Source organism: Hydractinia symbiolongicarpus, chromosome 8 (genome assembly GCF_029227915.1).
Source record: "Hydractinia symbiolongicarpus strain clone_291-10 chromosome 8, HSymV2.1, whole genome shotgun sequence".
NCBI lineage: Eukaryota > Metazoa > Cnidaria > Hydrozoa > Anthoathecata > Hydractiniidae > Hydractinia > Hydractinia symbiolongicarpus.
The window spans coordinates 3,466,162-3,589,831 of NC_079882.1; the positions used below are offsets into that span (position 1 = coordinate 3,466,162).

At 34.9% G+C, this 123,670-nt stretch overlaps 10 protein-coding genes and 1 long non-coding RNA gene across 20 annotated transcripts; 5 read left to right on the top strand and 6 right to left on the bottom strand.

Moving 5' to 3' along the window:
- The first annotated feature begins 1,423 nt into the window (after positions 1-1,423).
- Positions 1,424-4,700, top strand: LOC130655149 (acid-sensing ion channel 4-A-like). Its single transcript, XM_057457855.1, has one exon. The coding sequence runs from the start codon at positions 1,719-1,721 to the stop codon at positions 3,198-3,200; it is 1,482 nt and encodes a 493-aa protein (XP_057313838.1). The 5' UTR covers positions 1,424-1,718; the 3' UTR covers positions 3,201-4,700.
- Positions 4,701-5,773: 1,073 nt separating this feature from the next.
- LOC130654191 (phospholipid-transporting ATPase IA-like) lies at positions 5,774-30,674 on the bottom strand. Of its 3 annotated transcripts, none has more exons than XM_057456732.1 (41): positions 30,357-30,674; positions 20,828-20,939; positions 20,622-20,721; positions 20,367-20,465; positions 20,208-20,253; positions 19,472-19,512; positions 19,320-19,393; positions 19,099-19,168; positions 18,869-18,922; positions 18,713-18,786; positions 18,561-18,631; positions 17,949-17,989; positions 17,464-17,590; positions 17,005-17,040; positions 16,834-16,925; positions 16,692-16,727; positions 16,397-16,474; positions 16,092-16,180; positions 15,704-15,758; positions 13,824-13,938; positions 13,336-13,418; positions 13,152-13,201; positions 12,652-12,721; positions 12,487-12,571; positions 11,977-12,320; positions 11,666-11,764; positions 11,558-11,584; positions 11,285-11,367; positions 10,944-11,052; positions 10,706-10,783; positions 10,522-10,632; positions 9,757-9,954; positions 9,495-9,573; positions 9,322-9,383; positions 8,943-8,999; positions 8,762-8,869; positions 7,847-7,935; positions 7,698-7,758; positions 7,375-7,477; positions 7,149-7,192; positions 5,774-6,820 (listed from the first exon to the last, which is right to left on the bottom strand). In XM_057456732.1, the coding sequence occupies exons 1-41, from the start codon at positions 30,439-30,441 to the stop codon at positions 6,767-6,769; spliced, it is 3,489 nt and encodes a 1,162-aa protein (XP_057312715.1). In that variant the 5' UTR covers positions 30,442-30,674; the 3' UTR covers positions 5,774-6,766. The 3 variants fall into 3 exon arrangements, with proteins under 3 accessions (XP_057312715.1, XP_057312717.1, XP_057312716.1); XM_057456734.1 differs by lacking the exon at positions 30,357-30,674 and adding an exon at positions 29,888-30,053; XM_057456733.1 differs by lacking the exon at positions 30,357-30,674 and adding an exon at positions 21,623-21,809.
- LOC130654196 (UDP-N-acetylglucosamine transferase subunit ALG13 homolog) lies at positions 27,496-82,138 on the top strand. Of its 6 annotated transcripts, none has more exons than XM_057456739.1 (7): positions 27,496-28,746; positions 63,877-63,975; positions 64,089-64,166; positions 64,256-64,369; positions 64,449-65,501; positions 65,588-65,714; positions 65,791-67,613. In XM_057456739.1, exons 5-7 carry the CDS (start codon positions 65,213-65,215, stop codon positions 66,002-66,004), a joined length of 630 nt encoding a protein of 209 aa, XP_057312722.1. In that variant the 5' UTR covers positions 27,496-28,746; positions 63,877-63,975; positions 64,089-64,166; positions 64,256-64,369; positions 64,449-65,212; the 3' UTR covers positions 66,005-67,613. The 6 variants fall into 6 exon arrangements, 3 of the variants coding, with proteins under 3 accessions (XP_057312722.1, XP_057312721.1, XP_057312723.1); XR_008984363.1 differs by lacking the exons at positions 27,496-28,746; positions 65,588-65,714; positions 65,791-67,613 and adding exons at positions 53,493-54,461; positions 54,676-54,743; positions 59,755-59,851 and having other exon boundaries at positions 59,933-63,975; positions 64,449-65,363; XM_057456738.1 differs by lacking the exon at positions 27,496-28,746 and adding an exon at positions 53,493-54,461.
- On the bottom strand, positions 31,050-33,677 carry LOC130654197 (histone deacetylase complex subunit SAP30 homolog). The gene is made up of 4 exons (XM_057456741.1): positions 33,374-33,677; positions 32,278-32,379; positions 32,088-32,186; positions 31,050-31,468 (listed from the first exon to the last, which is right to left on the bottom strand). Exons 1-4 carry the CDS (start codon positions 33,524-33,526, stop codon positions 31,346-31,348), a joined length of 477 nt encoding a protein of 158 aa, XP_057312724.1. The 5' UTR covers positions 33,527-33,677; the 3' UTR covers positions 31,050-31,345.
- Positions 33,998-46,615, bottom strand: LOC130654193 (nuclear RNA export factor 1-like). The gene is made up of 2 exons (XM_057456736.1): positions 46,412-46,615; positions 33,998-36,531 (listed from the first exon to the last, which is right to left on the bottom strand). The coding sequence occupies exons 1-2, from the start codon at positions 46,542-46,544 to the stop codon at positions 34,658-34,660; spliced, it is 2,007 nt and encodes a 668-aa protein (XP_057312719.1). The 5' UTR covers positions 46,545-46,615; the 3' UTR covers positions 33,998-34,657.
- On the bottom strand, positions 66,938-72,083 carry LOC130654338 (uncharacterized). The gene is made up of 4 exons (XM_057456898.1): positions 71,020-72,083; positions 67,388-70,687; positions 67,171-67,259; positions 66,938-67,019 (listed from the first exon to the last, which is right to left on the bottom strand). Exons 2-3 carry the CDS (start codon positions 70,350-70,352, stop codon positions 67,183-67,185), a joined length of 3,042 nt encoding a protein of 1,013 aa, XP_057312881.1. The 5' UTR covers positions 70,353-70,687; positions 71,020-72,083; the 3' UTR covers positions 66,938-67,019; positions 67,171-67,182.
- On the top strand, positions 72,755-73,557 carry LOC130654198 (uncharacterized). Its single transcript, XR_008984366.1, has 2 exons — positions 72,755-73,109; positions 73,185-73,557. It is a non-coding gene; the product is annotated as an uncharacterized LOC130654198 (long non-coding RNA).
- LOC130654190 (uncharacterized) lies at positions 75,481-91,173 on the bottom strand. Of its 3 annotated transcripts, XM_057456731.1 has the most exons (10): positions 91,072-91,173; positions 88,617-88,723; positions 88,400-88,529; positions 87,278-88,202; positions 83,015-85,576; positions 82,673-82,713; positions 82,132-82,279; positions 79,071-79,667; positions 76,998-78,935; positions 75,481-76,681 (listed from the first exon to the last, which is right to left on the bottom strand). In XM_057456731.1, the coding sequence occupies exons 2-10, from the start codon at positions 88,712-88,714 to the stop codon at positions 75,801-75,803; spliced, it is 7,320 nt and encodes a 2,439-aa protein (XP_057312714.1). In that variant the 5' UTR covers positions 88,715-88,723; positions 91,072-91,173; the 3' UTR covers positions 75,481-75,800. The 3 variants fall into 3 exon arrangements, with proteins under 3 accessions (XP_057312714.1, XP_057312713.1, XP_057312712.1); XM_057456730.1 differs by having other exon boundaries at positions 76,998-79,667; positions 88,617-88,720; XM_057456729.1 differs by having other exon boundaries at positions 76,998-79,667.
- Positions 91,174-93,919: 2,746 nt separating this feature from the next.
- LOC130654192 (uncharacterized) lies at positions 93,920-100,645 on the top strand. The gene is made up of 11 exons (XM_057456735.1): positions 93,920-94,285; positions 95,447-95,615; positions 95,699-95,772; positions 95,924-96,141; positions 96,799-96,959; positions 97,083-97,185; positions 97,428-97,473; positions 97,663-97,757; positions 98,190-98,357; positions 98,588-98,843; positions 99,318-100,645. Exons 1-11 carry the CDS (start codon positions 94,069-94,071, stop codon positions 99,977-99,979), a joined length of 2,169 nt encoding a protein of 722 aa, XP_057312718.1. The 5' UTR covers positions 93,920-94,068; the 3' UTR covers positions 99,980-100,645.
- Positions 100,646-100,974: 329 nt separating this feature from the next.
- LOC130654195 (somatostatin receptor type 2-like) lies at positions 100,975-102,651 on the bottom strand. The gene has a single exon (XM_057456737.1). It carries the CDS (start codon positions 102,464-102,466, stop codon positions 101,294-101,296), a length of 1,173 nt encoding a protein of 390 aa, XP_057312720.1. The 5' UTR covers positions 102,467-102,651; the 3' UTR covers positions 100,975-101,293.
- Positions 102,652-103,807: 1,156 nt separating this feature from the next.
- On the top strand, positions 103,808-107,908 carry LOC130653632 (uncharacterized protein K02A2.6-like). The gene has a single exon (XM_057456158.1). It carries the CDS (start codon positions 103,808-103,810, stop codon positions 107,906-107,908), a length of 4,101 nt encoding a protein of 1,366 aa, XP_057312141.1.
- Positions 107,909-123,670: the final 15,762 nt, after the last annotated feature.

The following is a 123,670-nucleotide window of genomic DNA, read 5'->3' on the forward strand; positions in this document are numbered from 1 at the left end:
GTATTTACGTTCGTCTTTACTGAGCATTTGTTCACTGTTCGAAGAATCTTCAAGTTGATTTTTATTCCGTTTAAAAATGAATATTATTTTGTAACTCTCTAAATAAAAGCAGCAACGCTTAGTAAAAAGTCTAAGATTTACAAAATTTCTAAAAACAATAGTTGAAGTCAGTAAAAGACAACCCAAAATATATATTCATAGGACTGTGCTTTTTCTTCTATTTTTGTTGTTTTATGTAAAACCTTTTGAACCACACTTGTACTAACGTGATCATGGGGTGCAGTTTTTCGTTGAAAGCTTGTCAAAAAATACTTGCATTTGCTGAAATCTATTTTATATTTTCTGATGTTTATAACAATTATAGCTTCTATCTTATTTTGACACATCACAAAAGGCCTTATAAAGCTTTCCAAGTTTCTCGAAAGATCTCTTATCATTCAGCATGGTTTGCGGAGGAGCCATTTTCTGCTAAAAACCGAAACTTTTCACAAGGAGTCCCTGGGGTACTCAAAAAGTTTCTTACTATAGATTTTTTTGTTAAAAACCTGTAATGGTCATTCATAGTTCTTTTCAAACTTTCAGTTTTCCCTTTTTTGCCAAGAACACTTTTTAAGTTTAATCAATGAAGTTCAAACTTTTGTAGAGGGTATCATTATGACGTGAAGTTGTACGACATGGAAGATGTAACAGTGGGGAAGCTACTAGAAGATCTCTATGAAAATGTTATATATATATATATATATATATATATATATATATATATATATATATATATATATATATATATATATATATATATATATATATATATATATATATATATATATATATATATATATATATATATATATATATATATATATATATATATATATATATATATATATATATATATATATATATATATATATATATATATATATATATATATATATATATATATATATATATATATAAGTAGCTGCTATATATATGTAGCTGCTATATATATATATATATATATACAAGTAGCTGCTTGCAAACCTACAAAACAGAACATTACATTATATATATATATATATATATATATATATATAATGTAATGTTCTGTTTTGTAGGTTTGCAAGCAGCTACTTGTTAACCAGAAGCAAATTGGTATAGGCTTACCTCACTTACAACGAGAAGAATTAATCAAACAGTATGTTTATTCTTGTATTATTATTCTTCTTCTTTATTATTATTATTTTATTATTATTTGATAAAAATCAGATGTTACATGATGCCTTGAATTCGTATCGTCCTGGCTGTTAAAAGAAAGCTTGTGCAAAGAACCAAATATGAAAGTAATAATGGGATACAAAACATTGAAGTTGGAATATTTTTGAGATATTATATATTGTAGACGGAGAGTGCTGATTCTACTGGATGTGTTACTACTCAAGTGTCCCCATTCCCACGTTCTTCTTCCGTTACCAGTTCTTTTTGTTTTCAAATCACAGATATAAATAATTAAGTTAAACAATAAAATAAATGTTAGTCATAATTCTTCAGAAAAAATGAAGTATTAAGAAAAAAATTATATTTGATAGTGAGTATATTTTTTACTTGCAATATAAATACGATCCTGTGTTTAAATATTCATGAAAGTAATGCTGAAATGTTGTTGTAAGTCTCGTATAGTATTTATTGTAAGCCATAGAAACCGTCAGAAATTTTATTTTTTAAGTACATTATCTTAGATGTTAAAACGAAAAGTAAAAACAAACTTCAACATGTCAAAATTGACAGTTGTGAAAGTAGCACCTATTGATGGCTCAATGGAGCAGAACAATAAAAACATTGAAAGGATGGATTCTTCACCTACAAAAAGTCAAGATGATGTAACTAGAAAGTCGATTTTTACCGAATTTGCTGAAACCACCACTGCTCATGGCTTCTCTAATATAGTGCTAACAGGTGCGCTTTCAATCAAGATCATTTGGATTTTTGTCATTATTGGATGTCAGACTTGTTTATTGTTTCAAGTCATTCCTCTTGTTACTACGTACTTAAACAAACCAGTCAGTCAAACTTTAACAATGAAACAATTTGAGAATCTCACCTTTCCAGTCGTCACCATTTGCAACTCAAATATGGTCAAGTGGTCAATGTATGATAATTTTGTCTTTGATGCTAACAAATCTACTTTTCCTGAATACAATTATTCTGAGACTGAAATGGAGACGGACTCGGAATTCTTAGAAAAAGCCATTAAGGATGATACATTTCGTAAGGAAATGGCTATTCTTGCTTTATCTGAAGGCGAAGGAATATCTAAATATGGCCACACTTTTGATGATTTGGTAATGGAATGCAAATGGAAAAAAATTTACAATTGCAACAAAAGAAAATTCTGGCGTCACTTTTGGCACTGGCGACATGGGAATTGTTTTTCTTTCAACACTGGTAATATATCACGACAAGTAACTAAAGCCGGTGCCTATGAAGGACTTTCTCTGAAGATAAATTTGCAGGAAGATGAATTTCTTAGCAACACGGAATCTGCTGGATTAATCCTCCACGTGGGAGAAAAAGGTAGATACATTGACTTAGAGTCAGAGGGATATAATATTTCTCCTGGTTCCGTGTACTCTGCTATAATTCACCAAACGCAAACGCGAAGAGTCGATCCATTTAACAACTTAAGCTGTATACCTCATTATAGCATGAATCTAGGTGAATTTCCGAATGGCATACGCGATGTTGATAAATATTCTACTGAGTTGTGCTTTAAAGTTTGTGCGTCAAAAGAAATGATAAGACAGTGTAATTGTACAAGTTATACCGTCCCTTCTCTTTCCAGCTTAAATATTTGTAATAGCTCGCACGAGACTCAATGCGCCATTGAGATTCAAAAAGCCGTGACTAATAAATCCATGACATGCGCTAAAGACTGCAGGTTACCATGTGAACATATGTCTTTTACACTTGACATCACTGGAAGCCGTTACTCGAAACGGGTTATTCATAAAGCGGACACGTTGAGCATAAATATGAACTTTAACAAATTTGAATTGTTCGTTGTAGAAGAAAATGTGCCTTATAAAATTGAGAATTTACTTTCAGATATCGGAGGTCAGCTCGGCTTATGGTCAGGATTTTCTGTTATTACATGTGTTGAGGTTATATTTCTTTTTGTTCATGCATTCGACGCGTTCATGAAAAAGTGCGGGTTGTATTAAAGAAAAGAATAAAAACGAGGAAGCAAATAAATAAATTACTTACAGCTAAAACTAAATAACAACCGCTACTACGAATCACCTGGTACGAACAGATTGAAGGAACTGCTAATTTGTGCATCATTATGTTGAAAAATTGTAAATAAAATATTGATGATAGTGTATAGATAATTTATTTTGATGCAGTGTACAGAACACGCATACAGCAATTAAACACGTATACCTTTTTTTGTTGTGATTGATTAGTGTTCCACGATTTTTAATGTGTACTTTCTTGTTACTGAGAATATTTCTGTTAACTCGTAAAGACGCATGTAGTTGCACCTAATATAATGACGAGAATGAGGAATTGTTTTTTTATTTTATTCCTTCTATTATCCGGTTGATTATCAAGTGGCGTCTCTTTATGCGAAATCTTGGATCAGGCGATCGTTAAAGACCGTACAAAGAATATGAACATAAATGTTCGACTTTTCCTAATTTGTTAAAGAGTTTGTTATCGCAAGAAATTATTTTGATTCTTTAGCTGGTTGTACTTATATCTCGAAAGTAGCCAATACTGTCCATAAAGTTACTTTTTTCTAAATATTTTTGTCAATGCTGGGTATATGCTTTAACGTTACATAAAACAAAACATTTTCGACATTCTGGCAGGTGAATTATCAAATGTTTTCTCTGGTGTGCCAAATCCAACTATGGCAGTACTTTTACGCCCATAACATACGCCCCTCCACTTTTATTTCTTTGTTGATGGTTCTGCTTTTTTAATTTACGATTATTGGTTTCCAAATAGGAGATTTTTTAATTCAGCTCAGGTATTTTTTTTTTCTAAATGCTCCTTTTTTTGGAATATTATTATTTTTTAAATTGACAGAAAGCACCAATTATTCAGCACTACGCATTCAGTAGGTTGCAAAATTTGCCAGACATGCAGACCAGCTAAACTGCGTATAAAATTTACTAGATCGCACTTTATAACCTGTACCCATTACAAAGGAGTGTACATAAGGCCAAAAATCAAGATATTTGCTATGTAGGTGTAGCTGACATCAGGGACAACCAGCACCTAAGTCATTTGAACTTTGAAATTTTTGTTGTGACCTCGGATGAAGTGATGACATACTTTTTGATTGAATAAGTTGTAAAAATATTTTGAGGTGATATGATTTTTTACTATTACGAAGCGTTGTTAGTTTTCTTTGTTTTTATATTTTGCAGACCTCCACCTCCTTCTGAGTTGAAATGTATATCACATCACTTATTTATATCAGGCTGTGGTTACGTGGGACGTCATTCCAAGACATGTAATGTGGAGCTATCAATCAATCAAGCAGAAATAATGGCAAATCGATTAAGTCGGAATATCATTTAATGACACTGGAAGCACTTTTCATTCGGGGAAAAAAGCCTAAAATAAACACAAAGGACGAGTTTAAAAACCGTGAATTAGTAATAAAAGTTTAATTATGACTTATCCCTCATGGGAGTTTTAATCATTTAATACCTTTTTACTTGTGTATAGTGTATGAGATGTTGATATGTGATGTGAATACTTTTTATTTAGCAGTTTTACTGTTTATATAATTTTACTTATGGCCTGATGATGAATACTTCGAAATATATTGCTAAAATAAATATATTACATTGTTTTCTTGCAAAAATTGCACAATGTTTTTACGAAATAAATATTGAACAGCTTACCACTGTGATATATTATCTCAAAACTTTTAATACTAATTACAAGGCAGTAAACATGAACTTTAGTAAAAATTTAAATATCGACTTGAGATTTCGTAAATTAAGCCAAAAAATAGTTCCATTGTCATCATACTTTCTGAGTTCTAGTATTTAGCCCTTCTTTGAGACGCTGATAAGATGTTTTTGACACCATATTAATTTGGACTAAGATACAGGTTAAGAAAATATTAAAAGCAATTCTAATCTTATAGATTCAACCTAAAATTATGCTAGTCAGTTATGTAAGTAAACGAAAAATCTATTTGCAAGAAATATCTTTTTGCTGATATCTTTTTGTGATCGGATGCTCTTATGATGCGAACACTGAATTTATCTGTACAATTGGTTTAGCATCTTAAATATTTTCTAAGCCAAATGATAACAATAAACATATGTATGTATATATTTAGTATGTATAAAAAAAACGCATTTCTTAAACAGCAGCAGAACTTTGATGAGCACTAAAAGGTGCAATTTTGTGGAGCTTAATTTTGACTCAAAATCCCCAAATAATTCCTCATTCCAACAAGGAAGAGATTTTGTTGATACATTCTTCAAACTTGAAGTAGCATCCCGATTTATTTTCATGTTATTCGGTATTTTTCCATGTATATTTCACGCAACGAAAATGGATATGGAAATAGGACTAACCCTAACACTCATGAAAGTGTCAACAAAACATGTGTCAATAAGACAATGCCATTGATAAACAGAAAGAACAAAAAAGACATCGTGATGCCACCAGGTGATAATGAATTACACATACTAGACTGACTTACACCAGTACTGGCTCAAACAGTGAGTGTTTATGATCGACCTGGAGTACCTAATGTTTATAATCACGGAAATATAAATAATCTCTTTCACGGGTACATCAAGATACAAACTATTAAATTTTGTTGTTTTTACATTACATTTTTCATTACAGTTAGTTACCATAGCAGAAACTGAAAAAAATAAATGACATTACATAGTTCAACACTAATGCTTCCAAACAAAATCTTCACAATATTCATCTCATCTTTATAAACGATGTACTTTGCATAAAGGCAATTGCAGTATTAGTTTTCTTTTAACTTCGTTTGAAACATTTAAAAGACTGACGATTTCACAGACGCTTAGCTAATTGAGAACAGAACCGCTGGAAAAATTTTCGCAAGAACAAACTCAAATCAGCGGGAAATAATGCATTGTGGGAAGCGTAAATTTTGACAAATAAACGTATTATAAAATACAAAAAAAAATCGGTCCATGTGCTTTCGTAATTTTTAGTTCAAGTAAATTACGGACTACTTTTGGCAACATTTAACGATAAAAACAAATCACTAATTTCTCCAGATATAATTTCATGCTTACAAAACAAAAATTCTAAATAAATTACATAACATATGTTGTAAAAAAATAAATTTTAAAAATAATAATAAAAAAATAATCGCAAACGTGTAATACTTTAAAAAATGAATCAAATTCATAGCTGAAACATAGCTCTTGAAAATAACAGTTTTTTTCTAGAGAATGATGGTATTTAGGATCGGCAAGATTGCCTATTCTAAATTCAAACTTTTAAAAGGTCCAATAGACACCTTGGTTTATGTGGCAAGGGGTGAAGGGGCTTATTTTAGAAATTCTAACATGGAGAAAAATGACAAGTTTCAAGCTGTTTATTGAATTTAACAAACATAATTTCCAGAAAATGAAATTTCATTACGCCAGTAAAGAAATCGATGTTGTCTCTGCTGGAAGTAAGTAACCCTGACAACTTATGTACAATATTTATAAAAAAAATATAGAAAAATACAAATTGTATATCGTCCTAACTAAATGTTACTACTTTAATTTCCTCTTGGTTTTTCAAGTGTGGTGTCGTACATCCTAATCATCTCAGCCTGTGAAGATAAGTGTATGTTTAAATGATCTCGAAAGAAATGATCGTAGTCTAATTTATCAGTTGAACTTCAAATCAATCCTTTTCTAATATCACACATTGTAATGTACTTGTTAAGAAACAATGTTACAACGGATTTCACTGATTGAAGGGAATGGCAAAACGAGCAAAAGAATGAACAGGAATAGGAAAAAATGTCAGATAAGAAATGAAAGTTTAAGGAGACTAATTTTGTGAAAGCCATTTTTAAATTTTCACGAGAATATGCACAAAAAAAAAATGCTTAAAATGATGCGCCTAATACTGAATGTTGTCTAACAATAAATTACCTGAGAGATTTGTCCATGTTCTTCTTGTGAGAATGCAAACCCGCCTAAAGTAAAAATAAATTTTAAAGATTTTTTTCGTCTGCTCTTCTTCTGTAAAACAACATGTAGAAACTTTAATACCGCCTTTGAATTTCAAATTACAGCCCAAAATAATTGCATCTGATTGGTCAGTATAAACACTGACCAAGAGAGGTATTGTAATATACACTGTAGCATCAACACTTACGATCTCCACGGAAACTAGCATTCATTTTAGGAATTTCTTCAAAGGTGGAGTGTCTTCTTTGTGGTACTCCGTCGTCTCCAATAACCCAATCAGAAGGTTGGATCTAGAAATAAATTTTACAATCAAAGAATACGATTTAAAAAGTGTATACATGTTATTGACTTTTTACTATTTTTTTTATATTAAGCGATTTTAGTCCTAGAACTTCTTGATAAATCTTCAAATTTTAGTAGCGAAAAATAGGTGCTTCTATTCACTTTTAAATTCTTGCATTAAAATAAATCAAATTTGCAATCGCCTTCTCAATATCTAAGAAAACATACTCCTTTCAGTTCTAATTCTTGAATCTTTTGACGAGTGTTCTTTTTAAACGTTCTTTGGAATCTAAAAAAAAAACATTACACTGCAGATTTTTTTCTACAAAATTATTCTAAAAAGTTAAGAGCTATTAAAATTGAGATGATGTACTTACGAATGGAACAAGAAATCGACAAACAACGTAATAACAGGTATAATGAGTGCAGTCAACCAAAACAAAACACACGTGTACAGCATACGGTCCTGAAATGAAAGAATTGAAATTATGATGAGACATACTTTGATTAAACTACCATGAAACAACATTACGTTCTTTGAATATAGTTTCTCAAGAGTTAATAAAGTGAAGAATATTTTATGCTTTGTTTAAAACACAGATGTTAAAAGCAACATACTACTTATATGGCTACTCCATTGGTTATTTTAACTCTCGTTTTACCTTTTTGAAGCAATAATAATAATCAATAGTAATAACGCCTTAAGGTTTTCTTAAAGGGATTCCTGCATTGATAATGTTGTTTATCAGGTTTTGGGGGAATTTTAAAATCTTTTTATTTCGTTCTTAAGATAATCAGATTCAAAGACTTGCATATGACCTTAAGACATTATCATAAATTAGTACTTGAAATATCTTGCAAACTTACATATTATCATATTTTTTAAGTGGTATAGACATGTGCTCTTGATATCATGACATATGTTAACTTTTCTATTTTAAGAATGATCTCATCTTTAGTTTTAGGGAGACATGTAATTTCAGCATCTTTCAAAACTTACTTATGACATCACAAGTTCCCTGAAATAACACGAGAACAGAAAAAGACGTTTTAAAAACCCCAAAGGACTTAATAAACAACTTCTCATTCTCCGCACCATAAAAAATATCATTTTCAATGCAGGAATCTCTTTAATGTTAAGTTCTCTTATACAGAACATATACGAGTAATTTTTAAGAGTGAGATTTTTAAAGAAGCGACGTGGAAAATAAACTTAATAAAGGATCTTTCTCCCAAGGGGGTGGGGGTTGCTCTCCTTCGTGTTTCATCTAATGATTTAATAACAGTTATACCTGTCCAATCATGTTTGGAGCTAATGCCATCGCCAACAATGGAGTGCAATAGATGAGCAAGAATATAAACCAACTGATAATACTTCCCCAGATTGAAATATGCGAATACTAAAGGAATCAAAATACTACAATTTTTTCTGAACAAAATATAAAATACTTATCTCTGAAAAATATTTCTTACTATGCTCCAAGTGTCAATTTCAAGTGCGGCTTTCAAACACACGGTGATGACGACACACTAAAAAAATGATGAGAAGGTGTAAAAATATTTGTCTTTCATAAAAATAACGTATGAAAGTCATGCAAGGTGTCGCAGGAAAGTCACGCAAGGTGTCACAGGAAAGTGACGCAAGGTGTTGCAGGAAAGTCACGCAAGGTGTCGCAGAAAAGTCGCGCAAGGTGTTGCGAAAAGTCACATGTGCTTTGCATGAAAGCTACTAAACAGAGTGTCGCAGAAAACATTGGAGCTCAGACACATTTTACTCAGACCAACGCAACCGTCAAGCTTGAAAATGTGCGCATGCGTAACACATGCTTAACAGTATATTCTATAGACTCACAGTATACACAACATCACCCACAAACCATTGCCCGACAACCAAACCATCTGAAAATGCAACATCTAAAGAAAATATTTAAAACTGTGTTAACCAACATAAACTTTCATCACAATTGTTTCTTCTGAAAATTTTAGAAAAAGATTTTACTGCGCTTCACTAACAATAGAGCGTACCGTGTTCAAATATCAGCCGAGGTAAATAAAACAACAGTATGGAATGATATATCGCTGTAAATATCCAAATCCAAAACACCTAAAAAGAGGTCGTTATCAAGACGAGTTATGGTAGGTTACATGAAAAGAATTCAAACATCTTTGGACAAGTTTGGACCAAAAAAACATTTTCATTAATAGCTTATTATATTTTAAAATTTGAGAATTTTTAATGAAAGTAAAAAAATATTTTTCTTTTAAAAATTAGTATTTCAAAAATCACCTTCACATTAAACAGATGAGATTGCTGCGAATTTTTGTACAGCCTTGGACATGTCATTCTTGCTTCGGATGAACACGTTCGATCAAATAAACCAAATGCTAATGGCGGCAACATTGTGAAGATAACATTGTACAAACCGATACACCATTTATCGAAAAGAATCTGCCCAGAAAATCCGTTGCTGAATGCAAACCAAAGCTAAAAATGAATAAATAAAGATGTTTCTTCAAAGTTTATTTATTACACACACAGGTATACACTATCCAAAAACAGGGTAGCCACAAAAAAATTTTCAAGAAAAAGAGAACTTTCGAGGAGATTTTGCACTGAATTTAGAGGATTTTTGTCGCAAAATTAAAAAAAAATTGAAAAAAAGAGGATTTTCGAGGATCAACTTTTTTTTTTATTTCTTAGTTTTTCTTATCAATTTCCGATGCTAGGAACCAATATGTTTAGAAAGAACTACTTTCAGGATAAATGATTCAAAACAATTAAAATAAAGCATTTGATGAAGGACGTATTGCTCACATGAAGGATAGAACTGTTTTGTCACTATAACAAATATAAAATCTCTGTAACGTAATAGTGAAACTATTAAACTATTATCAGTGTGTACTTGAAATAAAATAGAGGAGTTAAAGAGGAGATTTTCGACTTTTTAGAGGACAGTAGATAAATTTAGAGGTTTTTCAAAAAACAGGACTTTAAAGGATTTTAGAGGGGGCGTGGCTACCCTGTAAAAAGACAAAAAAGTTTTAAGCTCACCTCAATGACGTAGAGACAGATATTTTTGTAAAATGAATATAAGATAAGTTTGGATAATCTTTGATAGCTAAATGCTCCATGCACGAACAACAATTTATTCAAGTAGCGAAACTAAAAGAAATATATACGTAATAAATACTGACAAATCAACTGGTTACCAATATGCGCGTCGACAGAATATTACCTGCGCTATAGCATAATCAGAAGCTGTAGCAGCTTGCAAACCTTCTTGTCCACTAATACCAACACCAACATGTGCAGCCTGGTAAACAAGCAAAAGTACAGGTTGTTAGAAAAAAACTTTAAATGTTGTAAATAAAAAACAATGTACTGCATTCAAGCCAATCATGCATCAGTTTTGACTTTATTAAGCAGCCTCACTTCTTCCCTACCCTTTTTTATACCAAGTATTCTTTACCAACCTGGATCATACTGACGTCATTCGCTCCATCGCCGATTGCTAACGTTATTGCGCCTTGGACGTTTTGTTTGACCAATTGCACCAGTTGTGATTTCTGTAGCGGTGAGACGCTAAAATACATGAAAATAAGATTGGAGTGTACAGTAAAGAAAAACAAAATGCTGGAAAGAAATTAAATGTATTTCTTCATAAAATTAATCTTTGTAAAATAAAAACAAAAAATAGGTTTTTTATTTTTTGTCAAAAAGCACATTTAATCTGAAAATGTCCATAAATTATTTTGCTGAAATTGAAGCTTGTAAACAAAAAAATTATAAATCATACTTCTCGAAACACGCTTACCGACAGGCTATAACCGCACGACAGACTAAAGCTAAATCCAAGAACCAATCTTTACATTCATCGTGCAAAGCGTGGTGAAGAACCTAGAATAAAAATGAAACTAGATGTACACTTCAGTTTTTGCGAACTTTTATGGTGTAGTAACACTTTCATACGTAGCCTAACTGAACTTACTACTAACCCCTTTCGGTAGAGCTTTTTGCAGAACAAAAAATCATGTCAAGTACATGTTAATACAAAAAAACATGTTTCAAAATAAAGCAAAAAACTTACTGAACCAGTTACAATCAATGCTAAATCCTAAAAAATAAACATAAAATCAGAATTTACATGCTACGATCCATCTAAGAGAAAGAAAAATAATATCAGACATCTACATACTTTGGTTTCTTTCACTACTCGTTTCTGCTTCTTTTTAACAGCTTTGAATTTCTGAATATCGTATTTGATAAGCTGGTCATTAATCCAACCACGAACCTCCTAAACATTAATTCCAAAAATACGACGTCAGACTAATAAAACCTTTTCTAAAAGATCGGTAAACTTGGGTTAGCAAGTTGAGAAGCAAGACATAACGAGCATCAATTCAAGTTATTATGGTACCTGCATTCATTCAAAAAAAACAAAATAAATGTTTAGGTGTATCGATAAGGGTACATTTACATTCAAACATATTTATTAGATTAACTTACTGTGGGACTCTTTCCTTCACAAATCAATAAATTCAATTCATCTCTCAACAAACGACAAGAATATCCGATATTTATAGCTGTTTCTTGCTTATCACCAGTTAGTACCCAGATCTTGATGTTTGCAGATGACAGATTAGCAATACTTTCTGGTACACCTTCTTGAAGTTTGTCCTCAATAGCGGTCGCTCCCACTAAGGTGAGATTTCTTTCAATTAGTTCCGATGCCTCGTTCAACTTTTTATCTCGATCATCCAGCGCTATGCTTGCTTCGTAATACGTTTTGTTCCAAGCCTCGTAATCGCTATTACTTATCTCAGCAACAGCAATACATAGCGTTCTTAAACCTAAAGAAAACTCACCCGATTAGGATTTAGAAATTTTATCAGTGAAGTGTACCATTTGTAAAAGTTTGGTGACCTATTGGATGCGTATGATAAAATCGATAAAATGGTAAAAAAATTACGCTGGGTCTTCTGGCTTAATAAAGTCTTAAAAAATACTAAAACTAACCGTCTTTTGCGAAGTCCTCCAGATGTTTTAACGTGATATCAGCGAATTCTTGTTCTTCTGCTAATCGTTCATATATCACAGTATCCTGAAACAAAATATTTACAGTAAAATTCTATGCTCGTAAAAAAAATAGAAGAAATATACAATATAAAAACATCAGCTTACAGCTCCCTTGCACAGTAATTTGATTCGTTGATCAGGTGTTTTAACAATGACAGACATCCGTTTTCTTGTGCTAAAAAATTAATTGAAAACGTTTCTTAATTTTAAAAAACAGATAGTAAGACAAATTATTTCTTCATGCAAATCTAAGACTTGAGGGATAATCCTTTTGACTGTATAGTTTCATAGGCGTTATTAGATACATAGCTTATATTTTGTTGGGCTGGTAAAAATAGGAGGATTTCTGTCTTCATTTAGGTGCAAGAAGAACACTTATTCATTGCGAAAGCTCTTCCCCTTTACGTCAAGTTTTTTTTGTGATCTTCATACCATGCACAGTCGCTTTTTAGGAAAATTTCTTACTCGCAAACCCTAGCAGAATAAGAACACTGAAAATGATAACTCTTCTGAGAATTTTTGCTTTAGCCACTGAAAGGTGTCATGACAACTATTGTACAACTTATTATAAACTTGTGAAACTTCAACAAGCGTTAAACACATACCTGTCAAACTCTAGTACATTTAAAATTTCAAACACTGATTCTGAGCCATCCTATAAAAAAAAAATGTCATAAAATATTTGTGAAGGTATATAAAGAGCTTACCTTTAATATTCTGTTGTTATACACTGTCACAAAACCTTTTCAACGGACAGAATAATCGGCTTGACAATAAAACGGAACTCACCATATCGACGACGACAGACGTTGGGGTTCGTGTGTTGAATACATAGCCAAATGAAGCAGCACCTTTAACTAAAGCTTCTTCGTCTAAACAGAAATCACTGTACTTGAATTTCGTGAAATAGTGTAACATGTGGCGAGTTTTGCTTTCATGTGGCGACTTATTTAAGTGAAATTATTTCACTTAAAATTAGGAAATATACTAGCGTGGACATGACATGTGTATGTGAATACACACAGAGTGAACTTTCAACTTTCATTTTCATGACTAAAATGAAACATCTCTTTTTTGACCTAATGTAAAATTATTTTTTCCCAAAACAACGTTTTGATGTCATTTACATTAAGATAGTTAAGGACTGAGTTTTATACAACATAATTTCCTGGCTTTTCTCCCATGTTTTGAACCAGTTTTGACAGTCCTGTACTGTTCCATATTCCCTATGCTGACAAACAAAATATTTTTCCATGCAAAATACGTTTAGAACAGACCTGGTGAAGCGCCTTGATAAATGATCTTCGCATGATCATCGTTATCACGTTCAGGAACAACCGTGTGACAGACAGACATCAATGTTAAGAATTCACGAATATGGTGTGCATGATCCTAAAAAATAAAGTGTTGTTTTATGTATGGTTGGCAAATCAGTGATCACTTTTGTGCTATTTTTGCTGAAAGCTCAAAACATATTACACTTATTATTAATACCATAACAATCATTTTAAGCCTCAGACCCACTTTAGGTCTATCCCGTTGGGGTCCCAATACCAAATAGGTTCGTTTCCATAGCAACAAATTTTTTCCTGTCAAAATCAAATATGTTTTCTACCATTTGAAAGAACGTATACCTTTTTTTAAATGGCTAGGAAAAATAATAAAAAAACAAATTCAAAAACACTTCACACAGTTTACAAATTTAAGTATTTTCGAACGCATGTATTGTAAAATCGGTTATTTTAATAATTTCGTTTCATTTTTTAATGAATTAAGACAATATACTCTTCATAAAGGTGAATTTTCTTGTGTTATTGTTATCACTAGTATACTGTTGATAGAATACTTATTTAGTTGAAAATTATGAGCAATAATGATAAAAAGAAGAAGAACGAAAATATGTTCTAATTTCAGTGGATCTTATATCGTCATTATCAAACAGAAAGGAGTGGGAGGTGGTATCAAATTTGCTCTTGATGAGGGACTGCAAATTTTAAAAATCAATGAAAGTGGCTATAGTAGGGATGGAGGAATAATGGATTCATGGTAATTTGTAAACAAGCACTTGTTTTATATTTCTAATTAAAAAATGTTATATATGTTGATACGCTCATTCTAGTAAAAAACTATCGTTTCACGGTGCTAAAAAAACAATGTAAAAAACATTACCACTCTTGGGGACAACGTGACCGAAAGAAACTCATATCAAATAATGGTGCTACATAATGAAACAATACCCAAAAACATAATTTTGTGCGATCTGCTTAAAACATGATTTTCCTCGTGTCCTAATGAAATTGCAGACGCATAGCAATTATAACTTTAAGATCAAATAACGTGGAAACAGGTGGCAACGTCAGTTGTTTTGTCACACAGCACTAACCGAGATTAAAATTGGGTCTTACAAATCATTTACTTTAATCCTGCATACCTTTTATCCCCCTGCACAGCTTTTCCATCATTTTATATTAAATTTGTTAATATGGTGCAAATGTAAATTAGCTGTGCAACTGAGGAAGTGTAGTATAGGAAAATTATTTTTCAAAACTGATACCGAACTGTATTATCAATTTTTGCTATCTATGCAGCTTTAAATTCAAATCATTGCAAAAAGATCCTTTCTTATGCGATCCACGAGAATGGGTTGGAAGTTGAAAAGAGAAAATTAAATAAATACAATGCCAGAAACAATGCCAGAAGTTGTTGCTGCAATCCGGATAAAGGTTGTTGTGAGAATTGAAAACGTGTGAAAGTACTAAATGCAGGGCATTGTTGTGCACAATGATTTTTTGCTGTCAATCCATTTTGAAAATATTTCTTAGCTTTTTTGGGTCAAAGTTAAATTTTGTGAATAGTTATTATTAACTTCATTTTTAAAAAAAGCAAAAAAATGCCATAGTCAACACAGATATTTTCAATTTAAAACCTTAATCACACTGGCCACGTGTGATTAAGGTTTTTTTTAAGCAGAGTGATGGAGCCTAATTTAGGTGTACAAAATTTCAATTTGATTTGATAAAGCACTATCTTATTAGCAAGAGAAGTAATTAAAAAAAAAAACCACAACCAAAATCAAAGAAAGGCAAGCTGGGCACCCTCAACTTGAATTTGATGACTTACGGTTGAACCGAAAAATGCAAGCCTAATATATACTTACAGAATTGTGCAGATCTTTAACAAATTTTGGATCATTAAATTTATCTCCCTCGCCGCTGAAATAGAAAATGACACTGTAACCACACTTATACCACATTGAACCCTTTTCATCGTACCTAGAGCTATTTTATCCAGGTATGTTTCTAGGAGTTTAAACTTGTCATAGAATCATATCATTCTAAAGGGGACACTTGCAGAACCAAAAAAATCTTTGTTGCAGAAAGGTGTCCGCTATATAGAGACTGAAAAAGGTAATGTATTTTCAGTTACTACATTTCAGTTTCCATTTTACAATGTCTGCTATTAAAAGTAAAAACTTTAGAACGACTCACAGAAAACAAGACCAGATTTTGAAAAGGATTAAAAAAAAGGATTTGAAGTAAACTTACCCATAGTTTACACCAGCTACAGTCATTCTTCTCAATTCCATTATATTGCGAGTTAATGTTCCAGTTTTGTCAGAAAAGATGAATTTTACCTAAATACAGAGGAACAAATAAATACTTTGACAAAAAAACGCCTGTCTTTTAAAGCAAACGAAACAACCTTGACAATTTAACATGCAATATCAAAATCTGTGTACATTTGTATGTAGCGGTAAATCGTGATAGTAGTACAACTGATATTATGAGAAGCTGCATTATGTTGATTTAGTCATGTATGCAATCGTACCAAGAAGTTATTTTCGTTATACCTGACCTAGCTCCTCATTTAAATTCGATGTTCTTGCCATAGCAGGAGTATCTGAACTTTCATAATACATATCTAAGTCCTAGAATGTAAAAACAAGACACGTAAAATCGAAAACACGTAAAAACGAAACACGTAAAATCGAAACACGTAAAATCGAAAACACGTAAAATCGAAAACACGTAAAATCGAAACACGTAAAATCGAAACACGTAAAATCGAAAACACGTAAAAACGAAAACACGTAAAAACGAAGGCAGTTTAAAGTAAGATCTTGTTAAATGCATGGTCACACTTACCCAGTTGATAAATTGAGCTTGCAAAAATTTAACAACCTAAATAACAATGAGGATGAAAATAAAACAAAAAAAAGTAAGCGAGGTGATTACAGTATAAAGTAAATCCAAAAGTAAGCAAGGCAATATTATAACAAAAACGTACCTCTAATGTGACAGGTAAACTAATAGGTATGAGGTTGTTGTATAATATAAAAAACGTTAGGAAGGTAAAACCAAAATTTTGAGCCTTCATATCTATGGAAAAATAATAATAGTGCTTAAAAAATATAAATGTCTGTTTTCAAATTCAATTAATATTATTCATGATTCATACCTCCAAAACCCAGATACCAGGCTGATTTGTGTTTGTCTAAATATCAAAAATGCTTTATTTATTGCTAAACACCACAAAAACTTACATGGATCGCTGATAGCAGATATCAAACTCATTATTATTTTTGCTTTTATTGGTTTTTTGCATTTTTTCCCTGAGTTTTCCTTGAAATTGCTAGAAAATGAAACAAATCCTGAGTTTCCCTTTTTCTGGGCTTACCAGGATTGTTCCAGGTCTGTCTGAACTCTGGATAGATTTTGATGCAAGAATTATGCAAAAAGTAATCATTCATAAACAAAGTTTGATAAGCAATTTCATGCTTCATGAGGAAACTTAAATATAACTCACCGGAACTTTTTTTTTTTCAAACTTTTTATACACACACAGTTTAAACATTTATTTAGCCTATAGCTTTTCATAATAAAACAATGCTATGAAAGCGAATTAACTAGGACTTACTTGTCCAAACAGTGTTTCCAATAGCACTCAATAAAGCTAGCAGAAGTAATAAGCCAAATAAAAATAAGATTTGAATGTTTGTCATTCGATCAACATTCGAACGTTTAATTGGAGCAGCAGTCGCATTCTAAAACCAAAATATTGAAGTTCATATATTTCGTAGAGAAGTGATACACATTTCAGAATCTTATAAGTGATTTCCCATAATCAACTGCATCCTGAAGAACCAGCACAAGAAAAAACATTTCCTAATAGCACACACATATTTTACAAAAGGACAACAGCAAGAAGGGAAAAAAGCATAAACTTTCTCTAATCTACAAAACAGGTTTGTTATGAAAATTCTGCATGGTGCAATAAACGTAAGACAGTTCATACACTAGAAGAGATAAATCTAAATCACTAAAATCATTAAAATATTCTTATTATGTTTGTCAGCACTTTTATTCAAACATTTTAATTGTATTGATTGATACGTTACTTACTTGTAAAAGTTTGGATTCGTGGCCAGTGTAAACAACAAACCCTGAAAATAAAAGGCTCATATTATAAAAATGTCACTTCTTGACAAAGGTAAAACCTTAATAAAATCAATATTTAGTTTAAAATTCGATTTTTATAAACAACGTGCAAACTGAACTGTTCAAATTTATGAACTAACCAACAATCATGTGTAATCAATCAACTATTTTCATTTATTACTTAACTGTTTTTTTTTTCTTCCTGCATCAAATCAACTAGCTAAACGTTTACTGGCTAACACTAATTCCGAAACTGATTTAACACTCTAAGCTAAAAGAAGCTATCCACTTAGTGCATATGCACTATATGACCAATTTTCAGGTTTGTAACACCCATTCCTTAACCCTCCCTGAGTTCTTGTATGTACTTGAAAGATTTTCCCTAAGAAATTTCGCCTTTGTAAGCTAACCTGTTAAACTAATAGCATTTTTCTTTCTAAATAAGAAATAGTAAACTGCTTGAAGCATTGCACCTCTGTAAATTACAGAACATTACTTTTTTAATGACAAACTCAGCTTTTTTGAAAATTAAAAACCTATGTCAACTAGATTCTTGGCTAGATCGAGGTTACATACCAAATATCCATTTTGTATTTCGTAACTGTGCACCTCGCAATAACACTTGATCACCAGATAAAGGTACAGCACTAACAAATAAAAGAGAATTATATACACAATCAATTAAAAATATGGTCAACAACTAGAAAATATAAAAATACTTCACTTGCCTGTTCCCGTCTAAAATAATATTTCCAATGAAGTCGTACAACCTGTTATTTGGTCCTTCACATTCCAATTTCCCCTAAAAGACTGTCTGCATTAACACCAAACCAAAGCAAAATCTAACTTTAATTATGTTACCTTTAAATTCATAAAGTACTTACAGACATGTCACTAATCTCCTCCACTGTCGTTTTCTCTGCTGTCAAGGGTAAAGCCTGCAAAGACAAAAAAAAAACAAGTCTGTAAAAAGACAGTGGTTGGAGTGGCATGCCATGCAATGATCACTATTCATTGCAGTTAATGTTAAATTTTGTCAAAGTGTAAATTATGCTTTGCAGTATTATCTGAATTAAAAAAGATAAAGGAATTTGTCAACAACCAAACAACATACCTGCCTAATCTTTAAATTAGTTTCACCATCAAGATTTGCAGTTTCAATATAACACATTCCCATTGGTTCACTATGTAAAGAAGGTAAATGCAATACTTAAGCATTACAAAATTTTAGAACCATTTTGCACATCCTCTTGAGATTATTATAAGAAGATGAAGTAATAATTTTTTGGTAGATTTTTTAAGTAAGCAAGCAAATTAATAATGCTCATTATCTACCTGGATGAAAGCAAAATAAGATCAGCTGGAAAGAAATGCCCATTTTCAACTTTGACAATATCTCCAACCACCACCTGTTTATAAAATTTAGTTAAAATAAAAATCCCACCAATAAAGAAAAACACAAACTTAAATTTAAAAGAATGCCTCACCTCTGTCCACTTTACAGTCTGCAATTGATGCTCTCGAATAACTATAAAAAATCCAATTACAAAAGATACTTCTTCTATATCTGTTGTTCTTAGTAATTTAAATTTGAATATTGCCAAAAATATAATCCAATGAGCTAGTTCTGATGTTGTTGCTAACTCACTTATGTATTTTTGTTTGGAAAAACCCAGCATTATTTCTTTTCATCAATCAGCATAAAAACATAACAACCCTACAAAAACTGTTTTTTAGAATTTAAGAGTTAAACAGGTAATCTCCCTATGCCTGATAACGAAATATTAAGAAAAATGTTCATAAATTTCGTGCATACTGTGTCTAGACTAATAATAATGCAAATAGTCAGCAAAAAATGATTTCAGAATTTTTACCAAAAATAAATGCAGCAGTTTTTTAATTTTACACAAACAAGTATAAAAAGAATCATCTAAGGCTCTTAATAAGTCGTTTTATCAAATGATATTTTCTGCATGACCTCTTCTAACTACATAACATTATTTTATTTTCAAATATCTTAAATTTAACTCTTAATCAGCAATTGCTGCCATATGCTAACTAAAATTAGGTTTTATTTTTATTATTATTACACAGACGATAGTTGACATAGGTTAATGTTAGGAGACAAAGTTATACAAACTAACTTAAAATTAACAACAGATTAACTGACATTCAATTATCACAAAAAATTCGAAAAAAATTTACTAGCTTTATTTTTTGTACCTTGAATACGTCGATTATTGGTTTGATCATCGCCTCTGTGTCGTTTCTTAAAAATTAAAAGACATCCATATAAACATCGTCAACAATTACAAGATGTTAAAACACCTACTTTACAGATTTGATTCAAATATTGTAATTTTGTGCTTTTGGTACACTTACCACATCTTCAATGATCTCTTTAATAGCTGAACAAGATAAAACAAACAATAATGGCACAGCAGTTGTGTAGCGTCCAGTTGGGGAAACATTTGGAATTTGCTAAACAAAAGTAAAACAAAAACTTATGAAAAAAATACATAAAAAATAATCACCCAATTTTTTTAAAGCAGTGGAAAAAGCTAAAAAAAATTTTAAAATGCATAATATTATGTAAGCTTTCTCAGACTGGACGTAACAAATTAAACATAGCCTTACCTGCAGTAGAGCTATTAACAAAAAGAAAACATTCGCATAACGACTGAACTGTTCCAATAAAAATTTTGGCAGGAACGTTAGAAAGTTGTACTTTGCTGTGCTAAATAAAAATTAGTTTAAGTAGTAATAAAAACACTGGAATATTATACATAAAAAAATTAACTCCTATACAAAAAATTTGTTATAAACTAAATTTTTACACCAACCTTATTTTGTTAGAAGAATACTTGTGAAGCTGATGGCCATTTATTATAATAATTCGATCAGCAGTTTTAGATCCATCCTCTTCATCCTCATTTTTGAGCGTTCCATATGATTCTAAAAAAAGCATATTGTTAAGAATGTTTTTGAAACATCAGAATTAAACCTGAATATTCTGACATTTTTAAAAAAAAAAATTTTTCCCAAAAAAAAGCCTCTTCTAATCCACATTAGGTCTCTGCGATGCCGACGCAAATTCCAACATGCTTATAATACAGGCAGGGAATTGTATTTTAAATTAGAAAATCTGCTCATATTTTGTCATTATTGTTATGATGTTATTGTGTATTCCCCTGATAGAATGTCATTAGTGATGAGAGAGGAGTAACAAAAACCTTTTTTATTCTTAAGTTAAAGTTTTTCCTGATCAGATTGGATTAATACTTTCATAAGCTGACTGGATGAATTTTTTAGCAGTCCAGAAATCTCAGATCCAACCTTCATTGGATATATCTGTCTATCTAATCTAGCAAAGTTAATTTGCAAAATACTAAGCAAAACAATAAATAAGTACTAGAAAATTGAAAAAAACAACATGTAACATAGAATCAAATAATTACAATTTCCTAACACTTTCATGATCAGGAACCGGTAAAGACTAAAAAAATTAAAAAAAAAACAACAACAAAAATTCAAAACAATGCTAATTTTCAATATTGGAAAAACATGAAAATATTCTCCTAAAGTATTGTGAATAAATAAAATAAAAACAAAAAGCGCAATTAGTGTTGTTTGCTTACTAAATTCCAAATATGTTGGTCTACTATCCTTTCCACTTCCTGATAACACAAATTTCATGTAATCCATAATTCTTTAATATTGCTTGGAGATTAAAACTTGCTTAACCTTGACATTGCACATATACGATATATCAATCTTCAGGTACTTTAAAAATATTTCTTTTATTTACATCGCTAAATATAATTTTTTTTTAATTACTTTGTCAAAATGAAAGTTAATTAAAAGTTGAGCACTTGTACTCCACATTAGATCACACAAGTGTTGACATAAGAGAAGTACAAAATCTTTTCATAGCATCTAAAGAAGTTTCAAATTACTTTCAATGTTTACACAAATGTCTGAGTAAATTTGTAACTTCAAGATAGTAAACATATTGAAATTAGATCTGCAAATCTGAAATCTTAGCTAATAATAACAACATCACCTTACTTTTTTTGACCAGTTTTGCTCCTAAGCAGGTCTTGCTTATTTATACAGAAAACAAACAATAATAAGGAAAGTTGATGTTCTGGTTCGCATAGCATTCAATTGATGAAAATATTAAGCCTTTCAAAGCTTTAAATTATCTAAATGGTACTTACTTTTTCAAAGTTTTTTGATATCATAAAATTTATCCTTCAGTTCTTAGTCAGAAAAATTCACAGAAACAAATGAGAATATTCTCAAAAATTTAAGACCCTCTGCTATGAGGAGTAAAAATTTAGAATTAAGAGATTTGTTCCGAGGTCAAATAACACGAAAAAAAGAGAACAAGAATTGGGCTGCAAAACAATCATGTACTTTATAAAGGTATAGGTGCTAAGAGACATTTTAACCAGAAGATCAACTTTCCTTGGCCTAACATGTGATACGCATGGATAAAGATGTAAAAATGTCATATTGTAATCTCTTTTGCTAACTTAACCAATCACTATGAGAGGAGATTGTAAACACTACTCTATCAATCAAGTTAGTAAGGAGATTGTAAACACTAATCTATCAATCAAGATTTCCAATTCAGACTTAAATTTGTGACTTTACACCTATTCAAATACAACAAAATAAAAAAAAAATCTGCATAGGTTATAGACAAAATAATTTGACCAAATCTCCAACATCGTTTGTTTATCTGACACTAAACAAGTAGATCACATAGTCTTTTTTAATACACATTTCAAAAGCTGGAATTACAATATGCAAACTCCTGAAAAGCATATCATTACTTTGACATAAAAAAACCAGTGTTTATTTTTTCAAAAAAATTCTAATTCTCTTGTATACGTAGACAGGTGAATATAAGTTATGATAGGAAATATTAGATCAGATAGTATAAATTATTAATATTAAAATGAGCAATAGTTTTTAACATTATAGTCTCAAATAATTTTGAAATTTCATCATAAAAAAGCAGCTGTATTGTTTAAATATTTTAACTCACTTAAAAGTTGCAGAGAAGTGTATATTTTAATAATATATTTTTTTGTTTGATATTTCCTGGGCTTTAAATCACAATCAAGTTGGAACAACAATTCTGTGGTGTGTTTATAGTTTTTAAGAGTAGCACATTTTAGAAGGTCATTTTTAGAGTCATTGGAGGAAGATACTTTTATGTACATGTATTGAAATGTATGCACAAGCAAGTATGTAAACAGGCTGAGAAATATATTAGGTCTAGGAAGTTAATTCATCAATGCAACATTTGAAACATTCAAATGCAATAAAAATGTTTTCTTCTTTACCTAAAATTGGATATTTCAGAAATCATACTTTTTAATTGTCCCATAGTTACCAGAAACTTAGCAGTATCAGCTTGAGCATTAGTCTATAGCTCTTCATAACAGGAGTAGGATTTTCAAGATAAATGAAGTCATCATTATCATTGATTTCTTTTTTAACAAAAGTCACCCAATCCAAATGATAGTTTCTAGAATTATCTGCACTGGTAGAGATTATATGACTTTATTTTTGGATTACCCATAGTTACCAGAAACTTAGCAGTATCAGCTTGAGCATTAGCCTATAGCTCTTCATAACAGGAGTAGGATTTTCAAGATAAAGGAAGTCAAAATTATCATTGATTTCTTTTTTTAACAAAAGTCACCCAATCCAAATGATAGTTTCTAGAATTATCTGCACTAGTACAGGTATATTATGACTTTATGTGTAATCATATTTCCAAAAATAAATGGTAGAGAAACAAAAGTGGGTAAAAAAGGTTTCTTGCATGTCTGGCGGTGCTCAAGACTCTTACAATTTTTTATAGACTGTCAAAGGTCTTGATATTATAAAACCTAAAACATTACTGTTATCTTTGACTGTGTTACTTTTTGAAAGCTATCCAAAATATCCATGTTAAAACAATAACTAGTAGTGGGAGTTACTACTCTTTAATTTGTGGAGTGTATAAATCTACAGAAAAAAATGATGTAAACATAATCATTTTCATGAAGGAGATCTGCTCCTGCATCGTTTACACAAATCAGCTGCCTTCAGCCCTTTAAGTAGGACTCAAACACTCCATCTCTTATGCCAAGACACCATCGTTTTTAACAAAATTTTCAAAATTCAGCCCACCAGCTTTGTTAATCAAGCTCATTAAGAATAAAATTAGAGACATTGGCTACTGCAGCTTCTGTGAAAGAGAGCTTTCGAAATCTAGACTGTATTATGTCATTTTGGAAATTGTACTCAGAAATAAAAAAATTAATTTCTCATGCACTAACGTTTTAAAGATAAGCTAATAAATTGTAGAATTTGTATTGTTATTACTTAGCTATAAAACATATTTAGTGCCTGGTTAAAGATGTTTCAAAATGGGTGATTTTGTTGTCTTCTTTGTTACCCAGGGCCTATTTATGTTGTAGATGTGATAAATAGCCATAAAGGGGGACAGACATACCTGTGATTACCAAGACTAGATAATAGTTGTTTACTATAGCTGTTAACGAGTTTTAATTAGAAATGTAAAAACTGACCATATGGGTGACCTCACTCTATACTAACATAATTCATGATCTTTACGCCCTTTTTCTCTTTTTAACGGACAATATCCCCATTAACAAGGGCCCAAGAAAAATTTCCCTAATTAATGACAACGAATTCCAGTTCTTTTTTATCTTTTATGTCAATAAGCCCATAGAAAATCCACTTAGGCAGAATGTGAACAATGTAGGATCGTGTACTTTTGACAAATGGCTAAAAGATATTAGGTTTTTATAGGTTTTTTGATGATGTCATCAATTTGCCTGTTCAAAACGGGTGGTTTGACTAAACTATGAAAGTAGTCTCACTAGTTGCTAGTCTATAGAAAATTCACGAGATTTTTCCCATCATCCCTACTCCCTAGACACCATTTTTCATTGTAGCTAAAGAAAGATATACCTGGTCATGCCCTCATTACTAGTACAGAGTTACATACAGATGCACAAAATTATTTACAAGAATATTAGTCTGAAAACCCCAATTTGTTTTCAGAACATCCAATCTGTCACATATCTGGTTTTACCATTTACATTGGTACATACTTTTGTAAAAAAAACTTTCACAGAAGAAACTTTTGAGGTATAAAGTAAACAGCAAAGCCTTTCAAGGAATTTTTCATGGGGATAAACTTTAACAGTTGAGAAACTCATAGGCGTGTTTTGCAGAAGAAACTTCATGAGAAATAAGGTTAAATTATGCATGGTTTAAAATAGTCTTTTGTCTTTTTTTAGTATCAGTGTATTACACCAGCCAAGCATAAGAGTTGCAGCATTAAGGCTGGTTAACATTGATGTTCTATGCATGCTTTTAAAAGCTCTTGAAGTGCAGTGCAGTTGAGAAGCAAAATGCCTGTGGACAAGGTTGGCATAAGAAAAAGACTTTAAATCTAATCATGACCATCATCACGGGTCAACCCATGCCATGTGAGGGAAATTAGGTAGGTAATGCTGGTGTATACTTAATGTATACATTCCGAACACAGGACATACATTGATAACAGTGTTTCCAACACTGAAGTGGCTATATCCTGATAAATATTCGGAATAATATTAATAACATCATCATCATCATTCTCGGCCTAACGTCCGTTTTCCATGCTAGCATGGGTTGGACGGGGTATATTAATGACCCTCTTCCAATCTGAACAATAAAAATTTTAAACAATAGATGCGTATAATCTTGTCTTTCTTTTCTTTTTTACATTTAAAAATTCTTTCGCATCTTGCAATATATTTTTATTAGAAGTGGGATTATAGAAATAAGGCGACCACAATGTAATTAATTATTCAATGGGCGAAGTCGATAGTTGCTTACGGTCAGTCGGTCGGCAAAATAAAAATAATTTTATCGAGAATGTATGGTCTGAACAACACCAATAAAATAATAAAAAAAACAACAGAGGAGGGTGTTACGACAAGCATATTTTTCTATGTATTTTCACTTAACGCACGCAGTTTATATTTTTTAGTTGTAAGAAAAAAAATAATAACTTGTCTCACTAAAAAAATGTAAATGTAAAAAAAAGTAAAAAAAAAAGATAAAAACGCTTGCATGCTCAAAAACTTGTAAGTTAGCAGCAAGAATTTTCCTTTTTGTTGTTTTGAAAGTTATACAGCAAGAATTTTTCTTCTGCTGTTTTGAAAGCTACAAGAATTATTCTTGTGCTGCTTTGAAAGTTATATAGAATACATTTTGGTTGTTTTGAAAGTTATACAGAATATACCTGTGTTGTTTTAAAATTTATACAGCAAGTTATTCTTCTCCTATTTAAAACAATAAAAAAAGCTATTTTGATTAAAAAGTTTAGTGTTCTTTTAATGTTTTTTTGTGCAACTTTCTTTTTACAGACTATAGTTGACAATATTTCAAGTCTTTCGCGTCATTAAAATTATTTATTTAAAATTCATAACAGAAGAGGGTGTTACAACAAACGTATTCTACCTTGTTTTTTATTATTTTTCTCTAAATGGTTTCGGCTAAAAGTCTTGCATATTATAAACATATATAAAAAATCATAAAGAAGGAGGGTGTTATGACAATAACAATCTCTTTTTCACGAGATATGACAAGGAAAACTTTTTTGCTTGATATTAATTTTTTTTTTGATGAAAATTAGGGTATTGCGAATCGTGCGTGACAAACACGATATGCGGTGCACAATGTTAGGCATCCTGATTCCAGTACTGTATAAAACAACTCCTAGAAACAGAGAAGAGGCTAGAGATTTATTTCCATCATACTCATTTGAGTAATCATACCCAGGCAGGCAGGAGGTTATAAGGACAGAATTGATACAGAGGAAGTTGAGTTTAGATCTAACACAGTCTAGATCAGATTGGAAGAGGGTCATTAATATACCCTGTCCAACCCATGCCAGCATGGAAAACGGACGTTAAGCCAAGAATGATGATGATGATGACCCATTCTTACGCCGGGTTTTAGATCAGTAAATTTTCACCACCTGTTTCTTTAATTAATTCCTTTTCAATTTGATGCAAAAAATCATGCACACGCCTATTTTTCATAAAAGAAAAACCATTTGACAGAGATCAATGTTAAGTTTGTTGCAAAGGCATATTGTTTTTGGATAAAAAAGTCATTAATATTAGTAAAGGAAATCTTTAATTAGAGTGGACCAGTAAATCTTCATGTAATAGAGTCACATGACAAAAAAAAGCCTGGAACTAGTTTGATTTTTTATCAGAGAAGGTCAAGAAAAAGAAATATATATATAAAAAGAATACAATAAATTGCGCATGATACTATTGTTATTAAAACCGTGCATGCTTTTTTAAAATTTTATTCTAGCATTTTTTTTAACAAAACATCGGACGAAAAAATTGCACAAAAAACTATTGTTGTTAAAAAATTTTTACATCCATGTTTTCTGTTACAAAGGGTTGCCACTTTTCTAAGCAAATATTATCCTTATCTGAACATTTAATTTATATATTTTTGTAGCAAAACTTTGAGATTAACTTTTACAGCCAAACTTTAATAACAAGTTTTTGTGGATGAAAGTATTTTTAGCTGGAAGAATTCTCTTTTTATTTCAACAGCCAGTTATGTACAAATTTCCTTGTAAAAATCTGCATTAGCCTTCTATAGTACTGTTTTGGGAATATTTAAGCGAACTACTGCCCCATATTAAACTGCTAAGGTATGTCATTTTAGCCTTCTACAGTCCCATATACAGTACAGTCTGAATGTAATCTACCGTGGACCCGAAACTCGCATGAATAGTTACATAGAACAGTAACATTGCGATAGCTTTTGTTTTTTTAACAAAATAATTGCCTCGCTGATAAACAATGACCCCACGCGATCGATTGTTTAATCACAATAGGTTGCAAGATCAATTTTAGCAATCTATTTTGCGCGAACTCTTTTGAAAATTTTAATTGCAGTAATTAAGTGTTTTTTAGATCGCATTTTAAAAGTTTATAAACGAAAAGTGGCGATAGAAATGTTTTTTTAGATCGCATTATAAAAGTTTAAAATCGAAAAGCGGCGATAGAAACGATTTTTTAGATTGCATTTTAAAAGTTTATAAACGAAAAGAGGCGATAGAAATGTTTTTAGATTGCATTTTAAAAGTTTAAAAACGAAAAGCGGCATTTAATAGTTGTGAACAATGCTTCTCGTATGTTTCTTAGATTAAACGTGTTGGAATCTTTTAAGTAATTAAATCAACAATACATATTCGCGCAATGTATTATAAAACTTTGCAAAAGGTTTTTATTATTTAATTACTTCACGATAATACTTAAGGGAACACAATGCATCTCGCTATTAGAAGAAATATAATTGCTCCGATATTTCTTCGCGAGCGCATTGTTTTTTAACATGCAAATATAATCTTGCAAAACGCTCAAGGGATTTAATTATAACAAAAGACAAACGACTGCCGTCCTCCACGCAATGTGTGATATTAGCGTGTACGCAGCAGATTACATTCAGACTGTACTGTATATCAACAGTTTTCAAGTGAACTCCAGTGCCTATTAAGCTACTACAGTACCGTTTTGATAATTTTCAAGCACTCTTAGAAGCAGTTTTAGCCTTCTACAGTTATGTATTGATTGTTTCCAAGAAGCAGCAATGTTGTGTACAAATCCTACAGACTTCGCACTGAAAGAGTTCTCAAGATCGTCACACGCAGGTGATTGTTATTTAAATAATAAATTCCCATGGTCTTTTCATTTTCTCATGATTATTTACTGTAAAAGATAATTTAGGTGAGTCACGCGTACACAGAAGCTCACATTTGGACTGCACTGTATATTGAAAATCGGTGTGGTGTTTCTACTACTAAAAGAAGTGCTCAAGACAGAACATAGCCTAGTAAACGAGTTTCTCTCATACAAAAGGTTACACGCAAAAAAAGTGTCCCTAAATTTAAATCCACTAATAAATACAAAATATGTAATTCCCCTTATAGTGGCAAACCCCTAAATTAACATCGACAAATGAGCAAAAAACCAGCAGGGCCACCGTCTTACCTTCTTCTTAAATATGAGAAAGACAAATAAGACCAATATGCATTATATTTACATGGAGGGATAAGAAAATGATTGTGATTTAAAAAGTTAATGTTGATGTTTCTGCATGTTGTGCGAGGTTGCTATTAAATTTGTGACTCATCATGCTATGTGTGAGACTTGACATTTAAAAGTAAAGCTGTCTTTTAGGCAGCCCTACTTACAGGGCTCCTCTAAATATTTTGCCAGATGAGCATGTGTAACTAGCTAAAAATTCGTATAGCCTCCAGGCAGGTAGGAAAAACATGTCCTAACTTTCCTATAACATCAGTCTAGTTAGCTATGGATATTATTTATGGCGCCGTAGATTAGTGGTTATAGCTCTCGTACTCTGTGCGGGAGACCGGGGTTCGATTCCTCTTGACGGCGATTCAACATGGGCGAGTGAATGTTACCATAGCCCCGGGTTAACCCAAGCCATGTGAGGGAAATTGGGAAGATGGCACACTGTGTGGGCCGTTGGATGTTGCCGGGAGTTGTCTAGTAGAGCGCGGGCTCTAATTGGGTCTGCGTAGCTCAAAATGAGCATTAAATACTCTAGGACTCTCCATCTACGCCATGGCCCCTCCTGGAAATAATAGACAGGGTATATCCCTCGATATTTGTGAGGCTAGCCATGTAAAATATGCACATCTATCTATCTATCTATCTATTTCTATAGACTATGCTATCAAATAGCTAGCTAGATAATTGTGGATAAGGCGTAAGTAAATGAGCTTGATTAAATTTAGAGCTTAGTCTATTTTTAAACATAGTACTTACGTTTATTTTGAACAAAATGACCTATTTTCCGCAGACTAATGTTCTCCATTGCTAACCTAAACAGGAAATTTGCCGTCTTCTAATCTATTCCGCCATATTGCTTTGTTATCTTTATCTTTTTTGCTGGTTCGGCATCCTTTTTAATTTTACGCCCAAGACCCGAACAGAGGGAAAGACCTGACATCATTGGGTCTTGGTTTTGTTTTATAATGGTTGGTTTAAACTATTCTAATTTATATGTTTGTTCGTTTTTTTGATACGCGTACCACAGAAAAAAAGTTGAATAAAATACAACTTTTTCATGTACCGTCACATATGGACCAGAAGATCAAACTTTTCCAATCACATCAACTAATTACGCGTTCATTTTTTTTTTAAGTTGAAATCCTGAACAGAAGAGCTTATATCTTGAATGAAAAAAAAACAGGGTCACCAGAAAAGGCTGGCTTAGTTAAAATAAGAATCCTACCTTCTAATTTTTTCTCCTTGTTCTGCTTTTCTTCTTCCGTTTTAATATTCGCTTGCAAAAGTTGTATGTTTTCGTGACCACTCATACTCAAGAAAAAGAACCCTAATTATAGCAAGCCAAAGTTTTTGAACCTTTACTACGGATTAACATAAACAAGTGTTTTTCAAAACATTCCGGAACATATGGTGTCACAAAATTTTGTATTGAGGAGAAAATTATAATTAACCTTTCGTACGTGTTTTCTCACTTTTTAAAAAAAAACGCATATTATTTTTTTATAGGGAAATATATCATAAAATTTTTATAAGCACCTTGTATACAGTTATTACATATCACACTTTATATTACAATAACCTCTTTAAAACATCCACAGAAAGGTTATCCAAACGTGAACAAGAGATTTTTAAAGCAATAGTACCGTTATCCATAACATATCAATAATAGAAATTATTCAATTCAAATTATGTTGAGATTATCATTAATCCCCTGGCTATTATTACTGGGTTTAAGCTTTTTGTAATACGCGCGTGAAACGTAGTTATCTCATTTCTTGGCCATGATAAATTAATACAACAAAATCTGCATTTTTAAGCTCCTCGTTCTAGTTTGAGCGTAACTTGCAATTTCTTGAGGAAAAAAGTGTGCAAAGTAATTGGGAAAATAATTTGCTTAACAAAAAAATAACAAAAGAAATTAGTATGACTAATTTGTTTTTTAAATACATTATGTACATTAAACACTTAAATATCTTAGTTGATGAAATCCAGTGATATTTTCTGTAAATAAAAACAAACGTTCAGACACAGTTATAGTATGAAAAAAAATATGAAACTCAATTTCATGTTAAGTTAAAACTTTCTGAGAGAAGAAAACGAAATTTTCAAATTCGCGTTCATTCATTTGATCCCTTGCAAGCAAAACGAGGAAATATCCGTGAAAGTTTCTCGCGTTAAATTAATTTACTAAAACGACATTCAGCAACATTCCACTTAAATCACAGTATCTGCTGGTCGTTGGTCCAACTTGCTTTTATGTGTCTTCACCATATATATAAAATATGTTATCGTTTCCTTCTCGGGTACCGATATCGTCCTAAAATGCTTGTGAATATTCTAAAAATTAAAAAGTTTTGCATCTAACGTTTTTTAGTATAAAATTTACGATAAGCATATTTTGAGACTGGATAATTAAGAAACGAGTGTTTTTATTCTGGGTTGTTTTAGGAGTGAAAAAACAAAACAATATCGAGTCAATGTAATAAAAAATAATAATAAAAAAATTCTATCAAATTAATTTCAACTTTAGTGACCTACACAAAAATCAATGGAGGCAGTTCGTATTTTAAATCTGTTACAGATGAAAAAAAAATCACACACAGAAGAAGTTCTCGCAAAAAGTTCAAACATAAAATCGGGATGTTACTAAAATAGATGCACCCCCTATTGTTCTTTTTGACTTGTTTGTTTGTTCTTTATTTTATATGTACGCAGTTAAAGTTTAGGTGGGTGTGTTCGGTCACAAGGTTGTGTCTTAATAAAACCTTTACACAAAAAGAGATTTAACACGACAGGTGGTAGAAAGAAAAATTGATTTTTATATAATATTTTAGTTCCCAATTTTATAATAGAGATGGAGAAATAATTAAAAATCGTCCGTACTAAGTATGACTCATACTCTGATGTGACTGAGGACTGAACGTTCAGTAATATTCGGTAGATATTGAGTATATACCTCGATTAGTTGTGACTTGCTCATTCCAGGTCGTGTTGGTATCCTATAATGTCGTTTATATCTTCGTAGTGTACCAACTGGTAACTGTGATAAATCAACCTGGTGTGTTCAATAAAAAAACTGCGGTAATAAATGCGATACTAATTACTAATCTAAGTAATTGAATTTCTTAAATATATGCTTGTTTTACCTCGTTAATGTCATTTTCATCTTCAGATTCCTTTCGTTTTCTTTTATTTCGTGCCTTTTGAATTATATTTTTATGGAAATCGCATATATAGGTGTGTTTAGCCTAAAAAAAAAAGACAAATTGAACAAGTTTACATCGTAATGGTCACATGCTAATATTATGATATCATATATATCATTGTTTAACATTATGGCCTGTTACCTACCAGCATAATTTTTCTCAAACACGAAAGAAACACTTAAAAAACTATTTGGGGCCAAATTCAGGCCCAAATTCAGTTGATTTTGCCCCAATTCGGCGCCATTCTCTTCAAAATCCGAAAATGTATTTTTCTAGCATTTATTGTAATTTTGTGAAAAAATCTAATGAACGGGTCCGGAGAAAAGCTGTGACGAACGTAGAAAAGGATACGAAATAATCTTTAGCTAATTTTGGGCCGTTCTAGGTCCTAGTAACCAATCATTGTTCTCCTGCCTAAGTGGATTTTTCTGTAGGCTTTATCGACTAGTTTTAGACTTTTCATAGAAAAAAGTAATGATAATTTTTATAGAAAAACTCTAAAAATCCTATTTATGGGCCAAATTTTGTTGTTTTTTTTGCACAAAATAGTGCCAATTATGATCCGAAAATGTCACAGAATCAAAAAAATAAACTGATGATCGGATCCGGAGGAAAGCTGTGGCGTGTGTACAGATCACCTAGCTATGGCGTGTGATTAAAAAAATAAACACTAATTCAAGAGTCCATCAAATAGATAAATTTTAAAAATAAATTTTTAGGGAGTGTTTCTGTAGTAGAAGACAACTAAAACCTAGGTCAAGAAAGTTTTTAACATGTTGTGACAAATTCGGGACTATATAACAGTATTTGGGTGATGTAAATAAAAAATTAATTATCTTCTGCGTTTTTTTTGTTTACTGTGTGAATTTTTTGTCAAAATCAGAAGTTGCTTTCATATTCAACAAGTTATATTTTAAGAATATTTTGAAGTTCTGTATTTTTTGCAATTGTAAGCCTAAAAAACGTTGTTTTTAATTACCTGAAAATTTTATGGAGAAAAGGAACAAAAAGAGAGAAAACGTAGCAAAAAACTCACATTTGAATCCAGTGAAAATTTCAATTTGCGTTGCTCAACAAGTTTTTGCACACGGAAATTAAAACTTGCATTTCCTGATTGCTTTCTACAACGATCACCATTCTCCACTAAACAACATGTTTGGTCAGATCTCGAATCTTTATCACCAGTCATTGTCTACCGATCAGATATCATTCACACTGCAAATATTATCAAAATAAAAAGCTTTACTTTTTAAAGTTATTTTTGAGGCGCCTTTTCAGACAAATCGATTTGTCTATAATAAACATGGCAAAACCGATGAAGTACACAAAGATGGGTCCTTTAAAGTTATATATTTAAGGTGCCTGTCAAATGTTTTTAGTACTTTTAAGTTTTTACTAACTTCTAAGGGAGATAGTAACAACTAAGTTTATTCACACAACCACAAGAAAAATCCGCAGCACAATTGAAGTAAATAAAAAAATACCTTCACTTATAGAAAGGCCGCAATATACAATAACTAGACAGAAATTCTTTTAAAAATATTTATAATTAAGGTTTTTTAAGGTTTTTCTCCAGACACATATTCAAGAGTTTTATAATCACTATCAATTTTACGAAGGTCTGGCAGAAATTTGTTTGTAAGCAAAAACACAGTTCAAATAGGAGTTGACATTCCACATCAGAGATGCATTACCAAAAAATCCTGACATATTAAAATTCTACAAGATCTTTACATCTAGCACATCAAGATTTTCCACTTACAATAATCATTAAAATTTTTAGCGGAAAACGTTTTATGGATTAATGTACGGAAGAGTAATTTCAAAACATTAACACAAGTCGTAAAAACATATTTTTTGAAGGCACGGTATAAAGGAGCCTCGATGTTAGTTAAGACTAGATAAAATAAATAGCAGTTTTGGCTTGCTTCTTAAAAAGATCTATAATGATCTTTATGCGTCTATATCTTTATACTGTTGCCTTACAATTAAAAAAAAAACGTAAAACACATTCTTTTGTCATTTTATAGGAAAGAGACTATAGATTAGGCATAGACAATAGATATCATTTATTTAATTACACAAATGTTGGTATGTTTCAACTGACTTCTCTTTGTATGGAATGAATTATCGAAATATAGCATAAAAAAATCGAAGAAAAACGAAACGTACTAAATATATCACAGTTGAAAAAAATTGTTTTTTAGTTTTCCATTCCAGAACATTGGAACTTGCATTTTACATAATGTTACGACATTCACCCAATTTTCACTAGACAGGTTTTTTTTAATTTTGTTATCGTCAGTAATAAATGTTGTCATTATTGAAAAGCTTCAGGTGGAATCTTTCCCTGGCTTTTTAATTCTCCAAATTTTACAGCAGCTTGTTTAAAATCCCAGCCATTCGAAATCAGGGCATCCAAAGACCACTTCAAATTCATTTTCGATTCCATTGAAAATTTTTTCACCAGCTCTTCTTGCTCTGTGGTGTAACTAGAATTCTGCACAGTGGAAGTGGTCTGGGCCACAACTGGTACATTTCCGACTGATTGAACTTTCATCTGCTTTTCAGTTGCTGCTCGTACATGCAGCTGGTCGTTTATAAGAAGGAGCTGTGAATTCTTTTCAGGCACAGCCACAAAAGTTCTAGTAAAACCTCTAAGAACTTGACCATTTCCATCCAAGAATGTGCCTTTAACAACAAACATTAAGCATTCAGCAGTCACAAAAGGTATATCAAGAGTAAACGAATTAAAGTTGTGCTTTGTTTGAGGAAGTTCAGTTAGCAATGCTACCACTGTCAGTTTTTTATGCTTAACTAATTGTTCTCTATTGGTCCTGTCATTCATATTTTCAATATCATGGTTATGTTTTAAATAGTCCTTCAAGGAATTGGCATTGTTTTCAGAAGTTGGAACGCCAGTGTTACAACACAATGAAAACACAGCATCATTATGATAGGCTGGCAACAACTGCTGACGATCGTTAACATCGGCTGCATCATAGATTTGAAAGAAATTTTTCAAAAAAACCACAACTAAACTTGAAGCTTCAGAATTTGGTGGATAATTACCTAATGATTTAGGAAGTGATGCTGCCGTCTCGTCTAAGTCAAATGCCAACTTAAGAGATGGAGGCAACACTGTTCCATCAAGCTCTTTTAAATTTGGAAGGTGGTTACGAACTTCTTCTTGGTATTCACCAACGTCGTTTTTGTACTGCTCAGAGGCTGGGTTTTCACTGAACCACAGTTTTATAATATTTTTGTGTGATTTCAGCTTCGCTAGCTCACCAGTAAAACGAATCGCATTTTTGGATAGATTGATTTCTTCCAGTGCTGGACATTTTTCACTTAAGTTTTCTAGAATGCTTAATCTTTGTATTTGATTATTGGACAAATCTAGAATTTTTAATGTAGAACAGAGTTGATGTATAATCTCCAAAATAGTGTTAATCACAACAGGTTTCCATATCTTGGTTTCTACTTCCCCTGCTCTAAGTACTTTGTCAAAAAACAAATTAGACAAATCCAATTTTACTGCTTCAGGGTCAAAGCGTTTTGCAAGGCAATCTTTATACACTTCTAACTTTTCAGGAGATGTCTCAACTTCTGTGTTAATAGGAGCTCCAGAATTGTTATTTCCTGTGGAACCACCTTGATTTCTTGGTGGCCGACTTGGTCGCACTGAGAGAAACAACTTTGAGCCATCTTTTGTTGTTATCTTGTTACTTGCCGCTTTTAATCCATCTGCAGCAGATTTCTCATTGACAAAAAAAACAGCATTGTCCTGGAAAATATGAAAATTCACAGGCGAGAATGGTTCAGTACATATAGATTTTAACCTTGCTAACAGCCAGTCACGGCTATGTTTTTTCCCTTCCGGTATGACAATTTTCCACCACCCACTGTCACCATCCACATCATCTACTCTATTTTCTGGAGATCTGTCCCTGCGCCGACTATTTGCACTACCCCTGCCATATGGATTATATCTATTGCTACCTCCCTGCCTCTCACTATCCATCATAGAGTCCCCCTCATCGTCCTCATCAAACCTTGATCTGGGGTGATAGCTTCCATGGCCTCTACCACGACCACGACCACGTCCTTGACCACGATTTCCTCTACCTCTTCCCCTAAAAGAGGATCCACCTCTGTTGTATCCTCCTCGTTGCCACCGTCCACCATTGTCTCCTATAAAAAAATAAAAAATAAATAAATAAAAATCATTAAAACTGTATATCCTATTTTTTAATGCTATTGATCAAGCAGTAAAAAAGGATACAACAGTAAAATGGCATTTTAACTTAAGTTCTTGAATTTTCTTAAAATAAAAAATTTTAGTGCATGCAACTTATTAAAATACAAAAGGTTGTAACGATATCCAGTAAAAATAAGAGTATTCGATGCTTTCAGAGTGAAATAATATTTTTAGGATAAAACCAGACATGACAACTTTAAGTTTCATGTTTTATAACAATCTTCAGGGTTGTATATCGTGATGATTGTTAAAACATGAAACTGTGTAGTGTTTTATTCCGAAAATACTTTTATGTATATAGTTTTCACGCCATGTCTTATGTTAAAAATAGAATGTTCTTAGTTTATTTAATTTTTAAACTATTAATTATTTGTGATTTGTATTCAGTGCTTATTTGGTCACCAACCACTTATTCAAGAATTATAAACCAGACATTTTAGCATACATTTTGTTTACTTGTGTTATTCGTTGAAGAATAGTTAGGTAATAATATGAACACTAAAAAGAAAAACAGGGAAAAGTTAAACGTATGCCAAGAACACACTGGGTTTACTAAAGTTTCCAATATAAACTTCTATAATGTAAAAACAAGCCTTTTTGTCATAATTGGTCACCTGTTTTAGCAAGAAACTAGGCTAAGCATCTTGTTTCTTCTGCCACCCAGCTATTGAAGTTCCAAAAGTTTCTTAATGTGTTTTTTAAAGGGGAAGAATAATATACACTTTAACGATAATACTCTTTTTGTCTGACAAAAAGAACAAGTATACAAGAACAAAAGTAAAAGCAGGGCACTGTATATCTCATTATTTCATATTTCATATAGATTTAACACATTCCCTAGTGAACACATTCCATGGAGCAAGTTTTTTTATACAATATATTTGACATCTGTATACGTTTTGAGAAACAGAATTTAATTCAAAATTAGTAATTTACTGCAAGAGAAGTAGCCAAATGAAATTAGATTTTGTATCTGTCTCCTAATAGAGAAAAGATTACTAAACACAAAAACTATCAAAATTTTGCTATGTTTGTCTTTTTTGAACTGATGCATTTGGTCTTTGCATTACTATTGATAGTAATCACAATCAATCACATTTTAGTAAAATTCTATGTTTTAACATTTCATTTGCTCATTTTTACATTCTCTTAATTAGTAAGGTTAAACTACTTAATCTGTTTTGTTATTTAAAAACATCTTCTCCGCTATAATCCTAATACAATCTTAAATCTTAGGCCAAGGAAAGATGTATAACTCCTTTGCGTGACTTGCCTTTTGTGGGTTGTTTGTTGATTTTAGACTATAAACAGCACATCTGTTTTCATTTAATCTTTTAAAAAAGTGTTTACTGTTTGTTAATCTCTCCATAATAAATTTACCCATATTTTTATTTAAATCATTTGTTTAAATTTATCTGATTTCTTCATTGTTTCTGATACACATTTAACATTTCGGGTTCCAAAGTATTTTTTAAAAGGGAGAAAACAATTTGAAACTAGTGGCTTAGTGATTTTTTAAATCACACGTACAAAGTGGTACGTTGGTTCACCCTTTTGTTGCTGTGGTGGCGATGTTCAGGATATTTTAACATATTGAATTTAAGCTACTTAATATTGCGTATTTCACCGGATTCAAAATTACTACAGTATTGTTTAATTATATATGAAGTCGGGAAGGCAAGTGGTGTTTAGAAAGATTTTCTAATGCAACTACGAGGAAAAAGATTTTGAATATTTTTAGCTGCGTTTTTTATTATACTAAATATTTTTGTTATGTTAGCAAAGTTCCTTATATCTAGTCAAAATGTGGAACATATTATGCAGGAAGCTTTTCCATTTTTCTGAGCATCAAAACAAACAAGTTTTTTTAAAACACGTAGCTATTAGCTAGATGTATTAATTTCAGTACAAGAATTGAGTCAATATAATATCCTTTCCATATTCACTTATTGTTGATTTTTTTTTTTTTTTTTTGTAACCAGAAAATTTTCACTCAAAATGATTTTATTTTTGATTAAAATATAATTCATATTGCTTGTATCCATTTTTTAACAAAAATGCTTAAAAATAAGTAAAAATAAATTTATTTGCTAGTTAACAAGCAGACATACACGCAGCTAATAATTAAAAAAAGAAAGAAAAAAGATAAGGCGGAAAACCATCATATAGTCGTTGACTAATATAAGAGGATGACCACCTAAGTAAATTAATTGATAAAATAAAAATAGAATTCAATTATTTAGTCAAAATCGCAGGTTCAATATTCCCCTAGGCAGTGATTGATGACAAGAGATTTTAAAGTGACACAAGATAATAATTTAATAAATTTGAAGAAACTTAAGAGATCTGAAGTGAGTTTCGAATTAAGAAATTTGTTGATAAAAAGAATGTTTAAGGTTTTCACAAAGTTAAAGACTTTAAGCACTTTAAGGTTCAGAAAGAGTGGTGATGCCTCAATTTAGATAAAATACCACTAGCAAGAGCTAACTTAGGAGTTAAAAAGGAAACATGAGGTTTCCAGGTTAAGTGAGAATCAAGATACACACCCAAGTAAAAGAAGAGCTTGGAAAGATTTTAGAACTAGCATTTTTTTAGAAAAGGTAAGAATTAAAGGATTTTCTGCTGATGTTGAAAGATTAAGAATTCAGTTTTACTCGCATTTAGAGAAATTTTATTGGCCAGAAGCCAAGTTTGAAGACATCTAAGATCAAAGTTAAGTTTATTACATAAAGATTTCAGAGAAGAATTGAAATGAAGTAGATTATCATCAGCAAATTGAAAAGTTTTCTAAATATAATAATGGAATGAAGATCATTGATGATGGTGTTTGATAGCTTTCACAAGAGACTTAACATAAGAGATGGTAACAAATTGTGTTCTCCCTGATATATCTAAACCAATTTAATACAACTCCTCTGCTTCCACAGTAATGTAATTTGGAAATAAGGATAGTGTGGCAACAGTATCAAAGGCTTTTTGAAGGTCGACAAAAACTCCACAGGCAAGGTTACCATTGTCAAGAGCACTAGAAGTTGAATGAGCCTTACCAAAGCTGAACTGTCGATCAAAGAGAATATCATGAGCATTGAAAAATTTCTAACACGGGTGTACATAAGTTTTTCAAGGATTTTAATAATGCATGACTCGTGTTTTCTTTCATCCTACATAATAATCTCACCGGTAGATGATAAACAAATGTTTTTAATAAAAAAAGTGTTAAAGAATTGTTTTGACACCCTTCACACAAGGATTCCTTCCATGCTTTGTATCACAGTTCTTTTTTTCTTTTTTTTTTTACTTTGGTATCCTCAAAACACCCTTCACAGTTATTTTGATTCTCCAACCCCAATTGAAGAAACAGCATTATAACATGTACATTCAGTTTTTTAATAATAACTAAAAAATAAAGCCTAAATGTGTTATCATTTATTACATACTTAGCTCAATAGAACATTTTTCCTGCAGTGACATTTTGTTTCCTCCATGATGACAAACTCTCATTTAGAAAACTAAAACAGTTTTCATTGGAAATGTTATAGCATTATTAAGGAAAACTATAGTAAAGGAAATCAACTTAAAAACCACTATCAAGATAACAGCCGAAAAAACTTACAAGGTAATAGCTACAAACTCTGAGAATATATGCTTTGTCACAGCAAAAATCCTACCATGTTTAATCATGGTTGTTGTAAACTGTGGAGTGTTGGTCTAATCAACATCTGCATTTTTCACAGAATGCGATAAGGACAGACTTGATACAGAGGAAGTTGAGTTTAGATCTAACACAGTCTAGATCAGATTGGAAGAGGGTCATTAATATACCCCATCCAACCCATGCTAGCATGATAAGGGACGTATCATGTCTGTCCTTATAACCTCCTGCCAAGTCTTTCTCGGTCTGCCTCTGGGCTTTGCCCCAGGAACTATCAAGTCTCTACACTTTCTTACCCAATTATCCCCCTCCATTCTTTCCAAGTGTCCCAGCCAATTCAATCTTCTTATCTGGATAACATCTTTAATTCTACGGATACTTAGCCTGCTTCTTAGCTCATCTGAACTCTTTCTGTCTCTCAAAACGGCGTTACATATCCACCTAACCATTCTCATATCATTCCTTTCTAAACGGTCAAGATCTTCCTACTTCACTGCCCATGTCTCACTACCGTACAACATAACACTTCTTACAGAGGCCTCATACAACCTACCTTTTAACTCAATTGACAAGACTCTGCTAGTCCACAAAGAAAGTAACTCTCTGAACTTTTTCCAAGCAGAACCTATCCTGCAAGTAACACTTCTTTCAACACCCCCTTCACTGCCCAACATATCACCTAAGTAACAGAAGTTCTTAACTATCTCTAACGAGCCACTGCTGTACATCAATGAAGCTGGAAATACTTCATTCTCTATAATCTCACCTTTGCAACGCTTTTGCATACAAACTGAATGTCAGCTCTTAAACTTCCACCAATATTACTGCACTTTTTATGTACCCAATGCTTGCAAGTCTGACAAAAAATTGAGTTACTACCAACCCCTTTCCTGCAAACTCCACAAGGCCACTTTCCAACTACAAGGTCACACTTGGCTGCAATGCTACTAATCATGACTTTAGACTTTGCTGTGTTCACCCTTAGCCCTTTCTCTTCTAGTCCTTTCTTCCACTTCTCAAACTTTTCAACTAATTCTTCCATCGACTCTGCTATGAGAACCAAATCATCTGCATACAATAGCTCCCATGGACAACCTGTTCTGAACTCCATCAACAGCGCTTCTAAGACTAGAACAAACAACAAAGGACTAAGTACAGAACCCTGTTGTACACCAACATTTACTCTAAATTCATCACTAAGGGAATCGTTAATCCTGACACAACTTCTAGCATTGCTTGACATAGACTATACCATCGTAACTAGCCACTCATCCACACCTAATTTTCTCATAGCCCACCAAATAACTTTACGCGGCACTCTATCAAAAGCTTTCTCTAAATCTACAAAGGCAAAACAGAGATTCTTTCTCGTAAATACTTTCCCTGAAGCTGTCTGAGAAAAAATATTGCATCTGTAGTGCCACGTCCTTGAACAAAACCAAATTGCATCTTATCTATATCAATTCTTTCTCTAAGTAACTTATCAATCACTCTTTTAATAACTTTCATTACTTGATCAACCAACTTCGAACCTCAATAGTTACCCCTTTCTAATGCATCACCCTTACCCTTGAAACAATTCACTATTACACTCGACTGCCACTCACTCGGAATAGCACCATCCTTTATAATCTGATTAGCAAGACTTGTAATAAGTTCAACTCCAATATATCCAGATGCTTTTACCATCTCTCCAACAATACCTGATACTCCTGCAGCCTTGCCAACCTTCAATTTCCTAATAGCCTCCACTACAACATCATCATCAGACAAATTATCCTCATCCCAATCAAACTCAGTGTTAAGCAACCTCTGATAATAATTCTTCCAAGCTACCCATTTCTCCTCCTCTGTGCTAGCCAAAACACCTTCATCATTACGTATACACTTCTCACATACAAAATCTTGATTAGTCTTTTTCATTTGCACGACGATAACAATAGAAAGCAATTAAGTTTGAGTGTAAACAAAAGATATGTGAAGGTTCTTTATATAGAAATGAGGTTGTTACACGAGGTCGTAAAACTTGCGTACATGTAAAGTTACATTCAAGCGGTACTGTATATGGGACATTTGTGTGTATATTTTCCTCCGAATTAAAATGTAGTTTTTTTGATTTTCTTATAATAAATTATTGTGTCTCTTTACATCATGGTGTTTGCAAAGTTACCTTCAAATGGAGTTGTGGAAAAAAAATCCTTAAAGAAAACTACACAACATTCCCAGCCCTCTGAATCCACGACGGCATTCAGCTTTTGCCATCAAAAATGCCGTTGTGGTAGACCTTCACGACGGCAAAATATTGCCATAGTGGTTTATAGACTGCACAAAAATAAAAATACTCTTTCCAACTTAATAATCTTGCTAGTTACTTATTTATTTCGTCAAACAAGTCTTTGTTAGACCATACCATGCATCAGTCTTATTCAGAAATATGTGAATCAAGTAACGCGTGCGATGTAGAACGCACATGCAAAGGATGTTATAACGCAATGTTGCGCATTCACTTTGTGGTAGAAAAGTGGGGGCGTTTTGAATCGTGAACCTCAAACACGATGATTGAGCGTATAGTGACTCTCTCAATCTTAACTTCCTTGTCTACATGTTCAAATAGTATGCATGACTATATTGTCATTTTCAAAAATTTATTGTTTATTTTTCAGGTCATCAGAAGCAAATAGGCAAAAAAATGCTTCGCTTGGGTTTCGTTTTTAAAATTGTTTGAATAAAAATAACACCTGTTCCGCCTGTTAGTGCAGTTTTGCAGACTTGCTTTATCCGTGCTTTGTCTGTGTTCACCTCCGCATTAGTTAAGAACCGCATGGTTGGATTTCTTGTGTAAGACAACGGCAGGGGCAGGCAAAAGAGATTTATGTCTATGTAGTTCTTTCAACTAAGTCAGGAGTCAGTGAATTAACTAGGATAATCAGGTTGGCTATGAATAAGCTTGCTCGTGGATTAAAAGGACCAGGACTATTTAATAATTCTGAGATCTAAAAGTGTTCGACCAAGACGGAAATCTATCGGACGTTTTAACCGACGAAAGTTCAAAACGAGCTACGGAAATGTCCAACCAAACTGGAAATGTGGCGGATGTTTTAATCACACCCCCAAAACGATTTGGGTGTGTGCCAAGGCGCACGCCTCTCCTGGAAAAGAGACTAAATGTAAAGTTTTTTTAGTGAAAAATATGGCGAGCAAAATTGCTCGCATAGACACTCTGATGTTAGCAATTAATTGCTCGGGAGGTTATTTGCTGAAAAAGCTTGAGTAAGCATAATAAAACAATCTTGAAACGATTAGGAAACGATTTTAGTTTTTAATGAAACCATTCACAAAATAGTGAAACGATTTCCAAAAGATTTGAAGCGATTTCCATACGATTTGAAACGATTTCCATACGTTTTGAAACGATTTCCATACGATTTGAAACGATTTCAAAAAATTAAACATTACTTTAACATCATTCCAAATTCGTATCACATGCTATGCTAATTAAAAAATGACACGATATCGGACACAATCCCTAAAAACCTATGATGTACCAAATAGGTTCAGATATGGAAGAATTAGTGAAAGTGCCAGCTTAGTCTTAACATCACAAATTTTAATTTTAAATTTTCCAAGTTATGAAAAATTTTAAACATTATATTCCAAAATAAGACTAATTTGATTCTTTAATGACAAATCTAATCCCTTGTGATACCAAAAAAAACAATTTGTTTTGGTTTCATTATTGAGTTATGAAGTTTAATGGGGTAAGTTTTTTTAAGGGTAATCAGCCTGTAATAAAAATACTAATTGACTTTTTTTAGCAAAAGTTTATTATGGAAAGAAATGCTTGGTATATATGACACCCGACAATGCTTGTTATGGCACCTGTGTTTTGAAAAGAACCGCACAATGCCTCGTTTACTTATATACTTTATTTTTTTCCTGCTAAAGTAAAAGCAAAAGATTTTATTTTATACATAACTAGTCGATAAGGCCCGTGGAGAAATCCACTGAGGCTGGATAAAAATGAGAAAGAAGCGTCATTTGTATTGGATGACGTCAGCAACCCATCTACAAAAAAATAATTTAGAACCTTGTTTTCACGTTGTCTCTACTGTGTAAACCTTAAAGCGCTAATCAAGAAAATGTATATGAACATGTGCTTTCGATGAACGGTTAATGAGAGGGAATAAAATATTTGCTGACGTCAGCAAAGTCTTCACAAGGTACAAAAATTTTTTTTAGAAATTTATGTACCTGTTGCCTTCATCATATACATCTTCAAACGCTGATCAAAAAAATGTATAGGATCATGTACTTTTGATAAAACTCATCAACCCGTCCATTCCGGAACCGATTCAGGGACATAGGTTTGGGAAAATTCCCCAAATTGGTCCTAGGTGGTCCCCAGTTACCCATGCGGTGAAAATCATTGACATCGCCATCTCGTTTCCAAGTTATTTGGACTCAAAATTTTAACTGCACTGTAATGGCTTCATTATTTAATAAGGATATTGACGATAAAGTAGTGTTATTGACGTCATTTAACATTTGAGACATACTTTTTTTCGCCAACTTCAAAGAAAATTTCGGCAACATCAACAATATCCACTATGACCGTCACAAACACTCCGTATTATTATATAAGATACACCTAACCCAGTCCTTAATTAAACTTTATTTATACATGTAGGACAAACAAATATTTTACCTGACGTAAATGATATTTAATATTAGCTAGCCTTGTGTTTAAAATGCTAACAGGATTATCAAAATTGTTACACACACAAAAAACCTGTCTAGGAACGAAATTAGGAGATTCTTACAGTACCGCTCGAATGTACCTTTACATGTACACGATAGTTACCACCTTCACATCAGCTAGAGATAGATAGATAGATGTGCATATTTTACATGACTAGCTTTCGGTAGCGTCAGAATTTTCGCTGTTATTGTTAACCTATTGTTAAATACCTGAGCTATTTTTGCATGTTGAAAACAATAGAGATCAACGAAAAAAATATAGTTTAACAAAGATCTAAGTATCTATTGTTTTTACTCATGAAAGGTAATGTTAAACCATTTGTTTATAAATGTTATGTTTTCGCTGATGCTTGCGTTTTATGAAAGTGCGCATGCAATTTTATTTCTTTTCACACAAAACTAAATGTTATACTTTGCACATTAAATATCTGAACTCTTAAAAAGCCAGATCTAAGAACGAAAAGCGGCGAAATGATCGCGTCTTAAAAATTCAGAAATGAAGAACGGTGATAGAAAAGCTTTTTTAGATCGCATTTTAAAAGTTTAAAAACTAAAAGTGCCAATAGAAAAGCTTTTTTAGATTGCATTTTAAAAGTTTAAGAACAGAAAGCCGCGATAGAAATGCTTTTTAAATCAGGTTTTAAAAATTTAAGAAAGAATCAATACACATATATAATGATTTAACTTTAACCTGTTGTATTCGTTCATTTTTTTAATATAATATATGTCAATAGCCTTCGTAACCTTTAACACTTAACACATGTTAAACAATAACATGCATGTTACATGTTACAATGATATGATTCATCAAATCTTATTGTTATGACTTGTCATCCAATGACTTCGTGGTGCCGTAGATTAGTGGTTATAGCTCTCGTACTCTGTGCAGGAGACCGGGGTTCGATTCCTCTTGACGGCGATTCAACATGGGTGAGTGAATGTTACCATAGCCCCGGGTTAACCCAAGCCATGTGAGGGAAATTGGGAAGATGGCACACTGTGTGGGCCGTTGGATGTTGCCGGGTGTCTAGTAGAGCACGGGCTCTAATTGGGTCTGCGTAGCTCAAAATGAGCATTAAATACTCTAGGACTCTCCATCTACGCCATGGCCCCTCCTGGAAATAATAGACAGGGTATATCCCTCGATATTTGTGAGGCTAGCCATGTAAAATATGCACATCTATCTATCTATCTATCTATCTATCTATCTATCTCCTAAACAACAATAACAACAGAAAGCAATTAAGTTCGTGTGTAAACAAAAGATATGTGAAGGTTCTTTATGTAGACATGAAATCCTTACATGAGGTCGTAAAATTCGCGTACATGTAAATTTACATTCAAGCGGTACTAATTAGCTGAGGGTTCTTTATTTATATAAAAACAAAAAGTGGTAAGCACACCTCGATTTGAACTATTTCCGCTGTTTCTGTCTCGATTTATGTTAGCATTGCCTCCAAAACTTCTTTCTCCATCTGTATTCACTCTTACAGAGAAATTAGCTTCTTTTATAGCTCTTGAAAATGCTCCAGACATCGTTTTCAAAACATTTAACGTAACAAATAAAAACTTTTTTGAAAAGGTACGTGCGGGTCTAGTGAATCCAGTTTAGTGCTAAGGTCTAAAGAGCAGAGAAGACTCTGGCAAAGAAGACATGTTGAAATAAAAAAATTATAAAACAATATACTTTTCTTTGCAAGAATATATCTATAACAATTTGATTAAATCGCGAAAATCGTAATAAACAAATTATACACTTTGTAAAATTTTTCTTAGTATTTTTTCATATATTTGCACATTTTGCTGTGGACTTGTTGTCTTCTATAAACAAGGGCGGCTTGCTAAAAACACAGCGGGGGACACGGATAAAATATATTTCAAAAAGAATCATCATATCATTACAATGAAAAAACACATAGAAACGGGAGGCATCAAGCGTGGAAAGATAACACTAAACATTTAAAGGTTGACACACTCGGAGAGTATCTGCTTCTCTTTGCACTAGTTCGATATCGGGCATCTCCATAAATCTCCACTTTTTGTGCGTGCGTGATCCACGGATGGACAGAATCATCGATCTTAGCAGACTGTCATTAACTCTTATATACTCTCGTATATAACTAAAGTTGCACTAAATTTGTTGTTCTTCTTTAGCGATATATGCTCTGCTAAGCGTAAAATCTGCGACACTCTCGTCCCATTCCTCCAGTAGTGCTAAAAACAAGTGGTGTAAACGAACCATTTTTAGTTTGTATGATTCTATCATTATATGCTCTTTTCTTCGACTTTTCGTTCGTGTCATACGCTTTTTCCATAGAAATGTTACTATAGCATCGAGCTTGTGGGTTACATCGAAATACGCTCTCTGTCCATAGCACCATCTGGCTGCAATGTCAACACGCGCCTCGTCTTGTTGATTGTTGGATGCAATACGCTCATCCGTTAATGGTTCGAGACATGGCTCTGTTTCAACGTCTTTGCACACTTCACACAATAGCTGAGCTGTAATATTCCTTAATTCGTTGAGTCGCCTTGCAACAAATCCTCCAGTATGACAACTTAGTGCATGCTGCACAGTAAATGGTGAACAGCATACACATCGTTCCGGTAATCTGGTAAGTGGTAGGCTGTATCGCAAGCGAATAGCATCCCAGAACAATCTCTTATCTAATGTCAACCAGTTTTATGCACCGCTTTCTGTTGAACAATCAAGTGTACGCATTTGTGATACGTTTACGGACATGGCTTTTATGGCTCTTAATTGTTCTTCATTTGTTTTTGTTTTTATCGATTTGAATCTAACTCTTGACTTTTCGCGTATCATCTTCTTTGTTACGCTTGACTTCTTGTTGTTCAAACACATCGTTGGAAGCCGCTTTTGTAACTTTTCTGGAGTTGTTGTATTCTATTTTGCAGAGTGAAATAGGATTGATAACACCAATACCACCATACTTCGCAGGTAGAGACAACAACAATCGTTCGGGATCGTTGCAAATATGTTTTTCCATCAGTACTGGAAGGAAAATTGTCCTAATGCAATGTTTTAGCGGCTGAAGTAAGGCTTCAATTTCAGGAACAGTTCTCATGATGTAGGTGTATCTTCCACGTAGGCCATGTTTGAAAGCACATAACGCTGATTGTGGGTCCACTCTTGGAATCCGTGAAAGAACTTTAATTTCCGCAACCCATTCTTCAACTTTTTGCTTGACAAAATTGTTTTTGAATGTCTGTGTACCAATATATCAACCAAGCTCAAAGGAAGAGCAAAAGATCGAATGGCTCAATAATTTTGAAACATTGATAGCCGAAATATCTATTAAATGGAGCGGTGTCATTATTGTAACCAGTGATATGAACATTGACCTTTAAGGCCAAGAAAAAGAATCCACCAAACGTTATAAAGACATACTAAATTCGTACAATTTGTATCAACATGTCAATAAACCAACCAGAAAGGGAGCTACTCTCATTGATCATATTATTACTAACATTCCTGGTAAAGTGACAAACAGTGACGTGCTTATTACTGACGAAATAAGTGATCATGACACGCCATATATTCTACTTAGCATTAAAAAAGAACGTTTCGAACCGCGATATAAATTCGTTCATGACGAAAAAAATCTGGATATGAATTCCTATATCGACGATTTTTCAAAATTACCATTTAGTTTGATATTTACATTCGATGATCCAGATGAACAAATAGATACACTGAATCATCTCATATTATCCTGTATTGAACGTCATGCCCCACTGAAGCGAGTAAAGCTAACACGCCCGATCGCTCCGTGGATGAAAGACCCTGCCATCCAAGACAGTCGAAACCAACTGGAATTTTATCGTAAAAAAGCCCAAGAAGATCCAAATTACAAAAATGACTATAAAGAAAAACGCACTAATTATCGAAAGACATTGAAGGAAATAAAAAACTCGTTCTTCAAGAAATCGTTATCGTCAAAGGATCAAAAATCTGTCTGGAATACTATTCATCGTATTCTGAGCAATCAAAAAACACGAATCAAACACGATCCTTCAGAAATGAATGAATATTTTAGCAATCTAGCAGCAAACCTAACTGGGAAATCAAACGTCGAGTCTACATTACCAGATGATATCAAAACTACTGAAAACGAACAATCGTTCAAAATTCAACATACTATTTACAATGAAATAAATAAAATACTAAAAAACCTCAAGAATGACTGCTCCAGTGGTCATGACAATATTCCAATACGATTTATCAAGCCAGTATCAGAATTCATAACATCCCCTCTGGTCCATATTATTAACAAATGCATCAACAAAGAAATATTTCCCCAGCAATGGAAGATTGCTCGTGTTTGCCCAATACCAAAGATCGACACACCAATTAGCACAAAGGACTATCGTCCAATCTCAGTACTGCCAGTATTGTCAAAAATCTACGAGAGAGTAATCTTATCTCAGTTATGTGAATTCATCGAAAGTAATCAACTTTACAATGAAACACAATCCGGTTTTCGCAAAGGTCATACGACTACCACATTGATGCTTAAGATTCGTGACGACATAAAAAAAGCAATGGCGAAAAGTGAAGTGACACTCTCTATCCTCATCGATTACTCCAAAGCTTTCGACACGATTGATCACAAAAATCTGCTGCTGAAACTACGTGATATGAATTTTTCATTTCGTGCTTTAAAGATATTATCAAGTTATCTGAAAGATAGGAAACAATACGTTCAAATTGAAGACAAAATTTCATCTTTAAAATCAATGTTTTACGGTGTACCACAGGGTAGCATACTTGGCCCTGTCCTGTTTAACCTCTACGTCATCGAGTTATCAAATCAAATCAACTCCGCCAGTATCCAATATGCTGATGATACAACATTATATAAACACTGCAAAGTCAGAGATCTATTTCAATCAATCAAAGATATGGAAAAGGATGTAGATAACCTTCTAGCTTGGTCAAAAGAAAACAATCTTTTGTTCAACAGTGACAAGCTTAAGTTAATCATATTCCATTCTAAGCGACTGAGAGCATTTGATTCTGACCGAAGCTATCTTTGTCGTTGTGCTGGTATGTCAATCGAGCAGGAAGAAAATGTTAAGTTACTTGGCATTCAATTCGATCAAAATCTATCATGGACCTGCCATATAAACAATGTTATAAAATCCTCGCACTCAACACTACGTGCTCTACGAAAGTTTAGTCCTTTCACACCTTTCCATGTACGCAAAACCTTGGCGGAAACGTTGATCTTATCAAGGATAAGTTACGGTAATGTTGTCTTCTCGCAAATACCTGATTATCTGATATGTCGGCTACAAAAGATCCAAAACATGGCTGTTGGTTACGTTCTCCGCCGTTATGCTAATCTGCAAGAAGTCACGAATCTAAAATGGCTTCCCGTAAAAGAACATATTGAATTCAGTATAAGTAAACTTGTACACAAATCGAGAATTGATAACAACCATCCAAGCTATCTAAACGTAGAGTTTGTTGTACCAACACGAAATTTGAGATCTAGGAGCCTCTTGTTAAAAATGTTGGAAATGGCACTTTTCAAAACCAAGCACGGTGTTACGATGAAATCCCGGATAGTATAAAAATTATTGAAACTCTAGAAAAATTTACTAAAGAAGCAAAACAATTTTATCTAAATAAGGCAGTCGCTAGAGTCTTGTCTGTTTGAATTCTGTTCGCCGAAGTTTGGGTGCCAATATTCTATCGACCTGTTCACAATCTACCCTTACTCATTTTCAGCTTGTGTTTACTTTTGCCTTTTCTCCTTTTGCGACTAGCCAAGTATATATATGAAATATTTTTTTTTTTATTTTTATTTTTTTTTTATTTATTATTTTTTTTTTTTTTCATAATTCAATTATTTTATTTTATATTTTCTTACTTCCAAGGCCATTTATCGTTTTCTCTGGGTTTTTTTTCTAGTTACTCCTATCTAGGTTGATTCCAATATCGTCTCTATTTATCTTGTCGATTCGAGTGTTTCAATTTCTTTCGAGCCTTTCAAGTTTATTTTTAATTTTGCTTTTCATCGCGGTTTTTATAATGTATATATATAAAAAGATAATATTTTTTTTGAACAATTATTTATTCTTTATTTATAGTTTATTTATATTTTCCTTACTTTCAAGGCCATTATCGTTTTCTCTGCTTTTTGTCTAGTTACAATTTAGGTTGATTCCATACATCGTTTCTTAATTTCTCGTCGATTCGAGCGTTTCAATTTCTTTCAAGCCTTTCCAGTTTTTCTCATCGCGGTTTTCTTTCTTATTTAATGTATATAAAAAAATTTATTTTTTGAACACTTATTTATTCTTAATCTATAATTTTTTTTCATTTTTATATTTCATTTTAGGGAGAAGAACAATTTTGTACAAAATTGAACCCAAATAAATGTTAATAATAATAATAATAATAATGATTGCCCAGAGATGTTTACTACCTTCTTTGGGGATTTTTATTCCCATATCTTTGAAGATAATTCTCGCAGCTTCTCATTTACAATAAGCCACGTCTTGTTCTCATTAACGTAATAACCAATCGATGGACCATGTAGAACCAGCAGATCCCACCATTGACGTAATTCTTTCAGCTTCCCAGCCCCAGTTAGATCGCCAGCGTAGGCCACCTGCTTTGTCGTATTTGAAGAATCTGAAGAATGTGATGTGTATAGAAATGAGCTGTTTATCGTTGACATCAATGGTGTGATTCCAAGAGCGTATACAGTTATAGCAATTGGGTCGCCCTGCGTTGTCCCTTCTTCAGATAAGATTTCTGTTGCACCAAGCACAAAAAGTCTAGCAGGTCTTCTGTGGCAGTTTGATACGTAGGTAGCAATCGTTGGACAAATGATTTTAATGTTATGAATCATCACAGATCTATTGAGGAAGTTAAAAGCATTCTTGGCATCAATCTGTAAGACTCATTCACAATCGTCACTGTTGAAGATGTCATTCATAGCATGAACAGCAATTTCACAGCCAGATTTTTGACCTGCACACAACTGCAAATTACCAGCTGCTTCTAAAACATCCTTCTTCAGGACAGCCATAACTTATTTCCCCATTATTCTCCTTAAAACTTCACCAATTCCAATAGGTCTCAGTCCTGGACATTTATCTAATGGTATTAACCTACAGGACATTAGAGCTTCTATCGTCGCACATTGATTTACCTTCTCCATTTCGATCATACATGATTGCTCTACCGTTTGTGCAACTGCTCTTCTCAGGTCACTGCCAGTATCACCATAGATATTTGAACCAAGAATTCGCCTCCATTCATCCGCATCAACTCCGGAGGGTCCGCAAGCCCCTTTCGTTGCTGCTGCACATTTCTTAACCAATTCGGGTGTTATTTCATCCATAACGATTTCGTGCACATAATTTACTGGTCCTTTAAGTAATAAATTCTCATACTTTGGTCTTGGCCTGGGGTGCTTCTCCGCCAGCAGGTTCATTGTGTCAGCGTTCATTGGTAGAACACCACCTTTTCCTGATTTGCTGAGTAGATTCAGCAGGGCTGCATTAACATAACGGAACAGTAGAACACCGGAACTCTGGTACAAGTAATCCGGAACAACCCGGAACAACAGTATTTTTTTTTTTTTTTGAAAATACCGTATCTCTATTTTTTACGCCTTTAGAAAGTCAGCCTTTTGGCACGGATTGAAAAAAAAATCTCGCTTTCTCTCCAACCTCGCCCCCAGGGTTTTTGCCTTTTTGACATCAAGGCAAGCGCTAGCGCCTTTTGCCAGACTGGTGTGTCTGCTATTTGAATAAAAAACTTACAAGTTCCTGTTTATTATACAAATGTACAATATACAAATAAATCCATGTGTTAAAATCACAAAAAAAACAATAATGGCGCTAAAGCTTTAGTGCAAAAAAGACTTGTCTTATTTCTTAACTGCCTAGACGGCACGACACCAACGCAACTAGATATTGACGTCAATTTAAAATAAGAATAGTGAAGTTATTACGTTTCGTTTTTAAATTTTAGGCCTAATATCTTGGAAAGAGCTTTTGATCGACCCTCCTTACTTTAAAAACGCTGTGATGGTTTTTCGCTTCTTAAAGGTCACAACTGCCAGGGTTTTGTGAACTAAGATATTATGCACACGAGGTGTCGTGGGCGCTACAAAACTTAACGTGCGGTACACGTGTTTTTTTTGTAACTCTCGCAGGTTATTCATGTTTACAACGAACGACTTTAACCTTTACTTTTATTCTAAAATTCCACAATTTTAACTTCAAAATTAACTAAAAAACGTCAGCGATATTTGACATTTAACATAGAGTGACATAGATGAGTAATTTCTCTTGTTTTTATATGAGTTCAAAATTGTTATACTTGTTGTCTAAAAATCTATTATAAGAAGAGTGCACGGTATTTCCTGTACATACATACATGTGTTTTTTATAAGAAACACGACAGCAACTACTAAATTATTAATTATGTTGCTAAAAGCATTTATAAGAGAAGGAACGGTAAAGAAACCGTGTATTATATTATTGTTCCGGGTTCTTCTCCGGGGGTTATTCCGGGTTGTTCCGGAGTTTTGTTCTGCCCAGATTTCGAAAACGGCCTGTTTACAACCGGGACAGCCGGATTATGTACACATGATCCGATTATGTTTTTTTTGCACTGGTTATGTAGTGGTGACCGGATTATGAACGCTGATATAATGGCTGGCCAGGCAGGCTGTGATTGGCATTTTCTTCGAACTTTTGTGAATTAAACATTCTCTGGAAGATAGAACACCCCTAAAAACTAGAGATGGCGGAAGAAAAACTTCTCGACGTAATTCTTAGTTTAAAACTAATCTTGTAGTAAATACATTTCAGCATAATATACTTTGAAGTAACTAAATTTCACGGAACCTAAATTATTCTTTTTGCGGGAATTAAGTTTGGTGAAAAGTTATTAAACTTGCGAATCCCAAAATTTAGTATTTGCCGCGAAATTTCGTTTCATTTGAGAGCAACAACAACTTTGCCACCAGGGCTATTCGCTTTCAGAAGTGATGACGAATGATATAAAAGCGGTCGGCCCCGATTATATTTGTTCTATAAGTCCGGAATAATATTTGACTGTGTCATACATAAGTCGGCCTGCCTCGATTATGTTCGTTCTATAATAAATGAGAAATAATATTACACTGTCGTATATAAACTGGCCTGCCCTGATTATATGTCCCTTTTATAAGTGCCAAATAATATTTTTTGAGTAATAAGTTGGCCTGTCCTGATTATGTTGCCCTGATTATGTATTTTCTGCCCTGTTCTTAACCGGTGCAAGCTGCCGTACTTAATCAGGCCAATGTTCATTATCCGGGCAGAACAGTTTTGTGTTAAGCATGTTACAACAAGCCAACCTTTAAGAAACACAAATATGGCAGCGTAAAAACCATGCGGAAATTTGGAATAACTTTCTTTGAGGTAAGAAATCTTGAAGAAACCAAAGTCTTGTAATTTTAAATAAATTTTACACTATTGACTATGATAGCATGCATTATCCTGATTTCATTGGAATTCTAGTAGAGCAAAACAGCACTTTTAACCTGTTGGCATGGCTAAAAAAACCTCACTCGAAAAAGTAAACGTTACAGAGAGAGAGAGAGATCGAGGGATATGTCCTGTCTATTATTTCCAGGAGGGGCCATGGCTTCGATGGGGAGTCCTTGAGTATTTAATACTCTCTTTGAGCAACACTCAATCAGGGTAAGTACTCTACCAGACAATTTTCTGCAATTTGACGTAATGCTTCTAATTAGCAGAATATTGATGTCTAATTTGGGTAACAAACACCTAATTAACTCCACAAAAACAATCATCGAAGTGGATATTCGTCCGCACTTTAATAATGTGCGGACGAATAATTTTTAGCTATATTCGTCCGCACTTTATCAAAAAATGCAGACGTACGCATTTATCTCTCCTGCGCAGAGCCAATTAACTAAGTATTCGCGGAGGAGGACACTGTTTCATAAGATATAAGAAGAGCGTGTACCAGAGTGAGTTTTATTTCTTAATAGGTTTTTTCTGGAATTAGGTGTTGATATATTCGGTCACGGCATTTTAGATGTTGTGATGACTAAGCATTTTTAGTTTGTTCTAGAAGGTTCTACGCAATATGGTAGACCTTGCTTTTGCATAAGACTTACATTCGTACTTATAATTCTTGGTGTCACTTCTTGTGTTCAATCCTCCATCATGTTAACAGGTTATGGGCCCAGTGCCACCAGCCAGTGGAAGAATATTAGTTTCGATGGAGATGAAAGAAAGTTTGAATTGTGGGAAGTTAAATTTCTTGGATACATGAAGATACGCAAACTGAAACATGTTTTTGTTGGCAATAAGGACATATCTGCTGATGAAAATGAAACTGCTTTTTCTGAATTGATCCAATTCCTCGATGAACGTTCGATATCACTTATAATGAGAGACGCACGTGACGACGGTAGAAAAGCATTCAAAATTCTCCAGGATCATTATGCTGGAAGTGGGAAACCAAGAATCATAGCCCTGTATACCCAACTAACTTCATTAAAGAAAAGTGAGACTGAACCGATAACAGATTACATCTTGAGAGCTGAATCTGCTGCAAATGCACTTAGAAAAGCTGACGAAATTGTTAGTGACGGACTACTTGTTTCGATGGTAGTTAAGGGGTTGCCAGATAGATATAAAGCATTTATTGCTGTAACCTCTCAATCAGAGCATTTGATTCAGAACTTTCAGAAGTTCAAGCAATCACTCAAGAATTTTGAGGATACTGAACGTACTCGTACCGAGAAACCGGCTGGCGACAATGTTATGAATACTGTTGACCAGAGGCAGACACCGGGTAAATTGATTTGTTATAACTGTGGTAAAGCAGGACATAAATCATTTGAATGCAGAAATACCAAAAATAGAAAGTGGTGTTCGGTATGTAAGACCTCTTCGCATACTGACAAAGTTTGCAGAAAGCAAAAACATGCGACTAAAACTGTCAATGACAACACTGAAGTAAAAAATGATCATTCTTATGCTTTCAAAATTAGTGATAGCATCCATTTAACCAGTGACATTGGTGAGAAAATTTTAGTAGATTGTGGAGCTACAACTCACATCGTTAACACAGATGCAAACTTCATCCATACCGATGAATCTTTTAAGCCGGAAGAACACTACATTGAGCTAGCAGATGGCTCAAAGTCTAACAACCTTGCCAAGAAGAAGGGGGCAGTTTTAATTTCGTTGCAAGACAACAATGGGAATATTGCTGATGTCAAAATGGAGAATGTGTTATTTGTACCTTCATTTCCCCAAAATATATTTTCAGTCCAGTCGGCAACAAAAAAGGGTGCGAAAGTAGTTTTTGATGGTAACCGTGGGACATTAACTACTCATGATAATGTAAAATTTCCTATCAATCAACATGGTAGGCTATACTATCTGTGTAAAACATCTGTTGGGAGAAATCGATTAGAAAGTCTTGAAATGTGGCATAAATTACTCGGCCACTGCAACATTGCTGATGTTCGAAAACTTGAAAATGTCGTTCAAGGTATGACCATTTCTGATTCAAGTCAATTCAATTGTGAAACATGCATCCTCGCGAAGAAAACTGATACCCGTAACCGAGATGCTGATACCCGTGCCTCCAAACCGTTTGAATTAATTCACACAGACCTTGTAGGTCCTGTTGATCCTGTTGCAAAGGACGGTTTCAGATACGCTATTATTTTTACCGATGACTACTCTGGGTGCTCGTTTACCTATTATTTGAAAGAAAAATCAGATGCACTGAAAGCGACCGAAAAATTTCTTGCTGATGTTAACCCATATGGCAAAGTCAAATCATTCAATTTCCATGCTGATATATTTCCAACCGGTGATGTGAGTCGCATGAGGAGTGATAATGGTGGTGAATATATATCTAACGAGTTTAAGTCGCTGCTCAGGAAAAGCAACATAAAACATGAGCTATCTTCTCCACATTCACCACACCAGAATGGAACTGCTGAGCGTAATTGGAGAACATTATTTGATATGGCCCGTGCATTGCTGATTGAATCGGGGTTGCCGAAATACCTCTGGACCTATGCATTGATGACCGCTATGCACATCAGAAACCGTTGTTATGTTCAACGCATCAAAAGTACACCATACAGTTTGATTACCGGTCGCAAACCTGATGTTTCCAAACTCCATGTCTTCGGAACTGTATGTTATGCTTACACTCCTAACACGAAAAAGCTGGACCCACGATGCAAGAAGGGGTATTTTGTCAGTTATGATCGAGAAAGTCCAGCTTATCTTGTCTATTACCCTGATAACCACACCGTGATGAAGCATAGAGTTGTAACCTTCACTGAAAAGTTTCAAAACGAAGAAACAAACGATGATCAAATCATGCCTCAAACAGCTGAAGTACCAGAACCAGCTGAAGTGTCAGTGGAGCAGTCAGAACCGAAAGAGCAATCTGAATCGCGATACCCGACAAGACAGCGACAGCCACCATCGTACCTAGCAGATTATGACCAGAGCGAAAACTCTGATGACAACGACCATGTGAGCTATATAGATTATTGTTATTTAATGGACACACCGCAAACATATCAGACCGCTATTAACCGAAATGACTCATGCAAGTGGAAAGCGGCAATGGATGAACAAATCGAGTCACTTCAAACCAATGACACCTATACGTTGACAGACCCACCAAAAGATCGCAAAGTTATCGGTGGAAAATGGGTATTTAACCTCAAAGGAGACCCAGAACAACCTATTTACAAGGCTAGATATGTTGCAAAAGGATTTAGCCAGATCGAGGGAGTTGATTATGTCGAAACGTTTTCACCAACCGCACGCATGGAGACAGTTAGGTCACTCATGCAGGTCGCAGTGCAAGAAAACCTTACCCTACACCAGATGGATGTGAAGAGTGCTTTCCTTCATGCTGCCCTTAACGAAGAAGTATATGTTACACAGCCGGCCGGGTATGAAATCGAAGGGAAAGTATGGAAACTAAACAAATCGCTCTATGGACTGAAGCAAAGTGGTCGAAACTGGCACAACTTACTTCATGACTACCTAATAGAACTTGGTTTTAAACAATCAGCAGCAGATCCATGTCTCTTCTTCAAACGCAATGAGAGTGAGATTATTTTTCTGTTGATATGGGTAGATGATATTATTATTGCAGGTAGTTCAACCGATGTCATAAACGAGATTAAAAGTCAATTGTCATCGAAGTTTCATATGAAGGACCTTGGAACTCTATCAACTTTCCTTGGAATCAAATTTAGTCAACAAAATGGAAGTATTACAATGTCTCAAGCACATTATCTTGAAAACATCTTGAAAGCTTTTGATATGCATAACTGCAAACCACGATCAACCCCGTGTGAGCAAAACGGTAATGCCTACATGGAAGCCAACCTTCAAATCGATAACCAGCGAAAATACCGTCAAATGGTTGGAAGTCTGATATACGCAATGTCATGCACACGACCAGACCTTGCCTTTGTTGTAACGAAATTATCAGAAAAATTGTCTTGTCCTGAACCTGCTAACTGGGCAATGTTGAAACATGTATTCCAGTACGTCAAGAAAACAACAGCGTATGAATTAACATTCACCGCATCGTCTGCACAACCGAGAATCTACGCCTTTTGTGATGCTGATTGGGCATCATCAACGAATGACCGCCGCAGTGTAACTGGATACCACATTAGCCTAAACGAGCTTGGACCGCCTATCAGCTGGAAATCCAAGAAGCAGACATCTGTCGCGTTATCAACTTGTGAGGCAGAGTACATGGCACTGTCCGCAGCGTGCCAAGAAATTATTTATCTTAGTCGATTGGTTAGCGAGTTATTACCGTTTACCATGTTAACACCGATGCTTATGAATGACAACCAAGGTGCATTGTCTTTGGTTAAGAATCCTGTTAAGCATTCGAAATCGAAGCATATCGATATACGCTTTCATTTTATTCGCGATTGTTACCGTGATTCCCGCATTTATTTGGATCACGTGCCGTCAGATGAAAACATCGCTGACATCTATACTAAACCTCCGAAGAGACACTATTTACAGAAATTCGAACGATATCTTTTTGGACAGAAACTTGACCTCTAGAGGGGGTGTTGATATATTCGGTCACGGCATTTTAGATGTTGTGATGACTAAGCATTTTTAGTTTGTTCTAGAAGGTTCTACGCAATATGGTAGACCTTGCTTTTGCATAAGACTTACATTCGTACTTATAATTCTTGGTGTCACTTCTTGTGTTCAATCCTCCATCATGTTAACATTAGGTACAAAATTCTTTTCTTTGAAAGAATTAAACGATTCAATTGAGCAATACCAAAAAGAAAAAAATGTTGCTTTGTATACCAGAGACTCGAATGTTTTTAAGGAAAAGAGCAACGAAAAGAAAGAAGTAAGAAAAAGAATGACTTCAAGCTATAATTTGAAATATCAAAAAATTGTGTACAGTTGCATTAAAGGTTGTAAAAAATTTAAATCTCTTTCAACGGGAGTTCACCCGAATCAGAGGTAAAGTTGTTAATTTCAACTTTTTTTAATTAACTCTTGATTTTTTTTTACAATGGTTTTTTACTAACAGCACGATGCTCAAAGTGATGGAATGGAAAAAAGCAACTAAAAAAAAGCTGGAAGATCACAAAACAAACTAAAAAAATTGAATTAAAATGTAAAATATGAATATCTCATTTAGCACATTTCGTCAAGGATGCGGCATGTTTATTAAGAAGGATGGTAAACATTTATACGTAAAAGAAATGAGTGAAGAACATTGTCATGAAATTAACGAAGTAAGTACGACAGTTTAGCAAGCTAGTTCCCAGTATTCTGTTCAACAAATACTGATAGAATAAACTTAATCTAATCTTTAGGAAAGCTACAAATACCTGCGACATACACATAAAGCTAAGTGAGGAAAAAAAGTGAAGTTGGAAATTTGTTGAAGTTAAAATGTAACAAAAAGCTACTTCAACAGAAAATTGAGAAAGAAACTGGGAAGAAATGTACTTTGCGAGATCTATCCAATTATAAGGCAGCGGCAGAGAAACAATCACCACGGAACAACCTAGAAAGCCTTGTAAATAAATTGGAGCAGCAATCAGGTACAGCTACTATATATACGAATATCATATTAAGCGCCTGCTAATTTTTTATCATGACACAACCTAAAGTTCTCTTGATTATTTCAAACATTTCATCTGGTGTTGTGGTTGACATACTCACCAACCAACAAAACAACTTGCTTGGAATATTTTATTAAGATGGTGATATGAAACGTGAGTTATAAAACTTTTATGGTCCATACAAAAATACATTTCGCAGTTCTTAAACTTTTTCAACTGTCTTTTAAATGCATTTTCATCTTATCCCGATTTTTTAATGGTAGATGCAACACACAGACTAAACAACTTGCAAATGCCGTTATACTTGTTCTTGGTGGAAGACGGAAACGATGAAAGTGAATTGGTTGTTTAATTGCTTTGGGTTCCAGAATAATAACACAAATTGATAGAAACAATGTATTTCTGTTGGAATGAGTAGATACAACACATTCAGTATGCGTAGACTATTTATGAAATTTTTGGGGAATGGGTAGGAATGAAGGTGCCTCCTTCGTGCTCCGTCATATGCACAAATATATAATGCATAACCTGAGCGTCAGGTTATGCGTTATAGGCGTTTTCATGTCTGAGCGTCAGGTGCATGAGACAGATGAGATGCACTGAGCGTCAGATGCATCGACATGTCCTGAGCGTCAGGCACATGCTAATTATGGTGTTCTCTTCCATACCCTGAGCGTCAGGTGTATGAGAGATGCCCTGAGCGTCAGGGGCTTCATCATGCCCTGAGCGTCAGGCGCATGTTTCTTATTCACATAATGACTACACTAGAGATGCCCTGAGGGTCAGGTGCATCGACATGTCCTGAGCGTCAGGTACATGCTAATTACTGGTGTTTTTATTCATACCCTGAGCGTCAGGTGTATGAGAGATGCCCTGAGCGTCAGGGACTTCATCATGCCCTGAGCGTCAGGCGCATGTTTCTTATTCACATGATGACTACACTAGAGATGCCCTGAGCGTCAGGTGCATCAACATGTCCTGAGCGTCAGGCACATGCTAATTACTGGTGTTTTTATTCATACCCTGAGCGTCAGGTGTATGAGAGATGCCCTGAGCATCAGGGGCTTCATCATGCCCTGAGCGTCAGGCGCATGTTTCTTATTCACATGATGACTACACTAGAGATGCCCTGAGCGTCAGGCGCATCGACATGTCCTGAGCGTCAAGCACATGCTAATTACTTGTGTTCTTATTCTACAATGACTTTTATCATAACATTACTTGCCTAAACGGCTGACGAAGGAGGCCCAACACACCCACCAATTAAATTAGAGGCTCCCTACAGACTTGTTGTTTCTACCTCTGGACTAAAACCCTGACATAACATGAGCCAAAAGAAATGTCAGGGAAACCTTGAGGCAGAAGCAATTTGTCTGGTTATGTTGTGCTGCGTGCTCACATAACAGTTGTGATGTGGTTGTCTTTAGTTGCATTGGAGAGGTTCATGATATTTCCATTTCGACTCGAGTCTATTGCACCACGATGATTGAATTGGTATCTCATCCACCATTAGTAGGCGTGTTGATGACATAAAATAAAAAAAAAGAAATAGGTGAAAAAATCAAGATTAGTGATATTTTGATTAGTGATATTTTGAATGACACAGCGAAGTTTGCAAAAGTTAAATGTGATAAAGAGAAGGAACTGAATTTTATCATCAATCAAGAGAAAAAAGTTACAGCAGTTCTGAAAACTTTGCTTGACAACGGTTCCTTGGAAAGAAGATTACATGAAAAACTTAAACCAACTGGGTCAAAGCTAGGAATATTATATGGTTTATGTAAAATTCACAAATCTATTGTTAACGGAAGTCCACCTTTTAGGCCCATTTTATCGGCTATCGATACACCCACCTACAATTTGGCTAAGTTTCTTGTACCACTTTTGGCACCCTTAACAGTTAATGAGTATACTGTTTTCAGCTCTTTTTCCTTTGCTGAAGAAATTAGTAAACAGGACAGTAGTTTGTTTATGGCTAGCCTAGATGTTGATTCTTTATTTACAAATATTCCTTTGCAAGAAACTATAGATATTTGTACTGATTCTTTATTTTCAGAGACTGACCCAGTCAGTAATTTTTGCAAAAGTGATTTTCGTAAACTCCTCTCTCTGGCCACAGAAAATTCTTATTTCACGTTTGACGGTCAACTATTCAAGCAAGTCGATGGGGTAGCTATGGGATCACCTCTTGGCCCCAGCCTTGCTAATGCTTTTCTTTCGCACCACGAAAAGACTTGGTTGGATAATTGTCCATCATCCTTTAAGCCAGTGTATTATAGAAGATATGTTGATGATGTTTTTGTGTTGTTCTCATCTCCTAGCCATTTGCCTTTATTTAAGGACTATCTTAATAGGCAACACATCAACATATCTTTCACGTCTGAGTGCGAGGCCGATAAAACTCTTCCGTTTCTTGACGTATCTGTTTCTCGCAATGAATCGAAGTTTGTTACATCTATCTATAGGAAGCCTACATTTAGTGGTGTTTACACGAATTACAACAGCTTTTTGCCGGAAGAATATAAAACGGGTTTGATAATGACATTGATTTTTCGGATATTTAAGATTGTTTCTGATTTTTCTAGGTTTCACTTAGAAATGCAAGATCTTAGAAACATTCTGTTAAGAAATGGCTACCCGTCAAGTTTGATTGATCAATGCATTAAGTCTTTTCTCGACAGAATGTTTCAAGATAAGAAAGTTTTCAGTACCGTGCCTAAGTTAGAAGTTCTTATTATTTTGCCATATTTGGGTAATATATCGTTGAAACTGCGAACTCACTTAGTTAAAACATTTGATAAGCATCTTCCGCTTAGGGTTATTTTCAAATCGGGTTGTAGAATTGGCAATTTTTCCGGTTTAAGGACCGTGTTTCAAAGGCTCTGCGTTCAAAAGTCGTATATAAATATCAGTGTGATGGCTGCAATGCCATCTATTATGGGAAAACTATGCGACATTTGAAAGTTAGAGCCTGCGAACACATGGCCGTTTCTGCCTTGACTGGAAAATCCGTCAAATCTATTAACCCTAGTGCGGTTTTGGAGCATGTTGTTTTCTGTAAAAATAGACCATCTTTAGATAATTTTTCTATTATCTCCTCCGCATCTAATAATTTTGATTTGGAATTGAAGGAAAGCTTGTTAATCCGTAGGGATAAGCCAATTCTTAATAGAAATATTGCATCAATGCCATTATTTCTATTTTCAGATAATTGACTTGCCCCTACGGAATATTTGATCGTACGATGATATATCGTACGATATTTTGTATATAGTGTTGAATTTGTCAATTGTAAATAGCTATACTTGAAAATGGCCGTCGTACGGCCGAAACGTCGTTAAAGAGTTGTGTTCGTTTTTAGTTCCAAAAGTCTGAACATACACACCAATTCAATCAACTTATACCTGTGTTTGCTTTTTTCGCACAAATATGGGTCTACCTTGTAGCCATATATTAGCAATTAAAAAGAAGCATAATCAGTCGCTGTATCACGAAGCACTAGTCAGTAAGAGGTGGCTTTTGTCTGTTTTCAAAAAAAAATAGTCTAATCATGCTGTCGAAAAGCAAACCAACCAAAGGACAAACTCAATGTTCCACTCTTGAAACCAAAAAAGTAAAAATGATGCAGGGAATGAAATTGAAAAAAGCACAAGAAGTAAGCTTGGATATAGCTTCATCAATGTCTCTTGTAGGAACAAGACATTTTGACTACTACATGGAAAGATTAATATCCATTAACGATGTTATTAAAAAACAGGAAAATTTTGGAATAAACTTAGAAGAATACGCAGGTAATTGTTTGACCCTTTTATTACTGTCACCTGGCTATAGCTACCTCAAATTACAGTATATATTTAATATAATAGTATATTTATCTTATTGCATATCCAAATATTTGATATAGGATCAAGTGAAACAACAACTGCAACCTCCGATCGTACTTCAGACCATTCTTCTTCAACAACGACTCTTAACCAGGAAGGTATTGCTTGCTTTAAATGAAACCTATTTTGAAAACATTAATGATTTTTACGGTAATCGTTTATTACTATCATTGTTATATATTTACAGCTACGCCAAAGTCTAACCAGTTTACCATCCGCCTGTGTCTTCTACATCAATAGATGCTGACATTCGTTGTCTACAAGGCTGACATGGATGCTTCACACAATGACATAATCGCAGGTATACAACACTTGTTTGACAATATATTAGTTTTTTCAACGTAACTCTAAAAAATTAAATTTACTTTTTTGTCTTTAAGAAAACCCTACACGTGACGATAGAGACCAAGTTCTTATTGAAATGAACAACAAAGTTACTCAGTTAACTGAAGAACAGAAGACTCACATCTACAAAACTAACAACTTAAGCCGACATTTGGCGCAAATAGTTAGTGGACAATCTGAGAACTGGAGGAACAAGGTTTTCTTCAATCTCCCACGAGAAAAAAGCAATATAAGAAAAAGCGACTTAAGCTATTGTTTTCATTTTGGTGGTTATAATGATCAACAGTTTGAAATCATGACCACTTTGTTATGGCCGATGATGCTGTGAAAACATGCTCAAGCGATTATGCATTCAATGTTTTATTACCAGAAGTGCTGTTAAAGATTACACAGGATTGCTTCTTTTGTGACCAAGCTCTTGCGGAAACATACTTAACGAATGGCTCTGACGTAGATTTGGAGAAATTATTTAGTAGATGAAAGAAGAAGGTACATCATTAAAGGGATTCCTGCATTAAAAATGATATTCTAGTGATACATTCCTATCATGCCAATAATAACGAAAGTCGCATTCTTTTGCTTCGAAAGATATGGAAAACAGTCATACCCTTCAAATTCTTCTACAGCTTCCCTGTTCCTCCTTCTCCACTTCTGCTTTCCTTTCCGTCTCGATGTTCAAACTCGCGCCAGTCTATATTTTTGTTATGATGTCATAAGAAAGTATGAACCAAGCTGGCCGATAATTCTTGTACCAGAAAAATGCGTAAATAAGTTCTTGTGGTAAACGAGCTCATTTCACATGTCAATAATGGCGGAATCTTCAACTGTAAAAACGGCAGAGGATATTTTACCATACCTTTTTGAGCCAGTCGTTATATCAGAGGGTGGGGAAGATGAATGGACTGACTGCAGTAGCGAGGCAAATGAGAGTGATGTAGAAAGAGAGATGGGAAAACAGGGAAGATGCGACGTGGATAGTGAAACGTGGTGCAAATGTGGACATTGCCAAAAAAAGTATTTTCCTATTGAATGCATTTGTTGTGTAGAGGTCGAAGAAACAAAACGGATGATTGAAAAGGAGAATATTGGTGAGTCAATTTCTTTTTCGGCGGATAAAACATCTAACAATTTCACATATTAGAAATAGTAACAATAAAAATATTCTTATTATTAGGCTGTATAATTGATCATCCAGGTTTTAGTCCAGTGTGCCTTAACGTCGAGGTTTTGTGGACATCGCTGGTGAACTTGGCAGATAGAGAAGGAGCTTATTTGCCGCGCAGGAATAACGTTCCAAACAAGTAGGGTAACTTTTTGCACATATGAAACTGTATTTCGTTATGGATTAAAGATAGGTTCATTTATTTTTACTTTTAGATCGTATAGATATGCAGCATATAGACAGTTTACCTGGTGGATACATGATAAGTTAGGTCGCCATGTTAGACGGGTTATACCATCTTGCGCTGTTAGCCGTAAAAGGGCCGAATTCGAAGAAGAAGACGGCAACTACACTTTTTTTAGAGGACACGACGATAAGGCTAGTGAGATTGTAAATGCAATGGAATGGGTGAGAGATGGTGGTAACTGAACAGTAAAAAAAAAAAATATTTACACTTTTATTTTAATATTTAAATCGTTTGTATTTCACACTATCCGCAATCATTTTCTCCCTTGCTTCCCTTTCAATAGGAGCCATCGACTTTCTTTTTGTTGCGCTTACGTTTTTTATACCAAGAGCAGCATTTTCACGGATCTCACGAAGCATTTCTTTCAGATAATCATATGTTTTATTTTCGTATAGTCCAGGAGCTCATAACAGAACTTTAGGTCCCATTTTCTACAAAAGGTTTGACCCTCTAAATAGGTTGGTAGTATCACGGACAATAAAAATCACATGGTCAGCTGACCCAATTTGGGGGCGTTTGGGTCCCAGGCCCCTAAAATTACCCTAATTCGAGACTCCTATTTGGTCCCATAATTCTCAAAGCTTAAAAGTTAGTAACGTGTGTCATTATATGAGAGAATCTGAAAAATGATAAAGCTTACCGAAAAATTGGGTCTTAAGACTGGGTCAGACCCCCCTCAAAGACCATATTTAGGACCTTAATTTGTCCCCATAAGCTACAAACTCCAAATTTTGCACAAACATTCTCTAACATAGTGTAATGTCAGTGGTCATAAAGCTGACCAAAAATTTGGGTCTCTTGGCCTAGTCAGACCAAGTCTCGCCCCAAATCCCTATTTTAACAACTTTTAGAGGGTAAAAAAAACCAATGACTACAAAGCCCAAACTCAATATTTGTGTTCTATACTAACTATGTAATACATAAATGGTCGAGCTTACCAAAAAATGCGGTCCTATCAGCAGGTCAGACAAAGATCTGAACAGGGACTCAAATTAGACCTCATAAGGTACAAACTTAAAATTTTGTAAGACTATTGTGATTTGGCAAAAAGCAAACCAAAAATTACGGTCTCTTGATCAGGTCAGACAATAGTTAGCGATATCAAATTAAAAAAGAAATGCTCTGATAGCATTTAATAAAATATAAATATGTACAATAGGTTATAGCAGCATGATTGATATTGTTCTGCATCAGCATCTAAAGATGAGAAATGTCATTCAGTCATAAGATCTAGTTTAAACTACAATACAACATTAAAAAATATTAAAAAGGTTACTCAGTTCTAGAATATATGACATTGAATCCTATTCTGTAAATTTTTTGTCATATCCCACAAAAAAAATCTAACCTTAAATTATCATTACACGTCTTCGTCACTAGTTTCGTCATCACTGTCTGAATCGTCATCACTTGACAGTTCATCAAACCCTTCAAAATCTTAAGGAGAATGAAATACTTTTAATATTTAAAATAGCGGCGGCAGTAGCGGAAATAAAGAATTGCTTCCGAGTAATAATTAAAAAACTAAGTGACTAGATTGTAAAACTTAATATCCAAAATTTTACCTTCTACTTCTCTGGAGAATCCATAATAATTTTCATTGCTGGTGACATCTACTGCTTTTGGAGACATTTCGCCTTCGTACCACTTAATGATATAGCTGCCATCTTTCAGCAGCCAACCCATGTCTTCAGGAAGGTGATTTGGAGGCTCGGACGTTATTGATGACATCCATAACTGTGCAACATACTTTGTTCGATAAATCTTTTGACGCAACACTCGTAAACAAGGTGGTAGAGAACTTCCATCAAACTTTTTAACACAGGAAATTGCTTCATTTTCTCCTTTTGGTTTATACTTTTCCAAAAACATTACCAACCTAGCTTCATCTACAGATGATAGATTCCTTTTTCCATACATGCTGCATACAAATTTTTCCAACGTTGCAAAAGCGTCATCTGTGACATCAAGATTTGTTCCTAGCTGTTTAAATACATCTTGCACACTTTCATTTTTTTCTAGTAGTTTGAAAGGTCGAATTTTTCCTTTCCTACTAAACGATGCTGTATAGTCACATCCAGTGAAAGCATGGTATGCTGGCAAGGCCATGCAAATATTTTTGCCCAATTTCTGGTATATTTGATTAATACTTATGTACCTTAATGTATTTTTAGTGTAAACACCGGTTTCCATCCAAATATTCAAGCTGTTAGGTAACTTACTAAGGCAGCCAAGAGCAATTATCAGCACGTCAGTATCTATGGTTCTTATCACAACGTTTGCTGGTGTTTGAATCGAAGATAGGTGGTACAAAATTCTGGAATCAGCTTCTTCATGAGTTGAAAACAATTTAACGATCTCGGTTTTGACCACGATCTCTCCTTCAACTCTAAACATGTAGCAGGTATCATTGCGATTCATTATGACTGTTTTGTTTCCAAGTACTGTTGAATGCATGTTGTTTTCCCAAAAGAAGGCTAAGAACTCCACCAATGCTGCTTTGAAGTGATCATTTCTCAATGCATTCAACCAGTTTGAAGGTCTTTTTTGCTCAGGTCCAGTTATCTGATAAGCTCCATGTCTCTCAGTACATCGCAAATCCCTTTCACAATCCTTGATACTCGAGTGTACCATTTTGTCTAGAACAAAATGTATGATGTTTCCCTTGCTAGCACAAACGCGTTTCAAAATGAATGTTGCCAGAGCTCCAAATGTTGCTGGAAGGTCAACAAAAAGATGTAGGAAAAACATTCCATCAATTATGTTAACATCGACGCGATTTGGATCGTCAGTTTTTACTTTTGCTTCTAACTCGTTCAATAATTTGACTTTAGGGGTCTTTTGCATTTTGCCATCAACATGTCCAAGAGATAAAGGGACAGGTGTTAGAGGATACTTCAGTACCTCTGCCATATCAATTTTCCTTTGTAGCGAATGGTACAAGATGCTACCAAACAAATCTCTCATCATCGTTACAGCAACCACTTTGTTGTCAGCAGCTTTAATATTATACTTCGTTCCCCCAGTTGCAAATGTGTGTAATGTTTGTCTTCGTATAGGTTTTTCGAATCTTGCTGGATCTTTAGAACATTCGTCAATAAATTTATCACGTGCTTTGCTTCCAACACTAACGATGTTGAGCAAAAACTTTGTTGTGTCTGGTGAGGCTGCTTTTCCTGATGCTATATTAAAAAGATATTGTTTTTCAATAGCATCGTTAAATGGATTCATGGTTTCCTTGACCATGTTTATAACTTGATGTAAATCTTTAGAATTTTGTCGCATTCTGCTGGCCTTTAAATCTTGAGACACGTCTTCCTGTTTTGTCATCCCCAAATTTTCAAACACGTATGACACAATACTTGTTCGAATAGAATGACTTTGTGCCCATCGTTGACGAGCAGAAATAGAATTTGTTAAAGCTGATATACCTTTTCGCTGACATGCAGCATCTGCATTTATCGTTTGCTCTAATGTCAAGTCGATTGGTAATCTTGAGAATGACTTTTGGGTTCTTCGCAGCGAAAATAATCCCCTTTGAAATTGTTTTTGTGTTGTTAATTCTGTTTCTAGTTCTTCGATAATGCTATAGCTAACAGAGTGTCCAAGTCTATTTAACATTTCGATCACTTTTTTGCTTCCTGTAATGCTTTTCACTGCCAGTCCAAGCTGCAAATGTTTTGCAGGTTTTTTTTTTCCTGATGTTGCAGCAAATATGACATCGTCAGCAATACTTTTTATGCGCCTCTGCTTCTGATTTGACTTTACTATGCGTTGGTCAGGACCACCAATAAGGTAACTGAAAAATTCAATTAATTCATTTGGTGCCTCAACTTCACCTTTTTTTATATCTGCAAATGTCACTTCATCGGGTATAGGGCATTTTTCAATTTCCATTATGGCAAAACTTAATGCAAACGCTACATCTCTAATCTTCGCTTTCAATTTTGTCTTCATCGAGTACTCTTTCCTGAAAGCTTCTTCTTCGGAAATGGTGCTGCAGAATATCAAGTTTCCACGTCTTGTTTTCCCCTTCATGATTTGTATACTTTCTTTGTAATGCTTTAATAATTTTTGCTCAAGTTTTGCTGAAGACGATTCAATATCTTCGAATGCTTCATTCCCGATTTCTGCTAGTAACATGTGATATTGATTTTTTATCTCGCTGAGTAAGATAACATCTTTTTCTTTTAGGATGTGATCATCAATATAAGCACAAACACCTTCAAAAGCCTTGCAGTGAATCCCTCTCGCAGTATGCCAGGATGTTTCAAGTTTTTGTCTTTCCATCCCTTTTTCATTCCTCTCTTGTATTGCCAATGGTGTTTTTTCGGCCTTGCTTTGATAACTGACCCTGCACATTCCATGGTAGTATATTTCTTTGCTTACAAAATCTTCATTTCCGATTCGCACTAACATAGGCTTATCTTCCAACCAACGTGCATACTTTTTTATATTTTCTTGAAAATTCTCTGTAGATGCTGCATTTAATTTTTGCTTTAAATTTTTGTGCTTCTTTTCCTTTCGCATGCAGAAAATACATATCTTTGAAAACACTCCTGTTGAAGATGATTGCACTGTTATGGAAATTTTTGAACGGGTTAAAGGGACAGCTTTAGATACTTTCTTATCGTTGGGGAGATTTTTTCTCTGTGTTTCAGACAATGCTATAAATCTTTTGTAACAATTTAAATGAAATCCTTGAATTTTATTCACAAAGCCAGGAAGTTGCGTATCCTTGTACTTTAGATTTCCATTTTTACGTGTAACTAAGATAGATTTGCACTTTCCCAGGGTTTCCGTATTGAAGAGATTTATTTTGCCAACTTTGTATCCATCACCAACATGCAGCACACAGCATCGTTCTAAAAGTTACAAAATTGACAAAAACGGTTTTAATTGTGGTGAAAAGAAGGTTTTACGGAAATTTAGGTGTTCCGATTAAGCAGTGATTTCAAAAACATTAAATATATTGTATAAATACAATACGCCATGTCACTTAAATATAATATACAAAACAACAAAACGTTAATATGAAGATATATTGTAATTCTTCTGTAAATAGCGTAAAAAATCAGTTAATATAATTAGAACGTAAAAATGTACAAAGGAATTAATATTTACAAGGCTTCAACATAATCTAACAAGTATGTAAATCAAAGAAGGTCTCATTTACATTAAAGCATCTTCAACTTACCATCACTGTCAGTATTTCCATTTGCATTTAAATTGTCATCTACAGTAGCTACAACATCTGCAAAATATCACAATAATAACTTGTTATTGGTTATCTTAAATTAATGTATTCTAATTAATTATGTTTTCCTCTTACCATCGCTTTCATTGATCTTATTGAATATTTCTTTGTTCGAAAATTCTACGAAATGAGAAATTCAATCAATGAAGTAAAAATTGACAAAATATATGTTTAAAAAATTCAGTTCAACAACAGACTATTAAAACTTTTTTTGACTTATCATCCGAAACTGACTACAACATGCAGTAACTAAAAACTTGATATAATTACATATATCTTTACCTGTCATATCTTCTATCTATCACATTTTATCTAAAGTTTCTAATTTTCTATATTTGATAGTCTAATATGCAAATATCCCGGTAATTTGTTCACGTTTTTACTTCACTTGCTTCAAAATAACTGCTTCTCTTAACTTTTTTCTTTCACTGTCTGGTTTGTTATGTCGGTTTCCTGTTGTATTTGGACGAAAACGTTCTATTCTATTTAAAAAAATTCTAAAAATAAGTTAAGGCCCTGAACACATTGGAAATAAGACAAATGTTTTTCTATTGCTTCTCCTCCGCATTAAAAATAGAGATATGGGGCGAGACGCGGTCTGACTAGGCCAAGAGACCCAAATTTTTGGTCAGCTTTATGACCACTGACATTACACTATGTTAGAGAATGTTTGTGCAAAATTTGGAGTTTGTAGCTTATGGGGACAAATTAAGGTCCTAAATATGGTCTTTGAGGGGGGTCTGACCCAGTCTTAAGACCCAATTTTTCGGTAAGCTTTATCATTTTTCAGATTCTCTCATATAATGACACACGTTACTAACTTTTAAGCTTTGAGAATTATGGGACCAAATAGGAGTCTCGAATTAGGGTAATTTTAGGGGCCTGGGACCCAAACGCCCCCAAATTGGGTCAGCTGACCATGTGATTTTTATTGTCCGTGATACTACCAACCTATTTAGAGGGTCAAACCTTTTGTAGAAAATGGGACCTAAAGTTCTGTTATGAGCTCCTGGACTAGTAGAACTTGCGAGCACTAAAACGCTTTGATGGTTTTCTTCGTCTCGCTCAAGGGTCCCGCCACGGAAGATAAGAAGATTTATCATTTCGAGGCTAACTTGGATTAGCTATTTAAGGAACTCTACCGTTGTGTTAATAAAAATGCTAAATATAAGCTGGAAATAATTGTTTATATTGGACATCCGTGGTAGAGCGCTAATGCTATGGCTGATGCAATAATCAAATTGCCTCGATTTTCCGAGAAAAACATTACTACGAAAAAAAAGAGGAAGTTCTTGTTGCAAGGAAGTTGATAATTCTTTTAGAAAGGCTTTTATTTATTAGGCAAGTTGAGATTCTTATATTTTCTCTCTTGTTTTGTATTAAACGGCAAAGTTAGGTACTTTCTTATGACATCACAAGTACTTTGAGGACTGGACCGAATTTACTTAGTGGACGAAGCACACTGTCCTTCCAGATCATAGCGGCGGCCATTTTTTTTGAAATTATTTTTCACATTTCTGACGAATAAAGTGAAACCGTTGAGTAAGGTATGAATATTTGATTTTCTATTCTTGCTTACAGTTTATTGGCATAGTATCATTTTGTATGCAGGAATCCCTTTAATGCTTAATCAACTCGGCTAAACCAGTGGCTAAAGTAGAATCTAAAGGTATATTTTTAATAGAAGATACATTGAAAAGTAGTTATTTAGTATTACTTGATGACAAATTTTAACTTTGGAAATCAAAATCACACTGTCAGATATTAAAAGTAATGAAAACGACAACAAAACTAAAAGTAAATTATTTTTTAACTTTTTTTTAGCTACAGTTTTTGTAGTATAATAATATATTATGCAGTCTCTTTTTTATTGCCAGCGGTTGTTGTAGCAGACATCAAACTACCCATTGTTTTAAGAAAGAGAGGTAAACCTTTCGGGGCAGAAACATCAACTATTGGTTTACTAAAATTTCGTAAAACTCAAGGTCTCACTTCATTTATAAAGATGTTGCCTCATGAAAAAGAGAAAGGTAGATATCCATCCACTAGTGTACATTAACATTGGTTTTCCTTGTTATTACTATTTGTAATGTATTTTATTTTAGCTATACTGTCCTGGAGCAACATTTTATACCTGCTCTTAATCAGGAAACACCACTTGATGACAGTGTAATCAAAAAGGATCCGTCGCAATATCATCCAGCATAAGCAGACGATTTTAATTTCAACATTATTAAAAAGTATTTCACTGCACGAGCCTGGAGATCAGTGGAAAACATTATTCGGACGTTTCGAAAATCGGCGACTTATTGGGTGCTTCGAATGTTTTTCTACGAATGAAGAGAACTCCATCCAATATGATAAATGTTGAAAATTGTATCATTGGTCGTGTGTCTTAGTAAAGGAGCCTCCTAAAACGAAGCATTGGTTTTGCAGCTATTGTAAAATACTTGAGAAAAAAAAGCAAAAAAATGTAAATGTCTTGTCATCTTTTAGATCTACTCCAAAAAGTGCAGACAAATTAAAATTGTTGTTTTTTCTGACGTGCAGTGAGTTAAAGGTTGAAAAAGTGTTGACGAATAACTAAAACAGTATTCGTCCGTAGATTTAAAAAAGTGCGGACGAATAGCTAAAAAAATATTTGTCCGCACATTATTAAAGTCTGGACGAATATCCACTTTGAATAATCATGAAATTTCAGAATTAGGATATTTCTCTATCACCTTGGGGCAAGTTGGACTTTGAACATACCCGTTCTCGTTAGCAAAGCCTACAAAAAGTGCTAGAATGTATAGGCTCTTTAGTTTTGTTTAAACACCAAGATCATTTCGAAACCAGCATTCTCTTTGACAGTCGCGCTCGAAGAGAATTGACGAGAAGACATTTGTTTAAAAATTAAAAAAATCTAAATTAGCCAACGTCATTAAACAACTATTTCGAAATGCATCAAAATTTGACCCATATTGAATCACTGCGAAGGGAAATTGAACCCTTTTGAGAATTAGAATTCCTTTAGCTCAAAACGAACATTAAATACACTAGGACACCCCATCTAAGCCATGGCCCTCCTGGAAATAATAGACAGGTTATATCCCCAAAAATCTTTTATGGATAGCCATGTAAAGTATGCGCATCTCTTTCTCTCTCTCTCTTGTTTTTTTTTGTGAGATATGTGAGATGACCGATAAAATTTCACTAACTCACATTGTCGTTTTCTCAGAGTGATTTAAAATTTTATTGCAATCATTTCAATAATGTGTTGAGTTACTATCTGAAAAGTTCACAGCTTTGAAGAAGGACCAGTACTTCGGAAGGTTTAAGCAATGAAAAAGCCAAGTTTAATCCCAGAAGAACAATAAATTTTCACTTGTGTTCTTCTGACCTTTCACAAGTGTAAATGTTGCAACGAATTGGAAAACTTGCTTAGTTTATTGTACAACCCAACACAATTTTTTTTGATTTTTTTGTTTGTACAAGGTGATATTAGACACCACATAATTTAATGACATGCAAAAATAAGTAAAGATATACTACTACTTCCAAAATACGAAAATCTTTGAGACTACATTTTAGTGTGTATATATAATCATTTTTTCTTTTGTATTTAAGAAGCGTTTTAATTTACCCGGATGCTAGCTAATTCTGCCACCCTGAAAGATGTTTTTATACAAATTAGATTATTAAATATTAAAATTACGATAATTTTTTCCTACATTCAAAGTTAAAATGGCGAAAACTGACATGCTAATGTTTACAAAAGTTTGCAGGTTTTAAACAAACGCACGTATTCTTGTGTTTATACCTAAAAAAGTCAGGCCATAGAGGCCGAATTGGCTATTACTATCATTCCCTCTGATTAGTGCGAATGGCCTTTTTTTAGAAATTGCCTAAATTTATTTCCTCTAATTTTTAGTGCGACACTGACTAATTTTTGTTTTTTCTCTAGTTTGATTTTCCTCTAATTATAGTGCAAACCAAATAATTTATGGGCATTTATTATTTTCTTCTTTCTTTTTAGTTGTATGATAAAGATAAAATAGAATCAAAATGGCGCAAGCAGCTGTAACAGTAAATAAGTACAACGAAAACTTTATTTTAGTGCGACTAAGTTGAAATCGAAACAAGATAATTTATTTCCTCTAATTATTAGTACGACCCTCCGAAAAATATTATTTTTTCGGTCGCACTAAATTAAATGAATGACGGTAATGAAATTCATAGAATTTAGAAACTCAAGATGTAAGGGTACAGGAATTAATTTTTAACTATATTCTTTTCTTATTAAGAAAGGCTTTGGCAATTTTAAAAGAATATTTCTTTTTTTTCCCTGTGCAAGCAATCCTTCTGTAGAATATGACCTTTTTTACATCCTATCTGAAAGTAGCAGAAAATACAAAAAACTTATCTTCGAGTTCAGTAAAAAATATATTCAAATAAAGCAAGCATATTTTTTGCAGACGTCAATTGCAGCAAAAAATAATAAATTTCCATAAATTTACTATTAAAAATTTCGGTATAAAAAATACTTCCATGTTTCGCTTAAAGCTGATATACTTGTTGCCATTTCATTTGCAAACCAGTCTATCTGTAGAAATAATCTCGTCTTTGTTCTAAGCATTTTTCAGAGAATTACATTCCATGCAAAAAAAGGAGAAAGGTATTATACTATATCATAAGAAACATAAGAACTGCATAAATAGCTTTGTTTGCGACTAACAAAATTACAGTTCAGATATAAGTTCTTGTTGTCCTCTTCTGCAAAATTGAAACTTAATGTCGTCTTTTTTTAATAATGATCTAAGAGTTGCAATATCGTCTTTTGGAAAGTTCAGTCGATTTAGGAGAATTTTTAAGAGAACTAATGATGACGTCACATCATCAGCAATAGGGATATCTTTTTCGGCCTTTAACAAACCCATGTATTTTAAAATGTTATTTATTAAATCTGCGTAATAGGGCTGCAACGTGTATGGAATGAGGTATTCTTCCGTTAGTTTACTCGCCAGTTGATTATCCACTTGTATGAAGTATTCGCTAATTTTTATAAAGCTCGTTGTCAGATGATCCAAAGTTCCCAAATGTTTTATTTGCGCGATCTCTTCTTTAAAGCAGGCATGGAGAAAGCAAACTCGTAATCTGTGGTAGGGTGTTAAAGATGTATTCGGTCGTGATAGAAAGTATGCGAAAAATTTTATATGCTCTGCCTTCATTTTGCTTTCCGTGATGAGATCGGTGAGGTATATCAAAAGCTCTTCAATGTTTACATTTTGGACTCCTTTGTCTTCAGATTTGATCACGTCCATAAAAGATAAAAGGTATGTGATGACACTTACAAAATTGCAATATTGTTTATCATGTATTATCCAGTATACCATTTTACCCATGCGGATTCGCTTTAAGTCGTAAGCTCTCCCATTTTTATTTAAATACTTGGACGACAAATATAAGTAGAGGTCTGCTACTAGTTTTGGATCATGAAGATTTGGTTCAATTGTTTCTATCCACCTCATATAGTCAAATTTGTCTTCTGCTGGTTCCTCCGGAACATTTAGACGTTCTGTAGATACGGATAAACTGAAATCGTCACTTGCCAAACCCATACCTAAAATTATTTATGACACGGTTAGCGCATAATCACAGTACCTTGAAAATGAAAAAATGCTGAATAAAAAAGCAAAGGGCGGAAATTAAAATACGCCCAACGTTTTTTATCTGAGGACTTCTTTATTATTAGCTTACTACTAATTTATTTTGCGGTTATGCAAAGAGATCTAAACATCACATTTCTTTTTAGAACTTTCTGCTGAAAATGATTTAACATGAATACATCCTGATGTCTTCGCTATTTTAGCAAATTAATATTCTAGATGTTGCTGCATTAAAAAGTGAAGAATAGAAAAGGAGAGTGTAGTAAATACCTGAATCCGCATCATCGTCATTGATCTCAATTGCATCTTCTCTTTCCAGATTTTTACCAGTTGAAATATGCGCTGGTGAACCGCCTCTGCTAGTATCAAATAGGTTGCTTTTGGTGATAAGTTCCTTGGCATCTTTTAATTCGATCGTTTTCACATTGTCATCCTCGCTTGTTTGTTTTTTAGAGAATATATTTGGTGACGCCCCTCGTTCGCTGAACGAACCAGACCTTGAAACGCCTTTGTTGGATGAAACTGGAGTATTTGATCTTTCGTTGTAAGAGCTTGTTAAGTTAAACTCTTGTCCGTACTTCTCACTCAAGCTTGGCTCGTCTTCATCGTCGGTAGAGATCCTATCGTTTCGCAATTCTTCATTGGATTTCAACATGATTGGCAAGCTGTGTCTTTTGACATCGCTTGGTCGGCTCTTTGACTTAATATCTTTTGCGTCTCTCATTTCAATGTTTTTCAAGGTGCCTTCATCAGCGCTTAAAGCTTTGGAAAATAGTTTCGGCGATGATACACGTCCATGAAGCGAACCAGGCCTCCTAACACCTCTACTGAAAGAAACTGGAGTGGTGGCTCGATCGTTAAGCGAACTCGTCAAATTGAAATCTGCACCAAATGTTTCGCTCAAACTTTCGTCATCTTGGTCGTCTTTTTTTGGAGCTTGATCTTTTTTTTCTCCTCTCTCATCGAACGATATCACCGTGTAATCTTCTGATAGCAAGGGCTTTTTCTTTTCAGCATTATTGCCAACTTCGATATCTTTTACAGGTATGGTTGAAGAACGTGGTGAAGTGTAATCTTCCAGTATCGAACATTCGTCGTCTGATATCACTGTAAAATCCTCTGTTCGCTGCACTTGCAAGCGTTTCTTCTTTCTTGAGTATATTTTCTTTGATATAGATAACTCCTGGTCTGGTACATCACCACTGTATTCAGCATCGAATGAGTCATTTAGCAGTATTGTTAGATCCATTTCGTAAAGATCAAATTCAAGTTTGTCTTCTTCGATTTCTTCTTCTTCAACCCTAATTTTGTCGTCACGAGTTCTTTTATTCTCAGCATCGCTTACAGGTAAAACGTTGCAGTCAACTGCATCGCAATCAATACGTTTATACAAAATTGGTTCGTCTGATTTTATTCGTTTTAACGCTCTCTTTTTCTTTGCACGGCGTTTCAGCTTTTTCACGTTTTCGTTTATCGTATCGGACGATATCAGCTTATAGTGTTCATCTAAAGCTGCAACAAGATATTTTATTTCATCAAGATTATCAACTTTTTCATCATTGTGATCACATTCCTCATTACTTTCTTTCGTCGGCTCTACACCTTGATTGTCAATCTTACATTTCACTTCATCATTTTCTTCGTTGGCCTCTTTTATCTCGTACTCAATGTTAACAAAATCGTCATCGTCTTCTTCGCTATCCCTAACCACATTTTCTTCATCACTGTCAATCTCAAGCGAATATTTTTCCTCATCATTTACATTAACATTTTCATTTTCTGTGTCGGACTCTTTAATTTCTCTTATGACATAATCATTGTCGAATTCTTCTTCCTCGTTACCGTCACTGTCATATTCATCTCTCATTTTTTTGTCATCATTTTTATTTTCTTTGGTTACTTCTATGGTGTATTTAGTCTCGTTTTCATCAGCCTCATATTCATTAACCTTGTTTTCATCACAAGTTTTTTCTTCCTCAGTATTATTGATAACCGTGGCAATGATTTCTTCATTAATATTTTTCTCGTCCTCACTTGTTGCTGGTTTAGCCTTGTTTGTATTCACGTCAAACTCGTTTTCCATTTCTTTTTCCTCGTCACTGCATAATTCATCGATATCCGGTGTTAACTTCAAGTAGCTATCATTTCTTTTCTGTGCATCCAATCTGAAACTGTTCTCGTCTTTCTCTTCATCGATTTGGTCCTCATCTAATTCAAAATCAACAATAACATTCAATTTTTCTTCATCGTCAAATGAATCTAAATCATTGTACTGCTCGACCAACCCATCCCATTGTAATGAAGGGTCTCTGGTTAGTTTCTTTTTACGTAAAACAGATTTACCTTTTCGTGAAATTACTGGACTCACTGTTTCAGCTTCATTAAGAACGGCTGGCGATTTTGAGCGCTCATTTTTGTTTGTAAACTCGCCATCAAGTTCGTAGTCATACCAAAGACACTTCTTTTGTTCTAACACTGGATAAGTACTACTGTTTTCATCGAAATTTTTTAAGCAATCCGATTTTTTTTCGTATGAACGTATTTCGTTGGTTATTGGTTTAAATTCATTAGAAAAATACATAGGTTCTGCTTCGTCTCGCTTTTTGGATGTTGTTTTTTCCTCGCCGTCTTCTATAGGTGGAGTGATGGGTCGAGTGCTACTGACTGTTGTGTCGTCATGAATTAAACGTGCAGTTTCTACAGGTTTGTCTTCGACCTTTGTTGTAGTGGCTAAGGGGGCTGTTGAATCTTCTTGGGGTAAACTAAACTCAAAAACTATTGTGTTATGGGGCTTCGATGTCTCTGATTCCTTTACTATTTTTTTTCCTGGATCATCGAGGCTTGATTTTTCTGCTGGCGTTGGGACGTTGTTTACGATTGCATCGTCACCATGTTTTATGTATATCTCGTGCACTTTTTCTTGTTCATCTTTTACTGAAGCTAAAAAAAAAAAATAAAAAGCAGGTCACGATTTGTTATGCTATTGTGACTTTCTTCTTAAGTACTTTGGTCATTTAACTATAGACTGATAATGTAAAGAAATTTTCGTTTTCGTCTAGATAACCTATTTTGTGTTATTGCAAAGAATCACATGTGTAAAAGTATTAAGGCTAAACGTAGCCACCACTGCAGTCATACATAATTTAGTAGTATATTTGAATGAAATCACATTATTAACAAGTGAAAATGAATCAAAAGTTTGAACTTCTCTGTATTATTTATGATTTCAAAATTTAGTCCGATGACAGGAACTTGATATAAGATATTACTTTTTTGAATGTGTATATCCATTGTCAATACAATTTTTCATGTGTGTTATTTTTATGGAGCGAATTGTATTGAACCTGAAGTTGCAATCAAAAAAGAAGTGCTATTAAAGGAACGGGTAAAAGTCAGGTTCACACTAATGCGAATAACGTAATTCTTATGGTAATTCGCATCTTATTCGCATACAATAAGAATTACGTGTTTTGGTGTGAACAGTCCCCTTATTCATATGTTATTTGTACGAATTTATAAGAATTAGCATGCGGATTGCGAACATCAAAGCAACACTGATCTTTCTCGATCTATGACGTATATGTATTGTTTTTAAAGTTTTCTCTGTTGAAGGAAACGAAGCATAGGGGCCATTCAATAATTGGGTAACCCCCAAATTCGCTCTTTGACTGTCTTTGAAGAAACAATTCTGTAGACAAATTTCGCATTTGTGTGAACCTTGGCTTGTGATAAAAATCAACATTTTCTGTTTTTGCTTTTTAGCTTCAAAATAAATACATGAAAATGGATGCGAGCATGGAACGATGTGTATTCATTACAGTCGGTACCACTGCATTTGATGACCTTGTACAAACGATCGTTTCCGAACAGATCTTAACAACACTGGTAGCTAAAGGATACACAAAGATAATTTTGCAAACAGGTAAAGGACTCTATGAAGTAAACACTAATAGATCTGATATTCAAATCGAAACTTATAAATTTAAAGACTCCATTGAAGGTGATTTAAAAAGTGCTTCATTGGTGATAAGCCATGCAGGAGCGGGTAGTGTTCTAGAAACACTAGCTTTAAATAAACCAATGATTGTAGTGATAAACGACAAATTAATGGACAATCATCAGTACGAACTAGCCGAAAAGATGTTCGACGAAGGATTTTTATATTATTGTACGTGCGATACCTTAAACAAGACGCTTAAAACGAAGGACCTGTCCATGTTAAAAAGGATGCCTCCTCCTAACCCAAATTTATTTAATGACTATATGATCAGACTAATGAATATTGAGCAGTAGATTATATATAAAATATGTCGTTTTTACGTACATTTTTATTTTGTTGCACATTTTTTAAGCTTCTTACAGGATGAGTAGCTACCTCATGTTGACAAGTATTTGTGATTTTCTCGAGTTTCAGTCAATTTGAAAAAGTTTATCAGCATTATTCGTACAAATTTTGGCGCTAATTTAATTTTGTGCCACGTCGCTGAATTTAATACACTCCTAAAAAATATTGCCTTATCGTTATATTAAATTCGCGCCAAAATTTATCCGAATAAAGTTATTAAATTTCTTAACATAAACTGTATTTTCTCAAAATATTACCGGAACTTGCGGAAATTCTACATTTGTGAAACTCAACTATTTAAATATTTTGTATCTTTGCTTCTAATCCAAATGAAGAGAAATTCGTTTTTCAGGTAAGGTTGTTCTTAAAATTATTATATTCCAAACCTACGCGTAAAAGTATTGTAATTTATATAAACATTGTTATTTAAAGACATTCGTGAGTGATTTTGTAACGTTTATAACTTAAAAAACGAGCAGGTAGAAGCGAAATGGTTGCAAGGTATTATAAGAATCTGGCGAAAAGTGTAGTTCCAAGCTCCGCTACTCCTGAACCTAATTGTGGATTAACAACGCTAAAGCTAAAACTCAAAAACATAAGAGATACAAGTAAATTTGTGACACAAGTTAAGTGAAAGTCGAATTTACCCACTTCAATTTATTAACGCCTTCCCAACAATCGATTTGAAGAAAATCACTGCGCCCTCCCTGCACAAGCAATAAACACTTTTCGAAAGTTAATAAAGATGTTCTTACGATAATATTATAATCAAAGGACCACTAAGAACGAGGATGTGACTTACATATTACACAGTAGTTTATAAGAAACATGGTACCCAGACAAAAAACGTTATGGTATAATGATTTTTTTATGTAGGATTTCAAATACAAACTTTATTACTTCAGAGTAGACAAACATGCATACTTTTTCTTATTAAAACTTTATTTACAAGAAAATCACTGAGAAAATAAAATTATGGCGAACATTAAAAAATACTAGACCTCTCGCCTACTGAAAAAATTATGCTATACTATCCAATCTGTTTTAAAGATCTCATACCTTTGTCAAAAGAATGCACACTGTCTTCCCCTTGTAGCTCTTCTTCTTTTTCTTCGATGATAATATTCACAAAATCATCTAATGGGTCTTCCGTGTTCTTTTTGTTTGAATGTTCTTGAGATGAAATAATAACACGTTGAAGATCGGTCTAAACAAAGATTGATAACATAAAGAAAAATTTAAGTAATTGTTGTTGTTTTTATTCTGTTACCAATATAATTTTTATATATACGTAGATAGAATTGACATGTAAATAAATATTACAGATGTACACGACGTCAAACCATTGTCAACAAATATTAAGCTTTTCTTCACTCGCTTTAAGAAAGAATACACGAGTAGTTATTAACTGCTTGTGTCAGCCTTATGCCTCGTTAATCACAAGAAAAGCGAAATGCAAAAAAACGAGTCTTAAGGTAAGCTTTCTCTTTCAAAGGTAAACACACAATAACCTGACTACCATGAACTTTTTAAAAACCACCGAATAATTGTATCGTATTGAAAAAAATGTGATACCAACATTATAATTTCAAAATCTCACCTGGTCTATACCTTCATCTGAAACTGATTGCTCCACTTTTTCTAAAAAATTAAAAGAAAAATTATATTACTTCACAATACAATATTTTTAGAGAATTTAGCTATTTTTAAAAACCGTGTTCTTAAGATACCTTCGTACTCAACAGAGCTTCGTAGAGTTCGTGAAAAAATAAAAGAATGAATAAAATGGTGTAAAAGAAAGCAATAGCCGACGCAATCTCGTTTGCGTTCCTTTTTGAATTTTTGTTACTTTAAATATTATGTGGTAAAAGTGAAAAGATGCACTGGGAAGGAAGTTACAACCAAGAAAAAAGCAAGCTAAAACTAACAACTTTGAACTTACCCTCCTGAATAACTTCGTGCAATTCTACAGAGCGCTCAATAATGGGAGGCATGTAGTTTAACAGTTCCATCGTTAATTTTCGTTCAACATGTTCATCATTATAATCTCGATAAAGATTATCATCTTCCTCATCCGCGCTTAATTCCTCTTTCCATCGAGGCATTTGGTTATTTCGACTATACTCTTCCTCGTGTTTCTCAAATGATGCCATGCTATCTTCAAGGTGAGAACTATCAAACTCAAATGCATCTTCTACGAAGGAGGGTTTATTGTTATCTTCATCGTCACTGCCTGAGGATTTCACGCTTTCCTCGGCAGTACTATCGTCGACCTGATTTGTATGTTCAAATACTGGAAATACACCAGTAGTATTTTCACTATTGAGCTCATCAGAAACTTCACTGTGTATGATATTCTGCTGAACTACAGAAGCACTAGACTCCTTGTCATTAGGAGAATCTGTTACAGCATACAAATCTTCATATTTTGGAAGTTGACCATTTGCAGAACCTTGTTGAAAACCTGGTGTGAAAAAACCATCATCGTCGAGAATTAACTGACGAACAGCAGGAACTTCCTTGCCATCTTGGCTGTCTTCATGTGCAGTGTGTTTATCTGTAGTTGGCGTAGACATTATATTTGAATCATCAGCTTCGATTCTGGTTTTTGTTGAGTCAGTAGAAACCAGGTCTTTATTTGGTGTGGAATGATTTGGGTAATCGTAGTCAGTATCTAACACTTCACAGAATTCCTCGTCATCCCTAAGTTTGACTGGGATGATACCACGTGGCTTTGCTGCTTCTTTGAAATCTTCATCGTTATCAGAAAAGTGTGATGTGTCCTCGATGGTATCTTGCACCTCGATTGTGACTGAAGGGGAATTGTCTTCACTGGTATCCTTACCTTGATCTGAAGAAACGTTGTCCATATTGGATTCTGTCTTAGAGTTAACGTTAGAGTTTTTTTCAACTGAATTATCACTTGATGTTTTTTTTGTATCGACATCAATTATTTGATTCCCTCCTAAGGAAAAAAAGCCATGTTCTTTAACGGTGTGTGGCGAAAGAACATTGTGCAATGCATCATGTGTGGGTTGTTCCTCGCCAAGTCCCACTCCTAGCAAAGGTAATAATGGTACCTGCAGTGGAAAAAATGGAGTTGAAGTATTACTTGTTGAATTATTATTTTTTTGTTCAATGGAGGTCTCTGGAGTAAAGGTGATACTATAAGACATTTTAGAGTTTTTCTTTGGTGTGGATGTCTTCTTCAGTTCATCAGGAGAAAAATATCCACTGTCTGGTCGTGCTGCGTTTAGTTCACCTAATGATAACTTGTGGACGCTGGTGTTTGAGCCACTGGTGCTGTTTAATTTCATGCTGCTTGAAAATCCAAGACCATCTTGGTTTATGCACTCGTTACCGTTTGATGTTATTGATGATGATGACTCAGAACGCTTCAGTGTGGGTACAATTAAGGTATGCTTTTCTTCGCCACTATTTGGGTCAATAGATCTGTTAAAACCACGTGGATCATCAGACGATGTACTGCTATTTCTACTACGGTTTAATTTTGAAATTTCGGATGATGATGTTGATTTTTTCATCCCAAACAAAGAAAGAAAGCTTCTCCTTTTCTTTTCTTTCTGCGGTTCGTATTGGACGCTTTTACTAAACCCTTTAGAGTCGGTTTTGCTTTCTCCGTTTGGAATCGCTGTGGAAGATCGGGATTTTTTCATATCTGGCACTCCCAGAGTGAAACTACTACTAAGGCCCCTCGTATCTTCGCTGGATTTACTTCGGTGTGGTTTTAAATTATTACTTGTAGACTGCGATCTTGCTTTTGGTTGAGTTAAAGGAACAGTTAGGTTACCGTTAAATGTGTTATTATTTGAAGTATTTTTAGGTGAAGGTGCTGTATATGTGTAAGCAACCTCATCTTGATTTGTACTGTTAAGTTCATTTGTTGTGTTAATGGATGTGTTAAAACGTAACGATTTTTCCGTTATATTTTCATTGCTTAAGTTCTCGTCGACTTTCTCATCGCCTTCAACATCCCAAACTTCCCAGTCTTCTTGATTTGTTTGATCAATCTTTTCGTTCATCTCCACAAATGAATTCTCCATGTTAATCAATGGCCACGAATGCGCACGTTTTAAATCAAATAATATACTGAAATTAAAAATTTTGTTATCACTTAGATTCTCACAACTGAAAAGGTCTTTAATGTCTTCGTCGTCTTTAAACTCTTTATCGAATCTCGTGGTCGCAGATACTTCTAAAACACAGCTATGCTTCTCTTTATTTGTGTATCTTCTCAAGTGTTTCTCATTCAAAAATGGTTTAACGAAACCATCACAATAATCTCTGTCTTTGTTTATGTTATGGGATTGACACTTCTCATGAATTGCATGTATTTGTGAATGATCTTTAGAATAAAAACAATCCGCCTCGCTGCAGGCAATGTTTATATAACCAACTTTATTGTTGTCAGCGTTTGTTGTTTTTATGTATTGTTCTGCGCTCTGTGGATTGTCTCTTAGGAGATGGACAATATGTGTAGAATCTAAGAAAGTAAAGACAATTAAGACAGCCATAAATTAATTTAAAAATATAATTAAGGTTGTTGACAAAGCAACATAAAACTTTACAACACAATTAAAATGTTGTCAAAACCGACGAGTGATACTTTCGTTTTATTTTAAAGTTTAAAGTTCTCCAACGGCGTGTTTATTTTATTACAAGGAAAATTTTGAACAACATTTTAATTTTGCTAGTACCAGGACCCAGGGAATTTCCAAATTGCCGCTTAACCCTGTTTGATCCGAGGTTTTTCGAACAAATTATGACGGGAGGAGGGGGCGTGATTAATCAGGTGTTCAAAACATGGAAAATGATTCTTCTTGATGAAACAAAGTTATGTTGTAAGTTTTAAGTTCTAAGGATAATCCTAACAAGAGTTATTATATTTTCCCAGTTATAGAGGTTTCATAGAGATTTTTAGGGGTAGTTTCAATTAATAGCCAATATCAAGGCCTCTGAGAGGCATGGGGCCTAAAAATTTGGTATGCAGGTGTCTAATAGATAAATACTGAAACTCAGTAAGCCATGCAACGTAGCGTCAAGGAGTTATTAAGAAAAAACCGTCAGCCCCCCTCCTCTTTACCGGACCGAATAGGGTTAAACTAAAAGTCACTGGCTCAAATATTAATGAAAGTGTACTCCAACCTTTCCTCAACACACGATAAATGACGCACACGTGATGCTTGAAGACTATATACACGATATATACGATATACACGTGTTTTCTTTATAAGAACGAAATTATTCTGAACTGAACAATCTTTAAAAAGGTTTTAAAAGCTATTCACATGCATACGTAAAAATGCACTGATAATTTGTGAACGCTAAATCTAAACCTGCCTTAGTCTTAAAATTTATTAAGCTTGAAAAACTTGAATCATGTCCATCATGTATTTTAGATATTTGTAAATTTGGTTTCCAAACTAAAAACTGCTATTTTATACATGTGAACACCCACTCTTACTTCCAGGTTTTTATAATTATACCCAATAGAGAAAAAGAAGAAAAAAAATACAGGAACTGTACTCTTAAAGATTAGAAAATGGAGTGGAATTTTTAACCCCTTTTTACGAAGGTAAAATTAAAAAAGTTGCCACAAAGATTGGTCTAGAGTTACAACGTATATTGTTTTCTATTACCAATTTTAAATATTACTCTTGTATAAATCTTGTTTTTTTTACAGGATGGTTCCGCAAAGAACGCAGAATTTCACTTCTGTCAAAATGATTTTAAAGCATGACTGGATCATACAAATTTCAATAATAACACTAATATTTACAAAAAAAACCTCTTACCATGCACTTATCGATATTTTTTTTAGAAAACTAGATATCTGCACACACGTATCTAAACACGTATCTATCACACCACATCTGCGCCACATTCATAAAAAACTTTATCCATACAAAAATGGATATTTATTGTAATTAAGTCATTCTTTTTAAAAGCGTGAACGTTGCCAAGTCCACGTAATTAAGAAAATTAGGAATTTCTATTGATGAGATGTCTAACATTGCGATCCTATTGTTTAAAACAACGCCTGATAATTGCGTTTCTAAGTCCATTGACAACATCTCCTAGTCACCGAATTAGCATAATTTGTACGCGTTCTGCTAAATACTACTTAGCGAGAGTAACCATTTTTTTTTTGCAATCTTAGAGATTTGGGTATTTTTTTACATACCTTTTAACTTTGCTATTTCCTCTGCCATAACTCTCTCTTCAAACTCTTCATTGAAGTTTAGATCAACATAACTTCCTTTGTTCACAATCCATTGCTCAATGCCGTATGAATGAATAAAATAATCATCTGTTTTATCGTCATCAATTTCTTTCCGTGTATTCTCATAAGTTTCCGACATATTAGCATAATCATTTATTGTCATCGTATTGTTGTTGATATCGCCGTCAGAGCTTCTTAACGTCGAAAAACCTGAATCTGAATACATGTCTGGATTGTTGCTATAACTAACATTGGTTGCTAACGGCAGAAGTAACGGTGGCACGATGTCGTTCTTACTGCCATTACTAGCTGTTACTGCTAACGCTTTGTTTTGTTTTGGATTCGTAATGTCAGATGAATGATTTCCACATACAAGATGATTTTCATTGCTACTACAGCTTTGTAGCATACTATCATTTTCGTCTTCTTTAAGATATTCATTATTCTCACCCGAAATGTTTTCGAAGTACGTGTTATAATTTTCTGATTTTGAAAGACACAAGAAGTCTTCCATCTGACTGTAGCTCAATGAGGGATGTTTAACTACTTTGTTTGCATTTAATTCTTCCAGCCCTTCTTTAAGGTCCCTAGTTTCTGGGGAAGAATTTAGCTCCACAACATGATTGGTCGATATATGCTCAGGTGCATAGGAAGTTAGATTAGTTGTGTCATGATTTAAAGAGGGTTTGTTTGAGCTGCTATTTTGATTGGTATTTAAGGATGGAATGTCGCGTTTATTAGAAAATGATATCTTTTTTACTTGACATTGTTTGTTAGCAATATTGAAGTTCCAACTCTTTTTCCGTTGTTTAGGTACTGATGACCGCCTCTTCTTTAACTTTTCCTTGATTGCTGCGCGTCTATTTGAAAAATTTCTGCACACGATCTAAAAATAAGAGTCACTTTTATCATACCACCAGAGTGACAAAGTCTTAACTATATGCTAGATTACAACTTTGTTGCAGAACGAATTCAGATTGGACTACATATAAGCGAATGAGGTCAAAAGGAGGAAAAAAATCTGGGTAAATTATTAAAACAACAAAAAATAGTCACGTGAAGCAAGATGTTTTAGATACAAACCTCCTCGTCATGGTATATAGAACCATCCAAGTACGGTAAGAGCCATTCTTTTTCCAGTATGATAGCCAATTCAGTGGCTGTGAAGCCTGACGAATCAATAATCGTTTCATCATAGCCATCAGCTATTAGCCTAAAATTTGGATTAAATAGCATTTCATGTACAAAATATAATAATGCGATGTATGACAAACTCTAATTTAAAATCTTTCCATGCTACCTTGTTATTTCTTCTGTATTGTTGAGAATAACAGCTTTGTGAAGAGCACCATGTCCAAATTCATTTCTCTCCACTTTTTTGCACGCTGGATCTTTCATTGTATTCTACTAAAACAAAATGTTTACTTTAATTTCATTCATACGATAAACACATTCACTCACAAAACATATCACAGGATGATCGTTGGTTATCGGTCACGGCGTTTTTTCTGTGTTGCTATACCTTTGCATAGCAACAAGGATAAAGAGACCTGGTATTGATTGTATTTGCTGCGCATGCCGATAGATGGTCTTATATAAACATATCTTTTTTTTACTTCTACACACTCTTCTGTTATGGCTTATGGTCTGTAGTAACTTATCACCAGTATATACATTGACTCGATGTCAATTCTCAATAGTTTTTATTTGTACCAGCATTGATTAAAAAATTTATTTTGGTTCCAGTCTTTTCATTATATTTTAAGCTGAGACAATTAAATTTTAAACTGGATAAATTTACATACATCTTTCAGTTTATCATACAAACAACCATCGTTTAATATCGGAAGAGCTTCATTCATATAAAGAAAGTTTGTGTTGAAAAAAAAACATTCTCCTTGAAACACTTTTGATAGCTCTCAACTTACAATGAATAAGCAAGCTGAAGAATAACAGAGAGATCTCAAATCTAGATATTGCTTCTCTGACCAGTACTAACCACGCAAAAAGACTTGGGGATGAAGTTGATCACACGTATGACGCAACAGACACCACTATCATTGTTCATACTTTGATAACTCATCCTTTTAATTGCCAAAATAAAAAATCTCCCACCCTCCATACTATTGCTTCCTTTTAGGTGCTAGGTGGACGGTAGTTGCTATGCAACCTACTTGATCCCTTTTTGCCTTTTTCTGACATAGACGATATGACATTCCACAGTCGAAATAAGTGACATAAGATATTTTGTGGTTCTATTTCGCAAGGCTAACATCACTAAGTTACTTCTTGTAGAAGCATCAAACTGCTAAGGGGTTTTTTGTAAAGTCAATAAGTTTAACCTAAAGACACTGAGAAGTATACAGATACCTAAATTTCCACGTGAAATTTTCTTTTTAGTCTTTTCCTTAAAATCTTGAAGTACAGCAAGCTCATTAGCTATTCATTCGTTTAGAGCACCAATGTTAAATTAACATACCAAAATGCTTAAGACTAGATTGCCCAAATTTTATCCTTGTCAAAGAAGAATTTTTTTTCTGTAAAATAATTAATTTATCGTCACTGATTTAAGTTTATTAAAAACTTGTTTAATAATTAATTTTTTTTTTTCAAATAATATGCTGATAAAAATAAATTGTTGGGTTCAATCTGTTGAAAACTAAATAAAAACCTGCATGAAACAGAGCAAACAAAAGTAAACAAAATGGCGCGATTTCATTTCATTCTATTTTATTATTTGATTCTATTATTCTTATTTAGCGTGATTTACTCCCTAGATTTACTTTGATGGTGTTCTATTTTCAACTTTTGACTAATATTTAAAAAAAAAATTAAAAAAGGCAAATATTCTTAAAAATGCGTTTTTATTTAGTTATTTCCGATATAATCACTTGGAGAAACGTTTTTGCAGAATAAAGTTTGCTTCAGTAATTAATTTTGTAGAAAAAAACTCAACCCAGCAGAACATTGTTATCGATGCTGGAAACATCAATTATTTACTGATTTTCCCGCTTTTTTCTTTGATGTACCGCAAATGAAGACGTTCTTACACAACCTCGTCCCCAGGGTCTGGTGACCCTTGGCCGTTATTACGGAGTGGTCGCCGCTATCAACTTTTTTACTGATATACTCTTTTTATGGTTTTTATCTTTAATTTAGATGAACGCCAGTTATGCTACGGAACCTTGATATTAGAAAAAATATATTGAGGTCACTGTGATTGCCACATAAATTTTAATTTTTAATGCACAAATACTTTGTATAAATTTTTCCACTGGAATGAAAGCACCAGACCAGTAAAATACAAAAACTTTTAGCTTAACCAATCCAGTGTTTCAGTTTTTTTGCAATTTGAGCGTTTTTTGTAGGAAAGTATGAATTACTGCCTAATTCTGGTTAATGCTTGAAAATTTCAGAACAAAAAATTAGAACAAAAGAGAAAAGAATGACATGCAGAAGAAGCATCGTTTTTTAAACATTCTAAAAAATGACTACAGCAAGATGGTGTAGATGAGAGAGGTGAACAATTTAACATAAGCAGGAGTCGTTGGAAGATAAAAAAATCAACTATATCTTATGAACTACGTACACCGCAACATAAATGAGTTCTAAGAAAAATATATAGAAAGCATTCATATCCTTTAGACATTTGTTTGCACGTGGTTTACAGAAACATAACATAATATCCGCGATACAAAATTGTTATCAGAACCACAGGGAGCAACATGATATAAGAACCAGGAAACACACTATACCTTGGCAACTGTCCTTTTTTTTGTATAAACCTTTATACTTCAGTTTATTCTAAAGGCATTATAAGTTTACTTAGGTCGTATCATCACGATCTCAGCTACATATCTCTCTTAATAGAATCATTCTGACCTCAAAACTTTCATTCAAGTCTAACGTGATTCAAAAGACAATTAAAATGGAATTAATAACAAGTTTATCACTAATTGCACTCGACTTGTCGTTAAGGATTGTCCACAAGGGAATTCTTATTAACATGACCACAAAAGATTAAGCTGTATCATTTTTGTTCATTAGTCACTTCTGTATTGTTCTCTCGTTGTAGTTGGATTTAAAAGAGTCGCCAGTCCTTTCATTTTCAAGCCACGCAAATATTAAGATTATCAGGTACAGTATACCTACCCAGTAAAATAATGTTTAGAAATTCCAACGTTTTTTACTATCGTTTATTTAAGTGCGAATTACTCCTGGTCCTAAATTAGTTTCTTTGTTGTGCCTCAACTTTGTTATGCCGCAACAACGAAAGACATCCTTGGTCAAGGTCATGATTTTAAAGATTTTGTCTTCACAACATAATATTTTTTACGCCCATGCGCCCAATATTTACAAAATACCTTAAGTTTTACCCGCCTGGAATTCACTTTTTACTTATTAAAAACGCAAGAAGGGCGCATTAAAAATATGATGTTGTTTAAATTAAAAGTTGTTAATTTTTTACAAAAGTTTTTATTTCAAATTTTAAATGAAACAGAGTAAGTAAGGGATAGGTGTGGTATCCGAAATTTAAAAGTAATTTCTGCATAATTTTTGGTGTTGATTAAAACACCTTCAATTCTACTTATTTTATAGCTTAATCTTTTAAATGCTTTAGAGGCGCTATTAACTGGGCGTTGGTTAATTTTTTAACCAAAATTTCGCAAATGTTTTTCTAAGATAGAAATCGAACACAACTTTAGACCATAAATAATTTCTCTATATATTTGGGATCTGGGGTAAGATGATTAAATCGCTAGTAGTGTTGCGAACGAGAGATTTCTATGGGTTTTTTTACCGCCGTGCTGGCCGACATGGTTTACCGCCCAGAATATACTCTGTACGATACGCGCGGAAAAGAATCCGAAACGCACGGGCCCTAAGAATCGGAATGGCAAAACTAAAATGGCGCGGAAGAAGCATAGTGAAACGACAAGAGCGTTGTTCGTTTTGCACCTTTTTGTTAAGTTTGAGGTGGTGTGTGAGGTAAACTAGGCATTTCATGCAGATCCTGAGCAAAGAATATTAAGTAAAATGAATTTAAATTTTCAGATTTGAAAAAACCTTTCAAATTTCTGCCTTTTGTATTAATTGTGAGTGGATTTTTAAGTTTGACGCTTTTTCTTGGCAATTTGACTTTAAAAAGAATAAAAGTCTACGATTTGAAAGATATTATTACGTTTCCTTTTTTTGCTTTTGAATTTTACCTCCTTTCTAAAGTTTTGTGGTTGATTGAAGACCACTTTTTAGCAGTGCACATGTCCTCCAGAAAAAAACAGGCAAATGCATTTGAGTAACGCAGATACTGTTTCAGGTGTGGTCCCCCCTCTTCCCCTTGTTTTTTAGTATATAAGATTGAAACACATACCGTGAAGGGAAAAAGAGACTGCCTAAAATATAATTTGTTTTATGATCCTGGAATCAAATTTACGTTCACCAATAGGAAAATCGGGGGAAATCCAGCACGAGGGTGCTGATAAGCCACATACGCCGTAAAAAGCGCGAGTTCGGGAAAGTGCAGATGGTTTCAGGGGACAACCGCCAATTTTATTCAAAAACTCACCGGAACTCGCCAGTATATATGCGGGCGTTTGTGACTTATCGGCACCCTCTTAATCCAGCTAACCAACTGACTCAATTTTTCTAGAAATTCCCAGGACACAAGGCATATTTTTAATGGTGGCAAAAACAATAGAATGAAAATGTTGGGGAAAAGTAGTATAGCTATATGTGCTAATTTGAGTATGACTTGTTTTTGTCCATATTCTACCTTATCCTCTTTTTTCTTTTCTGTCCTTATGTGCTTTTAGTGGGTTTAAACTAAACATTTTGTCTCTGTGGGTCTTTGCCAAAAATTTTAAAATGGCTGGTTAAATTTGTTTGCAGCTCTCAAAAAAAATCAAATTTATTTCAGGAAAAATATTGTAAAAAACATGAATTTAAACAAAATTTAAATGCATAGTAAAAGAAAGAGTCTTTAAATAAACTTCTACTGATGGGACAAATGTATAAAATTTCATGCAAAAGAATAAACAAATATTTTGTCAATAATAAAAAGTTAATGTATACCGTACCACCTGAATGTAACTTTACATGTATGCGAGTTTTACAACTTCATGTAACGATATCATGTCTGCATAAAGAACTTTTACATATCTTTTGTTTACACACAAACTTAATTGCTTTCTATTGCTATCGTCGTGCGCTAGTCATAACAATAAGATTTGATGAATCCTTTTGTTGTCACATATAACATGCATGCAATATTTACAAAAAAGTTATTAACTATAAGAGTTTTATGACTAAAAAATAATGAATAATGAACGCATCTCACATTTTAGTTTCGTCGCAACAAATTACCTGCTTTTCAAAATATGGCAAAATTAGTATTGCTGTATGCGAGTTCTATGATTACTCCAGAAAAAAAAGGAACAAAAATGAGGACACGCCTGTTTAAAATGATCCAGTTGAAGCTCAATGTAAATATTGATTGTTTAATAGCCAAGAGATTTTGCTACACTGCTTATGCTTTGTCATATAGCTCCGCTCTGAATGAATTATATTTTTTCGTTGCTAAAAATTCAGAAGCTGGCAATTTGATTGTTTGTTTTTTTATCCTTAAGGTCAAATGTTCAATTTAGATGATCAGTGACAGTTGACTAGTCATTATTATATAAGTGCTGTATAATATTGTTGTTCAAACTTCAAGCTAATTTTAGATATTTTAGATTATACATTTCTTCGATAATATGAAAGGACCTTTACAAAATGTTCAGCCAGAAGCTCCAACATCATATGAAACTACTGTTGATGCTTCCATGCTTAATGAGGACATTCTCTATGGATATAGACTATTTAGAAACCTACTAACACAGCAGAAGAAATACATACAACAACTGGACGAGCATGAACATGAGAATAAGAATGATGAAGAGGAAATTGCTGAGAAAGTAACGTTTACCACAAGTAGGTGAAAGATTTTTGACATGTTTGAAGTTAGGCCTAGCTTTCAGTGTTGTTTACCCAACTATATATGTTGGTATCTATTTAGTGTGTGATAAAAAGTGTACAGCACTGAAACATGCAGCAGCCCTGAGAACCACCTTCATTAAATTGAAGTCGGCTTGTACATGCCGAACTATATTCTTTCTATGGTCGGAATGCTGAGAAAATTTATTTATTACGTTGGCAAACCGACCTTCTTACACAAATAAGCATCAAAAATGTAGCTTTAACAAACTGTTACCATTTCCATATTTCGCTCGGAGCTTTATTTGCTATTAACAAGATTCTTTGAGAGTACTCAGTATAGCGTCTGTATTTTGTCAGTGTCAATCGACTTTCCTACATTTATCCATGGATGTACGAAAAGATCAGGCCTGGTCAAATGAACGAAGAAATGTTGGCTCGTCAAAGTGAACTCCCCAATTTGTCATATAACTTTTTAACATTTGTAATTTACAGAATAAATGATTTACCTCACCAATGAAATCCCCGTTGTCAAGCATCTGTGCAAAATTTTGCCGGCCTTCAGCCAGTTCAAATCGGCACTTCCGTGCCAACTTTGAATTCTTCAGATTCACAGGGTTGATGCAGTACTTTCCTCTTCAAACAAGTTTTTACTTTTATTTTGCAAGTAAACTTAATTTAACTAATTAATTGGACATTATGTTCTAAAAAATGTTTAGATCCTATCAAACCAAAGTTAAATTGTTTTTTAAAGAGATCTCAAGGTACTTTTACAAGTTGGACTTACTGGGAAGATTGGCATGAGAAATTCCCAATATCATATTCACTTTTTGTTAAAAGTTCAGATATTGCTATTTAAATAACTATTTTTCCTGCTTCTTCACGACTGCTTCAACCTTCTTATTCACTAAAAAATGTCAAACCAGCTCTAGTTTGTGTTTGTGGCACTTGACCCTATTACCTATTTACAGCTCCGATCAACATAATGACTTGCATCCACTAGAATTAATGAGTTTTTACGTGACGCAAACCGTGGTCCTGCATTGAAAAAATGTTATATACATTAAAAGCTTAGTGAATTCCTTATTGATTGCTTTTATGTCAAAATTTTGCTGTAATAGGATTTTAATAATGTAAGTGTATATATAATTGTTTTAGTTAATGATAATTTCAATAATGGAACTTATGAGAATATTACTGAAGTTGTTACCGATATTCGAATTGTGTTGGAGAACTGCTATAGACGCAACGGATTTACCCATCAAATTTCAAAGTGTGCCAGAAGTTTAGAGCTTGTTCTTGAACAAAAGCTTGCTTTATTACCCAGGTAAAAAAGTATTATTATTCTACAATGAATTCATGCAATTTATTTCTGCATTTTAAGGAAAAATTGTACCTTCTCTATAACAGACTGCTGAGAGAAAAGTGCACTTTATCTGCTTCAAATGTTCACAGAAAGAAAGAATATCTAAACCTGTCTCTTAGTAAGTCACTTCTTGCGTGCCTCCTGTACTTCATACTTTCATACCAACTCGAAAAAAAAATTGCCTGAAGTTCTACTAAATTTATAAATATTGTTAATTGTTATAAAGCAGAGACAGTGTTTGTGCACAAAATTGACGATTCTTATTATAGATGGCTCCAGACGAAGGTGCCAGCCTCTTTCAGAATCTTCTGAAACAGCATTAATGACGCAGTTGAAAATGGAATTTGAAATTGTGGAAAGAGAGAGACGAAAGCAAGTGGAGTTGGCAAAGCGTTTGGAGTATGAAAAATTAAAAGAACAACTCATTTTTTTTGAAAAAGAAGTTATAACATCATCAATGTTACAAGAAATTCGTTTTTGTTGGGAGGTATGTTAGTACTGACATAAAAAAACAACCATTCACAATCTTTGACATATGCATGTGATGAAATTTTTTAAATGAATGTCTATTGTCCTTAGTTGTCATTGTAAAATTTGTATTCTTTGTCCTTCCGATTACAATTCGGAAGCCAAAATTAATTTTTATCCTGATCAAATAAATTTTTCTTGTGCAAAACGAAAACTTTTACACCATTTATAAATTGCTGTGTTTGTCTGACTTACCCGAAAGTAAGTTATTTAATTCTAGTGAAATATCTGAAAGTTTTCCATGTGACATGTAAGATTTTATTGCTGGTTCTTGGTGGTCAAAAATTATTCTATTTTTTTTCATGTTTCTGTCTTTTTATATTTTAGTGCTTTCTCTTCTAATCATTTTTTTTAAAAAAAGAATAATTTAATGGTCCTAAAAAGAATTAGAACTAAAGGATATAAAGTCTATTAATTCTAATATAATCTGAATGCCACAATATTCTTGGCTAATTGAAAAAAATTAAATTTATATATTAAAAGTATAATATAAAAATGTTTTTAACCAAAAATCACAGTCAAAAAGTTATATTAAAAGATTAAGATTGTTTTGTTTATATGGCCTCTACAAACTCTGTTCCTTTTGACTTTTTTGACCGAATGATATTACTTTTAGTTACCATGTGTTGGAATTTATGTTTATATGCTGCGAAAGTTCATGAATATCAATGATTTTAATTACACTGAGTTTGAGATAGCATCGTTTTTCATGGAGAAGAGTATGCTTTTTAGAAAAATTTTTTCAGCTTTACTTGCCACACCGAGTCAAAGACAAAGGTAATTGCAGCCCTTTATTTGAAACTTCTCTTTGTGTTGTCATACTTAGGACAACAATCATATACTTCTCAACGCTTTATTTTCCACAAAATCACATGGAAGTAACAACTATCGCCATTTTAGAATGGAAACTAGAAAACCGTTATCTTTTCAAGGATGGTTATACACACTGCAGGCTCTACTTATAAAGTGGTACAAAACAGCTGATAAAGAAGGATATGAATATGTATGAATGTAAAATGTTTTTTTTATTTTTACCTTGCATTTTACCACTTGATGTAAGGATGATTCATTTGTTAAAACTGAGAAGAATAAATTAGCATTAAATTCTTTTAGCCTTTTCTAAGAGTGACTTAAAACAAAACCTAAAACAAGATTGTTGTAGTATGTAAAATCTAACCTGGAATTTTACTATGCGCTACTATCTTTATTGTGATGAGAATCACATAACAAATTCTTTTATTTTAGGCATCTGAAGTTAATGGATTTGATAAGAGTTTTTTTCAACAACTAGGTATTACATATTTGTAAAATCAATTTTAAATTATTGTAAACCGATGTAAGTACTTTGTTAAAGAATGTTTAGGCTTGTGGTACATATGTTTATGGATATAGCATACCCTCTCAGTTTTATTTTTAAAACTTTATCACACCAAAAAAGTGGATCTTGACATGTAATCAATATAACGTCGTTTGTATCTAGGCAAAGAGAATCCTGTCACTGATGAAGCTGCTTTCTTGCATCTAACATTGAAACAGAAAATGTGTATTCTAAAAGCACTATGTGAAGCAGCATTGGTCAGTTATCCATCTTAGTATTGTATTATGATTTTTTTACGCAGTATCTTCCTCTTCACTTATTTTTGACGCTACTATCAGTGAATAGTGCAACTATTCTGTGAAGAGGGGTTATGACACATTCGTGTCATTTGAGCTGTGGATGTTGCGTATGAACAACAATCACTAACCAGTTATTAATCTTATACAACGATCCTATTTTTCCGCTAAGTGCTAATCAGAAAAAATAAATTAACAGATATACAGAATCAACTATAGTCACTCGGAGATTTAACCCACAATCTTCCATACTGAAAGTGAATGCTTTACTCACAGCCTGCCAGTCGATAACAGATTTTTATATGAAATGATAAACTGGTTTTGATGGTTTAGAGTAATGAAACTGTTGTTGCACATCTGGTACGATGATGTTTTATTGATTTTTTTATGTAGAATGACGATGTTTCGATGTGTTCCAGCCTGGCAGATATACCAATTCTCCAACGCCAAGATCTTTATCTTGGACAAGACTTTGAGAAAACTTCGTACTATTTCTTTCCCCAGTTTACTGATACTGACATTAGAATATACAAGAAGTATCATCAGTCTAAATTAAAAAAGGTATGTCAAATATTTGGTCCACCAATCCATTTTAAGTGTATTGTACTTGCAAAAGAGTTAAATGTTTAAGTTTTTGGATGTTGTGAAGGGAAAGTAAGATAGAGATTTCTGTATTTCCAGAAATCCCTTTTCCAAATCCTAAATCCTACATTTTAAAAATTATGAGCATGTAGATCTTATCAGCAATCATACTATCTTTGTTGACATTAGTTTTCTATTTTCTTTCCCAGATAAAAGAAATTCGTTCCACGTCACATGTTGACGCAGATTACGAGCTTGTGGCTTGGGACGTCGATTCTCTGCGTGAACTCTTGACCAGCTTTCAGAAAGTAAAGAAAAGTAAAAATTCACACCTCTTTGATTTGGAGCAAACAATAGAAGCTCTCTATGAGGAGTTAAAATTAAGAGCTGAGAGCTTTGCAAAATTAAATGAAAAAGGGAAGATGGCCATTGTAAAGGAATATTACGCAGAACAAGAACAGATCAGTATGTATTTTAGATAAAATATAAAATTTAGTGACTGACGTGCCCTAACTTGAGTTATATTAAGTTAATGAAATTTGGTCAATGTATTGGAATAAACAAATATGTAGTTCACTCACTAAGACACGTAACGTTAAAAAAAATTAAAAAATAATTCTTACGCAAGGAAAAAGTATAATCCAGTTTCATTCATACTTCGTGGCAGTAAGGTGCTTTATTTAAATAATGTCTTAAATAAAAAATAAAAAAAATTGTTCATTTACTTTGTGTTTAAATCCTGTCATTACTTTTGCAAATTAAGATAGAAAGAAGATTAGTTCTCAACGCTAAACATCAAAATGAAAAACATGTATAGATCATAATTCTTGCCAAAAAAAGGTTATTTGCAATTATATTTACAGTAGTTAAAATTACGCTCGCTCCTACTTCCGCGTTTGACGCTAAATTTTTTATTTCAAACTATTGTTCTACGTTTAGATGAACTTGATGCTGCAGTTAACCAACCCGTTTTGTCTGCTGCAACGACTTCAATACTTGAGAAAAGCAACAACCAACGGGGTATTCTTACTGCTCGTGCAAAAAGATTATTGGAAAGAAATCAAGGTACCCCTCGATCAGGCTCACCTTCGTTTGTTGACCACTTCAGTGACAGCTCTTGTCAGGAATATATTGTCGATTCCCCACTCGGGGTGACTCGAGAATTGCCTCAGTTAATAAATGGTTTCAATTTGTCTCCTGAATCAAATAACATGTCAACCACCGTAGAAAAAGCAGAACATAGCATAGCTGATATTAAGCAAAGTGTTGATTTGAGTAAATTAAGCGGGAGTGGTGCAAACGAGATATTGAATGTTAATTGCGAGAGAACAGCATCCGCAGATGTAGACGTTGCTATGAGCATATCACCTGTAAAAACAGAAGGAGAAAAAACTTTCAGCTTGTTCACAGCTGTGAAGACATTACCTAACACCCTTATTCCGTCTAATATTTCATCGAGCGTAACAACTTCATGTATGACAAGTGAACTACAAAACACTTGTAGTGTTTTTTCGAGTAAAAACCCAGAAGAAGAAAGTATGAACTCTGGTGGCACTACTAATAATTCATTTGGTGGCATACTTCCCGCATTTCCATCCTGACACAATGGGTGTCAAAATTATTTTTATCTTTTAAGTGCTATTGAAGAGGAGTAACTTAATTGGTATGAATAAGTCTAGAATAGTTGTTGCTCACAAAGAATATCTTTTTACAAATCTTAACAACTTGTTTTGTGCAAATCTTTTTGTTATCGTTTTCTTGTTGCTGTTTTTGTTGTTTTTACGTTAGGGAAAGGGTGGGTTTTAATCGCAGTTTCTAAGATATCTGCGCCATGTGCTTTTCTTTCGTTTCAGGTATGTAGTTGTTTTTTTACACCCTGCTTTTGTTAGTAAAAATGTGGCGTATTCTTAGTTTGGACCTTTTATAAAAGTTTAAATATTTACATAAAATATAAATACAGATACAAGTTTTGCATATAAAAATTTTAACTATACGTAACAACCTTGAAATCTTAGTAACGTTGTTATGATGTCAGAATCTGCAAAAATGTCGTCTGGAAATTACATGAGTGCATTATAATGTTTTTTCTGGTTTGAAGGCTAACCTGCCTTAAAATAGAGGGCATTTTTACATCCCTTAGTCAAAAAATAAAAAAATTGGGGAAAGCGGAAGGATGCATACAATTTTTCTCACCTACACTGAGTCCCTTTTCATCACAAAAGCGCGAAAGGGCTGTCGATGAAACCGTGCTTAAAAGTTTATTGCAACTAACCCCGAATTTTACAATAAAATGAAATTGCTTCCCCAATCCCCTTCCAACAACTAAACGGAAGAAATTAACAAGTAAATTGGAAAGTAAATAAACAACGAATATCACGAATTAGATTGTTTCGTGGTTTTTTTAAAATTGGTTTTATGTTTTGACAGTTTATTTATGGATTTGTTATTTTATTTATCAAACATTGAAATATATACATAAAATGAAAATGCTTTCACTTTTCTTTCTGTTATTTAAGTTAAGTTGGGCTGGAATTCCACGTGAATTTGCGCGAACCGGTGTTCATCATCTACTGCCACATTCCTTCTAAGATTACTGGGAACTAGCTGTATACACATATTCAACAATTCTTCGTTCATGTAATTTGCTATTCTTAGGGAATTCAAGAAAAGACTTGTTCTCTATTTCAATTCTAATTTATGTTTTTTACATCGGATTGACAAACTATACATATAAGCTATACGTATATACATATAAAAAAGCTTCTTTGCGTTCTTTGGCTCAATAAACAAAATGTTTTGGCGCTCTTTGACTATAACCGCGGTTTTAAATAATGTCTAATAGCCACTGCAGAAAAGATGTGAACACACTCTTGGACAATCTTTTCAAAAATTTCCGCGTTTTCCCTTTTTTACTTTCATAGGTGTCTAGTTTGTGTTACAGGCGAATTGGTGTTAAGTTCAGTGGATTGACTTTTACCTGAAGAAGACTGGAGTTTCATTTCTACCATCCTACGGAACAACGCTTTCACTTTTTGCCGAAAATTTGCATCAATGAGTGAGTAAATAATTGGATTGACTGCGACATGGAAAGAATAAGGAATAAAACCAAATAAATTCAACGCTCTATAGGTATCCTTCGTCACGTTGTTGACTCCAATATGTTCAATAATTACCCAGGCTAATCTGTTAGGAAAAACAAGCAGTGCAAAAGCCACTAATACAGTAACGAGAATAGCCATTATTCGTTTATTTTCGTTCACTCTCTTTCGTTGAAAATAGTCATTTCCACTAACGCTAACCGTTGCTGCATTTATCAAAACCGTAAGAATTCGATAATATAAACAAGCTATGCATATAATTGGGATGAGGAAATAAATAACCATCCACGACCATGTGTATATTAACGAGCTGTATTCAGCAGGCCAATGTTCTTGACATATACCAAACCTTGAAATTTTCAAGTATAGTAAAGACGGTGTCACAAAAAGGATGGCGGAAAAAAAGTTGCAGCCAATTAAAATAAAAATCCACTTTCGCGATAAACCTTTGCTGAATGGATGAACAATCCCAATGTATCTTTCAATAGCAATGATCCCTATAAATCCAAGCGCAGTCACCTGACACCAGTTTACCCCAGCGAAAAGAAACTTACACATGGCCAACCCATACGGCCATTTGCATGTCCATAGTCGTGGAATGGAGAATAATAATTGTATCAGGCAGAAAGCTAGATCAAGAGTTGCCAACCCTCCAATTAACTGGTGACATCTTGTAGCTTTGTCCCAAAACTGCACAGTAACCATCACGACAATTGAGTTACCGATGATACCAACTACTGCAGCGAAAATATTGATACTTTCTTGTATGGAATGGTATAGAATATCACATTCGTGTTGGACAATCACTACAGATGTGTCGTTCTTTTTTATCAACAAGTTGCACACTTCGGGTATAACTTCACAAGTACAATTCACCTTTGGAACATGAAAGATATTGCACAAGTCCTCCAATGTCGTTTCTTCAGTGATATCAAATCCATGTGTCAAGGAAATCAGTAGAAAAATGAACAGAACATTGCATGAATGCATGACTCTTTCTTAGATAAATTTTTAAAATCAAGCACTAATTAAGATCAATGCAAGTTTAACGTTAGATACCTTTACTATCATTCTTGTGCAGTTAATTATTATTTTTTATATTTTTGTGACATAGATAATAATAAATAAACAAATAACAATGCAAAGGGATATTTTTTCAGCTTTTGCATCTTCATAGAGAGATGATAGCAATATACACCGTATTCAAAAGACAGGTTCACAAATAAACAATTACGATAAATAAGTATTTTAATGTTTAATAAACGTATAACATATCAAATTAATCTCATCCCCAGGTTTCGTTTACGCGTTGTGGCACAGTTAGCACAGAAGAATAGAAGAAGATTGGGAAAGAAATTGCCTAGCATGAAAGTTTAATTAAAACGGCATCTTTTCATCAACAAAAAAATATATTTTTCTTTAAACAACAAATCTTTTTTTCGAGTAGTTTCTATTTACTTTTTATCAATACTTTTTCAAACTTTTTGCAACATGTGTCTTGTTTACCCGGAAATATGCAACCTAGTCTCAAAAAAATCTCCTGTTTTCACCTCGTTATCAAAACGAACAAAAAAGATGAAGAGACTTGGTGACGAGATTACAAAATTAGGAATAAATTCCAAGTTTTACCAAAGTTGATATAAGGGTTGTATATTGACCAATGTTTTGAAATGGTTTAGTCGTGATCTTTTAAACACAATATATCAGACAGCTTGGCTGTTGCTTGCTAGCAAGCGTTTTTCCCTGCACATTAATTTCACCTGATTACATTTGACTTCGCTCTCCATCGCACTGCTAGTTATTCTACTAATGCGAACGTTTAAATCTATTTCGCTTGTATTAACTTTTATTGCATGATTTTTAAGTGGATTAAATATCGACCAAAAAAATAAAAGCAAAATTTATTGGATGCTTTTTGTCGGAAATAATACAAAAATCTCTCAAACAATAGTGTAATATATTTTACTAGGTATATATCGGATGCCGTGAGTTTCGGCTGGCTCTCAAAACACGATCCAAGATGGCGTCACAGCATCTGATATCAGACTTTATGTTTATATGTGATTAGCTTCTTTTATCAGAAGAATACTTTTTATCTGATGATAGATAAATACTACAAATTGGCGACGAGGATTCCAAGAACTCATGGAGAGGTATATTTCATAATTACAAAGCAATCTCGCGTGAAACAAGACGTGTGAATTTTCGAATCAAAACAACAAATTTTGTTGACTCTTACTGTGCGAAAGGAAACTTTGCTAGGCTGTCCTTTGTAATTTCAAGCGATAGTTATACTTGTGCGCGCGCTCTGAGCATTTCTGTGCAGCTAGCATGTCCGTTTTGCAACTTCCAGCCATACCACCCTTTGACCCAAATGGAGAACCGACTTCAGTTGGTCAACGATGGACGAAATGGCAGACCAGTCTTAAATACTACATACTAGCAAGTGGAGTTAGGGATGATGAAAGAAAGAGGGCAATTTTACTCCACATGATTGGACCTAAATGCCAGGAAATATTTGAAACTTTCTCTGATCCTGGAACAACATTTGAAGAAGCCCTCCATAAATTTGATGAACATTTTTCAGTCAAAAAGAACATACCTTTCGAAAGGCATAAATTTCACCAAGCCTCACAACAAGTAGGGGAAAGTACGGATCAATTCATTACCCGTCTACAACAACTTTCCTTATATTGTGAATATGGATCAGAAACTGACAATGAAATCCGAGACATGGTCATAGCAAAAACATCGAATATTAAATTCCGCAAACGTTTACTTATGGAAACTGATTTGAATCTCCAGAAAACACAGGACCTTGGACGACTTTTTGAATCTGCAGAACACCAAAACAAAGAAATAGCTAATGGTAAACAAACACAACATGACACTGAAGAAGAAAGCTCTGAACAAATCAACAAACTACATGGGCGTAGACCACCTCATCGTAGCCATAGGAAACACAATGCACCACCACATCGGAACAACCCAACCAAATCATTCAACAAACCAGAATGTGGTCGCTGTGGTATGAAGAACCACAAAAGTCATGAATGTCGGAGATCAAGAGATAAAACATGTAACAAATGTGGTATTAAAGGACATTTTGCAAAAATGTGCCGCACCAAAAATAAACAGCAAGTTCATCAAACCAACCATGAAAACTCTGATGACGAAGATGAGGATATCTACCTATACAAGATGAACACTACGAAGTCAAATAACTTCCCCGTTCTAGTAAACAATAGCGAAATGACTGCTATCATTGATTCTGGAAGCACAACAAATATCATCGATTTTCGAACCTATAAACGCTTATTCAGCAACATCCAGCTTCAGAAATCCAATGCCCGAATCTACCCATACAATGCTACTAAGAAGCTCCCAATCACTGGTACCTTCAAAGCTACAGTTGCAGCAAATCACCATAAAATACTAGCAAAATTCTACGTAATACCTGGTCAAGGAGGCAATTTACTTGGTCACAAAACAGCTGAGCAGCTAGATCTATTACGAATTGGACCAGCTACAACACCCATCAACCATAGAACATTCCAGTTAGGTAGCAGAAGTCTGTCAAAAGGCATACCAGTATCAACAGAACAAGTCCTCAACAAAAACAACAAGGTATTCAAAGGAATGGGAAAACTTAACAACTTCAAACAGAAACTCCATATTGATCCAGATGTCACCCCCATCCAGCAACCAACTAGGAGACTGCCGTTTCACACCAGAAAGAAAGTTGAAGCAGAGCTCGATAGACTGCTGAAATTAGATATCATTGAGCCAGTTAATGGACCAACTTCGTGGGTTTCACCAATTGTCGCAGTACCTAAGAAAAATGGCAAAATTAGATTGTGTGTGGACATGCGCAGAGCAAACACTGCCATTATCAGAGAGAAGCATCCTATTCCAAAACTGGAAGAAATCCTACCATTATTAAATGGAGCCACTGTCTTCTCAAAAATTGACCTGCGAGAAGGCTACCATCAAACTGAGTTAGCCGAAGAAAGCAGAAACATTACTGCCTTCATTACCCATAAAGGAATTTTCAGATACAAGCGTCTCATATATGGTATTTCAAGTGCCTTTGAACATTTTCAGAAAAATATTGAAATGGTAATTGCTGATTGTGAAGGGGCAAAGAACATCTCTGATGATATTTTTATCTGGGGAAAAACACAAGCTGAGCATGACCGCAATCTCGATAAGGTTCTTCGTAATCTTTCTGAGAATGGCCTGCGTGTCAACCCAGAAAAATGTGAGTTTAGCAAGAATAAAATTTTATTTAGTGGATATACTCTCACAACAGATGGCATATCTCCAGACCCTTCCAAAGTCACTGCAGTCAACAAATTCAAAACACCAACAACATCGACAGAAGTCAGATCCTTTCTTGGTCTAGTAAATTATTGCAGTCAGTTCATCAAAGACTACAGTACATTATCAGCTCCACTGAGGAAACTCACCAAGAAAAATACACCATTCATATGGACAGATCTTGAACAGAAATCATTTGATTTACTCAAAGAAAAACTTTGCACTTCTGAAACTATGGCATTTTACAATCCTGAGGCGGAAACAGACATAATTGTTGATGCAAGTCCGTATGGTCTTGGTGCCATACTTACACAGAAACAGAAAGATGGAAACTTCAAGCCGGTAGCATATGGAAGTAGAGCATTAACACCTGTTGAACAGAGATACTCACAAACAGAACGAGAAGCTCTTGCAGTTGCCTTTGGCTGCACACACTTTCACTTTTTCATATATGACCGTGACTTCGATATCACCACTGATCACAAGAGTCTTTTGCACGTAATGTCACCAACTTCCACATCTCCACCACCGAGGATCCAGAGATGGCTTCTTCGCATACAAGGGTATAACTACAAATTAAAATACATTTCTGGTGCCAAAAATGCTGCTGACATACTATCAAGAGACCCTGTTTGTACAGACAGTGAAGGAGAAACTGACGACTCAATTGAATCCTTTATCAACTTTACAGCAGCAGAAGCAGTACCTAAAAGCTGCAATATCGAAGAGATACAAGATGAAACTGCAAAAGACATCATTCTTCAAAAAGTCACCAAAGCCATTAACTCGAAGGCCTGGCCAAAAGATTCTGCTTTGAATCCATACAGACATGCAAAGCATGAGTTATCCTTTGTGAATAACATTTTACTCAAAGGACAACGAATTGTCATCCCAAGCACTCTACAACAGAAAATGTTGCAGATAGCACATGCTACGCATCAAGGAACAACCAAAACTAAACTACTATTACGTGAAAAAGTTTGGTGGCCGCTGATGAACAAACAAATCGAAGATCTAACACTTACCTGTCATGCCTGCCAAGTAACTGCACCCTCCACCACCAGGCATGAACCGTCACAACCAACAGAAATTCCCAAACAACCTTGGAACACTATTGCAATGGACATTCAAGGCCCTTATCCCTCTGGTGACAACCTGTTAGTTTTGATTGATTACAGATCCAGATACCCAATAGTTTCTTCTATCAAGAACACTGGTGTGCAAAACATAATAAATGTTATGAAGCGAACCTTTAGTATTTTTGGTTATCCAAAAACAATTGTAACTGACAACGGTTCACAATTCACGTCCTTCAAATTCAGCCGATACCTTCAACAACATGGTATAAAACACCGGCGTACAACTCCATACTGGCCACAAGCTAATGGTGAGGTTGAGAGATTTAACCGCACATTGAAGCGACACAATCAAACTGCTGTCATCACTGGAAAGGATTGGCGTAAAACTCTTGACACATTCCTTTTGAGTTACCGAACCACACCTCATACCGTAACTAAAGTTCCACCTGCAACACTGATGTTCGGTAGACCGCTAACGAATGATCTTCCTGACGTTAGTCAACTTGTGAAAAGCAACAGTGAATTGGATATAGAAGTAAACAAGAATGATGAAAAGCACAAACAGAAATCCAAGGAAAACACCGACCAGAACCGCAAGGCAAAAACTGTCACTTTTGAAGTCGGACAAAAGGTATTGTTGAAAAATCTTACCGACAACAAAAACAAACTTTCACCGCCCTGGTTAAAGGAAGTCTTCACCATCATTAAAGTATACAAACGAAGCATCATGGTTCGAAACAAGGAAGGAAAAACGTTTCTACGAGCAAACGGACACGCGAAACTGTATAGATCTGCGAAGGGTAAGCAATCGAGTGTTTCTAACGCGCGAAACAGGGCAGACCCTTGCACCTGCTCAAGCAATGCGAATTTTGATGAGAACCAACAATCTAAACCGAATGATGGCCATAACAAAGAAGAAGATCTATACGAAAAGAAAAACCACAAGAACGGTGCAAAAACCTACCCGAAACGACAAAGAAAAACTACAGAGCGTTACGTCATCATCAATCCGAAGCGCAAGAAGAAGACTTAGAGAAAAAATAAGAACGATAACAAGATAATGATAACAAGAACGATAATGATAAACGATGTATATATATAGCAGACGAACGATACGATGTATATAGTAAAAGACCGATGTGTATAGCTGAAGAACAAAAACGTTTTATGTACGTGCAGAGGAACTGAGTTGAAAAGCAAATATGTGAACATGTTATAAAACAAACAATCAAGAAATCAACAACAATAACTTCGAGAAAAAGAGGGATTGTAATATATTTTACTAGGTATATATCGGATGCCGTGAGTTTCGGCTGGCTCTCAAAACACGATCCAAGATGGCGTCACAGCATCTGATATCAGACTTTATGTTTATATGTGATTAGCTTCTTTTATCAGAAGAATACTTTTTATCTGATGATAGATAAATACTACAAATAGGGTAGAGTAGGCACAACCGCCACGCTCACTTAGGAATATGGCTAATACTTTTTCAAACTTTTTACGAACAAGTTCATGATGTGCGTTTAAATTCAAGGAAGTTGTAAAAACAGATGAAAACCTAAGCTAAAAAGTCTGCGATAAAATACTTTAATTATGAATCAGCCGTCATTCTTTCTGTAGTAACAGCGACTTTTAAAACGGTTAAGAGTATATTTAACAAAAAGCAAGGTTGAGGCTATTTCACCCACCGCGAGAATTGTATGAGTTATTACCCGCCAGAATCGTATGATTGTTTTACTTGCAGGATCTATCCTCCTAGCTCAAATAAAAGCTTTGACACTGCTTAACTGGTTATAAGAACAATAACGGAGCATTATACGTTTTTGTATAAAGCCAATTCTAGAAGACAGGCTGAGATTTTAGGCTTAAAATCTTTAAAGATAAGTAACCGAGATTTAAACTTTTGGAGCAACTTACAAAACTTAACAAAAAGTCTAAGATTAAAAGTTTGCCTATAAATACAAAATTAAAATGAAATATGAAGTTGTGTTTAACAAACTTGTAAACATCTTCTAAAGCAAGAAAAAAATTGGCCTCGATTGAAGTTACAAATCCGTTAAAAGGAATTTTTAAATGGGTGTTTTTGCTCATAAGAGCAATTACTAATTCCTTTTACTGGAGAAAAATATAATTGATAGACACAAATGCTTTGGAAGGGTTAGCAAGTGAATCAAACGTCGGAAAGTAAATACAATGCAACCAGATATTTCACACCCTTTTTTGATTTATTTTGCCCTTCAAGATCTGCCTGAGTTTTAATTTTTTTCACCAGTTACACTTATGACGTCATGAGGTTATTAAGCTAATAAAATGAGATGATAGATCTTCTATAGAGCTATTGAAATCAATACCTATATTCTGTTCTGTATTCTGTTCTGTATGGCCGATTCGGCCGCCATATTCTCTTGAGTATAAAACCTTAATAACCTGGACCTAATAGCCAGACCCAGCGTAATTTTTTTTACCACCAGGAAATCAGAATAGTAAGTTGAAAAAGATTACGCTGGGTCGCAAACGATTTTACTGCGGCCAGAATACTGACCGCGCTTTTTGATTGGTTAATTCTATTGTTCTTTTGCGCATTTGGTCAAAATCGGGAAATCTTTTGTTTTGAGCGCGAATGGCCTCATTGAGCCGAACAAATATAATAAATTATTGTATTATTTAAGAGCTTTGTGCTCATTGGTTGATTGTAATTCGGAGTTTACTATGAGGTGGATTAGAATTTTACGGATTTGCTCCGACATTTATTTGCGTCTAAGCTTTCGTTTGAGAGAAACTGAATTTGATATCCACGAAGAAACTTAGTTAACTATCTTTATATTTCTAAAATGTAACGTCGTCACAATCCGTTTCTTGCAAGAAAAAAAAGAGTTTGTAATCTCCAGTTCAAGGAAGAATAAAAATCGCTAATCAAAATAAAAAGAAATTCGAGTTTTGTTCCGTTCCATTACTCACGTTTTGCGAATAATATTTTAATATTTAGAAATATTGTATAGTCGTGATCTTTTGAAGACTTTATCACAGTGTTTTTTGTTTTTGTGTCCTGTCTTGTACACCTTGGATTTTATTTACAAAACTATAAAAGCTCTGTGGGTTAAATTTCATGAGCAAGCCTATAGTTTTATCTAGGAAGGGTGTTTTTGCGTTTTGCGGCTACTTAAATTGTGCTCAAAATGTAATATACGTCATGAAATGAAGGTTGAAGTAAAGAAACACACTTTGTAAAAAAGTAGCGTAACTTCAAATCGAGGCTGTTATACAAAAAAACCACACACGTGTATCACGATTCTAAATCACGTGGAAATGGAACTGGGAACAAAGTAGTTTTGTAAATAAGGTCGTTTTAGTGAAACGTGTATGTGTTTTTCTAATTCTTTTTTATCTTCTTCAATAAAAAAATCCAGATAAGTTTAATATCTTTGGAAATGTTTTTTTATACACTTGTAAATTATGTATAAGAATGAAAAAACGTTGGCTTGAATTTTTTTGAAAAAGCGAATTTTAAAAATCAATGCTCGTTTCCTTTACTACTGTAAGTTGATTTTGTTGGGATATACTGATCGTTGCATATTTTATGACGCGTGGATAAATTATCTATGTCAAGTGTAAACCAGTGACATTCCAGAACTTACTAGTCTGTACCAGTGGTTTCTTCACCACCGACCTCGATGTCAACAAGGCAAGAAACCCTGGAACGAGGTTGCAAATAATGAACTTACTTTATCGGCAAGAAGCAGATGTTCAAACAATTACTACTTTCACAACAATAAAATTACTAGCCATGAGAAAAATTACTAGTCATTATAAATATATGCATTGCACCATTTATTTTTCTTCTTTATTTTTTTTGCTTGAGTTTTCAATTTGATTTCTGACGGAAAGGCAGAATTCATTTATTTGGACTCTAAGAAGGAAAGACGTAGCAATGTATAAAAGCGTTAGTGCTCCAGTTTCGTAACAGTGTATCGTATACATGTTCAAGAAAGTGATTTGTGTGAGGGTAAGCTTTTTTGTCCTCTCAGGCATAAACAGCGATAAAATTCGACTATGACATTATTTTTAGCGGCTTTCCGTAGTTTGCTAGCAATGTTTATAATCTCAATTTATTTGTGATGGCGAACATGAGGGCGAAGTTGATTGTCTAATTTCGTTTCACGCAAAAAAGTAGAAATAGAAAAAGTGTTTTGCACTGACTTGCTTGTCTTAACAATTTCAAGTAACGTTTGCCCGAGTTATTGTGATTTCAAGGATTCATACTAAAACATTTTTGATGTTTTAGGTAGAGCGGGAGGGAGAAGAAGTTATTCTTGGTATCAACGTTGCGTTGTTAAGCGTAAACTTTTGTGATTTAGAAACCATATGTTCACCATTTCAAAGTTTTTCAATTTTTTTTCTTAGGATTTATAAAATCTTCTATTTTTTGTTTAGATGGAAAACCTTAAAAGTAATAATTGTTACGAATTCGTGTAACCACACATCTTTCCACAAAGTTTCAGTGCGGGTCAATAAACAGAAAAAAAGTTTGATAAATGCTAATTCGACAACTTATATAAGAATTTTAAGAAATAACTTTGGTTTGCTCCTAAAGGAATTGTTAAAAGTATTTTTGCAAATTAATCTCCCGAAAACGGGCTAAAATGTTCTCGCTGAATAGAAAGTGGATCAATCGATTTTAAAATTTGATTGTATTTTAACTCTTTTGAGCACTTATTCTTGTAAACTGAATTCTTATGGAAAGGTGTGTTTTGGAACCTACATAAACGGTCCAGTATATCTATAGGTGAACACGTGAGAGCTTACACAGAAGCAAAAGAAAAAGAATTTTCTTAATCTACATTCACATGAACGTATTTTTTTACGTAAGAGCGTAAGGGAGAATGTTCTTTCATTGCTACATTAGAGATAGGGAAATGTATGTTCTAGCACAGTCGCGCACGCGCACAACAAATCCAGTACCATGCGGTGCTTAGCCATGTATATCCAGTACCTAGTAGGGTAAGTCCCCAACGCATGCAGTGCCGAATAGGGGTAAGTCCCTAATGAGTGATGACGTCATGAAATCATACAAATAGGAGTAAAATTCTAGCACAGGGGAATTCCCTAGTGATACTAATAATCATCAATAATCAACGCATGCGCAATCAAGATGAGAATAAACGTCCACCTTCCAAGGTTGAATTGTGTAAGCAGGGAGAGGATGGATCAATTTAGGACGCAAGGCATGTGTAATATGTGCAATAAGGCCGTAGAAAAGATGCCAGACATGCTAGCTTGGGTACCATACTTTTTCAAGACGCAGGACATGTGCGACAAGACTTTCCTAGTGGACCATGAGATATTCTGGTTTCTCCCCAACCACTTCAAGACAAAGGACATGTGCAACAAAGCCGTTGAATATCATGCCTGCTTGCTAAGGATTGTGCCAAGCAAGTTCAAAACACATGACATGCGCATCAACATGTGTCCAATATGTAAGTGGAATCCTCTGATGTTGTTGAAATGTATATAAAATGGTACTCTGTTACTGGTGCTCTGTAGAACTATGCGACAAAGTCAGGTGCCCAATGGGATGCAACCCTCCACAAGTAAGTACAAAACATGCGAGGAAATCTGTCTTTTTTCATGTCAAAGAAACATGGCTGCCCATATGAGCAATGATGGTAAGTACATGTACGAGGGCTACTTCTGTGGAGATGGCTTATGTGGAAGAGCGAAAGGTGTATGATAGTTTGTACGGAATGTCGCTGTGGCTGTTGAAAAGGCGCTACAAAGGAAGGCCTGCTCCGGACTGGAGAGGCCTCAGAAGATTTGGGGGCAACTTGACGCAAGAGGAACTTTTGGAGTTGATTTGAAGCTAACGTTATCTTGCAACAAGGTTGTAAGATAATACTACTATAATAAATGTGCATTAACTGTCAGCAATCAAAATTCGATATTTTCGGAACTGCAACATTCATGACTTTTATGGCTGGCATTGGTATCTCCCTCCCGCTTATGGCTCTGGCATTGGTAGAAGAATCAGAGAGGGAGAAGGATAATGAACGGAAGATTCAATGCCTAAAGGATCGTCTTGAAGACTATAGAATAAATGGAGCACTGTGAGGACTGTAAAGGGGTACTTGACGAGTATGATAGATGTACCTGCGGGCGCCGGTTCCTTGTACACGGTAAAATGTTGTGTTGGTACTGCTACTATGAATATATCACATATAATGGGGGTGGTTGCGCATGTACAATGGCACGCAAATCTCTGAAGTCGTTCGAAATACAATAAGGAAGATGCTACGATTTGAGAATGAGCTTGTCAAGCCTAAATTATTCTACTCATTTGCTGTTACTTTTACGGACATCAATGATATCAACATGTACTATCTAACAGTATCGGATCCCATTCCTGCTAATGGAGGTAAGGATCAAAGGTATATAGTAGGGTACCATACTAAGCTCAAATACTACAAGGATACGATCACGACCAAATTCTACGGTATGCCAGTACTCTATGATGAGCTATGCCAAGCCGGTACCATCCTGGCTATTTCATTGGTGTATGTGCAAGGTAAAAACTACTACCCCCAAGTACACATCGAATGTCGATATAAGGACTTTAAAAAGGAATGGCTTCTGAGCGAGGATTAAAAACTAAATATTTTATAGGCCACACAAGACCTCTAAAATATTTCAAATTAGGGTCTATACTTAGGTGGGAACTCTAGGTCCCGCTTGCATGCTGCGCAGGTCGAACGTGTTTTAAAATTTCATCATGCATTTCTTTCCTCCCTTCATCCCGGCTTTTCGCAACTAGCTGGGCACGCTCTTGTTCATTGATGGAGTTCACAATACGATTAAAACGCTGTCGCATCTGTTCCTTTAACAGCATATACCTTTCCTTTCCACGGCTAATCAGGCTGTACTCGTAGTCACTGATCACTGATTCTTTACCTTCATGTTTCTTGGATTTGACACCAAGCCTTTTTGAAGCGTTTCTAAGACCTGCTTGATCTATCCTGGAGCCAATCGTCAGCCCTCCCATCGCTATAGCAAGGAGGACCCCTAAGCCTGAAACAATGGCCCCAATGTTAACCCCGGATGTAATCACGCTCACGCCAAGCAGACCGTGGTCACAGAAGCGTACCCACGTCCCATGCATCTCTCACTTCTTCGCAAGCTTTTCCCGCTCCTTGATCTCATTTCGTAGATACTTCTCAATATCATCAATTTTTTTGAGTCTTTATATTTGGCTTTCGTGGATGGTATCGTCCTCCGCAGGTGCACTCGGTAAATTTGGGTACAGCTTAGCTAAATCGCTCATTTATTCTATCAGCAAATGCATTGTGAAGCCGTTGAACGAAACGTTCTTCTCATGGTGATATACGTCCGTTAACATCAATTCGAGACGGTCCGTGGATCCCTTCAAAGGAAGGTAGATTGGGGTGTCAAAACTCCAGGTCAGCATATCCCTTAAGTGTTTAATTCTTTGGTGGGGAGCAAGGCCAGAATTTTACCCTCAAGTATGCAGTCGTCTTCGTCCAACTAAGGGCAAACAAGCCTCAATCTATGGTAAAGATCAGTCCTATAGTATGCATCATAATCACCCTTCATATAATACTTTTTCGCAGGATCGTAGGGTAGAGCCAAGAGCTCTTGCAGCTGTCGATGAATCACCACCGAGTACCCGTCACTGACACGGAGCCTGCAAAGTCCATTTTTAAGGACAAACAGCTTAATCGTCTCCTGTGTCTGACTGTTCACAATGGCTGCCAAATCCTCGCTCCTATACAGGCCGTTCATGATTTCAATCCTAATCTCCCCCTGGTCGGGCCCTACTTTACGGATGACGATTTCTTTGTCACTGTAAAGGTTCAGCCACACGGGTCGAATACTTATCAATTTCAAGGCAATTCTTGTGTCCTGCCTTAGGTAGTCATCAAATATCGTAGGCTTTTCGATATCGGCAATGTAGAGTTGCTTCATCCTTTCTTAAAACAAAGATGAACATATACTCATGCAACCCCAAGGCAAGGTACAAAAGTAACAGGGGAGAATGGGAACTTTGTGTAACCAACTTGGAGCATCAGGGCCTGTATGTATCGACGGACTTGCACATTGAGGTGGCATTCCCTAAGTTTGCGAAGTATGCCATCAAAATCCCTACCAATCTGCTGAATGACCCTGTTAGAGTAGGTTGGACACGCCAAGCGTTGGACTATTGGAAAATCCACGTTCTTTTCGCTACCCATTGCGCAACGACGGCATTAGGCATCTCTACCAAGCACATGACGGGTTCGATACCCCTTGTCAACTCGATCTTTAAATTGCACCTTTATTACCACATGCGTCGTGTCCTGACAAGAATGAAGGTCCCCATGCCGTATGACGATGGGTTCTCGCAGTACAAAAACCCCTACTCCACCTCCGGATACGTACAGGTATGTTGCAAATACGGTGCAGATGCCAATGCTTTGTACAAGTTTAAAGCTGTCATGTCGTCATTGACAAACGGGAGATGGTGGCTGCAAATTGATGGTGATTGGGCGAGAGTATTCGGGTTTACTTGGTCTGGTTACTGGGGTCGCAAGCAGGGTTCAAAGCATCTCTAATTGGATCAGGTGCCGATAACTACACGGCAAGGCAAATCTTACTGCAAAAATTTGAGGCAATGGTACAGCGTCAAGAGAATGTAGGCCATGACATCACCGATTTCCAACAGGTGCTGCAATATGCCCAGACTGCGGTAAACTTTGCTGTCATGCCAAGCGTATGCATGCTTCCCTCCGATATAAACCTGCGCATAGGCAAGATTGTAAGGTATAATAACAATATTGTGATCGCACCTGCCAATGTAAGTGTGGGGGTAAAAGTTGATGTGAATAACAAGCCTATTGTCAAGCATGCGGCAGATGTCAAATCACCCCCAAAGCATACTACACCGCCCAAGCATACCATCAACACACCTAAGCATACTATGCCACCTATACATACCACACCTCCCAAGCATACCACAAAACATACCATACCACCTCCAGATCATACTACATCGCATTGACAACCAACACAAAACCAGCATGAGGATACCAAGACTGCCATGATTATAACAGGGGTAGGGCTCATCATCACCTACATATGGCTTAAAAAATAGTTCATATTACACCTTTCCAACATAGAGCACGACAAACCCGGCAGCAGCCGCGATGGCCATGTACAGATGCTTGGCCGCATATTTTACGATAGTTGACGCTATCCTCAGAACGGAGTAGACTACGGTACCGATGAAACCGGATAATGCAGCGCCTGCCTTGCCTGCCAGATATTTCAGAAAGTTTCCGAGCCTTTCAAGTTACTTCTCTTTTTCCACCACCTGCCGCTGCAATTCCCCCTGTAGCACCCACCGCGGCACTTGCTCCCGTGACGGAGAGTACGATGGTGCTTATCAACAGTCCAATGGCGGACACTATACTCGCTATAGTTATACCCTGCTCCCTGAAAAGGATTTTAAGCTTCTCCAGCAAACGCATGTCATCTCCGGCAATTCATCATCAACTCGGCCTTGATATTTTCCAGATGCTTAAGAATCTTGGAGGAAAGTAGTCCTTGTCTACCCAGTGCAACCTTCCTATTCTTATTCAAGTTTTCAATATCCTTCTCAAGATCGGTGATATCCTTATCCCTTTGCCTCCTGGCCTTCTGTTTTTTCAGTTTTTTCACTTTATCCTCTTTTGTATTGATTTCTCTACTATATGAAATAATTTTACCCTTCAACTCCTTGATATTATTCTGTAAGGTTTCAATTTCGAGTTTTAATCCTCGTATATCAATATCCTGAACATCATCGATGCCAGCACATAAAGTATCAAAAAAACCCCATCATATGCAAAATTTTGAATACCTTTTATTGTTTCCATCTGGATCATCTCACCCTCCTCCTCTTTACCCTCCTCCTTCTCATCACCCTTATTCAATACGAGAACATTTACCTTATTTGCGAGTTTCTGGGCCGTCGCCCTACTACCCTTGCTGGGTGTTTGATAATCATCAAAACCTATGGCCTTCATACGCGTGCTACCTAGCCTCTTGCTGAGCTGTGCAATAGTTGGTAAGGTACCATCATGCAATGTGAGTACCATTTCCGGTAGGGATCTTTTCCTCGTCACAATCTTTTTAACGGCAAGTTGATTTTCTTCATCCATTCTAAACCTGTCATAATTCGTGTAGAGACCATCAACCTTCGATTTATAAAGTATAGTCTCGGCCGACTCCGTACTCAACCCCAGCCGGGAGTTGCTGTCTCGATGGTGTATCATCCTTATCATCCCCCCACCCATATCAAGATCATTTTCATGCGTAAATATCAGATTATCAGCCATTTTATTAAAAGATTTCCATCTATATAATAAACATGAGTACATTCGGAACGACCCTGGACCCATACGCAGAAACGAAGCAGCTCTTTGGTATCAAAGACCGGAAACAACGAGTTCAGATTAGTCATATACTTTCAACCATCAACCAGAATGAGGACCTCTATGTTGATGTGCCAAACATGCCACAGAATGATGTAATTTTTACAGGCGGTCTAAAGGTCTTATTCAACCTAATGTTAACAGGGACCAACACGTACGATCGTGTCGAATATAGGCAAAATCCTGGTGAAGAATCGGCGCATTACATTGAATGGCAAAGAAGTGAACAATATATCTGATTACAGCCTTCTGACAGTGTACTGGGATCTCTAGCTGCTAAAATTTGATCGGGAAAACAACCTCATTTTGGACGGCATCAATGCAAATGACAGGACCATCAGGGCCCTGCAAGTCAAGACTAGCGACCACGTTGGGACGGATGAGGAGAAGGCAATTGTTGCCGCGTATGGCAACACCTTTTACATACCCTTGGGAAAAATGTTTGAGTTGACGAGGGATTTACCCTTGTATCCGGCGGGTTTATATGACAGGGTGCAATTTGCCATACATTTCGCGTATTACGGCAACGTGAGCAAAGATAGAGGTACGGCGGCCACGGCGGTCTGGCAAATGCCATGATGTCACGCTATGCAAGGCTAGCGTTGCCTTATGAACGCATACTCCGTAGCAAGGTTGTCATCATGAAAAAGGCAGATACCTCATACAACCTTTAAATCGACACCCCTGCGAAGAGTCTCAAAGGTGTGTTGCTATTGTTCATAGATCCTGGAAAAGTGAAGCCCTATGCTGGTGTTAACGAGGTCTTTTACAATCCAAAAATTGAAAAGATTAGCGTCACCGTTAAGAGAGAGCCCAATGAACTGTAAAGCCATGTCATGTTACCCAAGGACCACCTCGAACAGATTGTCAACATTTTCGGTGCCTACGATAGCAATGTCACCATTGGCCAGTTTTACAACGAGAAATATTTGCTGTTTATCGATTTCGGAGCCTCTCCCGACGATACCCTACATGGCTCCGAAAGACCCCTGCAAAGGCTTAGTGGCCGCATTACCCTCCATATGAGCAAGAAAGCAGGTAGAACCGGGGATTTCATATGCTATGTGTACCTTCTGCAGGACGCACAACTGGATATTTTAGAAGGTGGGTTACAAAACGTTGAGTATTGAAATAAAGAGAGATGGCTACTCTTATGATCATGGCAGGGGGCGCGCTAATCAACGCCCTAGCATTCTCCGGCACATATTTTCTATTCAGTATGCTCTCAGGACACGACGAGGCGGAGATAAAACTGCACGACGAAGCCGTAGATCAGAGCCCGGAAAGATAAGCTTGATTGGTTCCCCAAGCAAAGGGAGATGGGGCTCAAGGCAGGGAAGAGCCTGAAAGAGCTGGATGACGACATGTATCAATACTACAATGCTTCAGAGAAAAGGGTCCCGCAATTGAAAGATCTTTGCACCCCTTCAAAACAGCAACAGGATGGGTAATAGGCTATGTTGTCTATAAGTACCTCTAGGAACGTTTTTTTGACGTATAATAAACATGTTAGAAAAATCATCACATATCGTTACCGAGGAAGAGGCGAAAAAGCTAATTCAAATTTACTATGCCCCAGAAAATGTGTGAACCAGGCGGAAAGCCATCAAATTACTCGTGAAGGAGAGCGCCCTATCCAAAAAGAAGGTTACTCATTGGCTGAGTAGACAACTCCTTTGGCTACTACACATCAAGGGTCCGAAGCGTATAGACTACCCCCATTTTACCATTAAAACACCGAATGAGATACACCAGTTTGATTTACTGTACATGCCCCACGACAAGCTGTATGGCAATACCTACAAGTACATCCTGACAGGGATTGACGTTGCTTCGAGATACAAGGTCGCGAGGCCATTGCGTTCCAAAAAGGCCGGCGAAGTCACGGATATGTTGAAGGACATTTACAGGGCAGGACCTTTACCATACCCCAAGATTTTTCAGTTCGACAATGGTTCTGATTTTAAATCGGATGTAACCAAGCTGCTAGAGGATAAGGGGGTTGATATCAAGCGGGCCACCATCGAGTCGTACAACAAGGTACTCGCGGAAAGGCTCTTTAAGGCCCAGGATGCACAGGAGCTGGTTTTTGGCGAACCTAGTACCATTTGGGTCAACCACCTGTACAGTATCGTCAAAAGCCTCAACAATAGCAAGAATGTCATGATAAACATGAAGCCTAGCAAAGCAATTAAGATGGATGAGGTACCGCCTGCAAAAAGCGAAGAATATCCCGAGGAGAGACCCCTACCTGAGGATTGGCTGTACTTGTATTTGCTACAACGCGGGGAAGAGCACGCTAACTCTAAAAGACGCGCCACCGACGCCTTTTACAGCAAACATACTTACAGGTTGGACCGTATAGTAGCAGGTAGCCGTGTTTTGTACTATTTAAAGGACAGTTTTGAAAGGAGTTTTGTGTCAGATGAGTTGATGCTGATCCAAGAGGACGTTCAAGTACCGCCGGAGGTTATTGAGGAATGGGAAACATCCTCAATTTTACCTATAATAATAATACCCTCAAGAGTATTAAAACTAGCGCCCGTTTAAGTCATCCCGCAAGCTCCAAGAGACGTTGATGCGCGTAGTGTTCACCAAGTCTAAAATGCCTGACCCTCTCCGGGTTTACTTCGATACATCCACGTTCTCGAAGTCAGTTGTAATGGAGAATAGCATTTGGGGTCTCTGCCAGTACCACGATCTCACCCTTGGGGTAGTCAACAAGCTTTTTCCGAATCTTTTGAGCTATATACACCTGTTGACCACAAATGGCAAGGTATTGGAAGGGATTGTCGTTGTTCTTTTGGATAATGATCATACTGTTATCCTTTCCGGGATCTTCGAGGTGGGGCACGGCACATTGCTGTAGCTCTTCAATTTCATCTCCCAGCGCCATGAGCTGACTATCCCTATCCTCAATTTCATCATTGAGGAAGGCCAGCGCATTATCCTTATCCTCGATTGCCTCCTGTAATTTTTCCACACCTTTCCCGCCAACCATTTATTTAGTTGTACCGCCCTGGGCTTTCTAGAGCGGTGCGTAATTTCCAATGAGCCTTTAAGCGTGACAAAGATGCCATGCGGGTTTTTACCTCTTCCTAGCATACCTGACCGAGTATAGTCGCCGACTACACCTAGAATACCCTCCATTTCTCCCCTTGATATTGTCATATGGCAATCAAGACCATACTGTCTAGCATTTAGACGTTTGAGCAAGGGCTGATTTTGTTTATTGAACAAGGCCTCAATCGATTCTGCGGGTATTCCGTCAAATGAGGCGGGCTGTGAAGACATTTTCTATATACCAATGCTTGGCCAGAGGATTTCAACGTGGTCATTCGAGAATCTTCCAAATCCTACGGTGATCCAACCTCACATATAGGCATGCATGCTTGGATTTTTTCAGGCATGTTTTTATACCATACCAATCGGAGATCATGTTCGTCTCCTCGTCCATCATTTTCATATCACTTTTTTCATGCGGGTACCACAAAAACAAGGCCTTCTTCTGCCTCCTCAGATTCTTGGGTAATACAGTAAAGCTCTGCGTGAGTAGCTACAAACTGTGCTTACCTGAAATAGCTAATTCAAGTAGGGGTTGTGTCCGCTTGTCGAAGGTTTCATCAGCTATGACGTCGTCAATCACGAACAACGTATCCTCTCCTGCCAACAGTGAGGATAATTTTTGGATCCATTCAAACATCTCATTTCCAGGATCAATTAGAAACACGTAGTCGTCCCTCCATAATGAGGCTCTATCGAAATAGGTCGTATTCTAGCGTATGGTAGGGCACAAAATGATGATGTTGTGGAAGTGCTTCCTATATTCATTTTCAAGGAGGTTTAAGACGCGTTGCGTTTTGCCGCAAGACTCTCCGGTTCCCCCACTGCGGGGGAACCGATGAGTTCGGCGTACTGGAGTATAATGTTGTATGTGAGCAGGGTATACAAAAGCAGGTAATCTTCATCCTGTTTAGACCCTCTAATTTTCCTATCAATGGCAAGGGGTCTACCTTGTGCTTAACGTCCTTGATGTGCTTGCATTTGGTACGCCGCCTCACCTTCGCTTTATCCAGGCAACTTTTACAGATCTTGGTTCGACTATTACCTCTAATCTTAAACTTGTCGGGGGTTAAAATGTGCTTGCACCCTCTACCCCTTTGATCTCCATTTACTATTGCGGTATACGCCTTGTGTAATGCTTTAGCTACCTCGGCAAACGCTGAGGACCTGCCAGTTTCCTGGTACCTGAATGGTATCTTATGGTGAACGACTAAATATTCATAGAGCTCCCAGGTATATCCATCGGAAAACTGGGCTGCAATATGGGCCTTACAGATGGCTATGACCTCGTGCCGGGGCGATGCTTGCGCTCCTTTGGCAGTCTCTTTATATCAAGGCAAGGAATGCGTGTACTTTTAGTTTGACCATTTCCCTTGATCTTGAACTGGTTCAAGGGGAGAGATCTTGAGCATTTTGAACAATTACATTCTCCCTCCTCCATATTGATTTCTATTTGCCCTCAGGGACAAATAAAAATTTCACTAGACGCTCATTTAGGCTTTGGCACGATACTCGCGGGGACCAATCCCTTCTTCACAACCATTTCACGCCCTACCTGATACGAAGTACGCTACCATTTTGAGAAAGTCATTTGTATCAATTTTTGTAGATGGCCTTGTTATACCCAAAAATTTCTTACCTGCCGTGGCATAGGCAAAGGTGAAACCAAGGTCTACGACTGTTTCATAAAGCATATCCAAAATCTCCTTCTCTTTAGGTGTTACGTTGCTTGTAGTCATTTATTATTACCGCATTTTCAAAGTATCGATATTTGGCTGGGGCTTTGAGATTCATTTCTGCCTCTGCCAAAGTTGTACCATATACCAACCCCTATCGCCAATACGGTTAAAGTCCCTACACTATACATGTAGACATCCATTGACTGTACGGGCCTGCTCCAGAAGAGGTTTTGACTGCAGTCTCTACAGCACCCTCTTGTTGCTTCATTTCTTCCTCGTCTTCTTCATCAGTGCCGCCAACTTGTGCCCCTGCGCAACTCTTCCCGGATGTTTTGGTGGCTTTGTAATGACTCTCTCTCCTTGTTTCTGATCTTCTTCACTCATTTATCTCATAGCCCCTGAAAGCTATAAGATAAATCACTTCTTTTTTACTACAAGATGGATATTTAGACCTTGATCTTCAAGGATCTCCAAAGTCTCCTTTATCCCTTTGAGAGGTTCTTCCTTTTGCAGCCCAAGCTTTCGAAGTCGGTTGCATTCGGCAACTCTCTTGCCAGCAGCAACTCTTCCCGGATTATTTTTGGTTACTTCAACCATTTTTTCCATTGTCTTGGGTTGCTGCTAATTGATGATAATGCTACACGCGCTGCTCATCTTTGTTATCTTTAGTCTCCTCCGCATCCTCTTTCTTCTTGCTCATATGCCTCGCAGTATGGCCCGCTACCAGGATAAGCGCTAAACACCTCCCAATGGTGCAGTACACGAGGATACCAAGGTCCGTCATACTATCTCTGATAATAGGGTCCTCTTCGATATTCCTGCGCAATTCATCTACACTGCCAATATCTACAAAGTTCCCGATCATGCTAGCATACAGGGTAATCACGTGAGTAGACAGAGCCCTAGCTGTTTTCTCTCCTTTCTCCTGGAGCTCACGCTGTACATACGCTGTACATACTTGTCGATTGCCTCATCGAGAGCCTTGTCGACAAACCCCTCCGTGCACTTTTTCGGCACCAGGTGCCCTCTGCCTTTGCGTAGCGATTCTTTCAGGACCTGGCGCTTATTGACAGACTTTTCAATATTGGCATTGTCGAATACTCGTGCGATATCTAACATTCTCTTTATTATACGCCGATATCGAAAAAGTACATAAGCGATCGTGACATAGGGTAGAACTATAGCGATTAGTAAACACACCTCCATTTTATTCCCCGTAGACGCTAGGCGGTAATGGCCACGGGCAAGTGTTGTAATTTGATCGGGCTGCTCGGGCCTTTTGTCATCCGCCCTGTTGAGTGCTAACTTGTTCACCTCTTGGGTGTAGATTTGATGGCCCTTGTTTTGAACTGCACTTGGCTCTTGTAGACGTCAACGCCCTCTTCCAGACATCGCATATAGTCGTCGAAGGCGATAGATTTTTTGGTTACACATCTCTTTACGCCCTTGGCTTTGCGATCACCGCCCTCTTTGGTAAGGCTCTTGTAAGTATATAGCTTGGCCCTTAGGGTGATGAACTCAGTCATGATTTTTCCCGCTAATTCATCCTTCATGAGGCCCACGATCTTCTTATTTTTGCCCATAAGGAGA

Coding starts and splice junctions, on each gene's coding strand:
- LOC130654195 (XM_057456737.1), bottom strand. CDS start 102,466: ATGCATTCATGCAATGTTCTGTTCATTTTTCTACTGATTTCCTTGACA.
- LOC130654190 (XM_057456730.1), bottom strand. CDS start 88,714: ATGAAAGATCCAGCGTGCAAAAAAGTGGAGAGAAATGAATTTGGACAT. Junction 82,714..83,014: donor GCACGAAGTTATTCAGGAGG/GTAAGTTCAAAG, acceptor TTAATTTTTTAG/AAAAAGTGGAGCAATCAGTT. Junction 82,280..82,672: donor CAGATGAAGGTATAGACCAG/GTGAGATTTTGA, acceptor ATCTTTGTTTAG/ACCGATCTTCAACGTGTTAT.
- LOC130654197 (XM_057456741.1), bottom strand. CDS start 33,526: ATGACTGGTGATAAAGATTCGAGATCTGACCAAACATGTTGTTTAGTG. Junction 32,380..33,373: donor AATTTTCACTGGATTCAAAT/GTGAGTTTTTTG, acceptor TTTTTTTTTTAG/GCTAAACACACCTATATATG. Junction 32,187..32,277: donor ATGAAAATGACATTAACGAG/GTAAAACAAGCA, acceptor TGAACACACCAG/GTTGATTTATCACAGTTACC.
- LOC130654193 (XM_057456736.1), bottom strand. CDS start 46,544: ATGTCTGGAGCATTTTCAAGAGCTATAAAAGAAGCTAATTTCTCTGTA. Junction 36,532..46,411: donor CGGAAATAGTTCAAATCGAG/GTGTGCTTACCA, acceptor ATTTTTTTATAG/GAGACAATGGTGGACGGTGG.
- LOC130654192 (XM_057456735.1), top strand. CDS start 94,069: ATGAAAGGACCTTTACAAAATGTTCAGCCAGAAGCTCCAACATCATAT. Junction 94,286..95,446: donor GAAAGTAACGTTTACCACAA/GTAGGTGAAAGA, acceptor TAATTGTTTTAG/TTAATGATAATTTCAATAAT. Junction 97,758..98,189: donor CACTATGTGAAGCAGCATTG/GTCAGTTATCCA, acceptor TTTTTTATGTAG/AATGACGATGTTTCGATGTG.
- LOC130654196 (XM_057456739.1), top strand. CDS start 65,213: ATGTCAATAATGGCGGAATCTTCAACTGTAAAAACGGCAGAGGATATT. Junction 65,502..65,587: donor GATTGAAAAGGAGAATATTG/GTGAGTCAATTT, acceptor TCTTATTATTAG/GCTGTATAATTGATCATCCA. Junction 65,715..65,790: donor AGGAATAACGTTCCAAACAA/GTAGGGTAACTT, acceptor TTTTACTTTTAG/ATCGTATAGATATGCAGCAT.
- LOC130654338 (XM_057456898.1), bottom strand. CDS start 70,352: ATGCGAAAGGAAAAGAAGCACAAAAATTTAAAGCAAAAATTAAATGCA. Junction 67,260..67,387: donor ATTCTCCAGAGAAGTAGAAG/GTAAAATTTTGG, acceptor ATTCTCCTTAAG/ATTTTGAAGGGTTTGATGAA.
- LOC130654191 (XM_057456732.1), bottom strand. CDS start 30,441: ATGAGTGGTCACGAAAACATACAACTTTTGCAAGCGAATATTAAAACG. Junction 11,585..11,665: donor GAGTAGTGAAAGAAACCAAA/GTATGTAGATGT, acceptor TTTATTTTTTAG/GATTTAGCATTGATTGTAAC. Junction 9,000..9,321: donor TGGGTGATGTTGTGTATACT/GTGAGTCTATAG, acceptor TCATTTTTTTAG/TGTGTCGTCATCACCGTGTG.
- LOC130655149 (XM_057457855.1), top strand. CDS start 1,719: ATGTTAAAACGAAAAGTAAAAACAAACTTCAACATGTCAAAATTGACA.
- LOC130653632 (XM_057456158.1), top strand. CDS start 103,808: ATGTCCGTTTTGCAACTTCCAGCCATACCACCCTTTGACCCAAATGGA.